Source organism: Chenopodium album, chromosome 5 (assembly GCF_948465745.1).
Source record: "Chenopodium album chromosome 5, dcCheAlbu1.1, whole genome shotgun sequence".
Classification (NCBI taxonomy): domain Eukaryota; kingdom Viridiplantae; phylum Streptophyta; class Magnoliopsida; order Caryophyllales; family Amaranthaceae; genus Chenopodium; species Chenopodium album.
Window position 1 is genome coordinate 1,714,646 of NC_137838.1, and position 120,804 is coordinate 1,835,449.

Sequence of the window (120,804 nt, forward strand, 5' to 3'; positions counted from 1 at the left end):
TAGAATGCAAGAAAATAATTAGGCATGCTACTGTGGACCAGGTAGAAAAATATGCAGCAGCTTATAAGTGGGCTTTGCAGCAGGCCTTTTGGGCCGAAAACAAGCAACCAGCGAGTTATTTATTATGGGCTTTTGGATCAGAATTCGCTAATGAGGTAAGTCAAGTGTTTATGCATGTGTCTTTGGCTCTTTGCTTTATCAAGTGACACACAAGTTGTATAGCTCTTGATGTACGGAACATAAATGAATAATCCATAATTGAATCATCTTTATTTTACTGATAATGTATAAAGAGTAGTTTGGGTGAATAACAAAATTTTCGTCCTTTACTAATTTAGATAAATTGAATGCTTCTCTATTATATGTTACGGAGTACAGTATAACATTTTAAACTCGTCGAAAGAAAGGTAGTCTTTAGTGAAATTCAACTAAAGACATTGTCATGAATGATAGATATGACATAAAATAATCTTTCCTAATTTGGCCTAATCTTCTTATTCTATTCGATAACATCAACCTAAGGGAATAAGGAATCTTAACCCTATATCTAGTATTTCACTCACATGTTCACTAATCAATTTTAATTATTAAACATGCATGAAGACTAGTCTTCTCGCAAAGCTAGAACAAGAAGACCAGTAAATTATATTCGTACCCTATAAAATTAGCATCTACTTAACTAACCTCAAATTAATAAAACGGCTAAAAGCAAAACTTGAACTAACTGTTTTTTGTAGCCGAAAGTATACTATTCAATATATGTGACCTTAGCTTGCTTATGCCTATTAAAATTATTTATAACCTAAAGATTTTATGTATGTAGCACTAATAGCTAGATACTTCACTGTTATACTTTTTGACTTTTAGAGAGCACTAATCATTTTATAGATTCCAATTAATTAGTGGAGATACCCTTAATTTAATTAATTTTCCATTACTTTTTTCTAAAACTTTCATACATGTTGACTAATTTGCACCAAATAGTCCCTCCATTTTGCAACTTAAGAATCAAGATTTCAAATTATATATTTTCTTTCAAAAAAAAAAAATCCTCATATCTCAAAGTAATCGTCGTAGCAAATTAATTATATAGGCTCCTAGCTAGGCTTTTTCCACTCCCCTCAAGCAATTTAGTCCTAACTATTTTATAAACGTGATAAAACTAACTCGTATCTAATTATTTAATTACTAAAGTTGAATTATGTGATCCAAGCTATATGCCAAACTACGGAATTCAATTTTGAACTATACCAAAGCTCTTCCGACTAAAATTTTATTCGATAAAAATTTGAATACTAAACGAACCATAGATTATGACGACCCAACTCAAGCCAATATCAAACCTAGCTAACAACTCGATCTTCACCTAATATGACCCAAAACAAATAAAATATAAATTCAATTTGAAACCTTTAGATTTAGATTTGTAGCTTATAGTATAGGTCTTTTGACAGGTATGACTGTCTCTTACTTTCTAAGAGTTTGCAATATACATACTTGTATCTTATTTGTCTTTATTGTTTTCAGCTGTAACTGTAATGCGAATCTTCTTCTTCAATTGTCTATACTCTATAGTGACAAAGTGAATTATTCATTATTTTACCAAGAAATAAAGATATGAGTGTAAAAGAGTTCTCAAATCTCTTACAAAATTGCATTATGAAATAAAATTCAAATAGAAAGAGTGATGTCGTTACTAATGTGTAGTTTAACGGGCTAGGCATTTTGAGAGTGAGTGAAAAATACTCCGCGAGTAACAAATAATTTTATAAAATTATGCATGCTGAAATCATACTGCAAGGTTGAAAATATGAGTACTCATAATAGTACGGTATTATGTTTGATGATACTGTACTTCACATTACATACCTTTTTCGATTTTCCCACTCAATAATTTCAAGAACGCACGCTATTAGATAAATATTATCTAGGTTAGTAAACCTAGAATCACAGTATGACCGTCAAAGATTTTCTTTTTATTTTATTTTTTTTTTGTTAAAATTTTGAATCAATTCAAAAACATTTGTTCACCATGAAAAAAAAAAAAAAAAAAAGTTAGGTATATTAGAAATAATTTTTTAACAAAAAATGACGTTATTTGTTTCAATCATTTGGATATTGGTATCGTAGTAGCTAAGATAAGAAAGATTGAAAAATCGAAACGATTTTGATTTGGTACCTCACTGCTTGATTGATATAATGGTGTGTAATTGAATTCATTAAAATGTGGTAATGCAAATAATAGGTCTATGTCAAAAGAATGACAAGCTGTAATTATAATTGTATTGCAAGAAAGAACAATTTCACATGGTAGGAAATCATATAGTATAATTTTAATGAAATTATATCATATAGTCAAATATATATCACAAAGTCATCAACTTATTATTATAGTAGTAGTTATTTTTCTTAAATTTCACTCAACCATCATATTTCATGTACAACAGCAAACTTAAATTTTGTACTATAGAAGTAAGTATTAGAATCAAGTACTACAAACTATACAAATTAAGGGTCAGATTTTTCTTAGAAGACCCTTTGATCGATCTCATCAATCAATGAGATCTCAAAATTCAATCCACCCATTTTTATGAGTTGAATTCTAATTAATAAAGTAATTAACAGCTAAAAATCAATCAAAGCAACCCCTTAGAAAATAACTCAAAATTACAAGTTAATATGGTACTATGATTGTAGATTATTGATAGGAGAACTACTTTTGTTGTTGAAGAAGAAGTTGGAGCATTCTAGCAAGGCTTTTGCATTCATTTCGCGCTCGAATCGCCATATGTAATTCAACCCAACTAGTAATTCTGTAATAGCAGCTTCAGTTTTGTCTTTGTTGGCAAAATGTAGTGTTTGTAACAACAAGACATTGGTTGATTTTGGCATTAGATTTTGTTGTTCGAAGCTTCTTTCATTTTGCCACTTGATCATGTTATGTGCTAATGGACCCAACCAAGTGAGGATTCGCCCGAGGGCGTCCCTCCACTCTGCGGCTAAAACGGGGTCGGTTGCTGAGAACCCGACCCCTTTTAGCCTGGCGCGGAGGGAGGATCTTATGCTATTGGGGAGCATAGCATAAACATCCTCCCTCGCGTCTAACCCCACCAAGTGGGGTGACTTGATCATTTTCTCTAGGACAATGATCAAGTTGGAGTAGTGCAACGCCAAGGCAGCCGCTCCCAACGTAGTTGGGGGTGGCGTCAAGTCCTTGGTTCTAGACTCAAAGAACCCAACTCTATTTCCGGTCTCTGATCCAATTGTGGTTATCCTCTTGTTGAGACGGAGTGGGGTGGATGTTAACGGCCCTGACACATAAGAATTATGATTGCCACTGAGATCCGATGAAGGAAATACAGTGGCCGAAGCAGAGAGACTTCTAGGAAGCGTGCTTGGGTGAGGGTAGTAACTCTGTCCGATCCCGAACACAAACTTAATTCTTGCAAGGACAGTAAATATTAAACGAGCCAAAAGAAGGACAACCGAATCATAACTTCGGTTCCAAAGCGATTTCTCTTTCACGTACTTGATTTCCTGCTTTTGCCACACTACTTTCTGCTGGACCTCTAACGCACCTTCCGGAGGCGTTTTCTTTAAACTATTTTGTATCGAGTTTAGCTCCTCTATCTCCCGGTACAGCGCAGCAGTAGCTGCGATGTACCGGTCTATCCTCCGGACTAACCCTTCTAGGTCCTTCCCGCACAGGGCGGCCCAATTATAATGGTCCCGTCCTGTGCTGGCAAAATCCTCCAAACACTCCGAAAAAGACCGGAGTGTAGGATCCGTAGCACGGTCACTCAACCGTGCTACGGCCTTACAAATAACATGAAGATTCTGAACCATCTCGGCACACGCCAACCCAAGAAGGAAAGACTCGTCGTTAGAGACGATCTTTCGAACTCCTTCGAGGGCGATAGCCTCATTCTTAAGACGGACAATATTCTTATCAGATAAAGATTGGTGTAGCGCAAGAAGCTTAGAAAAAAGACCAGCAATCTCAAAAGCTAAAACGCCAACATTCCTAGATTTTGTTCTAGCAAGTTTTGAAGTTGGATGAATAAGTTTGTGAGAAATTTGTGATTTGAGTCTGCTTAACCAAGTAGTTTCTCTCGCCATTAGGAGGAGAGAGAAAGTAAAGATTTAATGGTATGATTGAGGAAATGAGTTATGGGAGGAGAGCTTATAGAAGAAGATAAGAGGAAGAAGAAATTAAAAGGGGTGATTGATTATTGGAGTGAAGAATGAAGGGGAAAAGGAGATAAATGAGCAAGTGGAAGCTCGTGGGATGTAGTGAAAGCACTAGAAATACAAGTTAAAATTGGAGAGAGAGAGAGGAGAGAGAAAGTAATGAAGACTAAAACTAGAATCCACAAAATGAGAGTATGGTGAATGAATGTATTACATAGAGAAGAGGGAGAATGTGGGAATGGGGAGGGAGTTGGAGTGTTGAACCCACATGTGTGCTGCAATTGGATGGGGGTAACTTTGTCCTTTTGTGGGGCTTCGATTTTCCAAATCGCTTTTTATTTAGATATTACCTCTGATTCGTATTATATGCAATTTGGAAATTTTTTATGTCTCACACATAATACATCAAAATTGCATATAATATAAATCGGATGTAGTATATATCTTCCGTTCTCAAATAAAAGTTTCATTTATCTTTAATTAAAGATAATATTATTTGAGGTTGAACTAATAGAAGGTGATTATATTATTTTAAAAGTGAATACTATAGGGGAAATAATGGAAGAAGATGGAAGTTTTGGGTGAAAATAGACTTTTAAAATTAAATTAAAAGAATTTGTTTGGGGTTTTTTTGTAAGATGTGTTATGGAGTAGTAATCACTAATTAGTAATCAGCTTTAAGAAGAGAGCGTGGAGTTTAGATAATCATGTCTTTTCATTTGCTTCAAAAATCAAAACCATTAACATTGGAAGTATTTTTAATATGCTGAATTGCTGGTGAGGGCCTGAGTTGAGGCTAAAGACGCAACCTTTTGGCACTAATTGCATGACCCAATGTGGTATTCATATACAAGTATAATACGTATGTGTTAGGTGATTGAGATGTAGGTGTTGTTTGATTATCGATTATTATTATAGTTTGACTTGTTTAATTAATTGGCGAATGTTTTTTTTATTTAAAAAGATGTTTAATGAAATTTATTGATGGGTTAAATAATACTCAGTAGTATTTTTTATAAAACAACAAAAATCTCAATAATATAATATAAACGTTTCATAATTTATTACGTTTTCAGTTTAATTGTTAGACTAGCTAGTAGCTTTAAAATCATCTAAAAAGTCATTTTGAACATATTTTTGAGTCATTTAGAGTTTTTTAACGCTTAAAATAGTTCTAAACAAAAGCCAACAATCGATCAGAAAGCTAAGAAGGAACGATCACCAAAAACGACCATAGTGTAATCATATGAAACTTATTATATCTCATCTAGACAATCTAGTATGTATCTCAAATTCATAAAAGTTAATAGTTGACGTAATAGGAATATGATGAAATTGAAAGGCTACCTACTAATGTATCACCTTAGTGTTGAAGAAGTTTACCTTAATAATTAGCCAGTAGTTCAAATGGACTGAATATAATCAAGAACCGAGAGTTGTAAACAAGAAGTTTGGTGTTTCTCTGCTTTGATGGAGTAAAATTTCAAAATTCAATGATGCATGGTCAAACAAAAGATCAATTATTCATCAAAGACTTGTTGAAGCATCAAAAAAATCTCAAATTGTAGCTAAGAAATGATTGAAAAGCCATATCATGTGCATATATAAGCTGCATTTAACCAGACTTTCGTGTCTATATTGGTTCATGCATTCACTTAATTAGCTTGTCATATTCTAAAATGCTCATCTATTACCTAGTACCTACAAACTAAAGGGATATTGTTTGAAGTTTGAACTCAATTACTCAATTATATGGTATTTGTTTGGTATATAATGTCTTGGGTCACTTGGTAATATAATTAAAGATTACTATCTCATTTCTTAGAGATTTGGAGTTCGAATATTGCTAAGTGATGAGGATGCTTGAGATTATTAGGAATAGATAATCTCCTTACCTTTTCGACAATATGTTCCTAATGAAATCCGTAAGAACTTGGGAGGCCTTTAAAATAATAGAATCCATATAAATTGTTTCGTAACTAGCCTCTTAGCTTGACATTGACTCTAGGGCTTCACAAGCCTTTATGTGACTAACTAGTGGGTATTCAGGTCTTCAAACAATATTATAAGACCGTAGGATGCACCCTGCTATTACTAGTTTTTGGCATTAAAATCCTTGAAAAAATCTTCAAAAATGGTCTGATTTCTTGAATTATATCCTTTAATTTTCTATTAATATCTTCCAAGATCTGATCTCCAGACCAAGAAGACAAACATGTACTTTCAACAACCTTGCAAGTTAGCAAATTTAACAACAAAATAAATGACATGTAAAGAAGAAATGGCATGTAAAAGATAATTGTTGAAAAAAGAGAGTTCAAAACGCATGAACTGATGATCAAATTGGGAAACTAAGAGAAGTAGTAATAATACTAGTGTTGTCTTTGAGTTGCATGATATAAATGATAGCTTATGCTCCTGGGTAGGCTGCAAACTTTACAAAATGTCATGATAATTTCATAAAATTGGACACATTGCATGCTTTTATTTTTATTTTATTGTATAGAAAAATAATTTACAAGAGTGGTCCAAAATTTTCATGTCTTTGATATGTCTCCTCATGCGCCATACCCATGTTCTTCTATTTGATTGGCATCATGCATGGTTTTCTCTCTCTCTATGTTAGTGTGTGGTCAAACAATCAAGTAATCTAACTACCCATTTGCATTTGTAAATAAGTAAACGAAAATGACATATACAATCTTCACAAGGGTTCTAATAAATAAGAAGCGAAATCACATGTATGTTGGTTGATTAAGTATTAATAGATCGGCAAGTGATTCTGTTATACGTTTAATTATATAGTAGTATATAATATCATATCCGTTATAAAATGTATTTATTGTTTAATTTTTATTTTAAGAGTCGTATATATAATAAATTTAAAGTAAATTTTTTTGTAGTAAAGGGGTAAATAATTAGCAAGATTAATAATGATTAAAGTAGGTGAGCTCTTTTGTTTTGGAATAATCTGGCAATCAGTATCATATCGCCTGCGCATGTGCAAAGTGACATAATTAATTCGCCAATACTTATTTAACAGTAAATATTAGAAACAATATGAAATGGGTCTGGGTAACCCGAACAAGGAGGAGGAGAGTTTGGTCCACAAACTAGGCTTTGGAGCTTCCATACTAAAACCAATTGGCAATAGTAGGAGGTACTCCTCTACCTTATAAAGTGAAACCATCTCTCCTCTTTCTCTAATATGGGACACTCATAAGTGGGCTACAATGGGTTTCAACACTCCTCCTCACTTATGAGTGTCCTTAGAACTTCAGAGCTAACTGGATAAGGCCAAATCAATAATCCTGTTAGGGGCTGGACATCCTGTCGAGGTAAACCCTTATCCAGTAGCGATTAAATACCCAGTTTAGAAGAGACCCACAACCTGTGCTCTGATACCATGTTAAATTTAGAAACAATATGAAATAGGCCTGGGTAACCCGAACAAGGAGGAGGAGAGTTTGGTCCACAAACTAGGCTTTGGAGCTTCCATACTAAAACCAATTGGCAATAGTAAGAGGTACTCCTCTACCTTATAAAGTGAAATCATCTCTCCTTTTTCTCCAATGTGAGACACTCATAAGTGGGCTACAATGGGTTTCAACATATAGTCCTTGAACAAGGAGTAATCATATGAAATTTCACTATTTCACATAGAACAATTGTTTGTACAAGTAGAATTTGTTATAGAGTGTACCGTACATCCAACTAACCCAGGCCAACGTTAGTTTTTGCTATTCATCTATATCTATATTATTATTAAAACTCCAAGACAAGGAGTGCCATTTTGCCATTTGTCAATTCTTTTTTGTCATTTCGTCACATCACTTTAAATATTTTGCCACGTCACTTTTGCAATTGTAGTATTGTATCTAAATAATGTGTTTGATAATAATGATGACTTTAAATTTTTTGCCACGTCACCTTATAATAATGATCAATCAAATATTGATTCTAAATTTAAAGAAAGAGAAGATGTTACTTGCAAACCAATAGGCTAGCCATTATTAGTATTTAGTTTGGTCACAATTGATAAGATGAATAATTAAAATGTTTTAAAATTGCTTTGACCCATTTAATTTGTAAAATATGTAATCGATATGTATTCAATATATTTATCCCTATAAATTAACTATCTAAGGAAATGATATACTAAATGGTCTAAACCTCTTGGAGAAACATTTTACTAGGCCAGTATTGAGCTAGGTAAGTATTTGTTTACTCTACCTACCTTGGAATGCAATGGATATATTTTGCATACTTAACTCATATTTTTACACTTTTAATAAATCACCCCAAATTAATTATGGGCTATATATGTTTTAAGCAATAAGTAGCATTTTGGTTCAATGATTGTGTAATATGTAAGAATTGCTATATTTTAATATGAGATTTCATTGGTTGATTTTCTTTATAGTTCACTCAAAGCTCTAAAAGTTAGTGCGTGTAAAAATTTTCATTATTCACTACCTATGCTCGGTGGTTGAATATTGGTTTGATGATCCATTCGTGCATCCAATTTGAAAACAATACTACGGGGTACATTTTTTTAAAAAGGATATAATCCATGTAATTATTTGTCATGTACGTAATTGAATATGAAGAAGATAAACAAGCCCGGGGCATTGCCCGGGTCACTAACTAGTTTGATGATTAAATAGAATATAATCATCAAAATAAGAACAAAATACTCATTGGTATATGGTGCATCCATGTATATATAACAATCTCTCTTGTACAAGTACAACCATATTACGGAGTAAGTTTAAATCAGGGTATAGTGATAAAAATGGCATTTGTAACTTTTTAACCGGATCAATTATGAATAGTAATTAGTTTATAGTTTAAAATTCTTCTACTTATAATAATATAAACTAACGGTCAAATGTAATTATGTTTATTTATGTACTCCATGATAATACAGTACTCCGTAATGTATTACTAGGATTATAATTAGACAGTGATATAATTAGTTCGAAAGAGGCTGTCCAATTTGTTTACAAAAGAGAATTAAACAAAGAATTTACTACTAGTTAACAGCTGTTAAAATAAGATAAATTAAGAAAACCCCCTAAAAAAGGCAAGAAAAGAGAGGATCCTTGTAAGTGAAATTAACCTTTTGCCTACCAATGGAAAGGCAGTAAAGTTGTGAATTTGTCCACTTGTCGGATCAGGAATGACATCCATTTTCATTTTTTTTTAATCTTGCCTTGAGTGCTTCGTGCTTGTGCTCCCATTCGGTTTTTTTTTTTTTTTAAAAAAAATAATAATAATTTAAGAACATTTGACATTATTTAGACTAATGGAAAATAAAAATATAAAATCCATTTTATTTCTTAATTAAATCCAAAGAACTACGAATACATCTTTAAATGGACAAAAATGGCCTAAAAGGCTAAAAATGGACAATATAAACAAAGTACAAAGTATTAACATATATATAAGTGTTATGGTCATGAAAGAATTTCTAAAATAGTTTCGTATACATTATTATGATGACTTAAAAACCAACTTTGAATCCCTTATAATTTTGTAAAGATTTAGCTAGGTATAGTAATCTACTATTCACAAAACTACATAAATGTTGGAATTATCAATAAGTGTATGTATCATACATATAATATTACTCGTAACAGTTTAACACATACTCGTACATACTCAAAAAGTGTGACGCAAGCAATATTTATACTTATTGTCCCGAAAGGTACAACTTGTAATGTGGAAGAATGTAATGTACTGAGTACAAGTAGTGTATCAGTCCCTTTGACCCATGCATCGCCACTATATAAGTTTTTCATATCAATGAAATTCTTAAGGCGGAGACAACGGGATATGCAAGTAGATGTAATAAGAAGGTTAAAAAGGCATTTTCAACAATCCAAATGCATCTTGTTCTTGAGAATCTATAATAGTCGACATTGCATACATTATTTCGACGAGATCTCTTTCAATAATTTTTGGGAAAAGAAGCCTTACAACAATTTTAATTTAATCCTTTAGTCTATATATTTTTTTGCATCGGTGTCCTCTTGACATTGGTCAACATTTCATTAACTAAATTCGCTGTTTACTATTTTTATTATTATTATTGAGAATAAAATTTGTTCTTGTTATTAATAGTTTATCAGATGGAGTTTTAAAACACGCACTATAATTTTTATAGATTAAAATAATTTTGGAATTTTCGATAGATCGTTTATATAATTAACACTAACAGCTACAAAATGTTAAAGAAATGTGGTATAAAATAAATTGAATTGATTAAGACGGTTAATAATTTATTGTCTTTTTCATCCAAGTACAAAGAACTAATATGCTTATTCGGGTTACGACGAAACTAGTAATCTTAGAAATAAGATCATTTGTAACTACTTTGATTTCGGTGATCCGTATTATCATCAAATCAAGAAAGATTCAGCATCTCGTTTTGTTTAAATAAATCTATAATTCATATAGACTTCTATTCAACACTATTTTTCAATCTTATCTTGCATGAGCTTATGAGCCAGGAAGCATTGCGTATAGTGTATGTTCTAAAGCATTGGCTAATAATCCTTTTTTTATTTTTATTTTTTTTTTTCTAAACACCACCATAAGATTACTAACATAACGTACGAAAGGATGAATGGTTGCTAACATGTATTAATTTAACGAAGATTATGACATACCACGTACTTAGCTATGAACCATTCTTTGCTTGTTAGAGATATCGGAAAATATATGTGTGATATATTTTCTGTAGATATCATTAAAGGAATAATATATTTAGGTTTATTTTATGTTAAAATATGATTTAGTGAATATATCATTAAGATATATGGTATATGTTTTAGGAAGATTGTTTCCTATCTTATGAGTTATGAGCTTAGGTTTTGTATAAATACTTAACCTATTGATGAATAATAATCAAGCTATTATATTTTTCGATATCTCTAACATTGCTCTATCTTATATACGTGTGGTTTGACATGTAGATCATTTTTTTGGGGTTGTTTTAAAGAGCTACAAGGGTAGATGGTGAGAATCGGTCGCATGATATTCTGAAATCGAGAAGAAAGCTCTAATCACTTGAGTTATCCCTCACTCTCATATAGAATAATTATAGTATCATCATTTACATTGATTTTGTTAAGAAATATTCCAATTATTGCAATTTTGAAAACATTCATTAAATTGAATATAACATTACCCTATATGATAACTTTTTTTTTTCCACATACAAATTAAAGCTTTGATTAAAAAAAAGTGCGTGTTATGAAATATTTGTGGATGCCCATTATATTTCTGTATTCTCTAGAATATTCTAGATTTAGGATTTAGTGTTCTTCAAGAAAACCCTAACTATTGTACATGTATATATATCCCTTCCTCAGTGGATTTATGGACTGATTGATTCTCTCTCCAATTTCTCTCTCGTTTTCTTTATTTCACAACACGTTATCAGTACCACTAGTAAAGTGTGGCGAAATAAAAGACACTGAGGCAGAGAAGAGGGGGGTTGTAGAGTGGTCGTAAAGGCTGGGAAGGCGGCAGTGCCGTGGTGTTGGGAAATGGAGCGGGGGGGATTTGGGGATTTTAATCGGGTTTTGTATGTTGGCTTGGAATAGTAGAGTGATGGGTTTTTTTTTAACAGTTTAGACATCCCATATTACCATCATTACGCGTTTTTCTAGGTTTAGGGTTGTTTTTTACCATGAATGTGTCAATTGACCCTGAAACAGGGTGATTGAGGAATAGTTTATGTTAATTGATGATTGAATAAGAGGTAAGAGTGATACTTATAGATTACAAACATGAATACTAGTATGATTATTATCCATATTCTATCAATCAATACATCACATCGCATCGAATTAATCAACACACATGTGAATAGTAATATGATTATCCGTAGCTACATCATAACATGTGTTCTTTTCCAATTCCAAGCCATAGTGTCAAGTCAAATCACACGAAAATTATGATTACATGACACCATGAATTTTCCTTATATGAGATTATTTTATTCTTATTAGATTACTATTGTCAAGGCACATCATATTATGACAACACATTATTATAAATAGGAAAAATTGTCAGGAACTACATGCTAAATAGGAGTATTTGGAAACAACTACCCACAAAAAAAATTTATCAAAAAAACTACCCCCTAAATTTAAAAAGTTAGAGTAGCACTACCCATTTACATTTTTCGACGAGAAAGTCCGGCGTGTGGGGCTCACTTTTTCAAATTTTCTTCTGAAAATTCCTAATTGAAAAAGTGAAAACAAGTAGGGTATGCAATTCATAGGTAATTCTTCTCTTTTAATCCATTAATTATGAATTTTGATGTTACGGTGTAACGATTAGAAAAATTAGGGTTCTTAGAAATAGGGGATAATTTGAAATTGGTTGAATTTATTGCTTTTAATTCAAATTGGTTATCTTAAGGTTACGAATTAAGGTCCAATTTGTCATTGCATTGTGTCTTTTCAGAGAAAAATTGAAAAAGTGGGCCCATGCGCCGGACACTCTCGCCGAAAAATGCAAATGGGTAGTGCTACCCTAACTTTTTAAATTTAGGGGGTAGTTTTTTTGATAAAATTTTTTAGTGGGTAGTTGTTTCCAAATACCCCTATTAACCGTGTAGTTCCTGACAAATTTTCCTTATAAATATAATTACATATGACATAATTTTACTTATATGTCATCATTATCATTATTGTCAAGTCACATCAATTAAATATACTTTTATGATATAATTATAGATCAAATCATATCACATCATTATACTTATATGACAATTCAAAATTTTATGACTTTCAAAATAGAAACATAACTCATTCTTAGTATTTTATAGACATCTTTATAGGTGTGTTATGATTTCAAACTCCTTATATGACCCTAGAAGTCACCCCATGCATTCACTTCATTTTTTGAAAAACGTCAAAAATTGACCCGAAATCGTGTATAGCCTTCAATTTTGGACAATTTTTCACTATTTCGGAAACGGAAACAAAAATTACCGAGATGCTTCCCATGGACCCTTATACACCCCGGGAGTCCATTTGGGTGGGTAAAACCATCCAATATGCCTTCAAACTGTCAATTTACCTGTTTACATCTTGCACCGATTTCATAAACTCGAGGCTACCACGGACACTTATGACAACATATAATGATCATATATGGTTCAAAATTAAATTATATGACTACGGGATGTATTCCCTAGTATCTCAAGACTTTTCAACTCTGGGTCCCGAAATCTCCGAAATTGGCCAAAAAACGTGTATTATAGCCTTCAATTTTGATAATTTTTGATTTTTTTTTCCCTGGAAAAAAAAATTGTCGAGAAGCTACCTATAGACCCTAATATCCTGCGGGAGTCTAATTGGGTGGGTGGAACCATGCATCCAATTTGCTTTTAAGCATCCAATTTAACCCATTTTTGTACGCGCCTCTTGTATTGGCAATAAGATTCCATGGGGCCATTATGTAGCCGACTTATGGTCGTATATGGGACCAAACAATATCATATGACCCTGGGATGCATCTCGTATAATTTCTTGAATTTCTGACACCGGGTCCCGTCACCTCCTTAATTGCTCCAATTTTGTGTATTATAGCCTTCAAATTTGGCTTCCGTACTTTTTTTTTCACCCGGTAAGATTATACATTCATGTACTTCCATGGGTTCTCAAAGGGCCTTGGGAGTCATGGATAATGCCCAGAACCATCTCATTCGTCCTTAATAATCATGTGTTAAGGTAACGACGACATACCCTCAAACGACCAAACTAGTTGTTTGTATGCCTTGTTCTTGGGCGCACATATCTTGTGCACATGCCACACACTCCCTTGCTTTATCTTATACCCCAACACTTAGGTCATGTGACTTCTCTCAATCCTGTACTTAGCATTTTCTAGTTTATAAGAAGAATCGCTAACCTCGTTTTCCAATATACGTAGTATAAGTGTTTTTAGGGAATAGGGTGGGGGGGGGGAGTGAAATAGTCTTTGTGGAGGCGGATGTACTAAGCATGGTACATCCGGATTTTTTATTAAAAAAAATGGAATAAATATCTAGTTGTTTTGTAAAGAACTTATAGCTGTTTTGTAAGAACGTATAGATATTTTACAAAGAACATCCAGTTTAACGTTCTTTTTGTATATCTAGGAAACATCCATAGTATTATAAAGAACATGATAATATTATGTAATGAACATTATTTATATCCACCCACCATAATATAAAGACAAATTTTAAATAACATTTCATAGTGAACAATTAATATTATTTACAAATAAAAATACACTACACTAACAATCAAATAACACGAAAGAAGTAACATTTAATGGTGTGTTCTTTATAGAATAGTGTCATGTTCATTGTTATTAATAGCTTTATGTTCTTTTTGTATATCTCTTATGTTCTTTTATCGCGTTCATTACATATTAAAAATATGCTCTTTTCACTTTAGACATATGTTCTTTACAATTATATACCATGTTATTTTCATTTTAATTGAATGTTCCTTATATTTCTATATTGTAGAATATTTTTCTTGGGCTTTTTTTTTTTTATTTTTTTATTTTTTTAACGTATGTACCATGCGAATGGTACATCTGCCTCCACGAACCACTGATTGGGATGGGGAGGGCCAATTAAAAAATTTCAAAGTAAAAGAATATATTTCATGTTTGTAATCATACTACTATTAATCTTCAGTTTGACACTTTTTTTTTACATAAAGTATTTTTTGTGGGCCACAAAAATGAAAAAGGCTGTAATTGGAAAAACAGGAAAAGTTGCTAAAACAGTCTTAGAAGATGGGGAAAAAGACTTGGAATGGTAGAGTGATGGTTTTTTTTTAACCATTTAGTACATCCCATATTACCATTATTGCGCGTTTTTCTAGGTTTGGAGTTGTTTTTACCCTGAATGTGCCAATTGATCCCGGAAATAAAAATTGACGAAATATTTATCATGGTCCCTAATACCCTCTGGAGGTCTAATTGGGTGGGTGGAACCATCCAATTTGCCTTTAAACGACAAATTTACCGATTTACAACTTGCACTGACTTCATTAACTCAAGTCTACCACGAACATTTGTGACAACATATAATAATCATATATGGTTACAAACGGCATTTAAGACACTAAGATGTATTCCCTGTAATTTCAAGACTTTTCAATACCGAGTCCCGAAACCTTCAAAATTTCGCAAAATGCGTGGCTATTAGTCTTCAATTTTGTAATTTTTTGACTTTTTTCGCTCAGAAATAATATTTTCCAAAATGTTTACCATGGTCCCTAATACTCTCCGAGAGTCCAATTGGCTGGGTGGAACCATCCAATTTGACTTTAAACGACCAATTTACTAGTTTACAAATTGCACCGATTTCATTAACTCAAGCCTACCACGAACATTAATGACAACATAAAATGATCATATATGGTTCCAAACGGCATTATATGACCCCGAGATGTATCCCATAAAATCTCAAGGATTTTCGATACCGTGCCTCAAAACCTCCAAAATTTCTCAAAAAGCGTGGATATTAGCCTTCAATTGGAATTTTTTGACTTTTTTTCGCCTGTAAATAAAAATTGCGAAATGTTTACCATGGTCCCTAATACAATTCGGGAGTCCAATTAGGTGGGTGGAATCATCCATTTTGCCTTTGAATGACGAATTTACCGGTTTACAACTTACACCGAATTCATTAATTCAAGCTACCACGAACATTTATGACAACATATAATGATCATTTATGGTTTAAAACAGTATTATATGACCCTGAGATGTATCCCCTAAAATCTCAAAACTTTTCAACACCGGGCCCCGAAACCTAAAAAAATTCTTTAAAAGCATGGATATTAGCCTTCAATTTTTGAATATTTTAACTTTTTTTTTCCCCGAAAATAAAAATTTTCGAAATATTTACCACGGTTCCTAATACCCTCCGGTAGTCCAATTGGGTAGGTGGAACCATCCAATTTGCCTTTAAACGACAAATTTACTGGTTTAAACCTTGAACCGATTTCATTAACTCGAGCCTACCACGAACATTTATGACAACATATAATGATCATTTATTGTTCCAAACAGCATTATATGACCCCGAGATGTATCCTCTATAATCTCATTTCTTTTTGAAACCGGGCCATGAAACCTTCGAAATTTATAAAAAAGCATGGATATTAGCCTTGAATTTTTAAATTTTTTGACTTTTTTCGCTCGAAAATAAAAATTGCCGAAATGTTTACCGTGGTCCATAATAATTTCCCGGAGTCCATTTGGGTAGGTGGAACCATCCAATTTGCCTTTAAACGACCAATTTATCGATTTACAACTTACACCGATTTCATTAATTAAAGCCTACCACGAACATTTATGACAACAACTAATGATCATATATGGTTCCAAACGGCATTATATGACCCCGAGATGTATCCCGTAAAATCTTCAGGCTTTTCGACAACGGGACCTGAAACCTCCAAAATTTCTCAAAAAGCGTGGATATTAGCCTTCGATTTTAGAAATTTTTACTTTTTTTCGCCTGGAAATAAAAATTGACGAAATATTTACCATGGTCCCTAATACCCTTAGGGAGTCACATTGGGTGGGTGGAACTATCCAATTTGCCTTTAAACGACAAATTTACCGCTTTACAACCTGCACTGATTTCATTAACTCAAGACTACCACGAACATTTGTGACAACATATAATAATCATATATGGTTACAAACGGCATTATATGACACCAAGATGTATTTCCTGGAATTTCAAAACTTTTCAACACCGAGTCCCGAAACCTTCAAAATTTCGCAAAATGTGTGGCTATTAGTCTTTAATTTTGTAATTTTTTTACTTTTTTCGCTCGGAAATAATATTTTCCAAAATGTTTACCACGGTCCTTAATACTCTCGGAGAGTCCAATTGACTGGGTGGAACCATCCAATTTGTCTTTAAACGGACAATTTACTAGTTTACAACTTGCACCGATTTCACTAACTCAAGCCTACCACGAACATTAATGACAACATAAAATGATCATATATGGTTCCAAACGGCATTATATGACCCGAGATGTATCCCCTAATATCTCAAGGATTTTCGATACCGTGCCTCGAAACCTCCAAAATTTCTCAAAAAACGTGGATATTAGCCTTTAATTTTGGAATTTTTTGACTTACTGCCTCGTTTTTAGGCATACTTGAAACAATTTTTGATAATAGATATCAAATGGGGAATGTTATGAAATATTTGTGGATGTCCATTATATTTCTGTATTCCTTAGAATATTCTAGATCTAAGGTTTAGTGTTCTCCAAGAAAACCCTAACTCTATATATATATATATATATATATATTTATATATATATATCCCTTACTCAATGGAATTATGAACTGATTGATTCTCTCTCCAATTTCTCTCTCATTCTCTTTATTTCACAACAGTGTGGAGTTTTTTTTTTTTTTTTTTTTTTTTTTTTTTTTAAGGCCAGTGTGGAGTAATTGCCTAATTGGTAACATTAACATATCTAATTCTAACAGAATAAGTAACTAAAGTAGGAATATAAGAGGGAATAAAAATAAAAAAATAAAGTCAAATCAAGAAACACATGTTATATGATGTGTAGACATCATATCATTTGACTTATATTATTTTTGGTACAAATCTCATTTGACTTATTAGAATTGGCTAGATTGCATGTATATAGCCATATAAAATTGTAAATAGGCCAATAATCATACATTATGGTGCTTTATGAATAGACCGACCAATAACCATGATCAACTTTTACTAAGTTGCCACATAATATGAGCTTGTAATTCAACATAAAATCATCATAACTCTTAAGAAAATTTATGAATAATTGACGGTTGCCACGACAACAATTCCATTAAGTCACGATTTTCATCTCTAAAATCTAACTAATAGAGATAAATCCAATAAATAAGTGCCAAAATTAAGTCAAAAAGAAGATAGTGTTGGGTAAAATATGAATATGATTGATAGAAATGGTAGATTATCAATTGGAAATGTATGGTGAAGAAAATTTCTCAATTAAAGTTGTCTATATATTGTTGTGCCCTAGCATATAATGTGGTACTACTAATACTACTATACCAACTATATTCTATAATTATATTTGAGCCCACTAACTTCATAAATGGTTGTCTACAATTTCTTAACTTGCACGGTGCATAAATATAACATTGATTTTTCACATTAGGTAAAAATTAAAAAGAAAGACGACTTCCTTTTTTTTTTTCTTCCGTATGTCAAACAAAGTAGCTCAATCATGCCGTTGTAATAAAAAGTTTTTATTGTTCACTATGTATTTGAATATTTCTACCATAAACTCAAATACAAATGATATTCTGTATAAAGCTTCTATTATACACCCGGACATACATACATTCAGACAATCGGTGATGTACTTTGTATTAGACTAGGGCAATATAAGGTATTGACCTTAAAACAGACAAGAGGCAGGCAAATAGTGGGCAGAGTGGAAAAACACAAAAAACACAAAAAAAAAAAAAAAAAAAAAAAAAAAAAAGAAAAAAAAGAAAAAAAAAAAAAGGGAAATAATGTTTGACCCGAAAATGTAGCTGAAACCTCCACTTGAAATAGGTTGAATATGAAATGGATGTGAGCTTTTATACCACTAATAATATTATCTGAATTCTTTCTGAAATTGTAAGAAATTAAGGGGGGACTTCACTGCATTAATGTGCATGTTACCTGCATTCTTTAGGGACACTGTTCGACAATTCACTCACATCCACTCCTTCGTTTTTGATTAATGCATTTATTTGTGTTTTTAATTTTTGTAAAAACATGTTCGACTTCAATTCAAGTCTCCTGAATCTTGATCCGATTTGTATCTTTTTCGTATTTGCTCCTATCATATTCTGTATCATTAATATCATGACTACCACATTATATAAGTAGCCCGTCTATCTTAGAGATTTAGAGGTCACATGAACATTTATATCTAAAATTAAATATATTATGTATCAATAAAATATTGTCAATAGTGTCATTTTACAATACATTGTATACGAAGTATATTTATTATAACTTGGGCTAATTAACTAAGCTCTTAAACCAAACTGAAATAACTAGCTGAAACATTCTATTTATTGATAAAAAAGTTATGTGCGAAATATTATGATCCTTTATAGTTTATACTATGTGTATCAATATTTATCTTTGGTGTTTTTTCAAAAGAAAAATATATATTTTTGGTATAGATTATAGAACTATAGATGTTGCATAAAATTCATCCTAAAAATTAAATTCCTTAGAATTGAAAATAGTCAATTAAAGCCAAAGATAACTGCTTTATTACACCATTGTACCCAAATAACGTACCATCAACTTTTTCATGAACTTTTTTTTTTTTTGGCAATGATCCCTATATCTATATTGTCCCATATTATTCTACTTCTTTATTATGGGTTTCTACCAAATGTGTATGTAAACATGTGTTCAAATGTTCAACTTTTTTTTTTTTTTGTCCTCTAGCTATATATACCTTACATCCTTACCTTCTATATATGTTCTTGATGTGTGTACGTAAAGAATTGTATCCAAAAAAAAAAAAAAAAAAAGTGGCTAAAGAATTAGATTCTACGGATTAATATATAATCTCACCATAAAATAATCTTCTTTAATTCATTTGATTTTGATAGAATCTCAACAAATTCCTCATTATTCTTGGCTTTATTAGCATACTAATTTAAATGATATAGAATATTACTTACTATAATTTTTTTCTATATACTATAATCAAGACCAAAAACCACGTAAATAACTAAATTTGCTAGTGTAACTAGTATGAAAGCAAAGCTTGTTGACAAGTGACTAGTATGTGTACACCAAAATAATTAAACTTAAAAGCTAAGAACAAACAAACTACTTTTCCCCCTAAATTGTTAGTTGACAAGAATATAATTCGTTAGGGTTTGACAAAATTTTGATACAAAGGACTAATATGCACTTTCAATATATACTTGATCAAGATGTTCAAGACGACCAAGTTCTCATTAAACAATTGACAAGAGTAATTATGTTTACACAAACATTAAGAGTTAGTAGAGTTTCTAATAAGATTTAGAATGACTCTCGAGGTTATTATATGTCAATACATACTCGAGACAAACCAAAATATAATTACATGATTTCATAGTATAAATCATACTTATTATTGGGAGTTGATCATGTCCATTATGCAGCTGCCTTTGTGGGGCAAAATGTGCATGTGTGGTATTAAGAGATATCTCACTTTTTTTTCAAAGAAAAAAGAAGTGTCAAGAATTTGCCTTTTGAAATTAAGAGAATACAAAAGCGTGTTTTTGGTAAGGTAATTAAATTATATAATTTAAAAAAGGGCAAAATTAGTGGAAAATGGGAGTAGAATAGAAGATATGGAAGGAATTGTTGCACTTTATGTGGGCATACCCTTAAAGATGGATGGTCCTACGTCCAACAAACAATGCCACTCTTCTTAATTGTGTTTATCACTTAGTTGTTCTTTATTTTTTATTTTATTTTCTTCTTGATTTAGGGCTTTTTAAATTGATAAAAATTTGATCCAAATCTAATTTTGTACTGTTTGTTAGCTTTGTGTTTTTCTCCAACTTTCTTCACTTAAGTTGAGCATGCTAGATGGGGCAATGCTCACGTGTGCCGACATCATTGTTATGTAAACTCTTTCTAATCAATACATTACGCACACATGTTTATGGTTGGTCATTTTTCGGTTACTTCTTTTGACTACATCATTTTGTTTGAGAGTATTTTCCAGTCTTAAATTAGTTGATTCATTTTTTTTTTTCATTTCAATTTTCAATTTTCAATTAATTGCTCTATATCTTTATGATTTTTAATTTAAAAAAAAAATTATTAATATAAATTATTCATTAGTTCAGGAAGACATTTTCGAGTTTCAGACATAGAAATGAAGATGGCTACAAACTTATGAAGTTGTACAAAATTATTACGTGGAAATTTTTTTTTCAAATAATAGTACAAAATTTAGAAAGTTAAGACTAGCATCCTACTAATTACAAGAATTTTGATAAGAGTGAACAATATAATTCAAGTAAAAATGAACAAAATAGAAGTTCAGTCGTTTAAAATCTATTTTGAAATCAACTCGATTCAACTCATTATTAACAGAGTGAGGGAAACAATATAAAGCCAAACTTAAATCATTTCGATGGAGCCCATTAACTCTCATCTTGGAATATGATACAGAGCATGAATATATGCTACTATGATTTTAACATACAAAACAGTTTAAGAAGGGTAATTTCATGTTAAATAAGGTAGCTAGTGGGATCAGTTCTTCACTTATATAGTACCAGTGGATATTGAACAAAGGGGAATCTAATTAAAAAAAAAAAAACTAAGTGCCCTTAAATCATTGCTTAACGACATAAATGATAAAAACATCCAGCCATTCATATCACACTAAAGCTTTTCCTGTGCAGTTAACAACCATCATTTTTGTGTCTCAATTCTTTGACTAAACGCCGTAAATTTGGTCCTACCCAAACCAATTTCTAATCATATTTTGAAAATTTTAGACTTATCATAATGATCCAGCTTCAAGCACATTACATATATATACTTCTAAAAGTAAAAATCCAACAAGATAATGTATTGAATTCAAAGCCAATAACTAGACAATCAAGGTTTTTGCTGCCTCACTGGCCCAGTTTCTGGGTTGCCCTTTCGTATTACCAAACTTCTGGATTGCTGCGAGATCAAAGAGTTCCTTTCTAAGGCCGACATCGGCTGCATGATGGGCAAGTTTTGCGTGAAACAATCTCAAAACAACAGATTGTGAGAAACTGGTCTTATTTGCCACTTTAACTACCGGTTTAACATACACAGTTGCTTAAGGTGTTGAAGCTATAGTACTGTACTCCATCAGTGTGACTAACTGACTACTAACCTTGAAATAGAATAATGGGCATATATCAATTCCTTAGATCTTGCAGTGACTTAAAAGAGTGTTGTTCGTCCAACAACTAAACAATTACTTTTTAGCCTCTACTGAAAGTTGGTCATGATCTTGAAAAAAGCCTAACCATTTACCTTAAGGTATAGTACGGAGTTTCTGTTTTACAATATTTTTTTACACCGAAATTTGAATATGCCAACGAAAGAACAGCAAAAGAAATAAAGATATACGAGAACAAGAAACATTTTACAGAATCAAATTTCACTAAACTAGACAACATGTACAATACAAACAGCCATTTACAGTGATATTGACTCTAGTGACCCAGTTATGACAGGAACTTGGGGGGGGGGGGGGGGGGGGGGACAAAGAGGGTAAAAACAGATAGAAAGAATTTTACAGTACCCTCCCAGCAGTCACTACAGAATCAGCTCTTCTAGGTGTTGGGCTACTTTACTCCGACACCCTGTTGTACGTCTAGTGTCAAGTGTTTTGACATGATACACAATGTCAGACACGACACACCCAGATCTGAGCCAATGCATCATAGGTGTTGGCCTTGTCTTCTTGGCAACCGTATGATTGGAAGTATATGCTCTTATAGAAAGCTTGTTCCTAGAGAAAGGTCGTTAAAATTGGATAAAATTTGTGATCTAGTAGTCCCAATCTGGTGGGCGATTTCTAGTTGTTCTTCTAGCGGTAACATCTCATAACTGCAAGAGAAAAAACATCATGATAATGAGTATCTTTATACTTAGTTTTACTCATTTGATTATATTTGGAAGCAGCAGTAAAATTAGTTTTCAGCAGAAACATGTCGTGTAGCAAGGAAAAGAGTAACAGAAACTCACTGGCAAAGCAGCTCAAAATCAACTATGTTGTCAGGCCCAGGGCGATGTGCCCTACCGCATGACTGGAATTGGCGAAAAGATTTCGGATTTAGCCCAGCAACATGAGGAGCAGCATCAACAAGCTTTCTCTGCAACGATTGCAGCCTCCGAAATGATAGCTCATCAAGTGGTGCAATACAGCCAATGCTTCCATCAAGAGTACCAAATAATAGCGCGTATCTATTAGTTTTATCAGGGCCTGGAGTAGCATTTGGTTTATCAGACGAAGCAGGAAGCATTTGCAATCGCAGGAACTTTGTCACATGGGCACCAATATGAAATTCAGCTCTTGAAAGAAGCTTTTGCCCTTTCCAACTCTCAGACAACTTTGGCGCATAGTAGAAAACCTATTGGCAGAAAATATTAACATATGGGGAAATGTAGCCAGAATCAGATAGAGGAAAACTAGTAAGTCACATGAAAAAATTAGAAAGGTAGTAAAGCTGGTAATGGAAAACCATAGCCACGAGTAATTTCAGCAATCCATTAATCTAGCAGAAATCAGTAATAAACAATTGCTCCAAATATAATCAAATGAGTAGTACTAACTACGGAGTACTAAGATACCGAGTAAAACACAACTAATATAATAAACTGAGTAATTTTAGTTGCGTTTTTCTAATTTCTACTCTGTAATTTTGATCTCTGGGAAAAAGTTTATGCTTAGAACATTGTCAAATAAAATAACAATAAATAAACAAATCACTGTAGCACAGGAAACATGTTCGGACATCAGAGTTGAAAACGTGCCACCGTCTTTCTTTAAACAGCCAATTAATGTTCAGTTAATTCTTTTCCATTTCACCAAATTATTTAAGAGCTACTCTAAATAGATGAAACAACAAAAACAATAATTCTATCAAACCCACATACAACAATTTTAACTTGAACAAGCAACCCAAAACTTATTTTACACAAATAATTGTCTAGGTATATTTTATAACAGCACTATATTAGAGTACTTGTAAATAATAATAATCATCCTACATCATATTATAGTTCTTTAAAAGCAAAAACTTTGAAAAGAAACAAGCCAGATAATCCACCCAGCCCCAGATCAGATGTCTTCCAATACATGTACAGCAAAAGACACATCCCAATCTCCCACTCCAATTTATCAATTGCTTTGCATAAAAAAAAAAGTGTCGAAGAACAAAAGTCTACTATCTGATCATTTTGTTCCTCTTGATAAACTACCTAGAAGGCCATAGACTGTCCTATTCCATCTCTCCTTCCAACCTACCACGGAGCAACATTCTATGAAATTAGTATATTTGCACAAACTAATATAGAATATTTGATTAAAGAGCCATCTGTAGGTTAACTCCTCATAAGTAATCCCATCAAGTTATAGTCCGATGCTGCTACATTCTTCCACTGTTCCATATCTATCTCTATTTCTATTTCAACTACTACATAACTTTTTTAAACCATAGGAAAAATGCTGACCTGAACATTTTTCTGTTCATCTGAAACTACAAGGCTGAGTGTACTCCCATCGATCAGGAATTCGGTTGAAAAACAATCAAGTGACCCAAAATCCTTTGCCAACAAGCTAAGTTGAGAACCTTGTTCCTTCCAGTTAAGAAAATATATGCTCTTATGAATGTCTCCAAGGAGAATGAAATTTTTAACCTGCAACAATCAAGAAAATAATGATTATATTGAAGAAACATTCTTTATATATATATCTCAGTTCTCTATTGCAAAAGGAGTTCAAAAGCAATTAAAAATTTTTAGAAAAATATGATTCACGATATCAAAAAATGGATTAACCATAGTATTGCATTTTATATTTACAAAAATAGAAAAGAAGAAAAGATAAAAGAGAAACTACAAAAATACACTCACTAGAATATCAAGGAATCATCAGATCATCTATAACTCACAAGTTAAATGTCTATCATCAAACATCCAAGTCAGTGCATGAAAGTCTATAACCAACCTTTATCTTCGAATAAGAAAAAATCCTTAAAATTGAAAAAAGGATTTCAGGGAGTGAGACTAGTGGCAGAACAAGATAAAAAAGGGAAGGGAAAATAAACCAAAATATTAAAAATCAAATCATGTATTACCAAAAAAAAAAAAAAAAAAAAAAAAAAATAAAATAAAAAGGACCAGGGAGGTCCAAAAAGACCCACAAGGCAACAAGCTTAAACGCCGATAAGTCCAGAGAAGATACCTGATCCCGAAAAATAATACCATTCCTCCACCATCAAACATAAACAAACGAAAATTTGCAGCTCACCACAATTGAGTCCCAACTACATATTGTCTCTAAAACAGATAAACTTCATATTGGACATTTAATAACCCAGGCAGTATGTGGGGTAACCCAGCTAACCCCAACACGAAAAAGCCTTTGCCATAGACAAGCTATTATGTCACAATGCAATAACTAGTGGTTTCCCATCTTTCCATCACCAAGGAAAGTACACAAACCCTTTTTGAAACTTCAATTATTACATACACTGAGCTTCCTCCAAACTATCAACCTAAACCAATGCTTTCACCCACTTTGCAAGTCTATAAAGGTGGAATCAAAGAAAGATTTCAAGTTACAACTTTTGTGCCAGTGGTTGGAGAAAGAACACGAGTCATGAAACTATATTTTGTATACTGGGATCCACAGAAACCAATTCAATATTGCTCAATAAATCTGAATGCCTTCCATGACTCCTACTCAAAACGATTCCTCCTGAAGTGACAGTTCTAAGAGAAATTAACCATTTGAACAAACCGCCCACCAAAGAAGAGAGAACTCAGAGTGGTGAGTATCAAACCATCTATGGAGCCATTGGAAAAGTACACTAAAATGTTGTGGCCCTTCCCAAGAATCCGCCCATAAGCAATCTGATTTCCATTCACAAAAGAAAAATGAAGACACTGTGAACCAAACTTTCAAGGAATCTAGAAAAGACATTATGTTTTGTTTCATCTGTCAAAACTGTTTGAACCATTTCCATCTGACTTATACCCACATTAACATGGATAATAAACTTAAGCAAGCAGGTTTATAAATGACTAAGCAAACCTTGAAGTATATTCAAAGGTCCATCACAAAAAAGCTCTATTTTACAACATAACTTAAAAACATTTGTGACTTCAAAAATGTAATGGAAAATAAAATGATGCACATTGCACATACCACAAAAATAGATGGCAACCACAAAAGCAATATATAGCACTCATCTAGTGTACAAACAAAAAAGGGGGTCGAGGAGTAGAAACCAGTGCTAAAAGGGAATACATACAATGTTTAAGCTCACAACATGCAGAGGAGCATCAAAGAATGCCACGCCATTCAAGTCTGTACCAGTCCATTTGTGCAAGATAATTTTAGTACCAGCAGCTATCAGCAAATGACCTTGAAGCGAAGCTACAGCAGATATAGCACCCTTCAATTCCTTGGTATACATTTCTGAAACCTAAGAGGAAACCCGGGGAATAAAATCAACTTACAAATAAGTGAGCTGCGACATGCACAGTTTTTGGTAAAGTTTATGCCATAACATAAAACTATATAGCAGAAGTATGAACATCAGTTAGAACTGTAAGATTCAGCAGAATACCAAATTTTGAGGATTATCTGATCGTCCAAGGGCATATAAGAGCACACGCCCTCTTGCTGCCACATCCTCTCCTTGCACATAGGCTGTGCCGATAGCTAAGAGTGTTTCATTCTCTTTAGTGGTTGTGTTCTGCAGAAGACGATAACCACAGAAGAAAGTGAGAGAGAGAGAGAAAACTAACTAACAGCAATCATCAAAGCTGCAGGCAAGAGATCGCATAGATTAGTCCATTAAGTTATATAAATGTGTAGTGAGCTTACTAGCAAGGTAACCATTCTAGCAGTGAGAGCATTTTCTGAACTTTGCATAGGGATAGTAGCTTTTGTTTGCCAGGTTCCACCAGATTTTTCTGGCTCCATTATCCGAATTTCAAATGCATCTATAGTGTAAGTCCTCTGTAGCTCATCAGAACTAAGATTATCATGATCAATCTGATGGCCAGTTTCTTGATCAACTAGAGATGAAAGAATCTGATTTAAGGGCTTCATAACCTGCAAGGGATGACATCATTTAATTTTGCAGCATAGAACCATGTTGCATGATACATTAGAAGCACCTTTCAGATTATAATTCACCTATCAAAGTACATTGAGAAGAAAGCAGTAGAAAATAGGAAGGCAAGAGGCATATTAGTAAAATGCCAGACTTGTTTTCAGCACAAAATAGCACAAGGCAGCATCAAAATACTAAGGCAATGCTACCTATGATAAGCTGCCCACTGAAAACAACTTTTTCACATTGGCGACGTTAAAGATGCGTGTGGGCGGGCTTGTGGGGTGGGGTTATTGTACTATCATTGTACTTATTTTTGCTTACCGTAAGAACACAAGGGACTGTTTTGATTTGAACCTATCAAGATGTTCTAGCTCACTACATCTAGAAGTTATCAATTTATAGTTAATCTGCTGGATTAAAGCATGTGCAATGCAAGGCACTGACTTAACAGACTCGCCAATACTGAAAGCAAAATTAAGTGCAACATACACAAATGCAGGAGAGTATGAACCAAGGATTATCAATAGATTGTTCCTCAATCAGCAAAGTTACAATATGGAAAATTTAAGCTACCGACTCTTCAACCATCAAATTTCCAAATAAAAGCTTTAATACTCATGAAAGAACGAAGGTTACAGGAACTCACAGGAAACGAAACAATAAGTGGGTATAAATTCTTATCAGCAAAGTAGGTGACTTGATGGGGAGTGCCCTTCAATGGAATCTAAAAATAAAAAAAATAAAAAAATAAAAAAAAAAACTCTCAAGTTAGCTCATAGATATAATATATAATTTTGTGCAAAAAAAAAAAAAGGAAAACTGTTACTTTCTGCATGGGCCAGTAATTGTCATAACTCAATCCAGATGGCAGCTGGCAAATTTTAAGCAAACCCTATCACATAGAAGTAAAAAAGTAATATCAGTCAAGTGCCACAAAAGTTAGGATTATCAACTAATGTGCCAAATCTAAGGATATAACCTGTGAGGTCACATATATAAATCCATGATTGCAATTCACATTGTGAAGAACCGTGAATGCGACAATGGACCCATCACAAAGCTGCAACCAAAGAAATGACTTGTGTTAACTATGTTAGACCTTTTTTACAAATACAAGTAACAGCATGAACAATAATCACATGAATTTAAGAGAAACAACCAACAATAGTAACAAGAGATGTCAAAAGCCTTGGGAAAAAAAAAGAGAGAACAGAACTAAAAACCAAATGTTATGTTATAAATGGTTATCAAGTACATATAACCTCCAAAGGCAATATTTCTCATGCAGGTTGGGAAAAGGAAAATGATTGATATGCTATGTATTCAAGCTGCAATAGACCGACCTGTGGGTGAACACGCAAGCGCTCCCTGAAGACCATAAACCAAGCTGGTCTCATCCCGGAAAGAAAAAATCCCTGATGGCCACCAATATTCTTATAAATGGAAATACGAGGCATGGCACCTTCTGCGGACACTTCCTCACGTGTGTGCATATCCAAGGGAATGCGGAGAAACCTCAAATTTCGCAGCCTAGAGGAACTTGTGCTATCATGAGTGATTAAATCTTGTCCTCCTTTTTCATCTTCATTTTTAGCATTTTCTTGAGCCTCAAATAAATACGCATGGTAACAAAGAATTGTTCCATCTGTCAATATTCCAAATAGAAAAGGACGGCTGTGCTGTCCAGACCATCTGTGCATTACTACTTCAGAAACTTTAATGTTCTGCACATTTTCTTTTCTGGCCTGACCTGCCGTATCCTCAGAACTCTTGGAGATCTCGTGAAGTTCTGGCGGTGACTCTTTGACAAAGGAATCAGTAAGATAGGCCTTTCCAGAGATAAATTTTTCCACTGTGAAAACGCAATTAAAACCAGGCACGTCAAATATATCAAGGGTGCCATTATCATAACAAGTGATACAGTAGATATCCCCATCATGTGACACCCCATCTGACCCAACAATGGTCTCACCAACACCAGTTGAAAGCCAAGCATCCGTACTGGCCTTCCGAAGCCATGGCTCAGGACCCCTATCATTATAAAGTGTACAAGCAGAGATTGATTTCTTTAAACCCTCGAATACTGAAGGAACATCAATGGAAACAGTGCAATTGGAAGGATCTGCATATGATTTTGCAAAAAGCCAAGATGAGATATTATGGTGAAACAACAACAGCATACAGGACAACAATATAATTATCATACCTCCAACAAGAAGCTGGACACTATTATCACTCATCTTTAATAATACATAAGGATCAGCAATTGACACTGCTGAAACAGTTATGCCATCAGACCCAGAACCAGATTCAGTGCCGTTAGATCCAAAAGTTAGCTCCTGGGTCATGTATGAACCATCTAGGATTCGGGCACCATGAGCATAGACCTGAATAACACGACGCCTGGAAACAAAACCCAAAAAGCACAAGAAACAACCTCAGTAAAGATTATACGACAACCACCACTCATCAACAAGTGGTTAAAAGAACTGTCCACTTGAGAAGTTTGTGACACAGCAGAACACCCTAAAATAGATGCATTTGAGTATCATAAGTATAAAACTCTTCCAAGTAAAAAAATATGGTTCAACAAGATCATGGACTTGCAGGCTGTAATGGAGTGACTTTCTAGGATTAAAAACTGATTTAATAATGCGAGTAAATAAAGATTAAAGCTTGGAGTTTGATTGATAATGGTTGAAAGGTTACAAAAGATAGGATAATAGCTTAAGGCTATCAATCTTCAAAAGTGAGTTTAGCTCACAACTCTCCAAAATGGCTTTAGCCATGACTCTCTCTAGGTTTCCCTAATCAATTTCTGCCTACCTTCATTCTACTCCTCTCTACCTATTTATACTAAGGACTATAAACCCTAATAAACTAATATAAACTAGAATACCTATACTACCCCTCCAGATTGATCTATTACACAGGCACTGACTAGCAAGCAACAGTCTGTTTGCTCGGAACAAATGCAACAACATAATTTAGAGATATACAGTTCTAAATTGAGGAAATTCTCCTACCTAAGCCTAGGCCATGTTTCAGAGATATAAATGCATTGCTGTAAATAATCACCTTCCAAATAAATTTCCTGCAGCAATTGTACTCCCTTGAACATAATAGTCAACACTTTCAGTAACTTCCCCTAGAAGATCAGCTGTTTCAAGAACCTGAAAAGACATGAAAACACATTATCAAAATAAAATTGGACAAAAAATTGATTAACATACGAAAAAGCTTCAGAATATCAAGATGTAAGCACTTCACAACAACAAAGTATGGAATTCTTAGAATTTGGATAGGATGCAGTAAAGTTTTTCTTTCAACATCTGATACTAGGAAGTTAAGACTTGAATATAACAGGATTAAGATTTGAATAAAAAGAATAAAGTAGTCAACTTCAAAATTGGAATTCTCAAGCTCAGCAGTAAGGTTTCTCTTTTCTTTTCTGTACAAAATTGTTAAGAGGATAGTCGAATATAAGTTCAGGGACAAAAGCTATTGATCCCCACTACCATAAATCGTTTGACCTTGCACAAAGCAGATAGGAGAGCAGCTACTGGGGGCCAGGGGCCAAATACTTCAAAGTATGAACCGAGCCCCCACCCCCCCCCCCCCCCCCCCAAAAAAAAAAAAAAACCAAGGTATGAATTCAGAACTCATAAAGCTGATAAATCAGCCAAATAACATTGCATCTGCATTTTTAGAATAGAAAAGAATTGGGAAACAGGGATTCTCAAGTCAAAAAGAAATTAGAAGCATAACAAGCATAGTGTTATGGCTCCACGAAAGAGCATATGCTTAATTAAAAGCTCTGCTGTAAACTGTCTCTACAGCGGCCAAAATGCTCCCAATTTCGCAAAAAATACTATGAACATAAGAGAGTAAAAGCAAGGAAAATTCAATCTGCTTCAGCAACTTTGATCGACATAAAGTGGATATTTCCTTACCATCGTTCGTGCTTCTAAGCTTATGATCAAATATGCATGATATTCATCCTCCTCTGCTGCTATCTTGGATGCATCAGAATTATGACTGCGAGAACTCTTGTGATAGACGGTCCAAATCCCTTTAACTCCAGGTAATTCGACCTAATAAATAACCAAAGAAAAAAGAAAGTATAAAGCCATTTACTCAGAACATCACATAGCAAAAAGAACATAATGACACTATTCAAAATTTTAAGAAATAATAAAATAAAGTCCATACAGCATGACACAAACATTGAGGTTGTTGAGTGAGCATATTTTAAAGAACCATGGAATTAGACAGCATAACTATCAAAATCCATCCACTCATCCTCCACCCCACCGGGTGCGAAGATTCAAATGTGTACAAGTACTAATAAAAGTGTCATGAATGCATCTTTTGTGTCGTTCAGGTGAAGAAATTAACAGCAAGGACAAGCTGGTGATGAAATTCAAGCATACACATATAACAAACCTCCTAGAGATTTTTTTTTTTTGGTAAATCACAAACCACTTCCAGGCAAGTATCATAGGTTACTGCCTTTACTGCAATTTATGTAAAAGGGGGGAGCACCAACAGATAATAATAAGACGAATAACCTACCAGAAATATCTGGTACTCCGTACTCATATTATAAAAAAAATTGAAGAGCATATCAACAGAATTTACAAGATCGTTATGATAACAAGAAGTCAACAAAAAAGGGAGCGGGGAGGGCATAGCAATCCAAAGTTTCACAATCAAGCACAAACATCTAGTAACATCCCACCCCACCCTGAAAAAGATGACCAGCATAGATAGAAAAGCACAAATACCAATAAATCTACCAGAACACACCTCAGTAATCGTTTCAGGGCGAATTGAACGCTGAATAACACAAAGTGCACCATTTTTCCCATGTCCAGAACAACAAACCTGCATGAAAAACATTATTAAAAGTAGCAAGAAAACCATTGACAAGGGAAATCTGATCAAACGATAACATTGGACATAAATCAACTTTTCCAACAAAACTAGGACTACGCATTTCATGAGAACTTCTGATCTTATTCCCTCCCCCCCCCCCCCCCCCCTCCCCTTCCCCAAAAAAAAAAAAAAAAAAAAAGATCGTGAGATTTATCCCAGAGCCCTTATTCCAGATTAGCTAAGGGCAGCGGAACTGACCATTTCATAGTTACTCTGCTTAGCCATTCCAGTGGCATTTGGGTTTGCATTGATCCTTAACCCATATGAGAAATCCTTCAGGGGACCAATATTTATCAATGAATCCCTCACTGCAAAAGCAAAAGATTTCTGCAAAAAAAATCAAGTGAAGCAAAATCACTAACAGATCATACCAATGCCTTATTTGGCAAAATACTTTCAATTTAAGCCACACTTAATACGTCAAAAAACCCGTACATTAATAAGTCCCACCATTAGCATAAAAAATAAAAAAAAAAGTCCCACCATTCTATAATCTAGGATATATAAGCAATTGTTTACAATTCACATGCATTTTCAAAAGCATTTCTTACGCTTCTTTTCAATACGGGAACTCATATAAGGGTACAATAGCAAATGACCTTTAAGTTCAATGTTCAATTTTAATCTATAACTCTGTCTGCTAGATCCTAAAGACCCTAAGATTAAAAATTAAATCATCATAGTATAGAATAAATATAAACTTCTACAGAGTACACATAAAGTCTATTTAATTGGGCATTTGAGACAAAGCCCATATACCACATCATTGGCATGCTCTTATACAGATGAAATGTTGCACTTTCTGCCTGCCTAAGAAAAGAAGAATATGTTAAGTCATTTTTTACCCCTTTCCTAAGGCTCTTTCTCTTTGGCAATTATCATTAGCCTTCTTTGGGACAACAAGAAGTTCTTGTTGCCTGAAAAAAAAAAAGGACAAAAAAAGGTTGTCTTGCTGAAGCTGTAGCGTGGAATATAGTTCCATAGGCAATTTGGTGATGCAATTGGAAAGAAAACCAACAGATCTGGAAAGTATTGGAGTGAATCTTCCCTTCTCAAGTTTAGAGTCCAATTTTTTAATAGGTGGAGTCAAGTTTTAGTGTGTGAGCATTGCTAAACTTTTCTTGATTTTGTATGTAAAAAGCTTTATGAGAGCTTAAGCTCTTAAGTCCTAACAAAGCTCTCGTTTAATATATGGATACCAACTAGTCCTATATTACAAAACACACCTTACAAAATAGATAAGAATTCAAACTAACTGAAGATAAAAGCTTATATCCAACTAAGTCAAAATTAAGGTATTTAAAGAGCCAAATTTCTAAAACCCAAGGCACCTCACCTCAGACTGGCTGGCATCTATCACCCACATTATCCGGAACCTGGTCAGATATAATGCTTCCAACAACTTCAGGTCTAGGGGCCAGCTAGGTTCAGGAATGTGGATCTGGGGACACACCATACTGCCAGATCCAAGTACTTGACCAGATGGAAACAAACTTAGGGAAAACAATATAGAGATTCACAGCTCTAAATTCTGAGATAATTCTTAATAATTTGTTATATTCTTCGGTATATCTTAAGAAACAAGTATTTGTTATTTTGTAATGCATTAGAACAGAACCATGGAATGCACCTTACAGCACAGGGCTTAATGATCTTATATCACAGCTCTGCACATGTCAGACAAAAAGGAGGAATACAAACAAGAGAAAGATAAAATATAATAGTGCACTAATCGAATGGAGGGTGAAATGACAGACTTTAACACACTGGCTTCAAATTAATTGATCTTTTCCTTCATAGGAAACAGGATATTCACTACAGAAATATGTCCATTGACCTTTTCCCTCTCCCCTAACCAAAAAAAAAAAAAAAAAAACCCAAAGTATGCCTTACACAGTGTTTGGATGGAAACTTAGAAAGGAAAGGGAGTGAAGAGGAAGGGAGGGAAGAAATAAAGTAAAAAGGGGTGGACACAGAAGCAGGGAAAAGGAGGTGAGATAAAGAACAAGGTCGGATATAGAAGCAAAAGAAAGAGGAGAGCAGGAGAGGCAGAACTTTTGTGACTGGAAGTTACCATTTTCAATCTCTCCAATATAGGAGAGATTAATTTTTAATATTAAAGGACAGAATATTCTTCCATTCCCCTACCCTCCTTTTCCCTCACCCTCTAATGTACTATCCCAGACAATGGAACATCCCTTGCTCCTCTCTTCTTTTCTCCTCAAACCCTTCAACCCAAACACACTGTTAAAGAAAAAAAACAGGGGGAAAAAAAACACAAATTTAAAACAGGGTTGCTAGGTCGTCGCCCAGAAGCGACGCGCCACATTGCCCGAGTGTGGTGTCAAATGAGCAAGGGCGTGCCATTGGGGCGTTCCCTACTGAGCGACGCGCTGCACTTCCCAGACCCGGGTGCAGTGATAAGTATGTAAGGGTTGCTAGGTCGTCGCCCAGAAGCGACGCGCCATATTGCCCAATTGTGGTGTCAAATAATCAAGGGCTTGGAGTTGGGATCAGGAGGGAGCGTGGGAGAAAAGAATTTAGTTTGCGGATTGGTTCTTGGAATGTGGGGTCTCTTACGGGAAAATCAGCAGAATTGGTATAAGTAATGAAAAGACGACGCGTGAACATCATGTGCCTCCAAGAGACAAGATGGACAGGAGAAGGAGCTCGAGGCTTGGTTTTGGGGTATAAGGTATGGTATGTTGGGCAAGAAACGAGCCACAGAACAAGGAATGGTGGAGCTAGGAACGGAGTTGGTGTGGTTCTCGATGAGAGGTTGGCAAAAGAGGTGATCGAGGTCTATCGGAAGAACGATAGGTTGATAAGGCTGAAGTTGCTATGTGGCAAGGAGATTGTGAATGTTATCAGTGCTTATGCTCCCCAAGTGGGTTTAGATGCAGAAGAGAAACGACAATTTTGGGAGGACCTAGACGAGGTGGTGCAGGGTGTCCACCACTCAGAGAAGTTATATATTGGAGGGGATCTAAATGGGCACGTTGGGGCGAGCCGAGATGGCTATGAGAGTGTCCATGGAGGCTTTGGGTATGGGCAGAGGGACGCCGGTGGTGAAGCTATTATGGATTTTGCCCAATCATATGATTTAATTTTGGCTAATACTTGGTTTAAGAAGAGGGATTCACACTTGATAACTTTTCGGAATGGAGCAAATGCAACTCAAATAGACTTCCTGCTCACAAGGAGCATAGATAGACAAAGTTGCATAAACTGTAAGGTTATCCCAGGGGAGAGTGTGGTCACCCAACACCGGCTATTGGTAATGACTATTCGTCTGAAAGAGAAGGCGAAGAAAAAAGTTAGACAAGAAGAACCAAGGATAAGATGGTGGACCCTAAGGGATGCAAAAGCTAAGGTTTTTACAGAAAAGGTAATTGAAGAAGCGGATTGGGATGGAGAGGTGGATCCGGACAAGACTTGGTTACGAATGAAGAACTGTTTCCTAAGAGTGGCCAAAGAGGTCTTAGGGGAAGTAAGGGGAAGAACTTCGGTACAGAGAGATACTTCGTGGTGGAATGAAGAGGTGAAAGCAGTAATTAAGCAAAAAAGGGAATGCTATCAAGCCTTAGGAAAATGTAGGAGTGATGAAACCTTTGCAGCGTATAAGGAGGCTAAGAGTAAGGCAAAGGCAGCTGTTCGCCAAGCAAAAGAAAAGGCATATCAGGAGGTTTATGAAAAGCTTGATTCCAAGGAGGGAGAAAGGATCATTTATAAGATGGCAAAGAGAAGACAAGAGGCAAGGAAGGATATTGGCATGGTGAAGTGTGTCAAAGATAAGAACCAAATGGTCCTAGTGCAAGAGGAGGGCATCAAGGACAGGTGGAAGGGGTACTTCGATGAATTATTTAATGGAAGTAATGGAGTTGTGATAGGAGATACCTCTATGAGTGATGAAGAAATCAACATGGAGTATGTGCGAAGGATTAGGAGAGTAGAGGTGGAGATTGCACTGAGGAAGATGAAACCTAAGAAGGCGGTTGGCCCTGATGGGGTACCGATAGAGGTGTGGAGGTGTTTGGGTAAGATTGGTATTGATTGGTTAACAAACCTTTTCAACAAGATATGGACGGCTACAAGGATCCCACAAGATTGGAGGAAGAGCACCTTGGTCCCGGTTTATAAAAACAAAGGAGACGCTCAAGATTGTTCTAACTATCGAGGAATTAAGCTTATGAGCCATACTATGAAGTTGTGGGAAAGGGTGATTGAACAAAGGTTGAGGGCATGCACAAGCATTTCAGATAACCAATTTGGTTTTATGCCTGGGAGATCTACTATGGAGGCAATCCATTTGATAAGACAAATGATGGAGTTTTATAGGGTAAAGAAGAAAGATCTTCATATGGTCTTTATTGATTTAGAGAAGGCATATGACAAGGTGCCAAGAGAGATACTTTGGTGGGCAATGTTGAAGAAAGGTATCCCACGAAGGTATGTAGACCTAGTTAAGGATATGTATCGGGAAGTGTCAACAAATGTGAGGACATGCGGAGGGTTGACAAAAGATTTCCCTATTACAATCGGATTGCATCAAGGGTCTGCATTAAGCCCTTTTCTTTTTGCAACGGTTCTAGATGAATTAACTAGACCAATTCAAGATGAGGTTCCATGGTGTATGCTGTTCGCAGATGATATCGTTTTGGTGGATGAGACTAAGGATGGGGTTAATGTCAAGTTGGAGCAATGGAGGCAAAGGTTGGAATCTAGAGGGTTTAAGCTAAGTCGGAGTAAGACTGAATATTTGGTATGTCGTTTTGGCACTCAGAGGGGGACAAGCAATGAAGTGGTGAGTTTGGATGGAAAGGATTTGACCATGAGTGAATGTTTTAAGTACCTAGGGTCGATCATCCAGAAGAATGGTGACATTGATCAAGACGTGACCCACAGGATTAAGTCAGGGTGGCTTAAATGGAGAGCGGCCACGGGAGTGTTATGCGACCGCAGCATTCCCTTAAAGTTGAAGGGAAAATTCTACAGGACTGCCATAAGACCAGTGTTGCTCTATGGTACAGAATGTTGGGCTTCTAAGAAAGAGCATATTAAAAAGATGGAGGTTACGGAAATGCGCATGTTAAGGTGGATGTGTGGAAACACTTTAAGAGATAGAATCAGAAATGAGGTTATTCGCAAGAAAGTAGGTGTGGCGGGCATTGTAGATAAATTAAGGGAAAATCGTCTGCGTTGGTTTGGACATGTAAGACGGAGACCCGAGGGTGCACCGGTGCGAAGAGTGGAAGAGTGGGACCATGGAGGGATTAAACGAGGAAGAGGGAGACCAAAGATGACTTGGTTGGAAGGAGTGAGGAAGGATATGAAGTGCATGGATTTACGTGAGGATGAAGTTTTGGATCGTAAGGGATGGAGGAGAAAGATTTATGTTGATGACTACACGGAATAATCAAATTTGGTTCATGTTAGCCGACCCCACTTTTGGGATTAAGGCTTTGATTGATTGATTGATTGATTGATTAAAACGGGAAGAGGATGTACAGGCTAGGGAACAATTTTTCAAAGATCAGTGTTCCATAATGCATTATACTAATAGAAGGACAGACCTGAGCTGAGTCTGCTTTATTAGGAGTCGAGCCATATAAAGAAAGCTCCTCACCACCAACCATGTCTTGCAACGCATCAGATGATGATCGCCGTAGGCGTTTCATTGATGGGGCATCACCTTCAATATCCCCAACCTGGCAAACAGAGAGCGCAACAGGGTCTTAGAATTAATAAATGCATAGAAGCAAAAATGAAAAAATCGAAAGGAATAAAGAGAGGATAAGAGATACAATTAGATTCATGCAGTAACAAAAGTTAAGTGAGGAAATATTAGGAGTATATAAAGCACCTCTTCCTTCACAGAAGATGCAGAGGCTGTAGGAGCAGTTCCAAAAGTATATTGCACAAGCAAGCTATCTCCCAGGCGGCTACCCAGAAAGAACAAAGAGTTTCCTACTGTCGTAATATCCTATAAGAAATTAAGAATAGCCAAATTGCATCTATAAAATCCATGAAATTATGGGAAAAAAATGGCAAAGAAAAATAATGATGAAAACAATAATTACATAAACTAATGAAGGTGAAACTAGACAAATTGATAAATACAACTAACCGAAGTAAGAACAGAAGCTCTGGACTTCACTAGGTCAAGCCTCTGCACAACCCTACACATCAAGGATAGGAATGATAACAATAAGAATGGAGCATATAATCAAAATTACCCAAATATGAGTAGCATATAGGAATTTTCACCAGAAAACTGATCATATACCAAAATAGATTTTCATAAATTTCCTAACCTAAATGCCAACTACTTAGCAGGACAATCAACATACCACAAAAATTGTAAAAGACACAGCCCAAACTGCTCATACTCTTTGTAGTTAACTTCTTCGTTTTCTAGAAGGTGTGAAAGATCAAAATCCTAGTCTTAAAGTCAATGATATAATAAAAACCTTGGGGAGATCAAGTGAATAAGACATCCCCCTTCCAACAATATGTTAAAGAGTTTCATATTCATCCACCAAAATCTTGACGCAACTGAGTCCAATTAGCGTCACAACCAGAACTTTGGCCCATCATACCTCCATTTGGCACTGATCCAGTGCCCCTAACCAATTCCAAAAATTTGGGTGCGCTACATGAAACTTGAAAACAGGAGTGCAACTCCGCCATGCCTCTACACTTATCATCAGTCAAATTAAAGTATCTTCTGTTGTATGCAGCAATATTTATCGGTTCAGCACAGCTGGGCAACTCGGTTTACTACAAGCTTTGGTAGACATAACCAACACCTCATTCAAGCATTAAAATTTGTGATAATCCTTCAAATGGGATAAAAAAAGCTTCAACAACAATCATCTTCCTCACCACAAATATACAACACCTTAAAACAAGCAGGCTTACTTGATTACGGTACTCCAATTACATAAAAGGGGGAAAAAAACTTTTCAAAAACTAGATAGTTAAATTCCCCATGGCATTAATACTTGCACCACCGAATGACAGTCCAACATTTTAAAACTAGATATTTAAATAATAGTCATCCCCAAAATTTCATTTAACATTTCATGATCCGTACTCCAATTAACATCAATCAACTACGAGTTCATTAAAAGAAAATACATACTTTCTCCGTTTTTTAATACTTGCAACACTACCCTGAAATGGAAATGTAACAATACTCGCAACACACTATAATTAGAAAGCTTTTTTTGTTAAAAGTTGTACTATTACCCTTAGTAAAGCTCATGGCCCATTTGTCAAAAAAAAAAAAGCTCATGGCTCACTACATTATACTTCTAACAATCTCTCACCTCCCCCCCCCCCCATTTTAAGTGTATTAAATCATGCGATGCCCACTTTTTTTAAATACCGTGAAAAAGTGTGTTGAATTATTCAAAAACAGAGGAAGCATTTACTTATAACAAGGTAAAATTTATAAATGGAACCAAAGCAGTATAAACACGTACAAAAGGAGTACAGTCAACAATATATGCTCGTAAGCTATCAGGTAAAATTTTTCTAACAGAACCATACTCCATACTTTAAGGGTCCAACCTCTCTCCGTCCTTTTTCATACCATTTTATCTCAGCAAAGCCACTAAGGATGAATAACATGGAGGAGGGAGGGGGGGGGGGGGGGGGGGGGACAAAACCAAAACAAAGAAGAGTTACTCTTTGGAAACATGCGCCAAAAATTTGCTAGCTATAAGATAAAATGTATATTGTGAAAATGAATTAAAACATCCAACTCAGCAACTAAAGGTGAAACAGAAATACCATATAAGATAAAATGCATATTGTGAAAATGAATTAAAATTTTGCATCAACAATATTTAATGGAATATCAATTAAACTACAAATGCATTACTGTGACTTAGTATCTCCAAGTGTTTGGAATCAAATAACTATCAAGCACTTACAGAATAAAAAAGAGATAAGAACACCTACCTTCCATCATAAACAAGTGTCAGCAAAAGTAGTTCACCAGTTTTAGTTGACAGCATAGCAACGTCATTAGCTAACCAAGCTGCATGGGCAGTATCAAGCTCCACAGTGAAACTTGATCTTGGCATCTCTTGGCTGATAGGAATGATGTGTAGGAAACACACCAAAAAAGTGCACAACAGTGAGAAAAATATAGCATAAACACCAAATTTAGCCTTAATGATCTCCATCATCCAACAGGCATAAGTAATTAAGTCATACTGCTTAATATCTTAGAGAAACAGGAAGCACTACTTTAGTATCCTTTACGTTTTAAATTTTGCCCTACAACATAATAGTTTCTATGTTCACAGGTACTATATTAAACCCGGAAAAAGTGAGAAGTCTGAGAACATTTTAAAGTAAACCGACGTAGTAAAAGGAGAAAAAACATGATGTACAGATTAATAGTATGCCACTAGCCTAGTAAAAGAGGTACTTGTGAAATTATTGGGGTATAAGCATTCCGCATTTGAGCATTAGTAATGGAGATAAGGTAACATTAGAGAAGAAAACAAAAGTTACCTGCCATCAGCTGAAACTGCAAATGTGTTCACAGCCAAGGCACATGACATTGACTACCAAACAAAAGAAGATTTACAATCATTAATACACCATAATATAAATTTAGAAAAGATTGCTGAAATACAACAAATGAAACATAAACCATAACTATGAAACAGCAATGAGATTAATGTGTGCAAGCAAAACGTATTACCTGGCTGTGATAATAAACGGCATTAGAGGAGATTACAAGAACACCACCGATCGGAGAAGGAACTGCAAGCAGCTTGTAAGCATCATGTGGCAGGTTCTGTTGTCAGATGCATGAAAAGACATGATCTGAGTATGCCAAGACAAATATAAAGCTAGAAGCCTAGAACTACTACACAGCATGATACAATGTTCAACTTAGATGCATCCTCAAATCTTATCTGAAATGTGTGAATATATACATCATTCAAAGACCTATTCACATTGTCACCAAAAAAAAAAAAAAAAAAAAAAAAAAAAGAGACCTCTTCCAAATAAAAAGCAAAGTTCAATAAATTTTGTCACATCAAGTGTCACAAACCACCAATCAATACATATTGTTATACCAAGACTATAAACAAAAGGCAGAGTTCAACACATACTGTCATATCAAGACTAATATTACAGTACACTTTTAGGAGTTATAACCTCTAAGCCTGGGCAAAAAGTTTCAGTAGCGCTCATTAGAATAAAAATAACTCTCTTGTGAGAAGCAATTGTCTTATTGGAGGATCAGATATGTGGGCATCGGAAGCTATTGATCAACCGTAAACCCTTTTTTCTATTGATGGGCCATCTGTAATCCCAAAGCCTTAACTTTTAAATAAGCAACTCCAACCCATTATTCCTATTTAGTAATTTTAAACAGGGCAACTAAGCCAGTTTGACCTAATAAAGTCATTTCATCCAGCTGAAAACTTACCATAGCTGACCATATAAGGGGATGTTGCTTCATTGTTGTATTGATACTAAGCGCTGAAAGCATGCAAGTGTGGTGCTTCCATGAGATCCTTCCTGCCCAAGTAAGCTCTCGTTCATGAAGTATTACCAGCACAGGTTCAATGTATCCTGAAAACCAATCCATGTACATTGAAAATACTTCACCAGAAGTAGAGCTGAAAAGCACTATACTTAAACACACAAGAACATGTGCCAGACCAGCATACATTTACATATTCATAAATGCTAACATTGCTAAGCCTAATCACAGCAATTACATGAAATTATAATTTTATCACATCCGTTGATTTTTTAAAATCGGTGGGACAATGCAAAGTTGCAAACAAACAAACGGACAAGGCTATTTAGTAAATAAAGACAAAATTCATAGAAATGGTAGAATATAGTTTTCACTGAACCTCACCATGAACGAATACAAAATCTTTAACATGCTTGATATCCAAATCCCTTAGATTAATAATGTAGGATGATTCAACTCGAGCGGAAGCCGCACCTCCAACACCAGAATTCTCATCATCCCCAACCAAACCAGTACCAGCCTGTACCACCATAGGATATAGTACAATTACACAATATACTGAACAGCAAATAGAATGACATGAACCAATAGTTTAAAAAACAAAAATCCCAATCAAACATTATAAACATCTATGGTTGAAACTACTGGATCAAGCTAACCTTGTCAACTGTCCTAATGACATAAAAGCTTCTCATGTAACTCACTACTGTATTTCTGTTAATGAGCTCTAAGACATACACAGAGGCAGACGGAATCTATGTCAAAGATTTTTCCCATAAAGAATACCCGTTTTGTTGCATAACAGGCTGCCAGCCAGCCACAAAACATATAAGCGAAATTTAAAAGCCTACACTTTGATTATCTTTCTTCTTTTTCACTCTGCAAATTCTACGGAATTACAAAAGAAAGCATTTAATCCGACAGATTTCCTCCTAGGCCATACAGCATAATTCACCCAAAGGGCTGGAGATACTCAAAAACCTAGATAGGACAATTTTAATTCACAACATCTTCTCCCCTTTCATCTCAAGCAAAGAAGCAAAAGACAAACAAATGGATCTCAGTCTCTCCAATCTTATTACAAAAGATATATGTTAGAAGAAAGGCTGACCTCAGATTTCCAGCCTATAACTGAACTGAGTTTATCTAATGTCTTCCATTTATATTTTCCAGGTCACACGAAAACTTTTACTCATCCCTTAATAAACTGAGGTCATTGGCCACCAAAAGAAATAAAATCTAATTCACAGACAACATATCAGCAGGGGTTAATATTTACTTCATGCAGCTTATAAAGGTAATATGACCAGTCAAAGTCATGCTTTGGCTTCTCACCACATATTCCCAGCAACCTTAATAACCAATACTTTGACTTTACTATCCTGTCTCTATTGCCTCAGCAATCATAAATTAACAGGAAAATAAAAAACCAGAATTGATAATGTTAAGAACAACAATATATGCAACAGAATTATAGGTCAAGTGATATTAATATTCCACTCTTAAAGAATTATGGGTTATAAGAGTGTGAGGTAAAAAAAAATCATGCAAAGGCTAACTGCAATCGATTCCAGATTAGCTCTTATGTAATTCAAAATTGTATCATAAGTGGGAAAATCACCTAAGTCCTTCATTGTGCAATTATACGTTTTGATACCAAAAGAAAATACAAAAGCCTCAGCTTCTGCCAGGGACCGCCTTGAGAATAGCATCTTCTTCATTTTATGTAGTTAGAAGATTGAGTTTTCAAACAGGTGAAAAAGAAAAGAAAAGTAATAAAAATCTTCTGTTAAAAAATAAAAAAGCTACTTTATTAAATAAATAAATAATAAAAAATAAAAAAGGTGGAAAGCAAGCATGGATGGTGACAGATGAAAAAGAGACCTGAACAGTCTTAAGTATTATCATTTGCAGATCATAAACAAGAACTCCACCGCACCTGCCTTGAGGATCAACTTTTACCAAAGGGCCTCTAGCAAAGGATTCTCTTCCCCTCTTCAGATGAAACCAATCTGGACCTTCAAAACAATGCAATGAGCTGAAGACAAATTGCACAACATCAGACACTATAGATTGAGAGAATGGGAGTTCAATAAACAGTGAAAAGATGACGAGAATATTAATAATAAAATAAGGATCTTTGGACAAGCCATGAGCATACTCTGAAACCATCTAAAAGTCGCAAACAATGTGAGGGCACTCAAAAATCAAATATCCATGGTAGCTTTAAATTATGATTGGATTACATAAAATCAAGAAGAAAGGAAGTCTTCTCAAGACAACCACAGATTTTATTTTATTTTTTATTTTGTTGCTTTTTCTGAACAGATAATAGTTGGGATGTACTAGGACAACATAGACTACCCATCAAAATATTGGTAATAGTTTTTCTTTACAACAGTAATATTTACATCAGTAAGATATTAAAACCAACAGGCACAACAAGTCCCTGAAATAATTTTAATAAAGAAATTCCATGAATCTTAGTCTAGATCAGGTATAGGGTTAATATTCCTTGAGCACAACATATTTATGGAAACAAGGTAAGGCAGGGAAGTAGACCTGTTCAACGGGCCGGGCCGGGCCGGTCAGGGCTTTATATGAAATGGGCCGGGTTGGGCCGGGCTAAGACTGCTCCAAAATGGGCTGAACTAGTCCATGGGCCATAAAGCCCGGCCCATTTAAAAATGTATAAACAAGGTACAACCACCAGAAAGTAAACACAATATAATTAAGAGAATTATAAAGGGCCTTTAAGGGGCCTTATAAAGGGCCTTAGCCAACAAGTTAAAAGTAGATAACTGAGTAATGTTCTTAACACTAATTTGTTACAATAATAAATAATTAAGCATAGTTAATCCCAAATGAAAATATCGGGTAAGCCTACAATAGTGAATTAAGAGTTTAGTGATTAACCCAAAATACTTTGATGCTCAAAATAAATCCTAATCAAAATCATATTCTTCTTCATAAAATCTACATGATAGAGAACATTAATCTTAAGTTTAGATATTTAGACTGTATCGGAGAGTATTTCAGAGCTAAAAACAGAGGAAAAGCAGCAATTTGAATAGAAACAATTTACAGTAAAACATTATAAAACCCAGAAATTTCCCACAAAAAAAAAAACAACAAAAAAGCTAATAACAACAAAGGAAAGATTGAAACTTTATGGTAAAAGACAGAAGGAAAAACAGCAATGAGTGCAGAATTCTTATTAGGGATTTGAGGTTTGTTCGACATGGTCAAACAAGGTCAACAATCAAAATTTCTGCAAATCAAAGAAAGATAATACTTCAATTTCATGAGATTCAATCAATACAACTCATATCATCATCAAAAACCTAATAAAATTTCAAAGACTAACAAAGAGCATAAAATCGAAGGAATTACAAATCAATCAACATCAATAACAAGACATTTTAGGCATCAATTGCAATTTTATTAAATCAATCGAATCGAAATTTTAAAATTTTTAAAAAAAAAAAATTGCGCAATGTAGATTAAACTGATAAAAATTGAAGAATTGTGGAGAGATAAACCTGGGATAATTGCTCAGATTAGAGTGGAATTTTGTTGGAATTCGGGAGTAAAATTTAGTATGAAGTGTTATGCTCGAATTTTAGGGTTTATATTTTGGGTATATTTTGGGGATTTATATTTTAGTGAGGAGAGAGAATTAGAAGATAGGTTTTCAGAGTCAGAAATTTCAAGAAATTGACGAACTGCTAATGAACTGCCTTACACAATGGCTGACCCTTTTAGGGCCCTTTTTAAAACCTTACCCAACCTTTAAAAGTCCATTACTTGATGCCCCTTTAAAAGTCCAGCCCGTTTATTTAATGGACGGGCTCAGCCCTTTTAATTTAGGGTTGGGTCAGGGCTTTTAGTGGGGGCCCGTCCATGTGTACAGGTCTACAGGGAAGCACCCTCACATTTGGGAAGAATCTTGAGCAATGAAATACCCTCTTTCAAACATATTTACTGATCGTCATTACCTTGCTCATACATATCAGCATTTTATTATAGTTATTTCTATGGTTTAAAATGGTTATTAGGTCTACTGAAAACTCAATCTTTGCAGGGAAACCTTCTGAATAGGAACTTGAAGAACATTGATTTTGTTTAGAATCCTTGAGAAGATCAAAGGGTTTGCCTGGGAGGTATCTCCTATAATAAACACTTTACACAGATTTTCCCCAGTTTTTATGTATTTGGCAATCAAAATTCCGGGAAATTTACAAGGTCTTTTTTTCAAGCATGTTCAGACAACAACTATGATAATTTAATGGTCGGAGACCAAATGAACCCTTTCAGCTGATTTACGTTATGAGATGCACAAGTAGAAACAGCAAACTATATCATTCTGGGTTGCCAGTTGTCTACATCTCATTGGCATAAACTCTTTGAGCCTTGAGGTTATCAGAAAGCAGAGTTCAGTAAGGCTGGGGTTTTGATGCACCTAAAAACTCCTATTGAGGATCAATATATAAGCCTACAATTCTATTTTCTATATGCCCATTCAAGAGCGAATCCATATCACAATATACATGAAACCTATATGTTTAAGCATAAGACGTGGTTACATATTGATGTAAATGATAATGCCGAGCTATTAAAGTAAAACAACAAACAAAGTAAAAATTAAAATGTAAGTAATTAGTTTAAGAACATGGATATGGAAGCTAACTAGCCAAACATAATTTATTTGAAAGTAACAGAATTTAAAATGTCTCCATTTCATAGTGAATTCATCATTCTTACCTGGCACGAAGACTGTGAGTTGAGTCATCAAACTCCAAGACAGATATCTTTGCATCCCGGAATGTTAATATGATTGAATCTCTCTTTTTTGAACTGTCACTTCCACCAACTGAAAGGACAGCCATGGATTCAATGTTACCATGCAACCTGGCATACCCCCAATGAGCATATTATGCATTCAGAACTACACAAACAAGCAAATAAAAATAGTAACCCTACATTAAAGAAATAAAGAGTCTATGACTTAAATCATAAACTCTTTCCCCCTTTTCTAAATTCCAATAATCATGTTGCCAAAATATCATTCCAATTTACCTAAAATTTCTAATTATTCTAACCCTAATGGTTAATATTGTAGGCTATATCACCTATTTTCGCAAATTTCAGCTTCAAATTGATTTCAAATGGTCGAAAGCCTAAATTTTCCACCAAACCCCCCTCCCCCTTGTCTAAAGTCTATTAGTCCAATTGCCAATATATAATTCCAGTTTACACCTAAAATTTCTAACTATTCTCACCCAAATGATTAATAATGTAAGCATGATTTCCTAATTTCAGCTTCAATTCAAGTGCAAATGGTCAAACAAGCAGCCTACATTTCACACAAAGACCCCCTTTTCTAAAGTCTAATTATTCCAATTGCCAAAATATCATTCCAATATAACAAATTACTTTAAACATTCTAATCCTAAAAGTTAAAATTGTACAAATTCAGCTTCAATTTAAGATCAAAAGCTCAAACAAACCTACATTTTCCTGCCAACACCCCATTTCCTTTCTATACTATAATCCGTCCAATAGCCAAATTTATATTCAATTTCACCGAAAAATTCTAACAATTTTAACCCTAATGATCAATATAATACGCATTATCGCCTATTTGCTCAAATTGAACTCCAATTGAAGCTCAAAATCAACTACATTTTCCACCAACACCCCAATAAACCAACCTAAACTTCAATAACAGAAAACAAGAAGAGAGTAAAAGTTAAAAAACCTATAATGGCAAACAAGCTCCAAAGAAGCACCAGACACACCGGCCATGACGCCACCGCGCTTGGCATCGGAAGCAGCATTGTTTTCCTGAACCCGAACGACGTAAACCTCGAGAACATTAGCGGCGGAAACGATAAGATTAGGGATAGGACCAATGCCCTGACTACGGCGAGGCCAGTCGGAGTCGAGGTCGTCGGAAGGAATTGGAGGGATGAATTGAGGGGTGGAGTCGGAGATTGAGTGGGTTAGATAGCCGGCAACGCAGTTTTCGATGCCGGTTGGCCAGTGCATCATCTTGTATGCTGCGTAACTCATTGTTGTTGATCAGTAGATAGAGAAAGGAGGGGAGAGTGTGGGAGGAGAGAGAAAGAGCAGAGTGAGTGAGTGAGGGAGGTGTTTTAGGGTTTTGGAGAGTTGAGGGGAGATTGCAAATTTGCAAATGTTGTGTGCCTAGCATTGCCACCGATGGGGAGAAAAATGCCCATGGGTAATTTTTGGGGTTTAATAATAAAAAAATAACTCCCCATCAATGGTCTAAATTAAAAATGCCCATGGGCAAATTAATTTTTTATCAAAGTTTGGGCAAAATTAAAAAACTGACCAAGAAGAAGTGGGCCCCACGTGCATAGCTGCATTTAATTTTTTTTTTGCTAAGCATACCTGCGTTATGAGGAAGCGTATGCTTTGCTTCACCTCAAAACGCTGCGTTTTGAGGGTAGGAAAAGCAAAAAAAAATTATTTTGGCAGCCTTGACAGGCGCGTCAGCACACCCAATCAGGCGCTAACACGCGTCCTGTCAGGTGAGTTGGACCAATCAGGAAATTCCTGATAATTGCAACGGTAACAATTTTGTAACGGGTATTTTGTGCTTATAAAATTAAAAAAAAAAAAAAATTACCAACGGCTAGAAAAAAAAATTCTCTACAAATAGAGACCCATTTTGCCTATAATTTCATATTTCCAAAATTCACATAAATTTGTTGTATTTACATTTTCTCTCAATTTCTCCCTCATAATTAGTCATCCTTTTAATATTAGTATTAATATTATTATTATTATTTTATTTTTATTTTTTTATTATTATTATTATTATTATTATTATTATTATTATTATTATTAAAATAAATATTATTATTATTATTATTATTATAATTATAATTATTATAATTATTATAATTATTATTATTATTATTGGAAGTATAATTATTATTGTTATTATTTTAGCTTATTAATATTATTATTGTTGTTCGTTATTATTTTTGTTATTAATATTATTATTATTATTATTATTATAATGGTTATTATTATTATTGTTATTATTGTGTTAGTTTTTGAAATTAATCAAAAAAAATAGATATGGATCTCAATAACCCCTTTTACTCAATACTTTCTCAAAATTGTAATGATTTTGATGAGAATTTCATGAATCAACCTCAATTTCAACTTTTCCTACAAAGATTGAGCAACACCTCTCTGCAAAATCCTCCACAACAACAAATACCTCCACAACTTGAAATACCTCCACAAATTCCAACTGAAAACACTGATTACGAGCAATCACCTCCTGTCTACCAAGGAAGTAACTCTCAGTACGATGATAGCCAAGAAGAAAATGTGCCTGAGACACCTCAATACCCTCCGTCGACTCAAAGAATGCGGGTGGGTTCCAACCAACAACTCGCTAAAGCTAGTCGTATTTGGTCAGTCGCAGAAGATGAAGCTCTTATTGGGCTATATTTAAAATACAGTGGAAATGCGATAGTGGGTACGGGCATGAAAGCTGCTGAACTTTGGCGATAAATATCTGCGGCGTACGACATGGTTCAAGTTAAGAAGCCAGAAATACTACCACCCAGAAATGCGAAGAGTTTGGAGAACCGTTGGAGAAGGATGGCGGCAGATGTACTGTTATGGACAAGTTGTTATGATGAAGCGGGTCCGTTAACTGGAAGTGGATTCAACGAAGTTGATCGAATTCAAAAGGCCTCGAAGTTGTTCCATATATCAGCCGAACCACCACACAATTTTGTTTTTCCCCACGCTTGGGAAATGATAAAGAATGACCCAAAGTGGAGGCCGAAACTCAGATGGGCATTGTCACTAAAGGAACGACAGGATTGTCAACTGCGTCCGGAAGGGGACACCGAGGATAGCAGTGGAAGTGGAAAGAGATCGAGAACTGACAGTGAAGCTGAAGGAGATGTTCCCGTTGGTGGGTTTTCATCAGGAGGTATACCCAGACCCGACGGGGTAAAAAAAGCAAAGGCTAAGCGTAAGGGAAAAGCTATTGCTCATGATAGTGCAATTTTAAGTATTGGTGAACAGATACAGGCTTGTACTGAAGTTAGAAGCTTTGAGGCAAATTTACGGCAGCAAAGGTTGGAGCTTGAAAGGGAAAAGGAAAAGAGGAAAAACAAACAGGTCGAATTACAAGAGAAGAAGATGAAATTTGATATGTTGCAAGCAATTATGTCCAAAACGACGCCACTTACACCAACTGAAGAAGCGTGGAAGGAGGAACTAATTCAAGAAGTATATGGTGGAAAGTAGAGTAGTTTATTATGCATTATGATTTCAAGTATTTTGTTTATTTTATGTTGCAATGAATTAATTTTTATTATTAATTATGTTCCAAAAATTTATCAAATTATATTACATTTTCATATATTTTGTTCAATTATGAGTGAAGTACTAGCTACTGTGTGTAGATTTTGTCTTATACAATTATGAGTCAAGTGGTTGGTTTTATCAACCATTGAACTGTCAAATCCCAAAAAGTAGTCAAGTCCAATTGTAGTTTTTGTTTTATACAACCATTGAGTAGTCATTTCATACATAACTTCAACCGTATGAAAAGCATTGATATTGATTATTAAGAATTGAGTAGTCATGTATTTTGTTTTTACTATACATTGAGTAGTCAGTTCACACTCAGTTGAAGGACATGCACTGATAACATTTCCTATTTAAAGGTGTGAAATCCATAAATTGATCCACAACACCAAAACATTCAAAAACCAAACACAAAAAATGTTTTCCATAAGCTCAACCTCAAGCTCAAATTCTTCTGATTCAGATCAATATGCGAAATTTGATAATCTAGTTGACGAATTTGTCACAAATCACTTACCTAACATAATGCTTCCTCAACCACCTCCATCCGAGACCGAAATTGTAAATGAAGATGAAACAGTCCCGCAGCATAGGGGAGATAGAGAAAGGGAGAAAGGGCATTTGCAATTGTACAATGATTACTTTGCAATAAATCCTGTGTATTCCGAAAATCAGTTTCATCGTCGATTTCGAATGCACAAACCTTTATTCTGTCGGATTATGAATAAAGTGGTTTAGGGCGATCCGTTCTTCCAGCAGCGTAGGAATGCAGCTGGTAGGCTTGGCTCATCACCTCTGCAGAAATGCACCGCTGCAATAAGAATGTTAGCGTACGGTGTTGCTCCGGATGCCGTAGATGAATACATACGCATGGGTCAAACAACATCTAGAAAATCAATGCAACATTTTACTCAAGGGGTGATCAAGCATTTTGAGGCCGAGTACTTAAGAAGTCCAACAGATGAAGATTTAAGGAGAATCCTTCACCAAAATGAAATGCGTGGATTCCCAGGCATGATCGGTAGCATCGACTGCATGCACTGGGAGTGGAAGAACTGTCCTATGGCTTGGAAAGCACAATACGCAGGTCGTAGCAAGAATGCAACCCTTATCCTCGAAGCTGTTGCGGATCAAGATTTATGGATTTGGCATGCATTTTTTGGAATACCCGGCTCTTGTAATGATCTTAACGTCCTATATCGCTCTCCGGTGTTTGACGATGTTTTGAAAGGTCGGGCACCACCAATTAGTTTTATGGTAAACGGCCATGAGTACAACATGGGATACTACTTAACAGATGGTATATATCCGAACTGGGCAACATTTATACAAGGTATCACATATCCTCAACTCCAGAAGGACAAGTTATTTGCAGATAAACAAGCTGCAGCTCGGAAAGACGTTGAACGTGCGTTTGGAGTTCTACAGGCTAGGTTTGCCATATTACGACAACCCTGTAATCCCCCATATTTTTAAATATATTATAAATGAAATTATATATTATTTATAATATTTATTTGTATTTTTCCGGAATTTAATTTCAAAAGTTTCAAATTATTTTTGGGGTTGATAAACGATTTTATTACAAAGAACTTTTTATGAACCTTCCTTCTATAATTTATGTCCAACAAACAAACCAAACCCAGTTTACTTTCTTAATTGACCCATTAATTTAATGAGGCCCAATATCCCTACTTACCCTACTACTCTCTCTCCTATAAATACCCCATACATCCCCAAAAATTTCCCCACACAAAGGTTAGTCTTATTTTCTTTCTCCTTTGTTTTATTAATTTGTGTAATTATAATTATTGATTATGGGTTTTGATTTTATTGTTTGAAATTAATTTAATTAGTATCAAATTGTATTTTGATGATTAAACTTTATAATTTCATATTTTATAAATGTTATAATTTTCAGATTTTGTAAATTTAATAACCTAGGGTTTTTAATCATTGAAAATCATGATTTTAGGGTTTTTATGAACAATCGATTTAGGGCTTTTATAGTAATGATGTTTTGAAATTTTGGTGATTATACTACTAATTAGTTTAACTTAATTCCAGATTATTTTGAACACGTAAATTCGTGTTTTAATGTTTAGATTTTGGTTCGTTAATATTAATCCCGTTTTAATCCCGATCAGGTTCTGAACTCATCCGATTTTGACAAAAAAAGTAGTGTTTTCCATGTGGAAACTATGTTTTAATAAAGATTCACTACCTTTGGTAGTAATAACCACCCTCTCGTGGCCAAATTCAGCCTCTAAATATGATTTTCGGGCAGTTTTTTATTTTTAACGAAGTTTTTTTTATGCTTAATGTTTATGATTAGTTTTGGGTTTTGATTTTATAGTATAAAGTTTATATTTTTAGTATCAAAATCATGTTTTTATGTTTTAAACTAATAATTTCAGATTATAATTGTTGTTATAATTTTCAGATTTTATAATTTTAAAAACCTAGGGTTTCAATTTATTTAAATTGGGATTTTAGGGTTCTTATGACTAATTAAATTGGGGCTTTTGTTCCTATTGTATTTCTATTGATTAATTAAGCATAAAAACATGTTTTTGATGAAGTTTTAAGGAGTTTTAATCTAAATTATAATGCTGGAAATTTAGTTAAGTATTAATTTATTATTGTTGCTTGTTTTCTAGGAAGTGATTATTTCTTAGGAGACTTTTAAGTGATTAAAAGTGGCACAAAGGATTGTTTATACGAGTTACGTACATGTCTACTTCGTTATAAGTAGTATCATGTTTAGGTACCAAAAGGAAAGAACTTAGTTTCATGATTAGGGAACACTTGGATGGAAATTGTTTGGTTATACATTTAATTAATTCATGTGCTTATGTTTATGAGACATGTTTTGGTGAATTGATTATGTTTGTATGAAATTATGGATGCAAACATGTTGAATTATATTGGATTAATTATTTGTATGGAATGTTGATACAAACATATTTTATTGGATTGGTTTGTTAACCACATTTGGATTATTAAAGGATTGGAATTGAATGGTTTAAGTGGAATGGATTTATTAATTATTCCACAAGGTTATTATTTATTTATTTATTACTCAATCATGACCTGTTAGTATGTTGAGTAAAGGTGGATTAAGCCGAAATGGCTAGGTGGGTTGACTATGTTCAACAATTTTGAATAATTTGGAAGTTTAATGGAATTAAAGGTCAACTTGTGATGTGATCACCATTGTCCTAAATAAGATTAAAAGTGAATTGATGTATGATTGTTATGTATGGTCTTCTTGATTGAGTCGGCTATTAATTAAAATTGTAATCACGTAAAGTGAAACATGGATGAGCAATAAAACTCTGGAAAGCGTGCACTTCTAGAGTATTGACAATTCTGGGTTGGGGTACACGGTGGTAGCCCGTGGCTTTTCGAGGCTTGTTTGATCAACATGTCCTCTTCTCTTTTGGTATTTACATTTTTATTTTTATAATGAAAGTTAGATGGGATCCTAGACTAACTTTGTGAGAATGGAGTCGCGCCCATTCTTGCATCGCGCTAAACTTTTATTTTAAATGGTCATTTGGGACCAAAATGATTTGGTGGATTGGACAACCTCGTCTATTGCTTACTCCAACTAAATTAATTAAATGAAATATAAAGAGTCAAGTGTTTGGAATTGATTAGCAAGTATGTTGAGTCGATTGAATTGTTTAAGTGTGGAGTCTTGATTAATGAATTTATGTTGTATGTTTATTTACTTTAATTAGTTGAGCATGCTAGGCTTGGTACGTTGTAGCTTGTATGTACTCAGCTTTGCTGATTGCGTGCTTTTGTGTGTTTTCTTTTGGTCATGGCCTTCGCCTTTCAATGACCCTGTGATGATCCAATTATTACACTTGTATTATTGGGGAGCAGTATTGCACAGGTTAGCTTGATGATGTGAAGTTCGGGGATTTGACATACGCGTTGTCAAGGGATTGGTGTGATTGAGAGTATTCGTTCTTTGTGTTGAACTTATTTATGTTTTACTACTTTAATTATGTTTTGGGACTTTGATTATTGGTTTGGTTTTAAATAAGGGCCTTTATGGTTCCAATTTGTAAGCCTTGACTTATTGGTTTTCTAAATTATATTATTTTAAGATTTAAGTTGGATTTCCGCTGCAATACTTTGATAAAGCCTTAACGTTTTAACACGTGGCGGTAACATGCCAATGGTTCTCCTCTCTTTTTATTTAAAGTAAGTGGTTTGGAAAAGGGAGAATTATTGGGGTGTTACAAACCCTCACTTGCTTTCGACGAAGACATTTTGAGCGACATAATGAAAGCTTGTATCATTATGCACAACATGATTGTCGAGGATGAACGACACAATTACACTCGTGCCGAAGTTTTGAGAAGGTATTACGAAGAAGATCGCCCTCAGCTTCATAGAGCAAGGTCCGGTCCGAATACAAGTGCCACAGTGAATAACAACGAGCCTTTCGAATTTGACGTTGGCCGACCACCAAACGTTGATTTTGACGCGTATATTCAAAGAAGAATTACCCTGCGTGATAGCCAAACCCATTTTTCTTTGAAAGATGATTTAGTTGAGCATATTTGGCAAAAATACGGTCGTAATGAATAAATAGTTTTGTAATCGTTAATTTATTTGGTTTGTATGATTGGTGTACGATCATTATGTTCCAATGTTGTAATCGTTAATGTTGTACTAATGAAAAATGAAATTTCGCATAAAATAATGACACAAATAATTAATATTGTACTCATAAATAATTTAATTAATAAAAAAATTTAGTTAAGAATAAATATTATTATTTTATTAAAAAATATATTTTGCAAAAATTAATATTAAAAATAATTAATATTGTACTACTCATAAATAATTTAATCAATACAAAATTTTGTTAACAATAAAATTAAGAAATACTAAATTACAAATTTAATGATGTGTAGGAGAGATAAATATTGGTGGGGTATAGGGTTAAAAATAGGAGAGAGAATGGTGGGGATTATAATTTTTGACCATTGGTGTAGAATAAAAATGACCAAGAAAATGCCCATGGGGAGGAGGAGTGAGAAAGTGGTTAGAGAGAGATTGGGCAACCAAAAAAATGTCCATTAGTGGCAATGCTCTAAAGGCTAAAACCCTGAGTTAGACGCTTGGCGGGACGGTGGTGCGGTCGGGTTCGTTTCCTTTGTTTATAGTACTCGACTACTCGCTAAGTTTTTTTTTTTTTAAAGAAGTTACTGGAGTCTAAATTTATTATGACTTTTGTGAGTTTATTAGAGTAAAAAAAAAAAAAACAAACAATAATTTTCATGTTGTAAGTTATGTAAAAGTTGATAAAATATGCTATGGAGTATATGTTAAGAGTTAATGGTTTTAACATAGTGCGAATGTCCACACTTTAATATTTTCATTGCAATTAATGTCAAGTCAATCTTATTGTCATCCTTTATAGCCCACAATGTAATAGTAATTTGCACTACTATAAATAGTCATGCAAATTATATATAGTCATGCTAATTTACTTGTATGATAAACAAAAATATTACATCGTGAGTTCGTCGCAAACACTCACAACACCATTCATTCATCAACTCTGGCTAAAATCGAAATCCAACCATCAGTACCTCGTTACCCATTTCCACCGTTTTCCTCTACCACTACTTCCATCGTCTTCTTTGTTCTAGGTTTCTTTGTAGGCGTTTTCAGCGGCATTTTCCAGCGGAGAAGACATGGAGTTGGGGTTTTGGGGGTTTGGTTTGCTGCGGCGAGTACGACGGATAGAGAAAATGGTGGTGGCTTTGGCGACAACACTACAATTAGGGTTGTCAAAAGCTGACACGACGCGATAACCTGACACGAAATAAGCGGGTTTGGGTCAAGTATTCTTGACCCGTTTACATAATTGGGTCGACACGAACCCGACACAAAATTAAACAGGTTAGGTTTGGGTTGACATTTTCAACCCGAAACTGACTCGCATAACCCAATTATATAAATGGGTTGAACGAAAATCCGCTAACCAAACCTGACGCGCTTAACCTATTAATTAAGTAGTAAAAAAATCGAAAATTTTATTCTAAACTTGTAATTTTGTAAATTGTCTTGGCACCATGTATACATTTAGGTAATTTTTGGCAATTAATTTGGCAGATTAAATAAATTTCAACGTTTGTAAATTAAATTTTGGCTATTAATTTGTGACAATTCTTATGTATGGTTGTGCTGCTAAAGCAACCAACTTTAAATTCCTGTAATACTTGTGCTAAAATTACTAACTTTAAACTCTTGTAGTATCATTGATGAATTAATGATGTATGTCTTGTTAATTTTTAAATTGAGCATTATATTTTATTATCATTGATGAATTAATGATGTATGTCTTTTTCATTTTAAAATTGAATATTATATTTTATTAGATACTATATGGGTAAAAGGTTACACGGTAACCCGATTAGTAAGCGGGTTAGGTTTGGGTCAAAAGTTTTCAACCCGTTTAATAAATGGATTTGGATTTGGTAAAGGGTTTTTCAAATCGTTTAACATCGACACGAAACGACCCGTTTGACAGCCCTAACTACAATTGGAGTGTAAGAGATGCTTTGTTTAATGTGATTTAATGTTGAAAATTCCAATTATGATGGGGTTTCTATGTATGTAATGAGGAGGGAGAAAATATTGTAGCCATGGAATAAGAAGATAGTTGGTGGTGAAGCAGAAAATAATGTCGGGTATTAAATTATTATTGTTTGGTATTAGATTATTATTGTCAGATATTAGATTAACTTTATCAGACATATTGGACTCACGGTGAGTCCGATCTCGCGCAAAACCTCCTCAAGAGTAATATATTGGTAGTAACTCTACATATCTTACCTTATTCTGTTAATCCTCTCTATATATATTCATAACACTTTAAAATTACTGCGAACTTTTTTTTTTGAAACAAAAATAATTGTAAACTTTTGGATTAAAATTAAATTAGATTTTTAGATATTACGTTTTAATAATATATTTTTGGAAGTAACTTAAAAATAATAATAATGATTATTTATTTAAATTAAGGGCCTGTTCTCATTGACTGAATTGAACTGAACTGAACTTATTAGAGCTGAGCTGAACTGAACTGAAATGAATATTTTGTAAGAGAAGGAAATTAGGAGCTGAAATGAACTGAACTTATTAGAGCTGAACTGATAATAATTGTATGAGAACAAGCCCTAAGTCCTTAGAACATATGATCCGATAATAATGTGGAAATGATTGTTACCATAGTAATGTTAAGCTCTTGTATTCTTAGTAGGTAAGATGCACTCAGCACGCCCCCTAAAAGACCCAATAAACTTCTCACATGTAAATCAACCAAGTTACACAGATCATGCTCGGGCCCTCGCGAGCCTTAGTGATTTAGGACAGGGCTCGCTTGTAAAAGGGAGAAAATAACAAAGTTGCCTATATAGTTATATGAATAGTGCAAATAGTCAAAATGAGACATATATTTTGAAACAAATGGAGTAACTTTGAATATACAACCTATATATACAAAAGTGGCATGGTTGTTCATTTATATACTATCTTAACTTTGGTTCTTTGTAAAAATTTTGTCTAGAATAATACATTAAATTGACAGGGCCAATTAAAATTGAATTATAAAATTGTATTTGAAAATTTGTAGATTTCACCATATCACTGTAAAAATTCAAGTACGAATTATTGAAATGTCATTATTATTTAGCTCTACTTGTAAAGTAAACTCAAATTATTTGAATTGTTAATATATCTCTAACTTTCAAACCTGTAAATTCATAATGATTGAAATTTTTAAATATATAGCGTGAGCAAAAAAGTACGAAACGGTACCATAGATAGGTTCATAGTTACACACCAATGTAGTAATGTGTTTTACATGCAATTTCTAGGTGATGGCCCATGACATAGACATACGAAAGAACCAATTTTGGTTGTTAATTTGTTATAGTACAGAAAGAAATTGACTTAACATGAACAACAATTACAAAACGACGAGGATTGAGGAAAGCAAAATTGTCAATATGAAAAGAAAACATCCCTGTCTTAGGAGCGTTATTGGGCAAAATTGAAGGACCCACAATTTCAAAAATTTCCAGGAAAAATGCTGTTAAATATCGTTAACAATTAACATCATCATCTTCAAACAAACTCAAAATTCCACCCATTTTTTCCCTCCTTTATTTCTGTCTTATTTTCTCTCTCCTCCGACATCTTCGCCATTTTTTCTTCAAATTCCTTTCTCTCTCTTCTCGCCATTTTCTCTCTCCTAGGGTTTTCATTTTTCAATTCAGAGAGGAGAGAGGGAGAACAGAGGGAGAAAGGAGAGAGGTTTTCCGCGCTTCGATGAAGGTGTAAAATTGCTATTATTATTGAATTCATGTCCATTAATTGAGGTTTCAATTTGAGTGTTGATTGAAGAAGATTAGAGATTGAAATGGGTTTGAAAATAGGTGATGTTGAAGAAAAAGCTTGCGTGTTCGAGGAATCGTTTGAGATTGATTTTGATTATGAGTTCAATGTTGCCAAATTCTTTGATTTTACACAGCTTGAGACGCCTGAGGAGATTGCGGAATCCGAGCTGTGGTTTGATTTAGCTCAAGGCTATCCTCCTTCTCGTAAGATTTTGTTGTATTTTTCGAATTCGAGTTTACGTAGTACTCCGTAATAAAATTATCTTACAATTCACATATACGTACATAGTATCAATGTACTCGTGAATTTTGTGATTATTGATTCCGTATAGAGGAGGTTTTTTATGTTTTTGTGCAAAATTTCATAATTAAATAAGCTTAAAAATAATTAGTGACAGTAGCATGTTGTGGTACGATAGTACTAATTCTGCAGGTATTAATTGGAAGAGTTTAAATTTTGCTACTTTGTATTAAACTGCGGCATAAGAAATTCTGGTAAACACAAACATCTAAATTTGTTAACGACGAAATCTGGTCATGACAAGTAAACTTACACGAACAATGTGTGTTGATTATTTGAAGTAAAATGAATGAGAGTTAAGTTTGTACAAATGTTTTGTACGATTTGGTGTCTGAATTTACTAGGCTTGTTACTATGACGCGATTTGTGTGAAGAACAATATTTAGTTTGTGATGATAGTTCTGTAAACGTTTAATTACAAACTTGGGTTAGGGGATACTATTCAGCATTCACCATTCATCTTTTTAAATATCTAGATTGTTACCATTGTCAGCTTTGATTGTCAAGTTGGATATGGAAGCGGATGATTTTACAGACAGTGTAAGTTCTTCCCCAAGGTGTGGAACTCTGAGCGTATCTTCCATCAACGATGACAGTGGAGGATCTGAAGTTTCCTTAATTGATAAAGGGGAAAAAGGTATGATCATAGTTTTTATATACATGTATTTGATCGATTTCTGTACTAACCATTATTTTGCGCTTTAGGATTGCCGTTTCACAAATCTGAGACTGTGAAGTCACCTGTATAATGTGTCATATAATGTTGAGGAGAAACTTGTGTAGTTGTATGTATAATACTTAAGGCCTGCGAACCAGCATTGATAAAACCACATTATAGTTGATTAATTGTCTTATTCCTCTGAAAATCTAAATTTTTTGACAGGATCACAGATGCTGAAGTTGAAGTCCACATCCCAGCCAAATTATCAAGTGAGCTCAAGATTATTACAACCTACAGCAAGCCTTTTGGCCAAGAAAAATCAATACATAGATGTTTATTCGACAAGAAATTCCAGAAGGTATTCACAGTGTGATTCATTTCCTAACACTAACTGTGATATACTTTTAATGCACCATCTAAAATAAAATGCAGTGTTTATTACTTTCTGTGTTGAAGTTTAGTTCCCCCGCTTACTATCAAACTACTTTAATCATCGAAGTAGTCTTACATATGCCTCCTCCCCGAGGGAATATCATCCTAAATTTCTTCTTTGTACTGTATCTCTTTATTAGGCTTCAGAAGCTTGGAAACCCAATCAAGTCTCCTGGAGAAACTGAAGCTACCAAAAGGCAAAAGTTGGAGATTGGTTACCTGCGCAAGGTTATTACTCTTCTTACAATTTTCTTACAATTACTTTTGTATAATAACTGATGGGTTTCACTTGTCTTCATCTTATGATGTGCAAAACAGCATATGATTATTCTGTCTTAAACCGGTCATAGTATCTTAATGACATGAAGTAGCCTTTTTTCTTTCCAATTCTTTCCCCATTTTTATTTATCCATTTCTCCACGATCATGAGGGCAACCCTACAACTGAATACCTACTTATTAGATGCCCACCAGATTTATGATATTGTTGCATAAGGAGAAGCTTTTAGGGTGAGCTAGAACCTTATACATCTGAAACAGAGGTTTCTTGATTGTTCTTGGTAACACCAAGATAGATTGTTATACAGGGTAGCAAATTCTAGATTGCTTGTAAATCTATAGTATGTAACAATTCTTTTCGTTTCGATGCATAAGCAGGTTGCTCAGCTTAAACATCAAACAAGTTTTTCGCACAAGTCATCCAAAAAGGTAAAGAATGTACGAATATATCATTGTAATATTGCTTCAGAGGCCACTCATTGGTTCCCTCTTTAGATATATCTCACCTTCAGTGTAAGACATACTACAGAAATATGAGTTTTGTTTTTATAATTTTGTATTAAAAAATATCTGGTATCATATCAGCTAAGGATGATTTTCTGTGTTTTTCAAGGCTGAAACCACTGTTGTGAACTCAACTAATACAAAGCCAAAAGTCACTGTTCCAAAAGAACCAGACTTGGCAACGACACATAGAGCACTGAGACAAAGGTTGTAAACTTGTTGCTGAAATTTTTTATTCAATATACTTTATGCTTAGAGTCCTAGATTTATCTTTATGTGTATTATGCTTTATATTATTCCAGGTCCAAGAATACACCCCAACTGGACAATGATGTAAAATATAACAGTTCCACCCTTAGAGCGAGACCCTCAGATAAAAAGGTTAGTAACTTGTTACATGGAGATAGTATTCTGATGATATGTGTCCACAGGCCACTCTTACTTACTTTGCTTGTATTCCTTGGCTGCCAGATTCAGGAGAGTCAATCTTTTAAGAATAAAAGCACACCACCCTTGCCACAGTTTCAGGTTACTTTCTCTTTGGATGACTAATGTAGTTTAATATGGTTATTGTTGAATTTTATTAAAATAGCTACAAAATGTTCCTTCATAGGATCTTAAGCCAATTTAATCAGTCAGAAAGTATTACCAGTATTTTATTAGATGAAAAAATCAGCTTCTTTTGTACAGGAAAGTAATGTACGTGGTGGAAAGGTTAATAATGGTAGTGCAATGCTCGACTATAAAAGGTAGTCTATCACTGGTGCTTATGCCCAGTTTTCTTTCCATTACTTATAGATGATGTTTTCTTCTATTATATTTATTTTACTATCTCTAACTCTGGTTTTGGTGGGAATTTCAAGCCTTTCTTTCACTTAACTATGAAATAACTAGTGCATATCTGTTTCTTGTGATCATAGCTGTATGATTGTCTTTCCCAACTTTTTTTCAATCCCTGATGCTGAGTTATTTTTCTGAATGGTTAGTTTTTGTTTGGAGGTTTGTGGACAATATTTGACTTAGTTATGTTTTCAGGACAAACTCCAGTAAAACTTTGGTGAGACAGAAATCTGATGTACTCGATAACTTTAGAGCTCATCCATTAAACAAAAAGGTGATTGCACTACAAAGATGTGATCTCATTTTCACTGATAAATAACACTGACATAAAAAATTATAGCTGAACACTAATTCTGCAATCTGCACACAGATCTTATCAAGTAAAGGTGATATTGGTGTTTTTCGAAATTTTAAGAGGGAAAACACAGTCCCTAAGGTAATTCTGCTGTCAACTGTTTCTTTTTTCTTTTGCATCCTCAATAAATTTTCCCCCATCATGTTTCTAGTATTCCTTAATCTTTTCTGTGATATTTATAAGGAATTCAAGCTTTCCAGCAGTAAGAAATTTTCCCAGAATCCACCAACTGAATTATTCAGTAAGGTAGATTAATGTGATGCTTATCCTGGTGTTTTCTGCCTAATGTTTCAACTTGTCTATTTTCTTTATACATTTTAACGTCGTGTTATTAAAAATATTGATATTGCCAGCTATCTCTGATTCCTGGAAATCATTCTTCATCACTGCTTGAAGAACACCCTCTCCAAGTAAAGGTATGTGCCTTGTTAGCATGGGAAATTTATTTCTCAATTATATTCTACTACCTGTTAAACACCATTACTTGCATACTTAGATTCATTGAGAATACCTCGAGTGTGCTTATTTATTCCCTTTTTTTTTTCTTATTAACAATGAAGGTTCTGAAGAAAAATGTATCATTACCCAGCATGAAGGAAAACAAGGTATAGCAGCATGAAACTTTTTGAGTCACCGAACAATATCAGTGATGAACTTTGAACTTCAATATCTAGTTAAATGTATGTTATTGTTTTTCTTACATTTTAAAGTGGCATTCTAGAATGCAAATGCAGCCATTGGGAAATCGATGAGCTGTTTTGGAAACGGGAGGCGGATGATCACAGACATTAAATACCATCTCAGTAATTCCAGGTAGGAATTAGGACAATATTTATGTTCTGCAAAAAGTTGATTTCAAATTTTGAACTATTTTCTTAATCTGGTGATGTAACTGACATTACATTGCATTAAAACGTGTTTGGTCACTACACTACTTACTTACTTAGTACTGTATATTTGAGCTTGATTAACCTTAAAAATACAATTCTGTTCTCTTTAACTGCATACACATGGCTCATTCCACAATCAGGTTATTACAACATTCCTGCTTTAATTTTGCAGGACCTTCACGATTAGCTAAGAATATATCATCACTGTTTATATATGCTGGTCATATCCCACTGGAACAAGGAATATCGTTGTAATTGTGTATACATGGCCTGTCTGTGCTGTCGTACGAGTTCCTTGCTTACCACCAACGTGCTCAGCATCAAAAGACTGCTTTAGGTGGTCGCGCTCTCAGCTAGCAGTCAATCGGTAAATATTGTAAATGGCATGAAAGCAGGAATTAACTTGAAATCAGTTTTGTAGAATCCACCCTTCACCATTTCCTGTTGTACATAACATTTCACTGAGGGTGTATCAAATATAATTGATGCACACCACTCAGTGAAATTAAGTAGAGTAATTTCTTTTCATTTTAAATGTAGATAACCCCAAGAAATTAAAGTAAGTTTTACATTGCCATACTCTGTTACAAAAATTTATGGGAAAGGAATCTCATGTACAACTCAAGTTGTCGTAATCGAATTGTTACTTAATATCATCATACTTTAGTTTGCAAAATGGCTTATTACAATTCCATATCCATAAATAGTATTTCCTCAAGTTCTGATTGATTGCAAATAGTAGGATATAAACACAAAAGTTCACAATAATACTGAAATGTGACCAAAATGGGAGTCTTTTTTTTTTTTTTTTTTTTTTAAATAAAAATAAATTATTATCAATTGAAGATGGATGAAATCGACAAGTGTTGCAATCAATCAAAATAGGAGAGATTAATTGAAACCATTGCATATGAATCAATCAAAATTAGTATAAAAAAAAAAAAAAAAAAAAATCAATCAAAATAGGGGTGGGCTGCCCCTGTGGCCAGCAGCCCAACTTTTTTATCTGTAGCTCTGAAATTGTATGATATATGCAAGAAAGTAATAACCTCTGCCCCCAGTAATTTTTATTTCTAGCCTTGCCCCTGAAGATGATAATGCCATGTCTGCTCTAACTGCTGTATTATGGAAGTGTACTTGTTAGCTCTTAAAATTATGTAGTATAGAATCTTTTTCTATGGTACGCAATTTTTAGAGCTGTCAATACTTCCTTTATGCTTAACCATTGTTGTGGGTATTGACAAAGGATTTTCTTTGCGCATTGTTCATCCAAAGTTTACGATCAAGCAATTTTCCCATCTCTACCTCTGCTGTTGCTTCATCTTAACAATTTTATCATAGCAGTGCTCAGCTTAAAAAGGAGAAAGTAAAGGAAAAACTTGGAATCTGCTAGACCAAAAACATGAAAGTATTTAACCTATAGACGTCGATCTGTGCAAAAAACTCAAATGTTGTAGTTAATATTGCTTACATGAATGATGGACGTTTAAGGGAATCAAGGAAAGATGTGATGATAATGGATCACTCTGATTTTAGCTAAAAACCAATCACTTGGTTCTTGTCAGGACGAAATATTACAAGCACAGACTTGAAAAATATTAAAATAATGACGACAAATCCCTAATTAACTTAATAAAGAACATTACATCATCCACACTAACTGATTTCGTTTGAGGCAATATATTTGTCTTCCTTCCCGTGACTTCATGCACCATCCATCTTATGACTGTCGCTATTCGTACAAGTAATTCAGATATATACATTGGTTAATCCATTTTAACTTGTATCTGCCGGTGTATATGTACCAGAAACTCAACATAGGATAAGCCCAATGGAGACTTGTCTTCTACCATGTATGAGAAAAATAACATTCCTGAAAGCAAAAGAAACAGTCATACATGAGAGAGGCCACTTCAGTAGGGTTAAAATTAGTTTTATACAAATTATGCATGATCATCATATTAAAAATATCTATTAATACATTTTATTCAAAATTCCTTTTCTCAGTCTATATATCCTGTCACTATTTTTTTATTTTTTTTTAAATGCTGAGAAATTAGGTTGATTCGGTAAAGGAAAACAGGTCAGACAAAATTGGTTAGAACTTGCACTAAAAGATGGTTTGTTACTATGAGATTGTTTGAACTATGACAACTGAGAAGACCATATGGCCAACCTAGAGAGTTACTAGAGGTTATTGTTGAATTCTAGATTATATAGTATAATATCTTCATCCATCTTGCTCAACTTCGCAGGGGGCAATAGGTAAAGGTTGACTAACAAGATTTGGTCCAATTGACTTAAAAAGTTGAGGTATACAAATGCAAGGCCATTAGGTGAAAAATCTCTAGGGAAACTTAGTCAGTACCCCTGGTGTTCATAATCACAGTTACACAACATATTTAAGACGTCAAATAAAGTTTGCCATCTTTCCTAATATAAAATGGTTTAGGATTGGTCTCTTTGTAAATTCATGTCATATCCTAATGGGGTTAGGACTTACAACAATAAATAGTTAAATTATGCATTGTGTAATACAGTCCAACTTAATATTCTCTCATTGTACTTGCATTTCTTTATGCACTTATTTTAAACAATACATTTCTTACTATATGTTCCTTTATTATGAAATGCATGGCTCTTTATGGTGAGATTTGTTCTTTCATTTTGAGCTACAAGTTCTTTTACTGTGAGTTATAGGTTTTCCAGATCCTGTAGGATCTAATGTGCAACTTTTCAGAAGTCAAATAGAAGGTTTTTTTGTAGAAAAAAGAGGGGCCAAAAGGTAGACATCTACATGAGGTACAGTTGCTCATCATACAAGAGACCTACATATATGAAATCACACATACAAGCATCACTTATTGGTCTGATAAACTTATACATTCAGAAATATAGGTAACAGTGTATCACTAATATAAAAATAAAATAATAAAAAAAAGCCTTACCTGAAGAGTCTCCTTGCTTGCACAATTTTAAGCTGCAAGGAAGGTATATTTGGCAATAATTAATGGCATTTCATAAAAGAGATAATGTAAAAGTTATCTTAAAATACTAAGAGAACTTGAGGTGTACCGTAGATAGGAACATCTCTGACGTCGTATCTCATTAATGACATCATTAAGTTTCTTTGACTCTGAATTATCATGTTGCTGTAGCACAAACTGCACATACAAGAATACAAAAACTGTTTTTCAAAAAACATGAAGGCGGTAGCTAATATCTTTTCTCATCCACTGACCAACTACCTTAGGGAAGCCAAGAAAATTGGATTATTCTAGCAATCACAAGAAGTTATTGTTTGCATCTATGAATATATACAGTATATATCTACTTCATTGTAGTACTGTAGACTTGTAGAGCATAGACATGAATAATTTTACAAAAATGCATAGAACTACCTTCATCTGCACTTGGACACAGATTTTAACAAATAAATTGTCACCCACAAATGATAGCACTGAATAACTTATTTGGCACATTGTGCTTGCAACTTACAACACCATTATCTAAGGGAGCCTACGGAGAAATGTTTGAAAAGTTTGTAAGGGTAGGTATGATGAACTTTAACATGGGCTTGGCATACCTGAGTAGGGATCTCAGCAACTGATGAAAAGCCAAATAGTTGCTGCAAAGTATTAGAATTCACGGAATTCCCAATATAAATTAAAGCATCCAGGCCATTCTCAAGAAGATAGATTCCATCATCACTGATGTTTTCACTAGAAAGTGGGAGTGCAGATGGAATAAGTGAGCCATCCGTTTCCTGATAAGTAGCAGAAGAGGAGACAAAGCAATGCAGCATCTATGTAAGAACAGAGGTTAAAAAAAAAAAAGATGGCCAACAAAAAAGCTGCAAGAAAGCAATCAAATGTACCTTAGAGAAAAGATCATGGACAGCAATCAGCCTAGGATATACCAATGGAACTCCAAGAGGCGCAGATACAGAAGAAACATATGTCATCCAGAATGACCGATCATCTATTCTTCCATCGGTTCTTAGTCCGGTACTCTTAGTTAATGCTGAAAAGAGTAATACACAATATCACCATTTCATAAAAAATAACTCCCACCCAGCTGATACAATTTAACATTATTCATATGATGACCTACTTATTCTTGTATGGTGACAATGCAATGGAGATGATCAGGGGTCCACCTCTAAGTTCTTCCTAAATCATGGCCAAACCATGTTACCAAATGTGCAGCGGAATGCACTAATGCTACGCCTAATAATCTAGATAGATTTCAAAGAAACAACTGTCATAATTCAGGTTCACTGAAACAAGACAATTTTTTGGTGAAGCTTAAACTGTGTGACAACATGGCATCTAGCCTTCAACAAACGTTCTTTTTGGAGTACATACGTGATCAACAGACACAAACAGCTGATATTGTAGCAATGCAGAGGCAGCCATCAAATTCAAATGTAATCAAGAATACCTCTCAGTTTATTATTTTACTTCAAAATGCAGCAGAGTGCAGATACGAAAGTGGTTGGGACTTCCATAGCATACTTGACTTAGGAGTCATAATCTCATTTTAACAGGTTTTCATAGTATGTTAGTATCATCATCATCATCGTGTCTCAGGTATTTCATGTTCTTGATCTGGGTTTGTTACTTATTTCTAGATATTTGCCGGAAACATGTTTTAAAAAGTGTCAGAATGTAAGTTATTCAAGAAGAAAATTAAGCTATACCTTCAGACTACGCAAAATGCTAAATGTATCTCTGGTTATTACTACGAGGACAGGTCATGACAAGTTTAGATATTAATGTCCCCAAACCAGCACAGCTTGATCAGTAAGTGCCTTGGTATTCCAAAACATTAGAAGGACTCATATCCTTGCACCCCCTACCTTGTGTCGTGATATATAGATGTGGTGGGCAAAGGTCAGAATTAATATAGTTACCCCCTCCAACGCTACCCCCATGTGTTCACCCTCTACGTCTCTAACAGATGAAGACTAGTTAGCAAGGTAACCAACTAAAATGAAATGCAGAGATATAAAATATATTGCCCATGGGAAAGAGGGGCGACATGTAATGAATCCCACTGCTGTCTAACCTTTGGAAGTTTAAGTGAAAATGACAAAGCCTTCCACCAAAGGTCACTGTCTAGTCTTTAAATGTTGAAGTGTTAATCAGATCTGAATTTCTACACTCGAGAAGCATTTAGAAGCTCAAAAAAATCTAAAAATTTAGTACAATCATTATGTGTATGTAGCTATGCGCATTTGGGGAAAATACATGTTAGGCAGGCATTTGACCACAAATTGATCCATCAAGAGAATGCTGTCTAGTCCCAGGCACAGAAATAAGGAAAATTCAAAAGTCATCCAGTTGTAATCATTAGCTAAATTAGAGATAACAAATTAAAACTATAACAGCAAAGATAAGAAATATTAAAGACAAATTGTTCCAACACAAGGTCATAAGATCAAGCTCTATATCTAACAGTTGAACAGTAGCAATGAGAGATCATACCAAGAGTGTATAAAGGCAGAAGTTTGAGAGCTTCAGGCAGAATGAGTTGTCCAGTAGATTGGACAGTTGAGCAAAATTTTCGATAAGAATGCAGAATATTGACACAATGGTTTGTTGCATGCTCCCTGACTTGTTGAAGAGGCAAAGTAGGAATTTCATTTCCAGCTAAAAAAAATGAAATTATTAGTATAAATTCCAAGAGGAGCAGTATCATAATCATCTATGATCAGCCTATATTAAATGCATTACCTTGCTTCAAGAAACATGTGAATTGAGCATCCAAGTCAGCTGAGCGGAATAGATTAGGAAACGCACTTGTACACGATAGAGAGAGATTCATGACTCTGATTCTTCTTTGACCATACACAGTGGTGTAGAGAATGGCACACTGAATACACAGAGTAGTTAGTTGAAGTTGGCAAGCAAAAATTACTAACATGATGTCTCATTGTATCATTAGAAATGATAATGTTGGTTATGTAAACAAGAGTATATGATTTCAAATTGTATGCAAAACTGATTGATGCTGTTATGGCATGATGCATTCATAAGTATCACCGAATTATACCTGAAAAGCACATTCTGCGCCATCTTGTAGTTTATCATCATGTTTTAAGGTTACTGTTATAGTCTTATCGCAGTCAATCTGCATATCCATCAAGTTTGATAAATTAGTAGATTGAAACTTCCCAGCAACTGCATTTCAGTGTAAGTAGCACCGAAGAATATAGCCAATGCAGACAAAATGTCTTGGAAAAGTTCTACATAAATGAAAAATGAATTCCTTTCTACATATGGAAAAGCAAAAATAATGAGGATCAATAGTTCTCTCAGAAAAACAATGGATATAGCAGACATGCATATCTATCAAAGAAAATCCCAAAGAAGTACCAAAAACAAGCAAGGGATTCCCCCCCCCCCCCCCCCCCAAAAAAAAAAAAAAAAAAAAAAAAAAAAAAAAAACACCAATCTGAAAATATTGAAGTTTTGTGACAAGTTTTCCAAATACATCTGTAACTTACCAGCTAGAATGCCCATACAAATACAATAACCAAAAATCGCTCTACAACAACAATGCCTTAGTCCCAAAATGATTTGGGGTCGGCTAACATGAATTGTCGTAAGGAATCGTACGAGATAAAGAGAGGGACATAACAAGATAATCATTTGAAAGAGTTTGAAAAAAGGTGAAGGTGACATATGTTGTGTACTGCTCGTCCGCTCTACCAGATTTAAAAAAAAAAAAAAAAAATGAATGCTCTTAGCTCCAACATGACCTGAACAAGTTGAAACTTCCCCCCCACCCCACTCCATTTATTTCTTGGCCATGTCGAGTTAATTTAGCAATCCTCGTTTACAAAACAGTCCGGCTATAATATTGACCAAAGCATATTCCCTAAAGAACAATTAGTCTTCACTTTTTTCAGGGAAAAATAAGTGATCATTAAAATCTTAACAAACAGAAAAAAATAGTCCTTCCCACTAGAAAGTGTTTTGTTATGAGTTGATAAATTGACAAGGACATGGAGTATAGGAGTAACTGACGAGCAACCCTATAAAATATGCATACAACGTTTTCACATGGCTTAAGGAAGACTTCTAAAGTCTTATTTGCCACACATATACATAGATTGGCAGGTTGATCCAAAAACATGAGAGGGGTTCAAATAGGCACGTAGTTCTTTTTTCTCCTTACATAGAAAAAGGTTCAAATACTCATGCAGTTCTTCTTTCTCCTTACATAGGCCACACAACCCCCAATAAAACAAAATAAATAAAAAATAAAATTCTCAGCAGTAATTCAAAAGTCCTCTGGTGATGCTAAATAACACCACCCCAATTGCTGTCTCCTCTATATGACTATATCTAACCCAACTTTAACATGAAAGGACTGTAATATAATTTCACATGAAGGGGTAAGGGAAACAGAGTTCATAAGTAAATCCAACACTTAGTATGCCAAAAATAATATATTGCAATGCATTTTCCTATTCTAATTGAAAACCCAAGTATTATAAACACTTTTAAACCAACATAGGGCCTCATGGAGTATAGGCACTGTAAATTAATAGCAACTTCATAAAGCTTGCAACACGACACACCTCACATAAAACTCAGGGAACAAACTCAATTGCAAATTCTGGCAACACCAGTTTCAGAGACTAGAAAATTAAGGATATTGGTTGTGAATATCTACCCTAAGTGGTGAAGTATGACGTAAGCTTTTTGAAATATTGGGTTTACTGATAATATCTAACAAAAATCAGATTTAATGTTACCCAATTTGGGATAAAGCACTAGATTCAAGTAATGAAAAAAGATTAACATACTGCAGGAAGGTCAACATCTGTTGGAATACGCTTGCAGAAGTTTCCAGTGTATTCTTGGACTTGAAGACCCTAAACATATATTTGAAAGAACAGTTCAATGAGCATAAAATCAAGGAGAATCAGTAAACTAAATGACATAATGAGCTTTTGGCCACTACCAAATACAATAACCTACCTGGCTGCAACGAACACGCATCACAGCTTCAAAACCTTGTGGCCTTGATACATTCCATCTAAGATCATTATACAGCTTAGCTGTATCAGAGAGTGACGAGAAGGGATAGTAGTAATAAACCTATAACAATAAGTATCGAATGGTTAAAAAAGGTTCCATGCATCATATGGAGTTTTCATTCTTATCAGAAAAGAAAAAAAATACAATAATGACACAATAAATACCCAAACTAATGGAGGTGATAAATTATCAATCAGTAATCCATTTATTTGGAAAAATTAAAAATCGAAACTTCCTCAAGTAAACACTACATATGGCACTTGTCTGAAAAAGAAATCAAAAGAACCCAGCAAGGAGCTCATATTAATACAAACATTGGTCAGGAATCCAACCATTCCGCATAGAAAGAAATGATGTCAGCTTCATAACATATTAATGACTAAAGATCCTTTACCAAACCCCAGCAGATCTGGAAATCACAAAATTGACTGCAAAGTACACCAAATACAAAGAATACACTCATGAAAGAAATACGGCCTTGCCTCTGTATACATTTAGACAATTACTCTGTAGAACCTTAATAAAATAAAATCAAGAGGCAGACATAATTTTGCAAAATTCTAGTAGTTATCTGATATACAACTACAATCAAGCTAAAGTAGACAATTCAAGATGCATAGGACGCCAGACTGTATCGAAATCATAACTGAATAAAAATCTCTTGACCTCAAATATGCACCACCAAATAAACAAAAACGCCCCAAAGTCAATGGAACCTAGACAACCACAACTTCAACATCCTAAAGCCACCACAGAAGTAGTTTTAACTTTATAAGATGAAGAAACTTAAAGTTCTAGCAGACTATACAAGGAAATGTCAAAAAGATAGTCTAGACGCTCTGAAATTCTGTAATCATACATATGGTTGTATATGACCAAGTTGAACCACTAGCTTCATCATTCATCAATGCCATTTGAAAACAAGCTACAACCAAAACTAAGCACAGTTCTAAAATCCATTTTCTAAATTGATTTTCTCCAACATTACTAACAGGAACCAACATTTGATTCCAGTATACTATACCATATAATATCACCAAGAAACAGGATGGGAGAAGAAAGATTTGAAATTCAAGGAGTCCTTTTAACGTAAAAATAAGTACAATGAAAAATACATCCATGTATACCTGTCCACCAGTAGTCCTTGGCACAACAGAGATAGAAGCAATATCCATGTATGACTGAGTAGTAAGGAACAGATCAACACAGACCTAACATTGACAAGAGGAAAGTCAAAACTTAAAAATGCTCAAATTAATTTGAACTGAATACATACTAGTTCTAAACCTTTTGCTTTAGACATAGTGACACAAAAGTGAAATGTCATATAGTCACCTGGTATTCAGCCAACTCTAAAGCCATTTCTCTCAAAGTTTTGTCTGCAGGCTGCAACAACTTATGAGCCTCCTGAGATCATAGAAGTTTATAAAATTGCATCTTCAGTTCTCTTAAAAGTCAAAATCATGCAAATGGATCATAGAAGCAGATTCCAGACAAGAAAGTATCGCTACATACAAATTGCATCCAACAGTGTGATTTTTTTTTTTTTTTTTTTATAAATAAAGAAATAAAAACTGTTTGATATGTGTTAAATTTTGGGTACTCGTTTCTTAAGCAACAAAGTAGGATGTAAAGTGGAGAGAAAAGGTCAAATCAGTTTCAGCACTGGTTCACTGTCTCGATCCATATCTATAAAACCTAACAAAGAATTTATTTCAGTGGGTGAATTAAGTCAAATCTTTGTGTGAATCACAAAATTAATATAGAAAAACAGAACTGCGGAAGGTGATAATTATAAAAAAGGATGCAAATCGAGAGAAATTTTGATATATATATATATATATATATATATATATATATATATATATATATATATATATATATATATATATATATATATATATATATATATATATATATATATATATATATATATATATATATATATAACCAAACACAGTAAATATTAGGCATGCATATCGTTAAATAAGTGAACAACAAAATTGGCATCCTCAACACAGAGAGATACCTACAACAATACCCCTGGAGTACAGTGATAAATTGTCATTGTTAAAGAGTATTGTTTCTAATTTACCTTGTCTCCAGCCAATGCATTTGCTCTACCTTCAGCTTCTCTAACAGAAAGGGCGCTAATGCCAATTGATGGTAATACTGCACACACAGAGTTATGCTCAAAGAATAAAGACTGAATATCTTGAGAATAAACATTTAAAGACTAAAGAGCACGAAGGACTCCTTTTATATGAGCAAGTCTCATTCTTTTATAACTCAATATAAAGACATGAATCTCTGGTTTATTGTATGATATGGTAATCATGATTCATATATATGAAAAAACTAGTGATGCATAGCGTATTTATAATACATTAGTCTAGATAAATTCTCAATATGAGAGCAGCCATAAATGTTAATCATCAAAATGTCCACCTCACTTCACTTACGCCTTCACCTCTTCATCACGCATTCATACTTGGGCTGCACTGCTTCAGAACCCCTTTCACTTAAGTGCCTCATTCTATTTTTATTTTTTTAATGTTTAGAGAGCATGTAAATACATGATAAGGGTCCACTATTGAGTCAATAATCCCAAACTACCCCACCAAGCTTCAAACACATTTACTTGTTAAAAAAAGAAAAAACGAGATGAAGCATTCACTATTCTTCCCAAACTAATAATTGAACCAATAGTTTCAGTAGGGAAAAAGTGATAAAATATAGAGGAATATATAAATCATAAATCTTCTAAGCCTCCCTCATGCATCTAGATATTTTTAGCAATTAACATTGATGTGGTAGAATCTCTCAACCAACAATATCAAGAGCAGTGATGAATAGAAGATTTTCAGCTCCAAGCTTTGCGTATAAGGTTAAAAAGAGAAAGCAATAGAAGCTATATACATTGAGGTGGAATCAATTACTATATAATGCTCACATAGCACTACAACACTGTTTACTTATACAAAGTATGAAGAAAAGCACAAATGTACTTTTTAACATCACTTTATATGCCTACACAGAGAGATCAAGATAAATAAATTTTCAATAGGTTAGGTGATGTAATTCATAACATTTTGCATTCAATTTAGTAATGTTTCCATGCCAGAAAATTCTACAATGCAAAAAAATCTCTACTTTGTTGACATTAATAGACTTTTATTAATAGAACATGATAAAAACGATGAAAAACTGCTAATAGATAAAGGTATATAAAGCACTTGCCTGATTGAAACACTAAAACCTTTCCTCCACTGCTCTTCATAGCCATGTACGCAGCCTAAAGGTAGATTAAACAAAATACCATGCCAGTCAGTTTGTCACCTAAATCCATGGCAGCATAATGTACACACACACACACACAAAATCCTGATCTCTCTCTTCATACAAACTTGTAGCCTAAAAGTACATGCTAAACATACTTGTAGCCTAAAAGTAAGCCAAACAGCATTACCCAAACTTTAGTGAGTTGCTGACATTACAGAAGGGGAAAAAAATGTGCAACCATGCAACACAGCAACAGTACCATGCATAATAAAAAGATTCTTAATCATACTTGTTCTTTTCTAAACATGAATGAACTAACTACATCATACCTTGACTGCTGCACCAAAGGCTGAATCAGCAATCATATTACTCTGAAACATGGTTGGAATGCTTTCCAGCAATAGCTCTAAATGTTCACGGCACTGAGTCAATAAAACATAAAAATTTAATCAAAGGAGCTTATTAGCATGTCGAAGGAACAAGGTTCATGTATAATGGGAAAACCTCGGAAAGTTGAACGATAACATCTGTTTCCAGAGGAGTATAGACATCATGTACATCAGGAACTATGAGCATCAGCGGCTGCAAATTACAACAAAAAATCAGTTTTTATCGTTATATTTGTTATTACATGAAACACGTGTATGTAACAAATTATTAAGCCCCAAAGACGATCCCTATAGAAAAAGAAGATGATGCCAGCAATGGTACTATATTATGATCTAATACAAAAGTTCCAAGAAAGAAAGAGAAGAATAACTGTACAACTATGAGATACAAGTCAAGAGCAGTTTACTAAATAGAATTCAAATACGTGAAATGAATGCACATCAATCAAGACAGTATTGACATTGATTCTAAAATATGGCATGCATTAGAGTTAGAGAGCAGTGGATTGTAAACCTGCTGAAGTGCCCGTTTTAAATTGTAAAAATGTATTGTTGAGTCAAATGTTGCAATTCCCACCATAGTTCTTGGACCTTCCTGCAATCAAAAAACATGGAAACATAGCAACCAATAATTTGGAGTCCATAGGCAGTGCTAGATGCATTGCAAATTCTAAGAAGAACAAATTCATACATAATTTAAACTACCCTGCTTCATGATAGTAGGTCTTGATTAACTTTTCTATTAAGTTTGGCTTCAAGTTAGTTTCATCCTTGTACATACTTTCCTAAGATCGTATTTATTTCAGTAAACAAAACGCAATAATAATCATGATAATCGAAGTTGCTAAAATCATATAATTGACCAAGTGTTTACAAACAGGTTTCCTAACCGAAATGACTCATTTTTGGATACCCATTGACCTGTTCCTTACAAAAATCCAGTTGAAATCCATTTTCAGAAAAACAAAATCCTCATAATAAAACTATTTGAATATGATGGATGATGAATTATGTTCAAGGTTTAACCAAAATAACTGCATGTAAACACAATACTTACTGGGAGATCAGCAATAACTTGATTGATAGCACTACAGGCAGCTGCAGTTGCACCAGTCTGTATGGCATTCATGGAAACATCAACAAGGAAGAAGAACACTGCAGGCATTGGATCACGCACCTAGGAGACAGGAAAGACAGGAATCAATACTGTTTCATAAAGGCTGATGAGTTCAAACACACTACAAATGCAGTCAAAAAGAGTAAAAAGTTTGTCTTTCCTCAGATTCTACTCTCTTATGGGTGGACACCAATCCCGTTCTAAGCTCGTTCAGCAAGCCAAGACAAGTAGTAACTACCAAAAATTATGAGCAATTTAACTGTCTTTAACTATTCATCACAATTCTATATTGTTCAGACTTGGATATGAGGATTGAATATACTTACATATACAGATATCTGTTCATTAAGAAAATGGGCTAAGAGCTCCATAAAATTTATTTTTTTATAAAAAAAAATAAAGGAAAAATCAGTTTGTGTCATTGTGTGACATAAAAGAGAGAAAAATCCAAAAGTTGTAAAAAGAAATGAAAAAAAGAAAAGAAAAGAAAATTCCACAAGTTACAAAAAAAAATACTGATCCCCCCCCCTCCCCCCTATGATAAAACAAATGCTTCCTCTGCCACAGTCCTACAATGTATACCCATCCATCCTAATCCCATATGCAGCAAAGTACATAGACTGAATGTGATAAAAAAAGAATGACGAATGGACAAAAAGTGTAGGTGTATAACACTAAAAGCATCAGTTTAACCAATACATAGGTTTGGTAGCTTAGTTAACTTTAATATAATAAGATGAAACTATGTAAGTGGAATAGTTGGGGTATTACATTGCAAAAAAAAAATAGTGGAGTTAATAGTTTATTGAAAATTAAGGGATGTGAGAGTAGATAACACATAAAAATTAATAAAAGAAAAAGGTATGAGTGGGGACCATGCGAGGAGAAAGATATGATATTAGAAAGAAGTATTTAGCCCAAAAAAATAGGTGCAATCAATCAATCAAAGCCTTAATCCCATAAGTGGGCATGTAAGACGCAGACCAGTGGGTGCACCGGTACGAAGAGCGTTTCCCGCTGCCAGTCCCAAGCCTGGATAAAGGAGGAGGGTTTCGGTAGGCTAGTGACAGCCAATGTAAAACTTTGTCCCATCCCATGACATGAGCCAAGTAATTAGCCAAAAAAAACAGGTGCAATATTAAAAAAAAATGGAGGAAGTAATTTTTACTGTTTGTAAATACTTAATATCAGCCACACAAGTCAATCTTCATAATTAGTTCGACAATACAGAACATTTTAATTTCAAACCATCGATATAGCTTAGCAAATATTCTGTGAGAAGTCTTAATTCATGATGTAAAATAACTAACCATGTATTCTTTTGTTGCAACAAATTCAACTGTTCCCTTGGACAATTCAGGCCTTTCATCAGCATCTCTACGCCGCCCATCAGGCCCAAGATTGCATTGGTAGTCACGTGGAGTTTCATCAGTAAATCCTGCAAAACACACATAATCAAATCTGGACATGTAACTGACAATCTAATATCTGTAGTTAATATATTTATATGCTTAACATAATGTTGTATAATGCCGAGCCCCATGTGATTACATAAGGGTTTTTTCATTAAGTAGATATAAAATTGTAACAAAGCTTTTGCAGAGCAAAATTTTTAATGTAGTGATTACAAAGTACCCTGGTTTCTGCATATTAATAACTCCATCCATCAATAATACAGAATACCACTAGACTCCAAGCCGTGACACTCTAGAAAAACAAGAAGATTCTATTATATATTATATGGCCTCATAAGTCGAAGAGGTTAAACAAAACAGTCAATTTTTTGAATGTTGACCAAAATAAATGCACCGATTTTCGTACAATTATTATGCCGTTTAATGGACTTGGATATCCTATATTATTATGAGGTGTATTGCGGAACATAGAAAGAAAAATCTCTCATATTAGTTCAGATGACCTTCATGCTTTAACACATTAGGAAAATAGTATACTATCACTCTATCAGGTCATTCTATCACTCTATCAGGTCATTCATCAATAATTCACGCATAACCAAAGAGTTTCATTGCCAGCATCAAAAGCTGCCCTTATGCAGGCTTCTTCAACAGACTTCCTTTGAACATCCTCCACACCCCCACAAACAATTACTTTCGCTTCAACAAATATTTATTTTGAAGTTCACTTTGTTATCTATTCATATTTAGTGAGCTTTCCTCAGATACCTTTTGCAACTATAACATGAGAGTTTCTCCTTCCACATTCACAAAAACTCATGAGAGCTAAATTGTACTTTCCAAATCATATAGCAGTCAAGAGTAGACTAGGATAACAAAAACTGGATCAGGAAAAAGTCAATAAATTGCTGATACTAACCACACAAGTTGCAGATGAATTGACGTCCCTGATCAATAAATTTCATGAAAGGGTTTATGTAGCCTTTGCAGCGAGAGCATCGCATTGGACCTCTTTCCCCAAAGTCAACAACCTGAACAACAATAGATCAGTCTAACAGAAACAGTGTGATTATATTCACAAATGGACTGAATATAGAGCAGAAGCAGACACAAAACACACAATGCTTCTGCAGTATCAGAGCCGGCACCTCAATATTATTTTTCTTTTATAATGAAAATATGATGTATTAAAGGCTGAAAAATAAGTACAAAAAAAAGCAGAAGAAGTCATCTAATCAGGAATCCAAATTGCAGATTATGCCAGTTGCTTTCACCTCCTTAATCTAGTAACTCTTAGCTGCCCCAGATATCTTGGCCCATGAAGATACTTGATACGTTACTTTATCCTTTATAAATATATTGAGGGGGAAAAAAAAAGGTCTAGCATATATACTCAATAGAAACTTATATTTTCTTTGTAGATGTGCAAAAAAAAAATGTTTACAAAGGTGATCTTCCATTTCTTTTCTCCATTGGTCACTCCTTTGTCCACGATAAGGCAGTATAACTCCTTTTACAATTGTCCAGAAATCTTATTCAAATAATTACAGAATATATCACAGAACACAAGAATGGATTTCAAATCCTTTTCTAGCTAGCCACAAACAGAGTCATAAAGGTCTTCTACTTCCATCCTTATTCTCCAAGATGTTTAAATTCCAACCTAAAGAGCAAAAATATTTAAGCCCCAGGTAACAAAAAGTTACCTGAATGGGTTCCTCAGATGGATGAGGAAGAGCGAATGGTTGAACCAGCAAAGCCAACGGCATCCCAGATGTCGTCAGAAGCTCGCTTGTGCATGGGATCTGTTGAGATAGCAAGGCACTACAAGTCATTCTAAATCATAAAGGAAAGGATATAAATTCCCTACTTATGTAATCAAGATACTTATCTGACCAATCCCAAAAAAACAAAAAGTTACCTGACTAATTGTACACCTCATGTTGCGAGGGCTGCAATTTCCAGTGTCTGTGACAATATACTCGGTTGTAGCAGGCTTCACCACAAACAAGAAGACAATAGAATTTAGAAGTATTGATTTCCATACTAATAGATATTTCATGTATAGACCATAGACAAATGCGGGATTCAGGGAATGAGCAATCAATTACCGAATACAAGAAATATAACAACCTAGTAAAAGGCATGCCATTCTTAAAACAAGCCTTAACTCCAAAAATTTACCAGACAGCCTTAAAAACATCAATCACCACACATATGTATGCTTTTCTGTTACAGTCTTCAAAGAAATATTACCATCACTGCCCCTTTTTGTGAATGATTTTGTTCCTTTTGGTGTTTGGGTTCAAAGAGAGCAAAGATTTGAGGTTGGAATAATATGCTAGCACAATTATAAATCAAGTTAATACTACTAACTTTTTCTATTATTCTGTAATGGAAACCTATACAACAATGTGACATTTTCCATGCTTCCTACTAAGAAAGAAATAAAATTCCACATTTAAGCAACATTTTCTCACCCCTTAGTCTCAATGAATCTAATTTGATTCCTCAATCCCCATTATTTAGCAATTTTCCAATCAAGAAACAAATTTACCCATTTATTATGTCTCCTCTTCATGTTCTCCCCCAAAAGAGAAAGATGGGAAATTATTGCATTATATATTCTTCCAACCTTATAATATTATAGAAAAAACACTCTGATCTACGTGTTTATCTTAAAGCAAAATGAATTCAATAAATAGTTTCAAACTAAAGATAACAATGTATTTCCACTGATTTCTTCCCTCTTTATATTTGAGTTGGTTAAGGGGGTTAAATTCCTACATAAAGCCTCCAGTTCTACAAAAACAAAAAAAAACCTGCTTAAAAGATCCTAAGTTCAAAACGGATGCCATATTAAATGGAAATTAAAGAGCTATAATAGCTAATCCATTACAACACAGCAAGATATAGTACCGGAGGAGGATTGGCCTGATTGCCTTGACGAGTCTCGTACAAGATAACTGAAGAACTTGGGAAAGGGCGAGGAATTTGGCTGGGATCGACCTTCGATGCCATCGGACCTCCAATTTGACTAACAGCAGGTGGTGCTCCAGCCATGTTTTGGCTTGATATTGGTGGTGGCATTCCATACATCGGTGGTGGTTGCAGAGAACTGGACAATGATGAAGGAGCAACCTGACATAGTTTCAAGATTTAAACCCCACAAGTAATAGAGGTCAAACAGTAGGACAAACGTTTATCTGATGCGTATAACCGAAAAGCATGTTGGTACTAATGATGCCAACATAGATTGGAAATCTAGTAACACCATTCAAAGAAAGAACATTATAATATAACATAAAGAAACATTAAAACATCACATGTCAAAAAGCAGGAAATTTATTAACAAATAAATCATGTATTAGAATAGAAGAGCAAATGAAATGAAGCGAAAACTTCACCCTCTAAACTCTAAAGGTACCAATGCTTGGAAGGTAAACTCGGATAAAAGAATGCATTGGTGTGCCAGTCAAAGTGTTGCAATTACTATGAAATGGAGGGAGTATACTAGTAATGGAGGGGAAAAGAAAAATTAAACTGACAAGCGGAAATTTTTAAGGTATTCTATCAATCAGGTAGTGGTACTCAAACAAATTTTACAAAATTTATAAGGTAGATTTTCACAAATTTGGCAAATTTGGAAAGCAATTATGCTTTAAAAATAGATACATAATGAAATTTCACCACGCTATATGTTAGAGCTTCAAAAACAACCCCACACATTTAAAATAGAGTATTAATACATACCTGACGTGGTTGTGTCTGCCATGGTTGTTGGCCTTGTTGCCCGAAAGGAGAACCAGATGGTGGTTGTGCATGTTGAGGTACAACAGAAAAGGGAGATACTGGTTGTGAAGGTCCTGACAGAGACTCGGTGGGAGGAGCAGCTGAACCACTAGCATGCTGAGTTCCGAAATGAGGATGCATCATTGGAGACTGCACCCCAAAGGATGGTGGGCCTCTTACAAAAGATTGCTGAGTTCCTGCAGAAGAACCAGGAGGACCACCAGGAAAGCCTCCAGATGAGAATGAAGGAGGCCCATTACTAATAGGGCGTTGTTGAGTTGAGGAAGAAGGAACCGGACCTGCAGTTAATGGTGATGACCCAAAAGCAGTAGGACGAGCACTTGGCTGTTGGGGAAAAGGTTGCGAACCTTGAAAGGAAGGGGGAGTTACCCCTGGTGGGGGAGCACCAGGAGGAGGACCTCTAGAAGCAAAAGGTGGAGGCTGACTAGGCATAGGACCTGAAGGTCTTCCAGGTACCATGTTGGGTGGAATCATATTTTGTGGAGGTCCACCAGGGGGCATCACGCCCCTAGGAACAACACCAGGTGGCGGAGGTCCTGGTCTAGATACAGGTGAAGGTCCAGCAAAAGGAGGTGCGTTCTGACCAAAAGGAGGTGGCCCTCTAGGCCCACCAAAAGAAGGTTGGGATGGAGCATTTTGTGGTTGATTAAGGTGCAAATTCTGGAAATTTTGAGACAACGAAGGATCGGGGCCTCTCTGTAAATTAGGATTATAACCGGCTGGTGGTCCAGACGGACGTTGGTTATTGGGTCTAGTTGCCCCTGGATATACAGGAGCTGACATTGCTCCAAAAAGCTTCTGCTTCTCCTCAGAACTTCAAACAGATATCGCCGTCTGTTTGCAGAAACATAAACTAACCACCAAATTCATCAAATAAGACAAACATACAATTTACATTTGAGTAATTGGAATAATGAATACTCATAATATTATCAAATTGCAGCTCAGTATAATCAGGTTCTTGCAAAAGTGAAATCTTGCTAATAATACATCGCCAAACTACTGAATTCTCTATAATAAACATAGTTCAACAGAAACCTACCAGTAAATCTGAATCAATCTTAACATCGCATTCCTTACACCTTATAACACCAAATTCCAAAATCAAAGAAGATTAAGCGAAATTCCAGGAACTCGATTCAGACAGTTAGGGATTTGAAATTAAGTGAACAATTTAACATACGATTCCAAATCGATAATAAGTTATAACAATGCAGTTTATGCAATTCAACTAATTGAAAAACACAAAGATATCCAGATCAAATCTTTGATGCAGGAAATAAAAATAGCAAAAGATTTCAAATTTTCAATGATCAAATAACGAAATCGAATACCTGATAATCGCAAAATAGGAGATTGAAGAGGAGCGAAAAATGGGAGTGATCTATGCTCGAATGAAAGATGATACGTACTCGTACTTGGGAGGATCCGCTGTAAGAAAATAATCACTATTTATATAAATAACTTCTCTTTCTTCGGAAATTATACTCGTATCTTATACGGTATTTAAATGGTACTCCGTACTACATAATTGGGGTTTAATTTTCATTAAAGACACTTTGAGGAGGGGATCCCTTACCCATAGTCTTTCCCCTCGGCCCTCACGGTCAAATTGTCTGACCTGCAAATACTAAATCATTCAAACCGTGAAGATTAAGGTAATAACAATTTGAGTTACTAATGAAATGAAGTGAATCACACCAAAACCCACAACCCTAATTAAACAACCAAGTACACACAACCATAATACGAGATTAGAATAACACGCTTAAGGGAGATCACCCTGATGGCACACTAACATACTGTACTCTATAGTGTACTTTTATATAGAGAGTTATAAATTTAATTTAAAAGGCATTGGTGATGTAAAATGAATTGAAACCCCAACCATCTAATTAACCATATTTCATAATGTTCATATAACACAAATTTAATGAGAATTGAAACCAATACCTTATGATAAGAAAGTGAGGGTTAATTTGAATTTTCAAAATTTAATGTACCATTTGTTTCAATCATATTAAATCTATAAAGATAATCAAAATTAAACGCAATAGAGCTAACTAAAAATGACTAAAAGAGAGATATATTTCCTCAAAAATACAATAATACTCTTATACTCATTTGTGTAAATTTCTTATCAATTATTTAGTTTTAGCCACTAAATTAATCAAGCGGTCAATAAGTTTATAAACTTATTAAGGCCTTGTCCTTTAGAGCAGAGCAAATTGAAGCACAGCAGAGCAGAGTCAAGTAGAGTAGATTTTATTATTATTAGTATTAGTATTATTTTTAATCAGATCATAACAGATTTCAGCAGAGCAGAGCAGAGCAGCTTTAAAGAACGGGGCCTAAGTTGGCAAATTGACAATGTTTTTTTTGGTGTTCCATCTCGTTTACTCTTTTGGTTAATTTGAATTCGAAAATCAATAATAGGTGTTTAGGTTTCAATCCCCTTTCAATTATTGCATGTATTCTCTCTTAATCACCACGCATCAAGAGCCAATTGGTGACAAATTACATTATATTGTTTTATGTTGAGGTTGAGGTGATGGAGTAGTATATTGTATAGGAATACCTCATTGAAAAAAAAAAAAAAAAAGCAATGTATTTCAAAGTAAGTTATGCAACTACACGTCATTGGTCCAATAGGGATTTTTCGTTTTCTTTATGTGTCAAAAAAAAAAAAAAGAAAAGAAAAAAAGGAGGTCATAAACCCTAACACTGGCTAAAACCCACACCTTTTCGTCTCTCTTTCTCTCTCTCCAATGATGGTAGCCATGGAAGCAGAGCTTCAATCCTCTGAAAATCATCAGAAAAATGTCGCAAAAGTATTATGCGAAGAATGCAATTCTAAAGAATTCAAGTATAAATGCCCAGCTTGCTTTCGCCGCACTTGCAGCCTTCCTTGCGTCAATTCCCACAAACAACTTTCTGGTTGTACTGGCAAAAAATCCCTCTCCCAGATTATCCCCCTTTCTCAATTTGACGATTCTACCCTTCTTTCTGGTATCCTTCTTCCCTTTCATTGTTTCCAATTATTAGTATTTTTACCAATTTTTTTAAAAAATATTCATTTTTATGGTTAGTCATATATTTATGATGCTATGTTATTATAAATTTGTTGAATTTTTAATGGAGGATGTTATTAGGCAGCTGGGTTTTGCTAATTTAGTTAAATTTCAATTCTGGGATATCACTTGTAGCTAATTTTGCTGATTAAATTTTAGTTTTCATTACTATTAGCAAAATTTTGTGGATTTTGATTATTTCTAGTTTTGGTTGTTTCTTGTTTTTGTTTTTGGTTTGATTTTGTCATTCAAATTGACATTGATAAACTGTGCAATAATGGCAGTGTGTTTTGTTCAGATTATAATTTGTTAGAGGATGTCAAAAGGGTAGCTGAATCTGCCCAGAGAATGCGTGTTAAGTTATGTGGTCATCATCCTCAATTTAGGCTCCCTTTCCATCTTAAAGCCCTTCGGACTGCTGCGGCGAGAAAAGGGACTAAGCTTTTGTTACTTCCTGCTGGAATGGCTAAGAGGGAGAAGAATCAAACAAGATATAATCAAAGGTAATCATTTATATACTGTGACACACTTCCAGAAGAATTTGGTATTCAACTTTCGAGATATAGGTAGTCCTTCATTAAAAAAAGATCGTAACTTCGAGTTGCTGGATGATTGAGGCTTGATTATTCAGTTTCTTTCCTTTTGCCTTTGTATTCTCATGTTTTAAAGTTTGTTGTCAATTTCATGGTTGTTGTGTTGGTAACAAAAAGACAGGAATTTATAGTTCATCTAGTTCATTTTCTCGAGGAGGTTAGATGTGGTGTGGAAACTTTGAGGCACTGATTTCAAGTGAATGAAGTGATTGTAGAATATGGTAATTTTCAATCATGATATGAAGGTAGAAAGAATAGCCAATATACTGTTGCTATGCTTTTAGGAAATGTCCATCTTTATAAGCAACTTTAGGAAACTGGATATTTGATTTTTAAAGACCCTTCATACATAAAAGATGTTTACTTTTATTGCTAATACTCCTCTCTCGGTAGAGGTATCTGGTAAAAAATTTGTGTATGGCTGCATGAAAGGTCAAATAATAAACTGCTGAGTTAGTATATTCCAAGTAGACATAACCTTTTTGCATTGTGAAGGATGAGTATTGTGGACATGTTATTTATGGTTCTACACTTCTACTTATCTTCCAGGAAGAAATCTATCTCATGGACAATTGAATGGCGATTTAATTCAACAGATGTTGCTTTACTTGAACATGGGTGAGTATCTATACTTCTCTTATCATATTTCAATACAAACTTCTTTGCCTTCAATCCTGTGTTGGTAAAAGCCTCTGTGGGGTGTATCTCAGGAAAATTGACCTTTTGGTTTTCGTGCACGAGTCATGTTATTTCTAACACATCTAGTGATGGGGCTTTCTAATATATACCTGTGCAGTGTCCACGAAAGCACAACGTTGCGCTCAGTAATTGAGAAGCATCTACAGCCTAGCCCCTGGAAAAATAAGTTGAGGAGATTTTGTGATGAACCACTGGACAACCTCAAGCTTTTTATACGTAAATATCATAAGGTTCTTAATTTTGACCTCTTTGTTGTTTTCTTGACAGTATCCTAGTTTTAGCTCTGTTAAAAGCTGTTCAGTGCCATCTGACAGTCAACTTTGGTTTGCAGGGCAACAAAGCACCATATCGTGAGCTGGATTTAGATACACCTTTGAACCAACTTTTTGGCGGTCTAGTTATTTTGGAATACCCAATTATTCGTGTTTTCCTTCCGTCTGATAGCTATGATTTTGAAGTTGTTAAAGACGTCAGGCCCCTTCCAAGTTGGCGGGACTCCAAGAGACCCGACAAGGATGATATTGCAAGTCCAGTGGGTGTTACTTTTAGAGAGGAAGAGATTAAAGAAGATGAAACTGCTCCTGAACCTCAAATTATCGATCTTCTGAAGAGATCAGAAGCGGATACGCGCAAAACAAACTTGATTGATTTTCAGAAGATCGACAAGCAATCTAATGACTCACCAAATAAGTCCCAGAGACAAAAATTCGAAAGCGATGAAGTTTTTTCCGGTGACGTCAAGGAAGTTGAAATGTTGGATGCAAAAAATGAGGATTTTGATTTCGACCAAGAGTTGATTGACGCATATTCATTCCTCATGGAAGAAAACAATCCGGATGACTATCTTAATTACAAACCTGATGGTGAAGCAGGGGACCATGTAGATACTAATGTATACTTTGCAGACGTGGAAGAATTGGAAGAGGGAGAGATTCCCAACTCTGTAGTCTGAATTACCTTGTCAAAGGAAATTTAAGGATGAGTCCTCGTTTGTAACAATTATTTTTCTGCAAAGCATTTGGAGTAGATTACATAGGTTTCCTGGTATTTTAAAGTAACACTGCCTGGGTATCAGTTAGAAGATTATTTCTAGTAATGCTGTTATTTTATAGAGGGTTTTCTCCTTGATACAGATAGTTAAACAGTTTTTTTTTTTTTTTTTCAATTTGTTGAAACCTTTGTTGTAACACCGCAACACGTGTAAGTTAATGAGTAAAATTTTTACTGTATCTCATCTTTACTGTATATCGAGTAAATTTTGGTTTAATGTATTTCATTGCAATTGGGAAAGTATCCGTGTTGATAAAGCTTAATTGTTAGCTACAGAGGTATTGTTAAGGGGATAAATTGCCCTTATTTTCAATGGTACGTGAAGGCCTGAGGAATTCGCGCAATGATAGTATTTTAAAACATGTTGCATGAATGCAAAGGATGTGTTAAGACTGTGGGAAGCTGGGAGCTAGAGCTACTGTCTTGTTGTGCCATGTCTTTGTGGAAGATCAATTAACAGTAAAAATGAATGTAATGGGCCTAATGGCTGAGGAAGTGAGCTAAATACGCTATCTGAAAGAGGATGAAGCTGAATTGCGTCACAGCTTTGTTTTTAGGCAGAGTGGTCGGGTTAGGAGTTGTGACGAGTAACAAGGGGGGTGGATGTGGTAGCTGCTGCTGCTACCTAATTTTGTGCTTGCTGAACCATATGTTGCAGAAATGAGTGCAGTTATTTCTAGTTAAAAAGTTGCCCTATACAGGTATACTGCAGTTATATTGAGCCAATTGAGGTATTATAAATGCTTTTTCTTATTGTTTTCTGTAGTTGGTTTAGTCAGTAAGCATCACATAGAAAATGCTACATTACAGCAAAATTTCTCCCTAAAAAACCCTTTGCAACACGGTGAAGATGTCCCAGTTCCGTGAAAATGTCTTTTCAGCTTGACATGTCTGCAATTGATATTACAACATACAACAGGCATAAATTGCTCAATTCGGGGCATGCCCGAAACATGTTGGAGCTACTAAATGTGCCTATAAAGGCATTCATTTTTCACAGTTTGGGTTTCCATGCTGTTGCTATCAAACACGGCAGAACCTCTTAAAAGTTTGAAAATGCTATCTAATCAAGGTAAGAATAGCTTGAAATAAAAGGCAGAAGCTAAACATAAATTACAAGAACAGTTAGTCCCCCAAAGCAGGTCAGGTAGTTTGAATTTGATCAACTCGTCATGAAACTTCATGGGAAAGAGCAAAAACACGTTTTCTAGGATGAAGGATCAGCATTGTGCCATCCCTTAGTGCAAGGTGGAATGCTCATGAACTCGTCAAATTCCTTCACATGAACATCACAGCATTTCCACTGCAAACACAAGAAAGCCACTCTTAGTATTCATGGACAACAAAACTGCAATATAGATTTGCATAAAAAACTAGGTGTGAAATCTCACTCCTCTCATTCGGTCATGGAAAACAGCAGGCCCTGGATGATGGTTGCATGCAGTATCATGATTATCTATCTCTTTAAAAGTTTGACCGCAACCCTTATTCTTACAAACTTGAGGCTCAGTTATGCTGATTGTCTTCCGGGGATGAGCAGAAGCATTTACAGTCACTTCTGCAGCAGTGACCGCCTGTGGTACCACAGGTTTAGGTTTTGGCTGTGAACCTGAAAAGATGTAAGTTGTTACGTCAGAGATTGAAAGAAACAAAATACCCTGTTAATTTTGCACTTCCAATGAGTTCAAAATATGAAAGACAACATTCCAACCATAAATTGGTATTACGAGTAAGGCAGAGCATCAACTATTGCCCAGATAAAAAGCTCACACACAAAGAGAGTAATACCGTGGTCTGAGCAGAAAAATCCCTGCCTGCATCTAGAGCAAGTTTCTTTTGCTGATGTAGCTGTTGTAGGAGCTGAGATGGGACTAGGAACAGCTGTGGGGTTCCTAGATCTTGGGGCAGGCTTAGTGAGCACAGGTTTCTCAGTTGTGTGTTTACCCGTTTTGCATCTTCAATGGAAAAGAAGACAACACAAGAATGAAAAATTAAATAAAAATTGAGGAAAACCAAATGAATCTATTGTAATCAATAACGAACTATGCAATGCAGTGGAAATAAAAATGCAATGAATACATTAGAGACTGCAAGTGACAAAGGTATCAATAATAATGCATATGCAATGTACATCGGAAATGGCAAAGACATACCCTGGAATATCCATAAACAAGCTAAAGTCATGACTTTTTTTCTTGCAACAGCTCCATTCTTTCATTCCATCATGAAATATAGGCTGAAATTACAGAAAGAGGCTTATTAAGTTAAAATGTATATAAATAAAGATATTAGTAATATAAAAATATTAGGAACAAGAATCAAAATGAGAAAGATCTCATAGAAAAAATGATATAACTATATAAGATAAAAAGAGAGGAGGCACTTACTCCCTGAAAACAAAAGGAAATCGAACAAGTCCAGCGCCAATATGCAATAAAGATGAAAAATACGTCAGTTACAACTACAAGTTACAGTGCCCAAGCATTCAAGCTTGCACGTAATTATTCAACCATACGTAAATTCCAAATAATCAAGCGAAAAATATTTCCTCCAAACGAAAAAGAGCAGTTGCAAGAGGGGGGATTAAAAAAAAAAGACATTGCTGGTCAATGCAGAACAACATCTTAGAGAGTATATAAATCCTTTAAATGATAAAGACAGATTTCAATTATTGAAGATATTATAGATACCACTTCCTAATTTCTATTCCCTTTACAAGGGAAAGGGATAAGGAACGGACGTCAGGTAATTGAGTCAAACGATTCTTCACTCCAGAGTCTAGAGTCCTGCAGTTCTCCCAAACCCGAAACAAACAACCTGGTTTTAACATTCTTCAAGGGAAGAATAGATTACCCAAGAAAAGTTTGACCTAAGTGAGGCCTTTGTCAACAAGCTAATTAGCTCCCTTAATCCCTTCTTGTAAGTTTCAGCTAACGAAGATCAAACCACAATCATTTACTAGTATATCTGAATAGGGAAGAAAGGATAACTGATGAAGCCTTGACCCAAACAACACCCTCAACGACAAGCTAATCAGCTCTCATCAGTTTCATGGTTTCTTAAGTTATCATCTATACCAAAGACTATTACTTTCTGAGAAGTGGCCTAGCAGCCTAACACTAGCCTAAACTCCATAATGTATACCCGGTTCCTCACCGAAGCGATTAGAGAAGAAGGGAAAAGGGTTTACGGGGAGGAGACATGAAGGCATGCAGATGAAGAATGTGGCATTACTTTCTAAATCAAGGAAAATTATTCTCAGCCTTGGAAAAACTAATATATTCAATCTATAAAAACTACTGCCTCTCTTTAAAAACCTTATAAAGAAACTAATTAACCTTAGAAACAACCACCACCATCCCCTTCCGACAACCACCAAACACCGCCGCCTAAGTTACTTATCAATCCTAACTCCGTTGAAAAGCAAAGGTATTGCTAGATTCGTCACTAGACACAATTACACAAGGCCATATACATAATCAAAAACCAAAATATTGCCATAAGTTATCAATCCTCCTTTTTTCCTTCGTTCCTTGAACAACTCCTAAATCACAATCAATTAAGTCATTCAATTATATTTTTTAACCTCCTAATAACCAATCAATAACTGAATTAATTAACATAGTCTCAATTTCAAAAATTAAAAAAAAAAAAAAAAAAAAAAATCACTTCTCTAAAGCTCATAGATTTTAACACAATTGAGATATGTTGCATTCAAATTGGACGTAATTCCACACAAAATAAAAGGTGCAAAACTCCAAATTAGACTACATAAATCAAACAGCACAGTTAGTTTAGCAGATCAAATTTAAAACATAAGAAATAAAGGGATGAAAAATAGAAAATACCGAATCGTGGAAAACGCAAGAACCTTCTGGATTATGATCGAGCGTAAAGGTAGCATTGCAGCCGATTCTCTGGCATCGAAGGTTAACTGGTTGTTCAGACATTATCTCTCCTCTTTTTGTTTGGAAGAAACTTGACCAGATTTTTCTTCAACTCACTTTACCAGAATTGTCGGGGGACACACCCTATGAATAAGTGGGAGATCAATTGTACTGCAAACTACGGAATACTTATTAGGAGTATTATTACTGTATTAAACTTCGTAATATTAATAGATGAAGATTTTTTTTTTTTATTAACTTTTTCAAAGAAATTGGTGTAATTTAAATATGGAAATATACAATTTTATCAAACCCATGTTTCCCTACCCTGTAAAAAGTAAGAGATTGCTCCCTATAAAAGTAGAAGATTGCTTTTATAAATAGTGCATGGACCATTATATCCCTCAAAATGTTTGTTTACCTTATTACATCCCTGTGTAATTTTGTAATTTTTCTTAAGACCCATTAATCAATTAGAAATTAAATGGAGGATAGAATACGTAATAAAGTTGGAGGTTATGGTTTAATTACATGACAGCATTAGTCATTGGACAACAAAAGGTTGTTGCTTTATGTGGGCGTTATTTTAAAGTAGTTTAACTAAAGTTTAGAATGTTGCACACTACACAACATCCATCACATTTATCGTCTATATGCATATAATTTTGATAAGATATTATACACAAATCGTGATGCGGGAGCAATAGACCAATATGGGTATTCTTGAAAATTCATGAAATTTTAAGAAAGCCTACACTATCTTTTAGTTATTATTAATTATTAGGATTTTTGCCTATGGGTTTTTACCTTTCACTTGAAAGGATTTTTCCTATTTTTAGGCTTTAAGAATTTTAGCCATTAGGATATTTATTTATTTAATTTATTTATGTTAGGATAAGTTTAGTAGTTGGTTAAAATATGATTAGTAGATATATTAGGATTAGGATTCTTAATATTTTATCTTATTTTAGGATATAATTATTAGTTTCCTATCTTATCTTTGTACGATTTGTCACTCTATAAATATGGGTGTATATCAATAATAGTTAAAAAATGAGAGAGATTTGTTATGGGAATTAATCCTTTGAGCGTTGCTCGTTTGATTGTTAATCAAAAACATCACTTGTTGCGACTTGTGATCATCTTCTAGTTGCGACTAGGAAGAGACCCTCTATTCCTGCAAGAATTAGAGTACTATCCTTTTAAGTTTCGTGTAATTTCTTTAGTTCTTATTAAAATCCGAAGATTCAATATTATTATAGCTTGCGAGCCTTGTGAGAGTCTTGAGAGATCCACATCATAAAATTTTAATTATGATGTAAAATTAATATTGAATCTTTTACCAAAATGGCTAATTTTACAAAAATATTTACCAAAACGGCTAATTATAATTTTTAATTCCCAAACTAGCTAATTTATTAACTTGGAAGGAATTTATCTATTTCTTATATTCCGTTGAACCGATTTGGTTCATATTATGGGTTTTTTTATTTTATTTATTTATTTATTATTTTTTTTTTAAAAAAAATTAGCTTTTTTAAAAATTTTGGAAATTTGTTTTTCTTTGGGAAATTCTAATGCCATAGTTATTTCGAGCAGATTCAAGTCTTGATAATACTTTGTAAATAACTAGAGTTATACAACTGTTGACCATAGAATCATTTTATTTGCTCCGAAAAAGATGAACAATACTTTATTTCCCTTATCGTCTTATAATTTGCGTAAGTCTTGATAGAACAATACTACTTGAAATTCCAAATTTTTGTGATTGATCATTAGGGCTTTTTTTGGATCGAAATTAGGGTTCTGCCACTGTTTACATACTCCATATTTTTGTATATTGCTTAAATTTTCCAACTTAAAAAATCTTTAAGAAAATTTAAATAAAACCAAAAAAAAATTAAAAAAAAATCAATAAAGTGAACCAAACCGGTTCAAAGAAAAAAAATAGATAAATTCCTTCCAAGTTAATAAATTAGCTAGTTTGGGAATTACATTTTATAATTAGCCGTTTTGGTAAATACTTTTGTCAAAATAGCCGTTTTGGTAAAAGATCCGAAATTCTGTAAGTCACATTAAAAAATAACTATACAAGAGGAAAGTTGCTGCTAGTCACCTATACTGAAATATAAGAGTAATCCCAAGTGGAGGATGAAAAGGCACAGCCCCAAAATGCTGAAACAAATGAGTAGAAATGAACAAACTCATTTTGATGCATGACATTGTTCCGGGTGAGCTCTGGTGCCGATAATCTTCGTGGGTTGGTAAAGGTTTACCGTCCAATTATGCACCTGCACAGTCAACACAGATAAGCTAACCCGGGGGTTATCCGAGAATAACCTCTCCGATGCTAAAGTTAGCAATCTGATGAGAAGAAAGAATGAAGAGAGAGAAAGTGTTTTTAGAGAGAGAGATTGTACCTTTCGATGGATGTTTGCTTGGGTATATATAGAAAGACATCCAAGCTGGTGCCACCTATAATGATAGGTGGCAAGCCGACCTTGTAGGCAGCAGGTGCCTACGTGGTCCAGAGTAGCTCTCCACGTGGCCGAGAGGAAGGCCGTTATGGAAGTTGAGCTGACATGCTAGTTAATAGATGCTTAGCGGCATAATATAGTGTTACTGGCTAATTAACACATCTTACCGGTATCCTCCCGTACAACTAGCCCCCCAAGTGAGGAGGCGGTAGAACTGGCGTTCTCACTTAAATGCTAGAATTAGTGAAGCTAGATGGGACTGAGATTTGAAAATCTCCGATTTGCCCCCAAAGTGAGCAAATCACCGATAGTGCTTTGGTCAATTAAAAAATTGGCTGAGATTTGAAAATCTCCGATTTGCCCCCCAAGTGAGCAAAGCACCGATAGTGCTTTGGTCAATTAAAAAATGAACTAAGATTTGAAAATCTCCGATTTGCCCCCCAAGTGAGCAAAGCACCGATAGTGCTTTGGTCACTTGTGTATTTCATTTTTAAATTGTATTAATGGTTTGGGCGGTAAAAATCAAAAAGTAGTGGGACACACGTCACTCATCCTATACCCATGTGTTGAAAAGGCGTTTTACCCTAGCCGTTGGATTGCATGCACAAACTGTCAACTCAATGGTCACTGTTCACCGGGGTATATAAGCCTCGAAAATGAGCGAAATTCATCATTTGCTCTTTGTTTTCTAAAAAATTTCTCGAATTATCTTCAGCGAACTTTTCCGAGGGTTTCGTCGTTCAATTTCATCATTGGAAAAAAGGTTTTCCCGATCGTCTTCTTCGAAGAAATATTTCTGCTACCTTTTCTACTTCCTTGCTTTTGCTAAGATCCTTATCGCGAAAGTCGGGCGTTTTACGAGGTAAAAAGCTTTAACTTTTCCATTTATTTTTGTGTTTAGAGTTATAGTCGATTTTTTTCGTCCTTCTGGTGGGTTTGTTGTTGTGTGCCTGTTAAATTTATGCCTGAATTTCTGAAAAACTCGATTGCGGGTAAGGCCAACGAGGCTGACCCATTTGCACCCTTGTCCTCAGTTCCAGAGAAAGAAGCTGAAAAGTCTTGTCAGCCTACTTGGCCTAGTATTTTAGAAGACGTTGAAATCATTTGCATCTCGCCGATAAGCATTTGTGAACAGTTGGAATCAACATATGAAATCATTGAATACGGTTCAAATTTAGGCAAGATAGGTCGTAAAACCACGGCAATGCCGAGAACTAAAAGGACTAGTTACCTGCCTCATGAGGCCGAGACCTCTGAGCGTCGGGCAGGTAAGGAACCTATAGTTGAGGAGACATCTAACATTGGGGAAGAGCATGTGCGATCAGTTGAAAGGTCCCTAGAGGGATATGAAGAGGGCGATCCAAGAGTGGGCAATAGTCAGGATGAAAGTGGAGGTGAGAGTGGTGATGATGATGCTGGGAATGCCGAAAGTGAAAATAACAGTCAGGAAACAGAAGTTAGTGAGATGGTCATAAGGGTTCACGAGGGTGAGGCTGCCGAGAGAAGCGACGCTGTATTAAAAGAGGAAAGCTTAGACGAGGGGTATGATTCTGAAAATGATGACCCTAAATACCAGGAACCCCTTCAATTGAAATCAGACTTCAAAGTTGTATCAACTATTATCGATCCAGAATGGCTCCAGAAGGCCACCGACAAAGAGTACTGTCGCATTGGGGCTCATTTTTATAACCTCCCTGACGGCTATGATCTGAAGTTACCTTTGGAGGGTTGCTCTCGACTGCCCTGACGGTCATATTGTGGTTTATGCAAAACACTTTGAGTTCGGGTTAAGATTTCCTCTACATCCCTTCATTGAGAAGATCTTAAGGGCCTGGAATGTGTGCGTGGCACAATTAACTCCCACTGCTATCTGCAATATCATATCCCTTGCCTGGGTAATGATTTTTATGGACTTTCCTCTAACATTAAACTTGTTCCGTAAGCTACATTGGATCAAGAAAGACAGCCAATCACCAGGCATCTGGTCTTTGTTTACGGCTCCCCGCAAATGTACAGTTTGGCCGAAACTGACTAGATGTAAGGGTTGGATGGAGGGTTCGCAAAGTTTTTTTTATCCTTCCCATAGCATGTTTGATACCATTAGAAGTAGAAAGTTAGGTAAATTAGAGAAATATGCCTGTGATTTCTTTAACCGTACTTATGTAACCGCCGGTAGTAAAAACAAAGGTGTACCGGGGGTGTGGCTGCCCAACTGTAATTATATTCTAGGCAACGCCCCTTTGTCTCATTTCGGTCTCTACTGGACTGACGAATTTGGTATGGCTCTTTTTATGTCAATAGCCTTCCTTTTCTTTTTCTTTCTTTCTTAACTGTAAACGCACATACATAAATACAAAGAACTAGTTATTTTAAAATAGCTGACTGTCGTATCGGTATCTTACTTTTCATGTTTGTTGTGCGTTCCTGTATCGTTACATGTATTTATAAATGTATATGTCTGTCGGTTTGCAGGTATTGACAAGTTAAGTTTTGCGAGTCTGGGACTGCATCCTGACGGCAGGATAAAGCACCAGTGCCCTCCAAATCCTAAAGACAACTGCGATACACTACCGGTGTATTGCACTCGTGCTTAGAAAGGAAAGAAAAGAAGAAGGCAAGATATGACTTCAAATGAACAGCGTGGGACCAAGCCTTGAGTTCTTCCTGCAAAAAGGGGTGGTGCCAATGCTGCCAAACGGTCGGGCGAGCTCTCGGCTCGTGACCTGTCCAAGAAGCAAAAACAGGACGAGGCTGGTAAGACCCAGCAACAGACTGGAGAGTAGTTAAAAGAGCTGCTGATAGACAACATTGTTAATTTGGAGGACTATGCTGACCATCCTTCCATCCCCAAGAAGTTGAACATTCTGTTGCGCAAACCAACTGTTGTTGCTGCCACTGAGAAGGTGATTACAACCGACAACACGTCTGCGAGGGACCGACAAACCCGAATTTCACGGCGGTTTGGAGCCAACAGTAAGAAATCATCCCGGTACTAACTGGTGATTACATTGAAGTCCCTCATGTGAAGGTGCCTACTGAGGTGGCTGAGGAGTTTTTGGTTCCTAGCGGCAGTGCTGGCGAACCCTGGTACCCTCGTATCAACGTGAATCGGGGAGAGTCTGTTATCTGCGACGATCATAATACCGGCGGTAACATGGGTTGGAGGATGCTGAAAGATTTGGCTACACCGGCAGATCGGCCTGCAGATAAATTCATTGCTCCTTGCGGCCAGATGATTGACATGCTCCGGGTAAGCCGGTAAAATAATAAGCTATCTGCTACCGTCTTTTTTCCTTTTTGTCTTTCTTTTTGAATTTATTTTGTATTATTCGTATATATACACATATTTTGTTTACACGTTTTTTTTTTAGACTGTCAACTCGGCTGTCGAGGTTGTACACATGTACTGGTATTATCAGCGTTGTCATGATCAGGCCAAGACAAAGTTCAAAAAATTGCGATGATGAACGACAAGCCGCCGCTAATGAACGAGAGAAGCTCAAGGTCGACATCAAAGTTATGGAAAACCATGTTTCCGAGCTGAAGACGAAACTTGATAACCAGGAAGCGATGATGAAGAAAATAGCCGACCTCGAGCAGCAGCTGAATGCAGAGAAGGGGGCCAAGGTGGAGCTGGAAGGAAAGCTGAAGAGGGCGGAAGAAGAGAAGCCGGGTATAAGGCGCCGGACAGTTAACCGGTTCCCGCGATCTGATCATTACCGGAACATGCTGGTGGACCGTTATACCGGTGGCTGGGTGTCGGCACACCGTTGTATGTGTAAGGCTGAAAAGTGGAATGCAGATAAATGGCAGGCAGCCGAGACTGCTTATGCTGATGACATGCATCTCTCCCCTACCAGCTACGAGGGGGATTATTTTGACGACCCTCCGCCACTCGTGATACTGAAAAACACTGACCCGCGTGATATGCCGGAAGAAGTGTTTGATGATGCCCTGATTGCCAATCCTACCGGCGAGGAGAAAATCGTTGGGGATACAGAAGCTGCTCTCGAGAAGGAAGCTGAGCAGGGAAAGGATTAATGGGGCGGGCAGTCATCACTAGAATCATGCGGGTCTTCCTTCTCTATAACCGTTAAAGCTCATTGTTGAGCATTTTATTTCTGTTTTTGTAAAACAATTACTTCTGCTTTGGATTTTTGGCCGATCTGACCCTTGTCTTTTTTTGGGTGATGGCTGTCGACTTATTATTTGTACACTTTTAACCATTTTACTTTATCTGTCAACACTGTTAACTTCATCTTCTATTTTATAATTTTATTGTGCTTGTCTGTAATTTAATGTTTATGGCTTAGCTATTTCCTTGTTCGTTTTCCCACAGGATTTTGCCGTTAATCCACTTGGAATAATTTAACGCTTTTTACTTATTAAATCATATCTGCCTTCGAAAAATGCCATTTGCTTTTAGAGTAAATGGCATTTGCTTTCAGAGTTTTACATGTCTGTTACATATATGCCCCCTAGTTTCGCAATGAATTTCTTCTAGAAATTTCTTGCGGAACTTCTTTCCTGCCTTTCGGTCTTTCCTTCACTTTTCAAAAAATTTCAAGTCAGTGTTATATATGCAACCTTTAGCAGGCCAAGTAAAGACAGTGGATCAGACCATCATTTCAACTCGCCTTGAGGCTCATTTGTTATCCAACCTTCCTCCTCACTTGAATGAGTGAGACAACTAGCTAGTCTGTTTATCAAATCATATCGAAAGTAGGGGATGGTTACATATTTCAGAGTATGCATTGCTTTTATTAAAGGTCGTAGCCAAAATTGTAAACAGATTACAAATTGAAAGTTACAGTAAGAAAGACAAAATGACGGTACAATACAATGACTACATGTCATTTCGATACTAAACGTGAAACATTCGCAAAAAATTCTCAAACATAGTATTTTTTAAGGACACTTGCATTCCAAACATTTTTTAACGGCACTCCCTCCAAAGTCATCAGCCGGTATGACCCCTGTCGGATAGTTTCGTACACCTGATAAGGTCCTTCCCAATTTGCAGTGAGCTTGCCATCCACATTTCCTTTACCGGTCGCTGCAGTTATTCGTAGAACCAAATCTCCATCTTCCAAAGGCCGATAATGCACACGTTTGTTATATGCTTGACTCATGCGATTTTTGTATGATGCGGATTTGATGGCAGCCATCAATCTTATCTCTGGTAAGAAATCCAACTATTGCCTAAGGAGCAAGTCATTTTGATCTTCACAGAAATGCTGGATGCGGAACTGTAGACACCCATTTGTGTCTCCCCAAAACCAAACCCAGTGATGAATACCTTTCGCGTCGAACCATAATCGAATGAAGTGAAAGTGTGGAAAGTCTAGCGTTGCGGTTAGTTTTTATTAAAAAAAACTTTCTTTCTGTTTTTGAAAACAACTCTATTTTATAAAAACGTCCAATCCAGTTTAGTTTGGTCCATGATAAGGGTCCAATAATAGTGTAGTTGGATAGGGCTTGAAAAGACCTTTCCAATGATATATCTATTGACCTAGGCTGTGCCGTGTGTGGTGGTGATGAGTCCATTTATTGAAAAGAAATGAAAATATAGAGTTGAAAGGGGTAGAGGCGGTACCTTACAATGAACTCTGGAGATTGACTTGCTTGAAGTGAAGATTGCTTGCTAGGGTCACAGACGGTGGAATGCCCTTCTGTGTCTAGTTCTTCAAATTGAGGATTGCTTGCAAGGGTCACAGACGGTGGAATGCCCTTCTGTGTCTAGTTCTTCGAATTGAGGATTGCTTGCAAGGGGCACAAGCGGTTGATAACCGGATGTGCTAGGCTCTCTAAGATTGAGATTGCTTGCTAAGGTGACAGGCGGTTGAAGACCGACTGTATCTATTTTCTTTAAGGCTGGGATGGCTTGCTAAGGTGTCAGACGGAGAATTACCGGCTGTATCAGGCGGAAGTCAGACGTTATCTTTCTAAAAATCCGTGAGCTTTATCTCTCTAGGAAGTTTATGTAAACGTCCGAATGAGATGGTTGACCCTCGTATTTATAGAAGGGTAAACTCAGGGGCAAATTTGTAATTTCCCTGGAATATGAAAAGTCATCTTTTCAAAAAAAAAAAAAAATATATATATATATATATATTTGGCAAGAGTGACACATGTCACAGATGCCACGTGGCGCGCCACGTCACATCTGTGAGGGGCAAATGTTTTGGGTAAAATTACCCTTGCCACGTGGGCCAATCAATGGGCGACACGTGTCATACCCTCATTGGTCCCAATGGGGCCAATCATCACTGGACACGTGTCACCCCAAACCTTGGGAGAAAAATGACGGCCTTCAGGCCCAATTCCCGAGGCAGCCGCAATGCGGCGCAGCCCATTAATGATTAGGGCAATGACCTAATCATTGGTGCGCTTTCCAATGACCCTATAAATAGGGAGATTTACCCCAACTTGGGGGCATCAAAAAATTATCCACAAATTATTCACAAATCACCTACTTTCTCGAAATCAGAGAAAACTCCTGATCTTCTCGGAATCCGAGACGATCTCACCTTAATTTCCGCACCTTTTTCCTTCCTGTTCAAGTACTAACTTGATCGTCGGAGGCGGAGCTCCACCCACCCGGAGTCTTCGTGGTTTTGCAGGTACAGGCGCGCATTCGGATCATACCTTGTGTTGTAACTCTCCCGAGGGACCAGAAAAACCCCAAAACACATCTCACCCCTACCCTAATTTACTAACCCTCACGCCGCTCCTCTTTCTCTTTCCTCTCCTCTCTTCTTTTTCTTTTCTCTATCCTCTGAATCTCTGATTTCTTTCCTCTCTTCTTTATCTTTCCTCTCCTTCCTTTCTCTTTCCTCATCCTCCATCTCTTTCCTAAGAATTGAAGAATCAGAAATTGATAAATTCGCTACTCGTGTGAAATATTTTTCCTCTACGCTTCTCATTCAAGCTTTGGCTCAAATCGGAAGCTTCATTTGTGGTGTTGATGTCGACGCTTGCTCTCTCCTCCGCACTGCTCGTAACAACTGCACACTCGAGCCACCGTCACAACCTCCACCGTCACAAGAACGAACCTAAAACAAGTCAAGGTTTTCTAGATCTGATATTTAAATTAGGTAGATTGTAGATCTAGTTTTAATGTTTCTAATTATTTCTAATTATGTATAATTGTTATATTGTAATTTTAGTTTATAAAATTTGAAAAAATTTCATTATTGTTTCATTTCGAATTTATGGGTAATATTTTGTATTTTGTATAATTGTTTAACTCGAATTTATGGGTAATCTGTATTTTGTATAATTGTTTTATTTCTGATTTTGTGGGTTTTGTTTTTCAATTTTTGATAATTTTGTGGCCGATGGTGGTGGGTAAGGGTGGTTTTGGGTCAAAGGTGTTTGGTGGATAAAGGTGGTTTCGGGTGAGAGGCAGTTGATGGTTGTGGGTTGAGGGTTTTTTGGGTGAGAGGCAGTTGGTGGTTGTGTGTTGAGGTTGTTTCATGTGAGAGCCGATGGGTTGAGGTGAAGTGGCGGTGGTGGCTGTTTGGGTGGGCGGCGATGTTGGGTCAGTGTTTTTTAGGGTGGTGGTGGTGGTTTTGGTGGGAAGTGATGGTGGTGGGTAGTAGCGTTGGGTACAGTTGGTTTGGGTGGTGGGAAAACTGGCTGCGGGGTACAGGATGTGGGTGGGTTTTTTTCTTTTTTTTTTTTTTTTCTGTTTTTTTAACTTTTTAGCGACCGCCTTTGGCCGTCGTTAATTCTCAAAATTGCGACTGCTTATAAAAACGGTCGTAAAATTTAATATTTGCGACCGTTTCCCTTGCGGTTGTTGAAAATATTAAAAACGGTCGCAATAAATCTGCGACCGTTAAACGGTCGTAATAATTTTTTTTTTGCGACCAAGGAAATAACGACCACCCCTTTACGACCGTTTTTGCTATTTTCTGCAACCGTTAGAGGCGGTCGCAAAAACCTTAATTTTTAGTAGTGTTCTTGAAGAATTGCATGCGGGATACTGCGCCTCCCATATAGGCGGCAGGTCCTTGGCCGCCAGGGCCAGGCGGCACTATTTCTGGCCAACACTTGAGTTGGATGCTATGTAGATGGTAAAAAAATGCGACAAGTGTCAAAAATTTGGCAAGCTAATCCATCGTCCGGCCACCAACCTGACGGTCATCCACAGCCCAATACCCTTTGCTAAATGAGGGCATGGATATCTTGGGGCCTTATACAACCGCTCCAGGCGGCGAGCGCTACATCTTAGTGGCTGTGGATTACTTTACCAAATGGGTAGAGGCGGAGGCGGTCAAAAACATCAAGACAATAGACGTCATCTCCTTCATCTAGAAGAATATCATCACCCTTTTTGGGGTGCCTATGTCTATGGTTTTTGACAATGGTCCTCAGTTTGAGACGCCTCAACTTAAAACTTGGTTGGGAGACCAAAAGGTCTCAAGCTATTCGCATCAGTCGGCCGACCCCAAACAAACGGCCAGGTCGAAGCCTTTAACAAGTTATCTCAGGCGGGATAAAAAAGAAAGTAGAGATAGCTGGCGGCCTATGGGCGGATGAATTACCACATGTCCTATGGGCCATCAGAACAACTGCCAAAGGGGCAACTGGAGAAACCCCATTCCTCATGGTGTATGGGGCAGAGGATGTCTTGCCCATTGAACACTATGAGTCGACTCTCCGGATCATGTTGTATGACGAAGAGGCAAACTGGGAGGCCATGCGGCTGGCATTGGACTCACTCCCAGAGCGCAGGGGCAATGCCGCCTTACGCCATGAGATCTACCGCCTGAGGATGACTCGGGCTTACAACAAAAGAGTACACAAGCGCCCTTTGAAAGTTGGGAACTTTGTGTTACGGAAGATGGAGCAGTCGGTAGGGCGAATAAGCAAGGGAAAATAACCCCAAATTGGGAAGGTCCCTACCAAATCTATGAAGAAGTAAGAAACGGCACCTACCGTCTGGAAGAACCAGACGGCAGGCAGCTGCCCAGAACTTGGAATGTAGATAACTTAAAAAAGTACTACTTCTAAGAATTTTGTAAATTTCTCGATTTGTTAATCAGAACATGCCTTCATTTCCAAGCTTGTCTTTTAAATATTTTGTTAAAGCTTCGCTTGCCCAATGTACATGCGGCCCAAGCTCTAATTTTATTACAACACTGCTTGCACAATGTGCAGACGGCTTTACTGTTTTTAATAAAGGGAGCGTCTGCCCCAACAACAGATGCCCTTAACCCATCTGAAGGTGTCGACTGCACCAAAGCAACCGACCCTACTTATTCAATTTTTACTAAGTTACAAAGACTTAACGACCATCTATTATTTCAAAGAGGCTAATGGCCGGATATCATTATTCAAAATGCCGTCTGCTCCAACATGAGTCAGACAACCGGCGATGTCCATTCGGGCGAATTCGTCGAGGAGAAGCATCCCCCATTTGGGTGGCACATTGCTCTACGAACAAAACAAGCGGCCCTACCAAATGCGCTAAGGCAGCGCTCGCAGCCGTTTGATTTAATCTAACTTGAAATCTAAAAAGCGTTCAGTTTTTCGACTGTTCTAGTACAGGCGGAAAACGACTACTGTTTCATTTTAGAGGCTACTCAACCGCCTCTTTTTGTTTTGGGGCAAGACAGGCGGACGACAATTTTTTCATCAAATAGGCTAAGTCAAGAAACTTAGCAGCTTAACTATATTTAACGAGGCCTTTGGCCGGATACATTCAAGAAATTGAAACCGCTTGCTCTGCATGGCCGTCTGTCGCTTGTTTTGGGGCAATCACCATAGTGATTGATTGACTTAGAAACCATACATACTTTTCAAAGCATCAATAATTTCTAAGTCAATCAATCCATTCAACCGAAACCAACCGGCATCCGTCCAGGGGCAAGGACATTCGCATGGTACAAATGATCCCAGTTCCAGACTAAGACCAAGCTTATCACTGCACGGGAAAGACCGTAAACAACATAAATGAGTACAATTGATATTCACTCATTATATGTAAAAAAAAAATAAAATAAAAAATACCGAACACTGAAACACCGACTGTTTTAATTACATCCAATTCGGTTTTCAAAAAAAAAAAAAATTACATCCAATTCCAAACAGTAAAGCCTTCATGTTAAAATAGCAAAATATTATCCAATAGTAATCTCTCACTTAAAGGATACGCTGATACAACAAAACGAGTTTATTAACAATAAGTTTATAAATGTTGGCATTCGTTATGTTATGTTATGTTGGCATTCGTTATGTTATGTTATGTTGGCATTCGTTATGTTGGCAATTCAGGCTCAGGATTTTCAACAACATCTTTTGTCCTTCTCCAAGCGTACACCAGTTCCACATCACGATGTGAGAACTCTGTGTCTGCGAGGAACAACCTCGGATCCGATCGACCATTGTCTGTGTTTTGATGGGGCTTAGCTTTGTCAGGATAACTGTGCTGGCACAGGCTGGGTTTTTCGAGAGATTGATTCGGATGTTGTCCTAGCTGGTGGTGCTCGGGCTAGTCGAGCCGTCTCTGCTCTTCAGGCAGAGTTGCAGGCTTGTTTGTGGGCCCTTCATATGGCTATCCGCCAAGGTTTTCTTCGCCTTCTCATCTACACGGACTGCGCTCAGTTAGTCTCCTTGCTTGAACGTCATAACTCCTCGGATATTTCTTGCCTCTGGTTGATTTAGGAGATTAAGGAGATTCTCCCTCGGTTCTCTGCATGTCGAATTCGTAAAGTCCCTCGTCAGTGGGTGGCTCCTGCGCATTGGTTGGCTGTTAGGGCTCGAGATCGTCGTTTACTTTTATGGTCTTTTGGTTAGGATTTGCTTTTGGTTTGTTAGTGTTCTTTGTCAAAAAAAAAAAAAAAAAAAAAAAACTAAAGAGACTTGAACGATGATTCAAAATCGGTAAACATTAGTGTCAACTTGTTCGTGCGATCAATTCCAATTATATGAAAAGAGATCAAATAAGTTCACGTAAGTCAGATATGGTTAACATTGGGCCCCACGAAAGCCCCATTACAATTGCGTTACATTACTCTCCAGTGAGTGAATTAATATGAAATGTCATGAATCTAAAACCCTTTTAATAAACATGGGAACTTCTGCTTCTGTTCCTTATGAACAGTAACTGATAATCAATAGTGCGGTTCCTTTTTTGCCCTTAAACCCTTTTATTTATCTTAACTCTTCAATAAATATGAACAGTGTATTGCCATTTTAGCCCTTATATTCACGTGCTTCTCTCTTCTTTATCTTACTGCTTTCTTTCTCTGTCTTCTATTCTCTCTAGGCCACTTTTCCTATTTTTTCTCTCTTCTCTATTCCTTCTCTCATACTCTATCTCTCTCCTCTGATCCATTGAAGCGTACGCTGATTTTGCTCTTCTCATCCTCACAATTATTCCTTTTTTTTTTATCAACATCAATTCAAATCCTAATTCCTAATGTAGAATGAATAATTTCTCAACTTTTTACCTCCTCCATTAAAGCAGCTTCTTGAGGTAAGATGTTTTGTCAATTTTTTGATAATTTTGATAATCTACAATCAGGGTAATTAAAAGTGTTTGACCTTTCGTGATTTAGGGTTAGGGTTTTCGGTTGGGAACTTTTTTGGTTGGTGTTCAAATAGTGGGGGATCTGACCAACGGCTTAGTAAGAAGTTTAGAATTAATAAGCCGACTTTACTCGCGGGTCTCACCGAGGTTGATCTTATGCGGGATGCTGAATTGGGGGAGGTAATTGCTTCTATAAATTTATTTTATTTTATATTTTGTTGTAATTTCAACTAAATTCTTAATTTTAAAGTAAAATTGATGTTGATTTTGTAGTTGTTTTCTCGTTCATTCTTCATCCACTATTTCTTATTTTCGTTGTTTTCTTCAGATGGGGATTATTGATAGGGATTGGGTCGGCCTTCGATTTTCGGGGAGTCGCATTGCGCAGTTCTTGAAGAACGGTCTCTTTGCTGTTGAGGTACTTTCCTCTTTCGAATTTTTTTGGTTTTATTATTGGATATTTGAATTTATATAGATTTTTTGTTTGAAATTAAAATCTGGGTTTGAATTTTTGTTGGGGAAGATAGAAAGGAGAAATTTTCCATTGAAGGGGCTTCTGGGTTGTCACTTTTCCATTGACAAAGCTTTTGAGGTGAACTTCCATTGTTAAATTTTCCTTTTTTTTTATTGATTAGTTTGATTTCTGAATTTTATCTTTGCTTGTTTATTTCATCTGATTGGATCACTATTTTACTTCAACCGATTGATTTATGCAACTACTATTGTGGTTTTCAATTCGGTATGTTAGAACCTAAATTGATTGGTTTCAAATATATTAGTGGTTATGCTTTTTGCCTATGAATAATTAAGCCTAAACATAAGTTATTTATTTAACATTATTTTTATGTAATGGCCAAGCGAAGTAAAATCCATGTTACCAAAATTTAAATGTTAGTATTATTTATTTATAACTTACAACATTTATTAGTGGCAAATTGACGATTAAGGTCAGTGGAAGATTAAAGGGATTTTACAAGTTTGATGGCTAATATTTTTCCTTTTAGTATTTTTGACCTTTGTTACTTTTTTAATGAAAGTAAAAGGGACTTGTTATTTAATCATGCAAATCAGCAAATTAAGTATAAGGACGATCTGTAAAAATGATACTCTCCAGTTTCTATTTGTTTTATCAGCTTTGAATTATCTCACCATAAAAAAATCTTCATATAAAAAGGGGAAAAAAAATCAGTTATATTAAGTACACAGCTAAAAGTGATTACTCATATAATAATTAATTAACAAAGAATTAGCTTTATTAAATCACGTTTTATCTTGATGATGATGCCTCTTTTTAGAAGTTAACATCAAAGATATCAGCATCCTATATTCTGCTAAGAAAGTGATCGATCTGATGCAAACTATCTATTTTAATTTACAGCTTCTACTTAGCTTAGGGTTAAACTTTTTCACAAAATCACTATATCATTCCTCAAGCGTCAAAATCTAATACCTTTTTAGTGGCTCTATATTACTAGCTCTAACTTTTACTCATTTCTATTTGAATTCATGATTAGATTATATAGAAATATTTAATACTTTGATAATCACAGTACAGTTAAAAGGATCTATCTATCTTTACCTGATGTCATTTACTTAACAATTGTGTAAGACTTGATTTTTAATTACTTTTCCCTTTATGATGCACAAAAAAGTTTTAGGGTAAGGGAAATGATACCTGCGGATTTTAATTACTTCTATGTACTCTATGTCTATAATGTTATCTGTACATATGAAGTTGCGAATGATGGAACATATTGGCTTTTAAGGAAACGATTATTGTGATGATTGAGATGGTGAATAATGCTAACGTGACTCTATATGTAGATTATTGTTAGTAATTATACTATTCATGTTAATTTGAAGAGATTATTGTTTTACACTAGATTTTGCTTTGGTCTCTTGTACACATTAATATATATCGGAGTATTATATTACGTGGTAAATGAAAGAAAAATACTACATAGCCGACCACGAAAACATGATTTGTTGGCTAATTAACATAATTATCATCAACTAAGTTGTCTCCTCATCGTATGTAATCCTTCCATTAAAAGAAACAGATCATCATCAAAACATAAAATTAAAGCTGTTCCTACGTGCATAATGTAGAGCCAAAAAAAATGATAAATAGGGAATAGGTTTGAGAGAAAAGGACAGAGAAAGAGTACATGATATAGTAATAAAGAAAGAAGGAGAAGGCTCGAAGGAGAGAGAGTGAGGGAGTAAGTGCGACCTATAATTTTCAATTGTTGTTTTATCTTTTCTCACTTATTTGAACTCGATTTTGTTACAACATATATTATCAAACAACAACTTTTTGGTGCAGTAAGCCACACCGTGTGGCAGGGGTTACCCGAGTTATTTTGTTAGGGGTTATCCGAGTTATGCAGTCAGGGTTACTCGAGTTACTCGGTCAGGGTTTACTTGTGGGGTTCAGATAGGGGTTACTCGAGAGGTTCACTCGGTCAAGGGTTACTTGAGGAATTACTCGATCACAGGTTACTCGAATTACTCGGTTAAGGTTTACTCTGAGGAGTTTTGTCATGGGTTACTCGAGTTACTCGGTAAGGTGTTCTTTAAGGACTTCGGTCAGGGGTAACTTGAGTAATTCGGTCAGGGTTACTTAACACGTTCGGTCAGAGGTTATTCGGTCAGCGGTTACTTGAGGGTTCATACAGGGGTTACTGGAAAAATTACTCAGCCTGGGTTAGTTGGTCAAGAGTTACTAAGATTGAGGAGGAGAGGAAGAGGAGAAGGAGAGAAAGAAAAAGGGAGGTAAAGAAATAAGGGGCAAAATAGAGAGAATCATCAAGAGATAAAAATGAAACTAGGAAAGCGAAGGGTTTAAAGAGAGAGATAAAGAGGGGCTAAGAGATACGGCAGACTAAAAGATAGAGATACCAGTTCAAAAGAGATAGGGGAAGGCTAGAAGAAAGGATAAAGGCCAGGAAAAAAAAAATTAGAAAAAATGGGAGAGATAGAAATATGGATTATGTAAGAAAGAGGATGAGATAGAGAGAGGCTCAAAAAAATATATAGGGACAAAAGAAATGTAAGGGGGTTGGTAAAGAAATAAAGAAAGTGATAAATAGGGAATAGGACTGAGAGAAAAGGACAGAGAAAGAGTACATGATATAATAATAAAGAAAGAAGGAGAAGGCTCGAGGGAAAGAGAGTGAGGGAGTAAGTGCGACCTATAATTTTCGATTATTGTTTTATCTTTTCTCACTAATCTGAACTCGATTTTGTCACAACATATATTATCAAACAACAACTTTTTGTGGTGCAGCAAGCCACACCGTGTGGCAGGGGTTACCCGAGTTATTTTGTTAGGGGTTATCCGAGTTATGCAGTCAAGGATTACATGACTTACTCGACTAAGAGTTACTTGTGGGGTTCAGATAGGGGTAGTTGAGGGATTGCTCGATCACATGTTACTCGAATTACTCGGTCAAGGGTTACTCGAGGAGTTACTTGGTCATTGGTTTACCGAATTACTCGGTCAGGGGTTACTCGAGTTACTAAGTAAGGGGTTATTTATGGAGTTCGGTCAAGGGTTACTTGAGTAATTCGGTCAGGGTTACTTAAAGAGTTCGGTCAAGGGTTAATCGGTCAACTTGAGGGTTCATTCAGGAATTACTTGAAGAATTACTCAAAGCGAGGTTAGTCGGTCAGGGGTTACTTAAGATAGAGGAGAAGAGGAAGGGGAGAATGAGAGAAAGGGAAAGATAAGTAGAGAAACAAGGGCCAGAATAGAGAGAATCATCGAGAAGAGAAAGAAGTAGGAAAGCGAAGGGTTTGAAGAGAGAGACAAAGAGAGGCTAAGAGATAGGGCAGGCCGAAAGATAGAGATACCAGTTCAAAAGAGATAAAGGGTAGGCTAGAAGAAGGGATAAAGGCTAGGAGAAAAAAAAAGTTAGAAAAAATAGGAGAGATTGAAATATGGGTTATAAAGGAAATAGGATGAGATAGAAAGAGGTTAAAAAAAGATATAGGGACAGGACAACTTATTTAGTTGGATTTATTTAAAGGCGGGGTGACCAATTTAATTAAAGGCGGGGTTATTGTATATGGATTTTAGGACTGGACAACTTATTTAGTAATGAGCTAACTATTAAGGGGTGGATAATTTATTAGGGGTGAGTTAATTTGCATATGGTTTTTAAGGGTAAACAAATTTTTTAGGAGTGAGGTAATTGTATAAGTTTATTAGAGGTGAGCCATTTTATAGGGGTGGACATTTTATTTAGGGATGAGCAAATTCTTTAAGGGTAATCAAACTATTTGGGAGTGAACAATTAGTGTAGGGGTGAGTAATTATGATTTTTAGAGGTTAGTAAATTATTTAGAGGTGAACAAATTTGTAGAGATAATCTTTTATCTTATCTCTAAAAGTTTGTTCACCTCTAAATAATTTATCTTATCTTTTTTAAAAGGTGTACATTTGAAAGGCATGCATGTGTTTTATGAAACTGACATGTAGAATCGAAATAGTTATGCATTGCGCTTAAGTAAATGTGTAATTAATCTTGGCAACTCCAACATTATTGTTAACAAGTATGGCAATCATCTTTTGTTAATTTGGTACAACAACAAAAACCAATCCAGTCATATAAAAAAGAACGACCCATAATTAATATTCTCGTTATATTTTCTTACTACATAAACAACGACATTACTAATCCATATATAACAATAACATTATATTTGTTTATACAACGAATACTATGTCAAAATACAACAAATTAATTACACATTTACCTTAAGTGCTATGAAAAACTATTCAAGATTACAGCTCCAATCCCGTTAGGAGGCCATTATAGAATATAATGTTTTTAAGTTTTTAATTACATGATAAAAGTATAAGCAATTAGAAAGAGACTTTCTTAATTATGCATGAACAAATAAGATAAATGAGAGCTAGGATAGAAAAAGAATTTAGGAAGGAATGAGGGAGCAAGTGGGGCTAACTAAATTTTCAAGACCATAAATAGAACAGTGAAAGGAAGAGAAAAATAGGGAGCAAGTGGGAGTAAGGCATAGGAAGTGGATGAGGGAATGGAAGGGGTAGAGGGAGATAGGAAAATAGTTATAATGGTGAAGTTTTGAAAGATTACACGAGTGATTTTATTAGTATCTTAAATTGTGAAAAAGTTAATGTGAATATTAAATTGTGAAAAAGTTAATGTGAATATTAAATTGTGAAAAAGTTAATGTGAATATTGGAGCCTGATGTTATAATTTATTACATTATGAGTCGTGTATTGTATTATTGAAAAGATAAAAAAAAATGACAGGAGAAATGTAAGGGGGTTGGTAGAGAAATAAAGAAAGTGATAAATAGGGAATAGGTTTGAGAGAAAAGGACAGAGAAAGAGTACATGATATAGTAATAAAGAAAGAAGGAGAAGGCTCGAGGGAGAGAGAGTGAGGGAGTAAGTGCGACCTATAATTTTCAATTGTTGTTTGATCTTTTCTCACTTATTTGAACTCAATTTTGTTACAACATATATTATCAAACAACAACATTTTGGTGCAGCAAGCCACACCGTGTGGCAGGGGTTACCCGAGTTATTTTGTTAGGGGTTATCCGAGTTATGAAGTCAGGGTTACTCGAATTACTCGGTCTCATATTTTATAAGCTACAGTGGAGAACTTCTCATATTTTATAAAATAAAAGGGGTTTAGATTTTGGTTCTTTGAGAACTTATCTCACTTTGATTTTGATTTATTTTCTCTAAGTCTAAGAAATTCATTATTTTTCTTCTAAATTGATTATACTATATATATATATATATATATATATATATATATATATATATATATTTATAGTATATAACCATACTTATAAATCATAACTACCTAACTACTTATCAGTCATATAAATTTTGACAAATAAACCAACTAATCCTTCCATAATATTTTCTTAATTACTACTCCCTCCGTCCCCGAAAGAACGACCCATTTGGGTTGATTACGCGGGTATTAAGAAAGTTAAATAAAAATAAGTAAAAATATGTTGGAAAGATAAATTTACATGGGGTTTGTAAAAAAATAGAGAGAGAAAGTAATAAAATTATATGCAAAATCAAAATTTTATATGGGAAAGCTAATTTTGTACAAACATTGTTGCAAATTGGTGTGTGTCTTAATGCAAATGGGTCGTCCTTTTTGGGACTAAAATTAGATCAAATGGGTCGTTCTTCAGGGACGGAGGGAGTATATAACTAATTACGATAACTTGGGGAACCGCGCGCAACGCGCGTGGGTCCACAACTAGTAACCCTAAATGTACAAGTACAACAACAAGCGCATACTCAAGAGGTACTCGCCGCATCTCTGCCCTCTTCTCTTCCTCTTTCTTGTTCTTCCACAAATCCTCCCTAATGAATAATTATATCTCATCTTCCACAAATTCAATACCTCCAAAATTAGGGTTAGAACTCAACAATCATATTAGAATCACCATAAACACAATTCTCCCTTCATCCACCATTAATCTTCATAAAGCCCTAGAAATTAGGGTTTGCCCAATTTCGAGGTTCAAGGCTGGGCAATAGCCGAATCGATCATCGACAAGCGATTATTCTCACTACAAATCTGGTTTTGGAGGTCCTTCTGGCTATCACAAGGTAAAGTTCGAATCTTTGCTTCACCATTGGAGTAATTGAATTTTCCTTCAGGAGTTTGTGGATTGTTGGTTTTGATTCATGAATTTCATTGATAGTGTTTATTACTACAAGTGTTGTTGAGTATTACATATTGGACTATCTTATTGTTGTCAATCGTTTCGAGTTGACATTGTGGCTATTTGCTTGGTATATTGGTTTTGTGTGTTGATTTTTTTTTGAAAATTGCTATTGTTGGTTGGAAACAATGGGGAAAAGTAAGAAACCAACGAATGTTGACAAAAAGAGAGCACTCAAAGTTGTCCAACTACACAGTAGAAGCTCATACTCATAACAATGATCATTATTATAATCATAACTACATTAATCATAGTCATATAAATGAGAATCCAATATCACCTCAAAGCCCACTGGACTCAATTGAGAGTAGAGCTGTTCAATGGACAGAGGGTCCAGCAAAAGCCCTGACCCAGCCCAATTATAAACGGGCCAGGCCCGTCCAATAATTAAACAGGCCGGGTAAAGGGTCAGCTAACCATGGATCCTTACAGGGCTGGGCTGGGCTCTTATAGGGTTTATAATTGTTTGGCTGGACTTAGACCTGTACACATGGACGGGCCCCCACTAAAAGCTCTGACCCAACCCTAAATTAAAAGGGCTGAGCCCGTCCATTAAATAAACGGGCTGGACTTTTAAAGGGGCATCAAGTAATGGACTTTTAAAGGTGGGATAAGGTTTTAAAAAGGGCCCTAAAAGGGTCAGCCATTGTGTAAGGCAGTTCATTAGCAGTTCGTCAATTTCTTGAAATTTCTGACTCTGAAAACCTAAATCACACACAAAAATACCAAATTTTCTATCTTCTAATTCTCTCTCCTCACTAAAATATAAATCCCCAAAATATACCCAAATTATAAACCCTAAAATTCGAGCATAACACTTCATACTAAATTTTACTCCCGAATTCCAACAAAATTCCACTCTAATCTGAGCAATTATCCCAGGTTTATCTCTCCACAATTCTTCAATTTTTATCAGTTTAATCTACATTGCGCAATTTTTTTTTAAAAAATTTTAAAATTTCGATTCGATTGATTTAATAAAATTGCAATTGATGCCTAAAATGTCTTGTTATTGATGTTGATTGATTTGTAATTCCTTCGATTTTATGCTCTTTGTTAGTCTTTGAAATTTTATTAGGTTTTTGATGATGATATGAGTTGTATTGATTGAATCTCATGAAATTGAAGTATTATCTTTCTTTGATTTGCAGAAATTTTGATTGTTGACCTTGTTTGACCATGTCGAACAAACCTCAAATCCCTAATAAGAATTCTGCACTCATTGCTGTTTTTCCTTCTGTCTTTTACCATAAAGTTTCAATCTTTCCTTTGTTGTTATTAGCTTTTTTGTTGTTTTTTTTTTTTTTGTGGGAAATTTCTGGGTTTTATAATGTTTTACTGTAAATTGTTTCTATTCAAATTGCTGCTTTTCCTCTGTTTTTAGCTCTGAAATACTCTCCGATACAGTCTAAATATCTAAACTTAAGATTAATGTTCTCTATCATGTAGATTTTATGAAGAAGAATATGATTTTGATTAGGATTTATTTTGAGCATCAAAGTATTTTGGGTTAATCACTAAACTCTTAATTCACTATTGTAGGCTTACCCGATATTTTCATTTGGGATTAGATTTGGTGTAACTTTCAGCCAAAATTAGTTTATTGCCAAGAGTATCTTACTTAAATCTCTCTTTTTTAGTTGCACAAGACTCTGTATTACTAACCATGGTAATTTTGGCTAATTAAATATATAGTCTAAATGTGTTCATGAATCACAATCCTGGTGATGGTATCCGAATCCTATAGTGTACAAATGTGCCACTATTATTACTTAAATCTCTCTTTTTTAGTTGTACCTTGTTCATACATTTTTAAATGGGCCGGGCTTTATGGCCCATGGACTAGTTCAGCCCATTTTGGATTAGTCTTAGCCCGGCCCGACCCGGCCCATTTCATATAAAGCCCTGACCGGCCCGGCCCGTTGAACAGGTCTAGTGCCTGGACTCTTATAGGGACTATATTTTTTTTTACTCTTATTGGGTCTATAATTACTAGTATTAAAATCAAAAACAAATTTCCAAAGAAATTTCCTCCTTTCTAACGTCAGTTTCAAAAAAACAAAAAAAATTCCTTTTCAAAATCCCCTATTTCCCCCAAATGATGAACCCTAAAAAAATTCCCAAATTCTAAATCTTCAATTTATCACCTTCTTGCTTGCCGCTCTCAATCGTTGATTCCGTCATATCATTTCAATTACCAAGGTATGTTGTTCGATTTCGCTCAATTCTTCTCGATCATATTCAAGTAGTACATTTTAATTTCTTTTTTCAATTATTTTGATTTGTTTCATCTGGAATTTGTATGTTTTTGTGATTTTCATTATTAATGAGAAGATTAATGTAGTTTCCTATGCAATTTGTATGTTTCTTCTATTGCTAATTTTGTCAATTTAGTTCAGTTTGAAATTAGGAGCTCTGTTTAATAGATCTGCAATGAAATTTGGTTGCGGCTGAATGATTATTTCACCTTTTTAAGATTCTTTTTGCTAAGTTGATGTTGTTCAATAATAGGTGGTTTTGATTCATGAATTTCATTGATAGTGTTTATTACTACAAGTGTTGTTGAGTATTACATATTGGACTATCTTATTGTTGTCAATCGTTTCGAGTTGACATTGTGGCTATTTGCTTGGTATATTGGTTTTGTGTGTTGATTTTTTTTGAAAATTGCTATTGTTGGTTGGAAACAATGGGGAAAAGTAAGAAACCAACGAATGTTGACAAAAAGAGAGCACTCAAAGTTGTCCAACTACACAGTAGAAGCTCATACTCATAACAATGATCATTATTATAATCATAACTACATTAATCATAGTCATATAAATGAGAATCCAATATCACCTCAAAGCCCACTGGACTCAATTGAGAGTCAAGAATCCAATATAAATGGCAATGCAAGACTATGGTGGTCTACTTCATGCCAAAACTGAGGGCACCCCACCTTATAAACAATGAAGTTATTAACATATTTTCACTATGCAATGTTTGTATATAAGTAAATTAATATCTATACAAATACATACATACATACCTATGATATCCTTCTGGTTGTTTCGTATTATTTGTGTTGTTGTTGTACTTTATTCCATTATGCAAAATATTTATAATTTTTTTTTAATGATCTAGGTGAGAATGATGCCGTGGATTGAAGAAGGAGGAGGTGGAAAAAGTGGTGACCTTTCTGCTAGTACTTCTGCTGGTACAAGTACTAGTTCTATATACACGCTGCGGTCTCGCAAGGTAATTAGGCAACATGTACCCTCTGGTTTCCCAAAACGGAAGCGAAGTCGTCCCGGCATTTTTAAACCCTCGAAAGCTCTTCTGCAAGAAATTCACAGACTTGTGGAGAAAAAGGAACTAAAACCATTTTGTTGCGACATCCTAAACTTGGTTACTGATGATTGCCACATGCTCTCCTCCAACTCTGACTCTGACTCTGACTCTGACTCTCGCTCGTAAGCAACCCACTAGGCCCCTAACCTACTACCTTCCGCGTTATTATCCATTATTTTTATACTCTACTCACTATTATATTATGTGTGTATATATCTTGTCTAATTGTATGTATGTATGTATGTTGTTTGTTTAATCCTATTGCAGTTCTGAGGACTTGTCTCCAGTTCAACTTGCTCAATTTCCATTGTCTACGGTTACTCATCGGTACGGTGGTATTATTTATTGCATTTTCTAACCCATGCACTTGATTATTCTAGCTTATTCATGCATGATTAGCTTTGCTTTTATATATATGGGGTTAGTTGGCCTGGCTAATTAATACTTTTTGTTGTTTCTTTGTTATTGTTATACTGTCTTATACAGCAGCACTCGCACTCCCAAAGTTGTTGACCGTTCTTGTAGTCGGCTTAAAGAGAATCTTCAAGCCAATCTTGAGTTATATGCTGCCATGGCAAAGTTAGCCCTAGAGTACTACAATTTTAAGCAGGTACTCCATATTATGAATAACTAGTTTTTGGCTATTTGCATATGGATACGAATAAGACTACATATAGGACGACTAATACAAAAAAATATACACTAATAGATTAATCATGTTGAGACTCTTAAACAACATCTAGTTACCATGATCAATAATCATACATTATAGGTATAACATATGAAAAGCATAAAACTCAAATAAGAAGAAATTTAATGCAGTCTTTACCTGTACAAAAGGTCAATTACTTAACTGAATACTCTAAATAATTTCATTTTGAGTACAAGGTAGTTTATGATTTGTAGTCATATACACAAGCAGCTTATACATGATCGATTGTTGAAAATCATGTGAGAATTTAATTTTTGAAACCCTACACCAATCATATATGAAAAAGGCTAATATTTGAAAAAGTGGGATTTAGTGAAAAGTAAAGGTTACAAGAAAAGAGTGTAGACTTATGTAGCCATATAAGATGATAAGAAGTTGGATATACTAATTTTTGAGAGATGAGAGTTCCTCCTTAGCTTTTCCAGAAAGAGCCATGATCGTGAATAGTTAGCTACCATGTTTATATGCTCTGCTTATGACTTTTGTTTCATCTTTAGATCGAGTTTTCCAGCCAATTTGTGAAAAATTCTGTAACAATAATCATTCCTTTATAAGACTCTCCTCCTACTGATGTCTTTGAATAAGTGACATATCAAAATTCAATAATATGTAATTGTCAAGTTTTATATGAATTTATTGGTTAAGTTAATTAGAGTTATCGTGTATTTGTGAGAGTTTTGCATTCTAGTACTTTCACCCTTTGTGTTAATTGGTTCAACTTATTTAAGGAATTGAAACAAAGTAAATTGAATTGAAATTGATTTATGAACTTTTTACACTTCCAATAATCTAAAATTACTAGGAATGAATCAAAGTATGAAGGGGAAAATCTCACTCCACCTGATATGCTAACATATCAAACATTACGCATATTGAACCATATTTTAACGTCCACTCTTGTAATAACACTATTAGGAAAATGGTTTTGCTTATAAGCTAACAAAACAATTATTGAAGTACCTTTGACTTGGGTAAAATATTGGCTTACTTAGTATTACTAAAATATCTAGGTAACTATTAATAAACAAAATAACATATCCAACACAAAAGGGAAAATAGAAACAGATTTACAATACCTTGGAGTGACTAAAGCTATGATTGTACTTCAAGTTTTCCCTGCAAAAAAAACATGTGCAAAAGTTCATAATAATTAATTAGCAATGTAATTGATAGCAAAGCTTATTTTTTGGGTCTTTATTAAGTAGATCAAAACCCCCACATATTCGTATCATATTAAATTGTCAACTTAAGAAAGGAGAGAACATTTTCAAACATGCCTATTAAAATCATGTAGTAAAATTTTCAACTTAAGAAAGGAGAGAACATTAAGTCGCTGATCACTCCGAGCCAATCAAGTTGCTTCTAACACTACTAACTCAGTACCAAGCACATGTCTTTTCTTCTGCATGATCTAATAAATCAAATCTAAACCATTAAAAAATATGAACATAAAAAAATAGATAGGTTGCGTTGATAGTGAAGCTTCAAGGAGAGGAAAACAAAGAAAACATGCCTATGAGGCTATGAATGCAATTGGGTCCACACGAGAAGGGAAAGCCAAAGAGGGGGTTACTTGGAGCAAAAATAAGTTACACATTGAAAGATTATTAATTAAGGAATAAGAAGATAAAAAGGAGAGGTGGCGATGTAAAAGTGCGACATGTGGCGTTCCAAAGTGGAATATAAGAGATGTGTCATTTTGGGTCTTTATTTTTATATACTAGGTAGTGAAGTGATTGATATACAATTGTTTCATCTTTCTTATCTTCTGCGTGTTGTTATTGCTTGCTTGGATCACCTGTTGTCTTTCTTCAATTTTTTTACTTTTGAGGTGTTTGTTTCCAGCATGCCAATCTGAAATTTACGGAAGTTACTGCTGCATCAGAGGACTGGGATTCGGATACCGTAGAGAGAATTCATATTAACTTCATTGCTGCTTCCTCCGATGGTGATTTTCAGAGTCTAATTTTTGCTGAATTGATAAATGATCCCCTCCTGCATCCGGATTCGTCTGGATATTACGTGCAAGGGTGCTGTGTGATAGAGAAGGTTGATTCTGGTATGTATGTATGTATGCATATTTATTTAACAATATATTTATGCACTAGTTTGGGATTTTAGTAATGTCGAATTGAAATTAAACTAAATTAATTAAATTAAATTAAATAAATTAATTAAACTAAATAAAATTAAACTAAATCAATTAAATACCTTGAAGCTCACTTCAACAAGCTTTGCATGTGAATTAGGAAATCCTCTCGGCCAAGCTTGTTACGTATGCTCTTCAGATGAAGGCCCTTCCCACGAAGTTCAGCATCCTGGCCCTCGCTATGGATATCGAATTATCTCAGGAGATGTGTTTAAGGGTTATAGCTTCTGGGATTATCATCCCGTTGCATATGAGAAGCGGCCTCATCCCAAGTTTAAGCCATTGCCAATGCCATCTGCAGAATTGGCAATATACGTTGCTTCTGCCAAGAAGGCATTACACTACTTCAATTCTAAGCAGCAGCAGCAGCAGCAGGTCATCTTTTCTTTTGCCTTGATATCCCACTCTTTTAGTAAGTTGCAATAGCTAGTATATTTGGATCCTAAACAGATTATGAACTGGGTTTTATATGGAAGCTTTATCTATTGTCATGGATAATTGTCATTTATATATATATATATATGTGTGTGTGTGTGTGTGTATGTGTATGTGTGTTTATATATATATATATATATATATATATATATATATATATATATATATATATATATATATATATATATATGTCATGTACACTGCATCATAATATCATGTTACTGCTTCTATATCATGTACATAGTTAGGTATACAACACAAGTGTCCCTGCATATGAAATGTGAAACATTCACACGCTTCTGTTTTTGTATTATGAATATGGTGTTGCATGTTTTGTCATCTGTCGGTATTGACCAACATATATTTATGCGTGATAACTAACCCAAGTCAAGGTATTGTTTCAGGTTACCACATTCAAGGACGCAGAAGCCACTGCAGGAGCTCATTATATGACAGAAGATGATGGAACGGTTGTTCACATCAACTTCATGGCTCAGTCGTTGAGTGGATCTCAGCAAGGGTTGTTCTTCGCTATTTTGTCAATCCCACCGTTTGACGTTGAATGTGACTGGGACGATTGGAAAGAGCCCTTTGTCAATGTGGAAGCTTGTTGTCGATTGAACAAGGCTGATTCTGGTAATGATGCTTACATTTTCAAATTCGATCTTTTTCAATTTTAGACATTTCATGCATTTCCAACTTGAATTGACTATAAAATTCGACTCTCTAACGCAGGAAAAGGAAATCTGTTTGGTAGAGATTGTAAGCTTTGCAGAATTTTCAATGTTGGAAGAGTTATTCATCCCAGTCCAAGAGATGGTTACATTGCTGCTGAGGGAGATGACTTTGCTGATTATGATTTTATGAATATGGGCAGTGGTATCTACTGATGAGTTTGCACGGGTGGCTTTTATATTTATGTGTTGGGCAGGTGATATGATTTGCATGTGTAAAGCTTTTGGGATAATATTTATATTTTTTGTCTTAGGGAAAATGCCACTTTATTGCATTTTAAAAGGAATAGTTGATACTGATGCATGCTTTTTTATTTGTAAAATTATGTCTATTATGTGTTTCCATTATTACATTATGTCTTCTTAGGTTACATTCATGTTCATTATGTCTGGTTAGTTTTAATTATGTCAAGCTACATTATGTATTGTTAGTTTTCATTTCTTTCATTCATTTACAATTGCTCCATATTAAATATTGCACCAAAAAATGTCAGCAAGTGAATGGGATGCCGCAAATTGAACAATTACTCCATTTAGTTAACAACTTAGGGACCAATTAGAAAGTATATCAATTACTCCAAATTAACTACAAGTATATGCCACAAATTCAACAACTATATTCAACAACTTAGGGATTAATTAGAATGTATATGACAGTTCTCCATATTATGTACAAGTTTTCACTTCAATTCCTACAACAAAATATAACGAACGATTAGGGTGATATCATTAATGATAATGATAATAACAAAGTTGATAAAGATTATAGTAATGATGAGAATGGAAAAAAAAATTACATCGATAATTACAATTGACAAGTTCATTGAAATCTACATGTACCCGGTTGGCATCTAGCTTGGTAATAATTTACCCAACCTAACACACTAGGGTGACATAAGGTTGAAGGCGATATAGGATGTATCGGGTAGGATTCTAGTTTGGTGTCATGTGGAGGTTGGGATTGAAGTTTAGTTGGTATTTGGGGTTGGTTTGTGTTGGATTTTGCTATATTTTTGCAGGTATGGTTTGCATGAAACACTTGTTTCAATGTATCAGGCTTACCCTAGTGCCTTAAGTGCTTGCATATGAAGTTGGTGTTGGATTTGAGTAATGTTGTTGGTAAATTAGAAGCTAGCTTGGTTTTGTTGCCTTGAGATCAGGTTGGCGTGGACATAGCTAGAAGAGGTATGTTATGGAGAGTGGCTAAGGGGTGAAGATTTTTGTGTGTTCGTTGTTTTGGTTCGCTTCTCTTTGATTTGACTTGAGGACGAGTAAGAATTTGAGTAGGGGGGAATTTGATGTATGCTACTGTACTTTATAGTGCATGAACATGAGTTTTTATGGAGGCTGGATGCTGATTTAGTTCGATTTTCGTTGTTTGTGGTTAGTCCTCCTCATTTGCAATTTGTTGATGTGATTAGGGAGTATTAAGCAGTTATTTGGAGCTTGATTAAATAATGAACATTTGTTTGTTTCATGGTGAGGGTTTTGGTATAATTGTGGGAGTGAGGTGTGAAGATTTGGGCATTAACTAAAGGGAGGAAAGCAAAGGAAGGAGGAGGCAACAAACAGGCAGCTAGCCGCGGCTAGCTGCAGTAGGTTGCGACCTATACAGTTGTGAGAAGTCTGTGCGGCTGAAGCAGTTGGCCACTACAACGAGCAGCTGGGTGCGGATCTGGAGCAGCGGGGTGCAGCTTCTGGCGTGCACAACAAATATTTGGGTCGTTTTAGTTTATTTTGCCTTATAATCTACTACGTATTATTTATTTTTCTTTGGAGGATAGTATATAAGAACTCAATTAATTAGCTTTGAGGTTAAGGAGAAAGTAGAGGAAGACATCGTTGTTCATATTTTTGAGGAGTTCTCTCAACTTTCATGGAGAACTAAACCTTGTTCTTCTTGGATCAATTAAATTGAAGCTTTTTGATTAATATAGTTGTGAGATATCTCTTCTTTTATTCCTTCTTGAATATTAATTATTCCTGTACTCTTATTTATATGATTGATATTTATTATTTTCCGGATTGATCAACTAGCTAGAGATTTATATCGTTTGATTGCTAGCTAGATGTGATTGTTGAATCCGTAATTGTTCAAACTTTCTTATCAAAGTAGCAGCATTTAATTGTTTTTTTTTTTTTTTTTTTTTTTTTTTGGTGAAAAGCAGCTTTTAATTGTTAAATCTCGTTTCTCTTGATTAATAATAGAAGGAAAGAAATTGTTTGCAACCACTTGTGTTGAATTCATCATACTTTATTGGTTTTGTTATTCTTAATGTGGCTATTAAACTGAAATTGAGTGTGTTCTTGGTTTGTATGATAGTCAGGGTTATTGATGAATGTTTTTCTTTGTTAATAACTTGTGTTATTGAGAAATTGGGTATTTTGATTCCGCAATAAAGTATTCAAGGGAGTTGAATTGAAGTGATTTCTGTGATCGATATTAAATTGACCAACAATTGTTACTTTAAAATATTCAAGGGAGTTGAATTGAAGTGATTTCTGTGATCGATATTAAATTGACCAACAATTGTTACTTTAAAATATTCAAGGGAGTTTAATTGAAGTGATTTCTGTGATCGATATTAAATGGACCAACAATTGTTACTTTAAAATATTCAAGGGAGTTGAATTGAAATGATTTCCTAATTTTCATC

General features: G+C 35.2%; 9 protein-coding genes across 20 annotated transcripts; 5 read left to right on the forward strand and 4 right to left on the reverse strand.

Moving 5' to 3' along the window:
* Nucleotides 1–2,439: 2,439 nt before the first annotated feature.
* On the reverse strand, nt 2,440–4,388 carry LOC145630002 (protein PSK SIMULATOR 3-like). Its single transcript, XM_081682243.1, has one exon. The coding sequence runs from the start codon at nt 4,117–4,119 to the stop codon at nt 2,686–2,688; it is 1,434 nt and encodes a 477-aa protein (XP_081538369.1). The 5' UTR covers nt 4,120–4,388; the 3' UTR covers nt 2,440–2,685.
* A 17,892-nt stretch (nt 4,389–22,280) lies between these two features.
* Nucleotides 22,281–47,792, reverse strand: LOC145631460 (cleavage and polyadenylation specificity factor subunit 1-like). Of its 3 annotated transcripts, XM_081683538.1 has the most exons (26): nt 47,343–47,792; nt 46,346–46,492; nt 43,466–43,619; nt 41,966–42,101; nt 41,525–41,670; nt 40,787–40,882; nt 40,594–40,646; nt 40,033–40,164; nt 38,192–38,243; nt 37,928–38,047; nt 37,638–37,772; nt 32,263–32,391; nt 31,936–32,013; nt 31,080–31,220; nt 30,205–30,299; nt 29,333–29,529; nt 28,470–29,248; nt 28,106–28,186; nt 27,953–28,018; nt 27,773–27,850; nt 26,892–27,122; nt 26,632–26,760; nt 26,314–26,487; nt 24,509–24,694; nt 23,021–23,406; nt 22,281–22,882 (listed from the first exon to the last, which is right to left on the reverse strand). In XM_081683538.1, the coding sequence occupies exons 1-26, from the start codon at nt 47,654–47,656 to the stop codon at nt 22,768–22,770; spliced, it is 4,350 nt and encodes a 1,449-aa protein (XP_081539664.1). In that variant the 5' UTR covers nt 47,657–47,792; the 3' UTR covers nt 22,281–22,767. The 3 variants fall into 3 exon arrangements, with proteins under 3 accessions (XP_081539664.1, XP_081539666.1, XP_081539665.1); XM_081683540.1 differs by lacking the exons at nt 46,346–46,492; nt 47,343–47,792 and having other exon boundaries at nt 43,521–43,614; XM_081683539.1 differs by lacking the exons at nt 46,346–46,492; nt 47,343–47,792 and having other exon boundaries at nt 43,203–43,607.
* A 1,367-nt stretch (nt 47,793–49,159) lies between these two features.
* On the forward strand, nt 49,160–49,891 carry LOC145631287 (uncharacterized). The gene has a single exon (XM_081683372.1). It carries the CDS (start codon nt 49,160–49,162, stop codon nt 49,889–49,891), a length of 732 nt encoding a protein of 243 aa, XP_081539498.1.
* Nucleotides 49,892–50,371: 480 nt separating this feature from the next.
* On the forward strand, nt 50,372–51,430 carry LOC145631288 (uncharacterized). Its single transcript, XM_081683373.1, has 2 exons — nt 50,372–50,611; nt 50,693–51,430. Exons 1-2 carry the CDS (start codon nt 50,372–50,374, stop codon nt 51,428–51,430), a joined length of 978 nt encoding a protein of 325 aa, XP_081539499.1.
* A 6,625-nt stretch (nt 51,431–58,055) lies between these two features.
* LOC145630003 (uncharacterized) lies at nt 58,056–63,290 on the forward strand. 4 transcript variants are annotated; one of them, XM_081682247.1, is made up of 16 exons: nt 58,056–58,324; nt 58,426–58,590; nt 59,181–59,324; nt 59,571–59,706; nt 59,921–60,008; nt 60,437–60,487; nt 60,672–60,769; nt 60,865–60,943; nt 61,034–61,090; nt 61,253–61,311; nt 61,598–61,676; nt 61,773–61,838; nt 61,941–62,003; nt 62,111–62,362; nt 62,479–62,570; nt 62,820–63,289. In XM_081682247.1, exons 3-16 carry the CDS (start codon nt 59,201–59,203, stop codon nt 62,836–62,838), a joined length of 1,263 nt encoding a protein of 420 aa, XP_081538373.1. In that variant the 5' UTR covers nt 58,056–58,324; nt 58,426–58,590; nt 59,181–59,200; the 3' UTR covers nt 62,839–63,289. The 4 variants fall into 4 exon arrangements, with proteins under 4 accessions (XP_081538373.1, XP_081538372.1, XP_081538371.1 ...); XM_081682246.1 differs by having other exon boundaries at nt 58,056–58,590; nt 62,111–62,173; nt 62,318–62,362; nt 62,820–63,288; XM_081682245.1 differs by having other exon boundaries at nt 58,056–58,590; nt 61,950–62,003; nt 62,820–63,290.
* A 747-nt stretch (nt 63,291–64,037) lies between these two features.
* On the reverse strand, nt 64,038–82,182 carry LOC145631461 (protein transport protein SEC24 C-like). 2 transcript variants are annotated; one of them, XM_081683541.1, is made up of 25 exons: nt 82,052–82,182; nt 80,658–81,570; nt 79,824–80,045; nt 78,826–78,900; nt 78,611–78,709; nt 77,824–77,935; nt 76,800–76,927; nt 75,430–75,549; nt 74,887–74,967; nt 74,488–74,565; nt 74,313–74,405; nt 73,942–73,996; nt 72,797–72,873; nt 72,037–72,108; nt 71,829–71,912; nt 70,642–70,761; nt 70,467–70,535; nt 68,705–68,782; nt 68,386–68,524; nt 68,137–68,301; nt 66,525–66,670; nt 66,234–66,413; nt 65,723–65,811; nt 65,596–65,627; nt 64,038–64,520 (listed from the first exon to the last, which is right to left on the reverse strand). In XM_081683541.1, the coding sequence occupies exons 2-25, from the start codon at nt 81,498–81,500 to the stop codon at nt 64,414–64,416; spliced, it is 3,264 nt and encodes a 1,087-aa protein (XP_081539667.1). In that variant the 5' UTR covers nt 81,501–81,570; nt 82,052–82,182; the 3' UTR covers nt 64,038–64,413. The 2 variants fall into 2 exon arrangements, with proteins under 2 accessions (XP_081539667.1, XP_081539668.1); XM_081683542.1 differs by having other exon boundaries at nt 80,658–81,551; nt 82,052–82,149.
* A 1,306-nt stretch (nt 82,183–83,488) lies between these two features.
* On the forward strand, nt 83,489–86,309 carry LOC145631289 (uncharacterized). The gene is made up of 5 exons (XM_081683374.1): nt 83,489–83,726; nt 84,087–84,291; nt 84,931–84,999; nt 85,178–85,310; nt 85,412–86,309. Exons 1-5 carry the CDS (start codon nt 83,489–83,491, stop codon nt 86,030–86,032), a joined length of 1,266 nt encoding a protein of 421 aa, XP_081539500.1. The 3' UTR covers nt 86,033–86,309.
* Nucleotides 86,310–86,989: 680 nt separating this feature from the next.
* On the reverse strand, nt 86,990–90,201 carry LOC145630004 (cysteine and histidine-rich domain-containing protein RAR1-like). Its single transcript, XM_081682248.1, has 6 exons — nt 89,979–90,201; nt 89,145–89,147; nt 88,284–88,366; nt 87,919–88,085; nt 87,522–87,739; nt 86,990–87,433 (listed from the first exon to the last, which is right to left on the reverse strand). The coding sequence occupies exons 1-6, from the start codon at nt 90,078–90,080 to the stop codon at nt 87,338–87,340; spliced, it is 669 nt and encodes a 222-aa protein (XP_081538374.1). The 5' UTR covers nt 90,081–90,201; the 3' UTR covers nt 86,990–87,337.
* Nucleotides 90,202–104,090: 13,889 nt separating this feature from the next.
* LOC145631462 (uncharacterized) lies at nt 104,091–118,563 on the forward strand. Of its 6 annotated transcripts, XM_081683545.1 has the most exons (10): nt 104,091–104,216; nt 104,365–104,454; nt 104,564–104,628; nt 113,911–114,239; nt 114,385–114,444; nt 114,604–114,727; nt 116,675–116,888; nt 117,079–117,353; nt 117,818–118,049; nt 118,149–118,563. In XM_081683545.1, exons 4-10 carry the CDS (start codon nt 113,917–113,919, stop codon nt 118,301–118,303), a joined length of 1,383 nt encoding a protein of 460 aa, XP_081539671.1. In that variant the 5' UTR covers nt 104,091–104,216; nt 104,365–104,454; nt 104,564–104,628; nt 113,911–113,916; the 3' UTR covers nt 118,304–118,563. The 6 variants fall into 6 exon arrangements, with proteins under 6 accessions (XP_081539671.1, XP_081539670.1, XP_081539672.1 ...); XM_081683544.1 differs by lacking the exons at nt 104,091–104,216; nt 104,365–104,454; nt 104,564–104,628 and adding an exon at nt 110,223–110,668; XM_081683546.1 differs by lacking the exons at nt 104,091–104,216; nt 104,365–104,454; nt 104,564–104,628 and adding an exon at nt 111,548–111,666.
* The last annotated feature ends 2,241 nt before the right edge of the window (nt 118,564–120,804 follow it).

Coding starts and splice junctions, on each gene's coding strand:
- LOC145631287 (XM_081683372.1), top strand. CDS start 49,160: ATGGTTCAAGTTAAGAAGCCAGAAATACTACCACCCAGAAATGCGAAG.
- LOC145630002 (XM_081682243.1), bottom strand. CDS start 4,119: ATGGCGAGAGAAACTACTTGGTTAAGCAGACTCAAATCACAAATTTCT.
- LOC145631462 (XM_081683545.1), top strand. CDS start 113,917: ATGATGCCGTGGATTGAAGAAGGAGGAGGTGGAAAAAGTGGTGACCTT. Junction 114,445..114,603: donor TTGTCTACGGTTACTCATCG/GTACGGTGGTAT, acceptor TGTCTTATACAG/CAGCACTCGCACTCCCAAAG. Junction 118,050..118,148: donor ATTGAACAAGGCTGATTCTG/GTAATGATGCTT, acceptor TCTCTAACGCAG/GAAAAGGAAATCTGTTTGGT.
- LOC145631288 (XM_081683373.1), top strand. CDS start 50,372: ATGTTTTCCATAAGCTCAACCTCAAGCTCAAATTCTTCTGATTCAGAT. Junction 50,612..50,692: donor ATTACTTTGCAATAAATCCT/GTGTATTCCGAA, acceptor AAAGTGGTTTAG/GGCGATCCGTTCTTCCAGCA.
- LOC145631289 (XM_081683374.1), top strand. CDS start 83,489: ATGGTAGCCATGGAAGCAGAGCTTCAATCCTCTGAAAATCATCAGAAA. Junction 84,292..84,930: donor CAAACAAGATATAATCAAAG/GTAATCATTTAT, acceptor CTTATCTTCCAG/GAAGAAATCTATCTCATGGA. Junction 85,311..85,411: donor TTATACGTAAATATCATAAG/GTTCTTAATTTT, acceptor TTTGGTTTGCAG/GGCAACAAAGCACCATATCG.
- LOC145631460 (XM_081683538.1), bottom strand. CDS start 47,656: ATGAGTTACGCAGCATACAAGATGATGCACTGGCCAACCGGCATCGAA. Junction 32,392..37,637: donor ATAAAGCAGACTCAGCTCAG/GTCTGTCCTTCT, acceptor TTTTTTTTGCAG/AAATCTTTTGCTTTTGCAGT. Junction 28,187..28,469: donor GCTTGCGTGTTCACCCACAG/GTCGGTCTATTG, acceptor CTTTGGTTGCAG/CTTTGTGATGGGTCCATTGT.
- LOC145630004 (XM_081682248.1), bottom strand. CDS start 90,080: ATGTCTGAACAACCAGTTAACCTTCGATGCCAGAGAATCGGCTGCAAT. Junction 88,086..88,283: donor TTGTTTATGGATATTCCAGG/GTATGTCTTTGC, acceptor TTTCCATTGAAG/ATGCAAAACGGGTAAACACA. Junction 87,740..87,918: donor ATTTTTCTGCTCAGACCACG/GTATTACTCTCT, acceptor ACATCTTTTCAG/GTTCACAGCCAAAACCTAAA.
- LOC145631461 (XM_081683541.1), bottom strand. CDS start 81,500: ATGTCAGCTCCTGTATATCCAGGGGCAACTAGACCCAATAACCAACGT. Junction 66,414..66,524: donor TCCATGATCTTTTCTCTAAG/GTACATTTGATT, acceptor GCTACTTATCAG/GAAACGGATGGCTCACTTAT. Junction 64,521..65,595: donor CAAGCAAGGAGACTCTTCAG/GTAAGGCTTTTT, acceptor TTTTGCTTTCAG/GAATGTTATTTTTCTCATAC.
- LOC145630003 (XM_081682244.1), top strand. CDS start 58,410: ATGGGTTTGAAAATAGGTGATGTTGAAGAAAAAGCTTGCGTGTTCGAG. Junction 60,009..60,436: donor AGATTGGTTACCTGCGCAAG/GTTATTACTCTT, acceptor ATGCATAAGCAG/GTTGCTCAGCTTAAACATCA. Junction 62,004..62,110: donor CAACTGAATTATTCAGTAAG/GTAGATTAATGT, acceptor TGATATTGCCAG/CTATCTCTGATTCCTGGAAA.